Here is a 107,052-nt window from a genome sequence, read left to right on the forward strand (position 1 = left end):
GTGCTATGTGTTCTTTGGAGTCCAGATATTGCTGGATTGGTTTTCGGGTGCCATGTCGCATTTGCAGAGACCCAGAGGTATCAAAGCTATGGAAACCCACCAGAAGTGACCCCATTTCGGAAACTACACCCCTCAAAGAATTGATTTATGGGAGTTGTGACCATTTAGACCCCACAGTTTTTTTCACAGAATTTAATTGAATTGGGCTGTGAATTTAAAAAAAAATTTTTTTCCCAATAAGATGTGGTTTTGCCTCAAAATTTCTTATTTTCACAAGGAATAAAATACCACATTTTGTTGCCCAATTTGTCCTGAGTGCGGCAATACCCCATTTGTGGTGATAAACTGCCGTTTGGGCCTATGGGAGGGCTCAGAAGAATAGGATAACCATTTGGCCTACTGTGGATTTTGATGTGCTAAGTCATGTATGCAGAAGCCCCTGAGGTACCAGTACAGTTGAAACCCCCAAGAAGTGACCCCCGTTTTAAAAACTGCACCCTTTAATGCATTTATCTAGAGGTGTAGTGAGCATTTTGACCCCATAGGTATTGTGTAAAAGATAATGCGCAGCAGATGGTGCAGAGTGAGATTTGCAATTTTCTATACATATATGCCATTTCAGTGTCCGATATATTGTGCCCAGCATGCGCAACCGGAGACATACACCCCATAAATTGTAATGTGGGTTCTCCCAGGTACGGCAATACCGATACGGCAATACCCTACATGTAGCTGTTAACAGCTGCCTGGGCCCAGAGGGGAAAGATGAGGGGGATAAGCTGTGCGGAGTGCATTAGGGTAAGTAAAACTGGGGTAGATGGAAAATCAAGGGTGGTATGATAAATTTGAAAACACTTTCATACAGAGCCCTGGTTTTTCGGGACACGTGTCACATTGGTATATTGTGTCCTTCCTTATCCCCCTCTTATAGCAGACTTTGCACCTCTTTTGACTTTTTCCCTTCTTGCCAGTTTGGGGAACTTCTCCTGGAAAGTGTTGCCCTGGTACGATGCGTGTGGCCTCGCTTCCAGAAGTACTGGGTGCCCCACCCCCTTCTTGGTCCCTAAAGATTAGGTTCTTGATAACCACAGGAAAGTTCCTGTCTGGCCTGTACATCGACGTAGCACGTACACACTGTACAATGCCATCTGTATGATGTGCACGGCCAGCTTCTTATACCACACTGCATGGCGCTGTAGGGCTTCAGGACTTGATCTGACAAGTCCACCCCTCCCATGTACCGATTGTAGTCCAGGACGCAGTCTGGTTTGGGGGATCTCTGTACTGGTACCTCGTACAGGTACATGGGTACTGGTGTGGCCATGTACTGTTGTCAATACAAGGACATCTCTCTTGTCTTGTACTTGACACACAATATGTTGCTGCTAGAATGTGCCCTGCTCTCACCCCTTCTGAGTGTTTGCCCAAGCAGTGTCTTAGGGAGGCCTATCAGATTTCTTCTAGCAGTGCCGCATGTCGCAGTACTTCTGGAGGCAAGGCACTTGAAGGGTGGGACGCTGGTATGAAAATTATACAGGTAGGGGTGGTAACCCTGGTCCAGCAGTGGGTGCACCAAATCCCACACAATTTTTGCATTACCTCCTAGTAAGGGGGTATTATGGGGGCTGAATACTGGTGTCCTTCCCTTCATATATCCTAAATTTGTAGGTATACCCTGATGCACTCTCGCACAGCTTATACATCTTCACGTCATACCTTGCCCTCTTACTCGGCAGGTACTGGCTAAATTGAAGACTCCCTTTAAAATGTACCAAGGACTCATCAATAGAAATTCAATTCTCGGCAGTGCATGCTTTGGAAATCCGGACACTGAAATGGTCTAATAGGGGTCTCCGTTTATACAAATGGTCAAACCTGGGGTCATCTCGGGGTGGGCACTGCTCATTATAATGTAAGAAGTGAAGTATTGCCTCATAACGCATCCTGGACACGGTCATGTGGTACATCGGGGTGTGGTATTTTTTTTTTTTAGGTTTCAGTTTTGAAGTGGCTTTGAGGGGCTTATATATTAGAAACGCCTATCAAACACCCCATTTTAGAAACTAGGCCCCTCAAAGTATTCAAAACAGCATTTAGAAAGTTTATTAACCCTTTAGGTGTTTCACGGGAATTTAAAGCAAAGTAGTGGTGACATTTACATATTTCATTTTAAAACAGAAGGTTTTACCAGAGAAACGCAACTTAATACGTATTGCCCAGATTCTCCAGTTTTGAGAAATATCCCACATGTGGCCCTAGTGTGGTAATGAACTGAAGCACCGGCCTCCGAAGCAAAGGACCACCTAGAGGATTATGAAGCCTCCTTTTTATTAGGTACCATGTCCGGTTTGAAGAGGTCTTGTGGTGCCAAAACAGTGGAAACCCCACAAAAGTGACCCTATTTTGGAAACTAGACTCCCTGAGGAATTCATTGTAGTTTTCATGGGGTGCATGCAGCTTTTTGATCAGTTTTTATTCTATTTTTAAGAGGCGTGGTGACTAAAAAACAGCAATTCTACTATTGTTTTGTATTCTATTTTTTTACAGCGTTCATCGCGCTCTATAAATGACACATTCACTTTATTCTGCGGGGCGATACGATTACGGCGATACCATATGTTTATAGGTTTTTTTTATGTCTTATGGCGTTTGCACAATAAAATACTTTTTATTAAAAATCATGTACTTTTTGTGTTGCCATATTCTAGGAGCCATAAAGTTGTTGTTTTTTTGTCATCAAGAAAGCCATGCGAGGACTTGTTTTTTGCGTAACGAACTGTAGTTTCGATCAGCACCATTTTTAGGTACATGCGACTTTTTGATCTCATTTTATTCCATTTTTTGGTAAGTAAAGTGACCAACAAATTGTGATTCTGGTATGGTTTATTATTATTTTCTTTTACGGCATGCAAAGTAAATAACGAAATACTTTTGTAGTTCAGGCCGTTACGGACACGGCGATACCAGTTATGTATAGTTTATTTGTTTATTTATTTATTTTTATTAATAATAAAGGACTGATAAGGGAAAAAGGGGGATTTTTACTTTTGTTACTTTTAAAACTTTTATTTTCTTATTTTTTCAAATTTTTTAAACTTTTTTTTAACTTCATTACTTTGTCCCACTAGGGGACTTGAGGGCAGGAGGCCCTGATCGCTATTCTAATACACTGCAATGCCTATAAACTTGTAGGGTCAATTAACACATAGTCGTTTGAAAGAACATGTATAAATTTTATTAAATATAACGATATAACAAAGTTAAAAGATGAATCATGCTGAGCATGAGATAAAACGTCTGTCAATTGCAGAGGACATGGGGTAATACAAGAGTAGCCATGAAATAGGTACATGTGTGAACTACAAGACAAAAAATCAATCAGATTGACCAGAAAGATAGATGACAGCGTGCAACAAGACAAGGGTAAGTTACTTTGCCAAAGATAACTGCACAAAACTGTTGTAACATCAGATAACTGCCATATACTGGACCTGATATATGCAAGTGCCGTTGGTAATGCTATAAAAGTTTATAGATGAGGTAGAACACAAAAACATAAGACATGTAACATACCCATGATAGCTCTCTGCAAGGAGAGAACGTCAGTCACTCTTGGGCGTCGGGACTGACGTTCTCTCCTTGCAGAGAGCTATCATGGGTATGTTACATGTCTTATGTTTTTGTGTTCTACCTCATCTATAAACTTTTATAGCATTACCAACGGCACTTGCATATATCAGGTCCAGTATATGGCAGTTATCTGATGTTACAACAGTTTTGTGCAGTTATCTTTGGCAAAGTAACTTACCCTTGTCTTGTTGAACGCTGTCATCTATCTTTCTGGTCAATCTGATTGATTTTTTGTCTTGTAGTTCACACATGTACCTATTTCATGGCTACTCTTGTATTACCCCATGTCCTCTGCAATTGACAGACGTTTTATCTCATGCTCAGCATGATTCATCTTTTAACTTTGTTATATCGTTATATTTAATAAAATTTATACATGTTCTTTCAAACGACTATGTGTTAATTGACCCTACAAGTTTATAGGCATTTCTATCAATTATTTAGGGCAATACACCAAGGTTACTTGGTTTCATTATAGGTCTAGTATAAGGTATAGTCACTTACACAGTATACAATTATACATATATACATTTTTTCCAGACCTTCCCTGCATGTACCAGTAGGTTTATGTTGTTCTAATACACTGCAGTACAGGACTAGTCAGGACCCACTAGGCTTCCGTAGATGGCATAGCCGGACGCCATTGTTAGATGTTCGGTAGCCATAGCCACCATCGCCGGCCGCTATCGTGTAGCGGGCCGACGATGGTAGCTTAACCCCTAAGACGCCGCAATCGCTATTGAACGCGGCTGCCAAGGGGTTAATCAGCGGGGACCCAGCGATTGGTCCCCGCTGAAGGAGCTGCGGCAACTGCTGTACGAGACAGCAGCTGTCACAGCTCCTGTATGTGACGGGAAGATGGCCGAAATGGCCGTTACTTGAAGTGGTAATAATTTTGAAGTGCTTTTATTTTTTCAAGCGATTCTGATATGGTTTTCTTGTGACACATTGGACTTTAAGTTAGTGGTAAAATTTGGTCGACACATTCAGTGTTTATTTATGAAAAACACCACAATTTTGAGAAAATTGCAAAAATTTGTGGTTTTTTTCATTTAAATGTATCTGCTTGTAAGACAGATAGTAATACCACACAAAATAGCTACTATTTCATATCTCCCATATGTCTACTTTATGTTTGCATTGTTTTTTGAACGTCCTTTTATTTTTCTAGGACGTTACAAGGTTTATATACTGTAAACCCTTATAAATCACACCATTTTAAAAACGGAACCCCTCAAAGTATTCAAAAGAGCATTTAGAAAGTTTCTTAACCCTTTAGGCGTTTCACAAGAATTAAAGCAAATTTAAGGTGAAATTTACAAATGTCATTTTTTTTTGTGCAGAAAATCAGTTTGAATCAGTTTTTTTTGTAACACAGAAGGTTTTACCAGAGAAATGCAACTCAATATTTATTGCCCAGATTCTACAGTTTTTAGAAATATCCCACATGTAGCCCTAGCATGCTACTGGACTGAAGACCTAAGAAGCAATGGAGCACCTAGTGAATATTGGGGCCTTATTTTTATTAGAATATATTTTAGGCACCATGTCGGGTTTGAAGAGGTCTTGTGGGGCCAAAACAAAGAAAACACCCCAAATAATACAACATTTGGCAGACTACACCCCTCAAGGAATTTATTAAGGGGTATACTGAGCATTTTGACCCCACAGGTATTTTGCTGAATTCAGTGTAATTAGGCTGTAAAAATGAAAATCAACGTTTTTTCTAATAAAATGTCGTTTTAGCTCAGATTTTTCCATTTTCACAATAGATAAAGGAGAAAAAGAACAGTAACATTTGTAAAGCAAACTCTTCTGAGTACGGAAATACCCAATATGTGGTAATAAACTGCTGTTTGGACCCACGGCAGGGCTCAGAAGGGAAGGAGTGCCATTTGGCTTTTGGAGCTCAAGTTTTGCTTGATAGTTTTTCAGGTGCCATGTTTCATTTGCAAAGCCAATGAGATACCAAAACAGTGGAAACCCCCCAAAAGTGACCCCATTTGGAAAACGACACCCCTCAAGGAATCTATCTAGGGGTATAGTAAGCATTTAGATCCCACAGGTCTTTTGCAGAATTTATTGGAATTAGGCCATGAAAATGAAAATCTACAATTTGTTCCACTAAATTGTAGAATGTCTTCATTTTTACAAGCAATAAAGGAGAAAAAGCAATCCAATATTTGTAAAGCAATTTCTCCCAATTACAGCAATACCCCACATGTGGTTATAAACTGCTGTTTGGACACACGGCAGGGCTCAGAAAGGCAGGAGCTCTATTGTGACCATTTGGAAGACAGACTTGGGATAAACTAACAATGTTCAGGAATGGATCAGAATGGCTGGGGCCTTCTTATAGACCAGGAAATCATGTGGCTTGATGATGATGATGATTTTCATGTGTGCGCGCTGGCCCTTTAAGAGCGGGCACGAGAGTGCACGCGCACACTACGGGACACAGCGGACCGGAGCGGAAGTGAGCACTGGCATCTCCTAAGAAGGAGATGGGAACCAGCGCTCACAGATCCATGGGGCTGCGGGCGTTGGGAGGTGAGTGAACCCGACAGCCCGCGGCCATGAATGGTACAGCCTGGACATGACAGGGCTCAGAAGTGAAGAGCACCATGTGCATTTGAGGTCTATTTTGGTGATTTTCACAGAATTGGCCCACAATTGCAGGGCCCTGAAGTCAAATAGCAAAACAAACCCCCATGTAGTGACCCCCATATTGGAAACGACACCCCTTAGGGCATTTTAAGGGGTTTAGTGAGCATTTTGACGCCACAGGTGATTCTACATTAGAGATTAGTGCCCAGCGGATGGTGCAAAGGGAGAATTACAATTTTTCACTGATATGCCATTTTAGTGCACTATACGTTATGCCCAGTTTGTGCCACTGAAGACAAATATCTCATAAACTGTTAAGCTAGTTCTCCCGGGTATGGCAATGCCATATAAGGGGACGTAAACTGGTGTTTGGGCAGAAGGGATGGAGCGACATTCGGCTTTTGGAGCGCAGATTTAGCTTGGCAGTTGTTCTGTTTTGGGTTTTACTGGTATTTCAGTTTATAATGTGGGCGCATATGTAATCTGTGCGGGGTACATCAGGGCATAATAAGAGGGTATAATAATGCGGTAAATAAATAATAACCCGCATATGTGTGGCCGGTGTCGCACTGATAAATGGTGCCCAATCTTATCCGCTTCTGGGCAAGGCCTAATAGGCTTCCATACGTGGCAGACCAGGAAGCCATTGTTGGCTTCCGGTTTCCATAGTAACGATCAGTTTTCGTGCGACCACATCGCAGCGATGCCGGTCTCCTGGAAACAACTAAGATGCCGCGATCGCTTTTGATCGCGGCATCTGAGGTGTTAATGGCAGGGAGCGGAGCTAGCTCCATTCCCTGCCGTTACAGCAGGATGTCAGCTGCAACGTACAGCTGACATCCTTCGGCTGATGGCGCAGGCTCAGCTTCAGAGCCCACCGCCATCTTTCATCTGCTTCCGGAAGCCACGCCTCTGGGCGGGGCCTTACAGGCCGCCGTACTTGGCAGACAGGGGGCCATTGTTAGGCCTCGTGTTGCCAATAGCCGATCGACTAGCATGGCTCTTTTAGCCGAGTAACCATGCTGCAATACTGTGATTGGTCAGTCACTACTGACTGACCAATCACAGCGATCGCTGGCGGCGTGGGCCGCGATTGTTCCCCCGACGAGCCACAGTAACTATCGGCTGTCTATGACAGCCGATGTCACTGTTCTGTCACCATGTGTTTTGACATGGGGACAGAAAAGCACCATGACGTAACTGTACTTCATGGTGCCTTAATGCATTTCAAGAGGCGTAACTTTTTTTTTTTTCGTCGATGTAGCCATATGTGGACTTGGTTTTTGCGGGACAAGGTGTAGTTTTCATTGGTAGTATTTTGGAGTACATGGGACTTATTGATTAACTTTTATTTTATATTTTATGGTGGGAATGGAAGAAAATAAGGAATTTTGCCATTGTTTTTTGGACGCCGTTCACCTGGCGGTTTAATGAATGCATTAACTTTATTGTTTAAGTCGTTACGATCGCGGTGATACCATATATGTATTACTTTATTTTTACACTTTTACTTATTGGTCAGTGTCATACACTTCTCTTTGCAACGCCCACTTGGTCAAGAGTAAAAAAACGCCCACTTGGGCATTAAGAACAAATTTGCATAACACTTAAAATGCTCATAAGGCCGGAATCACACAAGCGTGTGTGTTTTGCGCATGCAAAAAACGCGGTGTATTGCGTGCGCAAAAGGCACTTAACAGCTCCGTGTGTCAGCCCCGTATGATGCGCAGCTGCGTGATTTTCACGCAGCCGCCATCATTATGACACTCCGTTTGGATGTTTGTAAACATGTAAACGTGGTGCTTTTCTGTTTTCATTCATATTTTTACAGCTGTTGCGCGAATCACGCTCGTCCCACGGAAGTGCTTCCGTTTGGTGCGCGTGATTTTCACGTACCCATTGACTTCAATGGATGCGTGATGCTTGAAATACGCCCAAAGAACGGACATGTCGTGACTTTTTCGCAGCGGACTCACGCTGCGTAAAAATGACGCAACTGTCTGCACTGCCCCATAGACTAATATAGGTCCGTGCGACGAGCGTAAAAATAACGCGCGTTGCACGGACGTATATCCTGTTCGTCTGAATAAGCCCTAACTTTGTCAAAAATAAACGTTTGTTTTTGGGGTTTTTTAAAATAAAAAAAAAACATTACTTATCTACATTAAAGCACCTATTAGATTAGGTAGAAGATAGGGCAGTTATAAACTGGTGACAAAGCCTCTTTAACTGTTTTACTTTTTGTCCCACCAGGGGACTTGACCAAGTGATCTGCTGATCGCTTATATAATGCTTTGGTATTATTACCTGTCAGTGTAAAACTGACAGGCAATCTTTTAGGCTATGTCTCTGGCATGAGCTAATAGGCAAATGCTGAAGGCAGACCTGGGGGCCTTTGTTAGGCCCCTGGCTGCCATGGAAATCCAACGGCGCCCCACGATTTCTTTGCGGAGGCGCCGATGCGGTGACAGAGGGAGCTCCCTCCCTCTGTCAAACACATTAGATGCCGCTGACGCTTTTGAGCGCTCTTCTATTCCTGCCGCTGATCGCGTGTGTACACTGGCAGTACCCACCCGATCAGAGCAACGAATATATCCGTCACTATCCGGGAACTAACACCTGCTTGCGACGGATATGTCCGTCGCTCGTCGTTAAACAGAGAAATGTTTACTTAATAAAGCTGTGGCCACTTCCACTTTACCACACAAGGTGTCTTTGGTTTTATTTAAGGTAAAATAATTGGTCCATGGCAGGTTAGTTAAGTTGGTGAATGTCCTTGCAGTCATGTGAATTCACCCTAAAATAGTATAAACAAGCCTACAATATTTTGAAAAATTGGCGCTTGTAACATGTGCCATATAAATGAATTAATTACACTTTTTGGAGAGAACAAATCAGATAAATTTTCTACTTTTCATGACAAAAAAAAGGTGTAAAAGTTGCATGTATTGCAATGTATTTATCAAAATGAAACACCATTTATTCACGTAAGCAAAATTTCCTGTTATCATCTTAGCGTACCCTTTATCAGGGCCATATTTCTAGCTCATGCTGCCCTAGGCACTAAAACCACTTTAAACCAATAGAGCTAATTTATCAGTGCAGTGCACTAGCTTTTGTAACTACATTAAAAAAATTACGTTTGCCACTTTGGCAGGCAAAAACAAAAATTTTCTGGAATCTATCTGGAAAAAGAGGGAACCACCTTTGTGTTGCATATAGATGTACTAAACATTCTCCCCAACTTTTCATCCAAGTAGAGTGGCGGTGTGGTCAGGTGAGTGTTGGTGCTCAGTAGAGTGGGCTATTTTCCTCCAAAGTTGTGTTCTGCATTACCCCGCAAACCACATAATAGACAATAATCTACATATAATAGCATAACACTAAGTAATAATACATACAGTGACTGAATTATACTACTATACGAGAAACAAATAATACCATTATACAAGCACAACAGATTAACATCACATAGTGACTGATTCACAATACCACCTTATAGTGACTGAATAATAACAACATACACTTACAAATAACACCATATCATGAATAATGCTACCAAACAGTGACTAAATAATACCGACATACAGTCACTGATCATCACCACCATTTTTATGACCAAATATTACCACCATTTAGTGACTGAATAATAATATTATAACATTCACTGTCTGACAGGTGACGTCTTCTATGATTGCTTTCCTTTTCTTTTTCATCCAGCCCAGACCACCATAATGAGTTTTTTGTGATGCCTGCAGAGTTTGCTGCCAAAAAATATTTGGTACCTCATTTCTGCAGCCCATAATTTTTAAAACAAATACTTAACAGAGCCACACTGCTGCTACCACCAATACCGTGCTTGCAGGTGGCAAAATGGATGACTGCTTACTGGATGTCTCTGCTTCTGCCCGTATCCCCCACTGCTCATACAACTCTTGCACTTAAGCATGTGGAAGCTCCTGTCCCTCACCCTCTGATGTCATCACCCGTTATAGGGTAACAAATGCAGTCAAAATAGTGTACATCCTGGCACCAACAGTTTTAGATGCCCAGCAAGCCAACCATCATGCCACCTTTATATTTATATAAAAAAAATAGAACATTACAGTGCACAACAGCAGCACATCATAAATACAGTATGTATACAGTAGTCAGACTGAACAATCTTCCTCTTATAGCGCCACCTAGAGAAAATAAAAGAACACAAAACCGGAAACAGTACATGTTATCAGACAGTTCATAAAAGATACTGTACCATACTCAAGACATAAATATAACATTACCATTACTGGCCAAAAATACAAATAAGCCCCCTTTAAGAGTTGGGGTTTCTCCCTCACATATTACAACCCCACTGGTACTTTTTCTGCTGCATAAGCAAGATGCAATACTTCCATAGATGTCCTATTATTTGGCTTTCCCTATCTTCTAAACCATAGAATAGCGGACTGACACAAAATGTGGTGTTCCTTTAGGTAATTACTGTTTGTGGCTCATTTTGGAAGAACAATGTGGTCTTCAAATAAAAAAAGGTTGTCCGTTTCTAATCCGTACACTATACCTGTATGGACTCTATTTAAGAATACTATTACTACATATTTTTTTTTCATATATTGAGGATTCTCTTAACACCAGAGTCCAGAATACTGTGCGGCCCACCAGCATCCCCCTGAAGAGGTTACATGATGTCAAGCATGTCTGACACATATAGCCGCAGCAGGACTAAGAATTATATGGCAGCAGTAGAAATGGTAAAATAGATTTGACATATTCACCGACTAATTTGCATCTTACAGAGAAAAGAATTTGTAAAGATTTGCTCAAGTCTAGCCAGCAGGTGGCAAGGTACAATGTGCACTTCATCTCTCTTGGGAAGGATGTGTCTATTTAGGTATATGTGCATTGCAGACTGGGCGCAGCTTCAGCCTGGCATCTCGTCTCACCCCGGCATAGCACATGTCTGATGCTGCCTGACAAGCATGATCTAATAGAGGTATGCCGGTGTGTGGTGCCTGTATATACGTGAGTGCTATTAGTGAGACTGGCTATTCATGAATGCACTAGTGTTTCCTATGTGTATTCCCTGCAGGGGGCAGTTGCTAGGGTGACCGTCATTTCCCCAGCTACAGGCTGGTTACTATTGCTTCTATTGTATGCAGACTGGAGGTGACAAGCATAGAAGGCATCCAATACACTCTAAATTCTAACCACACATTACACACCCAACTCCGCTTCACATTGAGCTATATCAGCATTAACAACTGCTTCATCATTTCCATTGGGAACCATCACACTTTTGGTCATATACGTTCCATAGAGTGGTCTATTTCTCCTGACAGCTACACCGGATTAGTCGTATAGAATGCTGCAGTTCTGCAGTTGTAGTCGGTGCCAGAAATGGATTCTTCCTTTGTCTTGTGACTGTCAATGAAGAAGACTGATGCTTATTAACCAAAATTAGGTAGGTGGCATGAATGCGTAGAAAATAAAAGCCTTTTCAATTGCAATTTCATGCTTTATTACGACTCTATAGATAAAAGGATGTTTGTATCCGTCTGCCGTCATCTTTTCAGTTCTACTATTCCATCTCTGTGTAGAGGTTGGCATACAGATATCATTTGCTACCTAATCTTTATTGTGTGTTATTAATGCAGTCGGAATAGGAAGAATTGAGTTTTCATTTAAAAGTTGATAAATATCTAACCCAAGTCTTAGTGACATCACAACACATTGTATTGAAGAAATTGCTGCCTGATAGGAAACATTCCTTTGTCACTATAGGCAAGCTCCATGAACACATTCACTATAAACAACAGCAATTCTTCTTCTTGAAACAACATATTGTAAACTGAAACAATTTTTTATTTGTAATTTGGGTCTATTAAAGTGGTATTATTGCTCATGTCTAGTAAATTATGTCAGGGTTGTAAAGTAAATAGTTGACATATGGCTTGTGTTGTTTTTGAACATTGGGCGACATTTACTAAGAATTCTAGAACTATTGCACCAGAAAGGTAGAGTACATGGCATGTGCTAAATGTATTATGTGCTTCAGACACTTTTTGCACCTACCATGACAGTTTTCAAGTGTCTAGAGAAAAGGGTGTGCTTAAGAGGAGTTGTAAAATATATTACTGACCTTTACTATTTTTTGTTGCAAAATATAGTGTAAATCATGGCCTCATGAGGTGGCCTAAGGAAAAGTGACTGACATTTCTAGCAATTAGCATCAATCATGATAATCATTTATCATATTGCGTGCACCATTCTGCTAAATTTGGTGCAATTTGCAAATCTCCTAAAATGATTCATCTTACGACTATATTGATAAATCTCCTCCATAGGGAAGAAGGGAAACATTTTCAGACATTACGTTTGGGACTGTTTCCCTTCTTTCTTATGCTAAGCTCCATTCCCATTCTTGGGTGTTATCATGGAAAGAATACTGGATCTCCTGGAGTGTAAAAGTCTTATTTGGATATTGAATGGATTCTCAAGATAGACCATCAATGTTTAATGGGTGAGGATCCAACCTCCGGTACCCCCGCCGTATAAAGGGGCTGTGGTGCTCGCATCACCTCATTGTGCCATTGTGCTGATCGGGGCTCTTGATGGTCAGACTTCCACCGATCAAACATTGATGGCTTATCCTGAGAAGTTCATCAATGTTTAAATATCGGAGAACCCCTTTAATAAAACAATGTTTCTTTCGGTTGTAAATAATTTTTATTGAGTTTAACAAGGCATTGTAAAACTTAATCAGTGGCTGTTAAACACCCAGTAATAGAAGACAAAAAAAAAGGCCATTTGTAGCGTGAAATGAAAAGCGGGGTCTACCAAATCACTATCATGGGCTAAATGTGGGCCCAAAATATGATCATACAAGACTATGGTGAAATCAAATATGGTGACCATTTATAGTTAATTTATATATTTAAATATATGTAATTTATATTTCATTTAAAAGTTTTACACATGCGTTACTATTTGGATACAGATTTGTGACTATCATAAGCGGCCTTGCCAATTTGAATTCTTAACCTCTATCAAGGTAGCAAGTCTAAACTGTGGGCCTGGAATCATTGATGGCAGAAATCCCCTTCACCTCCCTAGTGTGGATTCCCCGCAAACACTAGGACCCCCACTCACATCTTTATCTCTCCTATTTTCCTCCTTATTGAAATTTTGGGATAAAACACTCTAGATTTCATAAACTATCCCTTTAATGCCTATGTTTTCTAATCCCCTGTTCCTAGTTTGCACATCCAGAACCACCTGGACACAATAACTAACTCCCAGCTTTGTCACGTAGTAAGTTATCACGACTCAAAACCTCTACAATAATTCTACGGCTCTTCCATGATAACTGGAGATGCTCTGTACACCTACGGACAGATTTAGTCTCCTATTAACAATCCCTGTGCTTCCTATTCCTCTACTTTTCCTCATTTTGTTTGAGGTTCTGTTTGCTCAGAGTAAAGAACCACAGCATTTAATATCCCTTCTGTACGGGTTGTTGCAGGGGTTCAGATTCCCCCTTCTATGTTGTTGACAAGAAAAGGGAACTGGAAAAGAAATGCCGAACATCTGACTGGGATAAAAACTTTCAAACATTAAGTCGCTGGTACAAAACGTTAGTGAAATTACATTGATACTTAGGTGTCTGACCTTTGTTGGAGGTATGAAATAGGTTCAATACTACATGTTTGGTGGAGCTATCCAGACCTGATGCTCAAATGAGACAAAATTATTTGTCTCTATAAACGTTTTTGCTTTACCTCTATATAAAATTGAGTTTGACCATGAAACGGTTCACACACGCTTCACACGGCTCTCTCTCCTTCTCCTCCTCACATTGTGAAGTGCATGTGAGGAGGATGAGGGTATTTTTTTGCTCCCTGTAGAAGCGGAATCCCCAATCCCCGGCCAAAGCTTCGGCAACGCTGTGGCCGGGGATTGGGGATTCCGCTTCAGGAGAAGTCTCTGACTTCACTGTAAATATATGGACACAGTGACGTCAGGTACTTCTGAAGCGGAATCCCCGACCCTGTGGCCGGTGTTTCCGCTCCAGAAGTCCCTTACTTCACTGTCCATATATGGACACAGTGACGACAGGCACTTCTGAAGCGGAATCCCCGACCCTGTGGCTGGTGTTTCCGCTCCAGGGAAGTCCCTGACTTCACTGTCCATATATGGACATTGAAGTCAGTGACATCTCCTGGAACGGAGGTGGGGGGGTTATGTAAAAGGTCCCAGTGTAGAACTACCTACAGGGGGCTGTGTGGCTTAACCTACAAAGGGCTGTGTGGCATTACCTACAGGGGGCTGTGTGGCATTACCTACAGGGGGCTGTATGGCATTACCCACAGGGGCTGTGTGGCACTACCTACAGGGGCTGTGTGGCATTACTTGCCGGGGGCTGTGTGGCATTACCTACAGGGGGCTGTGTGGCACTACTTACAGGGGGGCTGTGTGACACTACCTACAAGGGGGGGCTGTGTGGCACTACCTACAGGGGGCTGTGGCAGTATCTACAGAGGGCAGTGTGTGGCATTATCTACAGAGGGATGTGTGTGGCAAAAAAATGTACAAATGAAATTCAACCGATTTTAAAACAGACAGGGGAAAAAATGGATGCAAAACGGGTCAAAATTGTACGTTAAAAATGGCAATACGGCCCGGAACAGAATCGGAATGGATGCAAAACGGCCGGGAAAAATCGTCCAAAATGGCAGGGAAAAACGGTCGACACTCGGCCCCTGGCGTGTGAATAGAGCCTAAGCCCTTATTCACACGACAGGGTTTCCCGGCCGTGTGATGGTCGTTCATAAAATGGCCATCACATGGCTGCAGTAGGAACAATAGACCCCTAATGGGGCTATTCACACATGGACACAGTGACGTCACTCACTTCTGAAGTGGAATCCCCGACCCTGTGGCCGGGGATTCCGCTCCAGGAGAAGTCAGTGACTACACTGTCCATATATGGACATTGAAGTCAGTGACTTCTCCTGGAAGAGGGTGCAACCTACAGGGGGCTGTGTGGTATTACCTACAGGGGACTGGGTTGCATTACATACAGGGGGCTGGGTGGCATTACCTGCAGGGGGCTGGGTGGCATTACCTGCAGGGGGCTTGGTGGCATTACATACAGGGCAGTGGCGTAACTACCGCTATAGCAGCCGTAGCGGCACGGGCCCCCCCCCCCATGGCCGGAGGCTCTGCTTGCAGCTGCTATGGCTGCTACAGTGCGACCCCACTGAAGTCCGAGGTTTGTCATGGAGAACTTCGGGGGACTTTCGGTCCCCCATTCTCCTTATCGCTGGGCGTCCCAGCGATCACACATGTATCCCCTATCCTGTGGGGATAGGGGATGCATCTCTTTTGTAGGACAAACTATGGGCCGTTTTTTTTTTGTGGGGGGCTATATGGCGTTATCTACAGGGGGGACTGTATGGCGTTATCTACAGGGGAGGGGGTTCTGTATGTTGTTATCTACAGGTGGGTCTGTATGGCGTTATCTACAGGGGGGGTTCTGTATGGTGTTATCTACAGGGGGGACTCTGTATGGCGGTATCTACAGGGGGTCTGTATGCCATTATCTTCAGGGGGGTGTCTGTATGGTGTTATCTGCAGGGGGGTCTGTATGGTGTTATCTACAGGGGGGTCTGTATGGCGTTATCTACAGGGGGGGTCTGTATGGCGTTATCTACAGGGGGTCTGTATGGCGTTATCTACAGGGGGACTCTGTATGGCGTTATCTACAGGGGGCTGTATGGTGTTATCTACAGGGGGTCTGTATGCCATTATCTTCAGGGGGGTGTCTGTATGGTGTTATCTGCAGGGGGGTCTGTATGGTGTTATCTACAGGGGGCTGTATGGCGTTATCTACAGGGGAGGCTGTATGGCGTTATCTACAGGGGGCTGTATGGCGTTATCTACAGGGGGCTTTATGGCGTTATCTACAGGGGGGATTTGGGGCTGTAAGACATTATCTACAGGGGGGCTGGAAGGCGTTATCTACAGGGGGTTGTGTATGGCGCTATCTACAGGGGGCTGTATGGTGCTATCTATAGGGGGGCGCTGTGTGGTGGAAGCTATAGAGAGGCACTATCTACAAGGGGAGGGTTGTGTGATACCCAGCGGAGGGGGGTCCCAGTCAAAAGTTTGCTATGGGGCCCAGTCTTTCCTAGTTACGCCCCTGATACAGGAGGCTGGGTGGCATTACCTGCAGAGGGCTGGGTGGCATTACCTGCAGGGGCGGGGTGGCATTACCTGCAGGGGGCTGGGTGGCATTACCTGCAGGGGGCTGGGTGGCATTACCTACAGGGGGCTGGGTGGCATTACCTACCAGGGGAGCTGTGGCATTATCTACAGAGGGCTATGTGTGACATTATCTACAGAGGGAAGTGTGTGGCAACAAATTTAAATTCAATTCATCCGATTTTAAAACCGACGGGGGAAAAAACGGATGCAAAACGGGTCAAAATCGGGCATTAAAAACGGCAACACGGCCCGGAACAGAATCGGAACGGATGCAAAACGGCCGGAAAAAACGACCCAAAACTGACGTTTTTATCGGCCGACACTCAGACCCTGTCGTGTGAATAAGGCTTTAGTCTCTATACAGTAAGCCCTTATTCACACGACAGGGTTTTCCCGGCCGGGTGACGGCCGTTCATAAATCGGCCGTCACCCGGCTGCAGTAGGAACAATAGACCCCTAATGGGGCTATTCACATGACCGATTTTTTGACGGCCCGGGAAACCTGGCAGTCAAAAAATGGGACATGCCCTATTTTCGGCCGTTTACCCGGCCGCCCATCTCCCATAGAAGTCTATGGGGCCGGGTAATACACGGCCATCACCGGAATGTGTCCCGAGCGATGGCCGTGTATTTAGTCGCTCGCGCACTCTCTCCTCCTCCTCCTCACAGTGCAGAGTGCATGTGAGGAGGAGGAGGGTCTTTTTTTTCTCCCTGTAGGAGTCGGAATCCCCAATCCCCGGCTGGGGATTGGGGATTCCGCTACAGGAGAAGTGAGTGACTACACTGTCCATATATGGACACAGCGACGCCACTCGCTTCTGAAGCGCAATCCCCGACTCTATGGCCGGGGATTCCGCTACAGGAGAAGTGAGTGACTACACTGTCCATATATGGAAACAGCGACGTCACTCACTTCTGAAACGGAATCCCCGACTCTATGGCCGGGGATTCCGCTACAGGAGAAGTGTGTGACTACACTGTCCATATATAAACACAGCGATGTCACTCACTTCTGAAGCGGAATCCCCGACTCTATGGCCGGGGATTCCGCTACAGGAGAAGTCAGTGACTAAACTGTCCATATATGGACATTGAAGTCAGTGACTTCTCCTGGAAGGGGATGGGTGCAACCTACAGGGGGCTGTGTGGCATTACCTACAGGGGACTTGGTGGCATCACCTACAGGGGACTTGGTGGCATTACCTACAGGGGGGCAGGGTGGCATTACCTACAGGGGGCAGGTGGCATTACCTACAGGGGACTTGGTGGCATTACCTACAGGGAGCTGGGTGACATTACCTACAGGGGGCAGGGTGGCATTACCTACAGGGGGCAGGGTGGCATTACCTACAGGGGGCTGGGTGGCATTACCTACAGGGGGCTGGGTGGCATTACCTACAGGGGGCTGGGTGGCATTACCTGCAGGGGGCTCGGTGGCATTACCGGTAGGGGGCTGGGTGGCATTACCTGCAGAAGGCTGGGTGGCATTACCTGCAGGGGGCTTGGTGGCATTACCTGCAGGGGGCTGGTGGCATTACCTGCAGGGGGCTGGGTGGCATTACCTACATGGGGCTGGGTGGCATTACCTACAGGGGGCTGGGTGGCATTACCTGCAGGGGGCTGGGTGGCATTACCTGTAGGGGGCTGGATGGCATTACCTGCAGGGGGCTGGGTGGCATTACCTACAGGGGGCTTGGTGGCATTACCTGCAGGGGGCTGGGTGGCATTACCTGCAGGGGCTGGGTGGCATTACCTGCAGGGGGCTGGGTGGTATTACCAACAGGGGGCTGGGTGGCATTACCTACAGGGGGCTGTGTGGCATTATCTACAGAGAGCTGTGTGTGGCAACAAATTTAAATGAAATTCATCCGATTTTAAAACGGACAGGGAAAAAAACGGATGCAAAACGGGTCAAAATCGGCCGTTAAAAACTGCAACACGGCCCAGAACGGAATCGGAACGGATGCAAAACGGATGCAAACCGGCCGGGAAAAACGGCTGATTTTATCGGCCGACACTCGGACCCTGTCGTGTGAATGAGGCGTAAGATTGTTTTGTTGTGTCTACTTATATCCCAGTCCAGTATAGGGTGATGGGGAGGGTAAGGCGGGATTCACACGACCGGGTCGTTCCCGAGCCCGAGTGTCGGCCGGTAAAATCGGCCATTTTGCCCGGCCGGTTTGCATTAAGTTTTGCATCCGTGCCGGGCCGGGCAGATCCGGACAGTGACATCAGCGGCAACTCCTGAAGGGGAATCCCCATGTGTTCGTGTGAATAGCCCCATTAGGGGTCTATTATTCCTAATGCAGCCGGGTGCCGGCCGATTTATGAACGGGAAACCCTGCCGTGTGAATGAGGCCTAAAGGATAAAAAAAACTAAAAAAAACTGGGGGAAAAATTTGTATTATGTATAATGTAATTGTTTTGGAATAATTAATAATAATAATAATAATAATAATAATAATAAAAAAAAAAAGGTTTACTAGATGTAGAGTATTGACAATTTCAATTATTTCACTACCTTTTCTTAAAAAAAAATACAAAATCCACCTTTTTATTCAGAAATATTTTATTTATATACTTAGATAATTCTCATGTTACCCCATGTTTTCATTCTAGTACCTATATTAAACCTTGCAAAAGATATGCCTGTGATAGTGAAAAATTTTGTTGCGCTGCCTCTAAATATGATTCATTATAATATTGTCCATGCACATAATACATTCCATAGTAGAGGCCTGCTGGTTCTCATTATATTTTACTGATGTCAATAGGGATAGAGTTTTGATAATGCAATGTGATAAAACAAATCAATAAAAAAAAGTGCATCACGTTTGCTCAATGGACTAAAAACACAGTAATCAGAGAATCGTAGATATTATAGGTTTTCATATTACATTATAAACTACAAGTTGATGATAGAGTATATTACATCAGGGTAATAAACATTATAGACTGTAAGTATGTCACATAAATTGTAAGAGTCTTCATTAGAACTGAGGCTACCCGCAGCAGTGATAGATTTATATACACGCATTGTAAGCCGTTCACACAATAGATCTTGTTTTGTTGACATATAATACGATCACATAGAATCATGTAGTGACAATTGTATCTTGCAGCCACTTCTATAAATTCCGCACTGTCCCGATGGAGAAGTATGAAAATCTTGGTCTGGTGGGAGAAGGCAGCTATGGCATGGTGATGAAGTGTCGACACAAGGAAAGTGGTAGAATAGTGGCCATCAAAAAGTTCCTGGAAAGTGAAGATGACAAAATGGTTAAGAAAATAGCAATGAGAGAAATCAAATTACTTAAGGTAAGATTCTTCCTCCGTATTTCCATATTTTTCATTCATTGTTTGAGCTGGTGGTTACAATACAGTATCAGAGCTTTAATTTGTCACAGTGTTCTGTAAAATCATGGTAGCTTTTAGGAGAATTGTATGTTAATCAAACTAGTGTGTATTCAAATGAGCTGAGAAAGCTCCCACTGTGTTTACGCCAAACATATCTATAGGGTCCTGTAAAAGGGTTTAGTTGTTTAATGGAGTTCACTGGCTAGTGTCACCCACTATTACTACCTCCTTTTATTAGGGTAACTAGGGTTATGCCTAGCTTTTCCTTTGAATTATGCTTATCTATTTGCCTTGCTACTAAGTGCGTGTGTGCGGTGATTCACGACACGTGTATAGTAAATGAAGTTTTATTACCTACACAACTCACCAAATACACAAATATATATTCACGGAATAGCATCAGTATACCTCAATACACATAATAACTATTAATATGCATTATGTGCACTGACACTACACGTGGCACAGTACTAGTACAATATATTACAATACTATCCTAATACCCACCCAGGGACCTAAACATACATATAGAATACAGTACACTCCCGCTTGCTTCTATGTCCCACCCACACCTGACTCTAACTGTCCCTATTACTAATGGGTTAACTTTTGTACAGTTGGGGTAAATAGAGAGGTTTGTCCAGAGGAAATGGAGGGTTAAATACCAGGAGAAAAGTGTAGGCTAGGAGAGGTGAAAGGTTAAACCAATGTGCAGGCTAGGGGAGGTAAAGGGTTAAACAATAGGGATATGCAGGTAACTACCAGGGGACCAAGAGGCTAGGTAAAGGGTTAAATCAGTGGAATATGCAGGTAAAAACCAGGGGACCAGGAGAGGAGGTAAAGGGTTACCAGGGGAATGTGCTTGTTGTATAGGGGGAGAGAAGTAGGTTAATGCTCATTGCATAGGAGAATGAGAGAGAGTTAAAGGGTTATTCCCATCTACAAAAATCTAGCTATTAAGCTCATCCATCTAAAGATATACATTTTTGTAATTACCTTGCTTTATCCCAGCGTTTTCTGGATATTTTTTCTTCAAGTCGCTGTGTTTGGAGCTCGTTGTCTAGGGATCCGGCCACCACTATTTACCTTTAGCAGTGGCAGCGCTTGCGCAATGATATTCTCTCCGTCCTTAGGAGAGGTTGTCATTTCTATCATGAACGCGCATATCGCCGCATATCGCCGCATATCGGCGCATGCGCATTAGATGCCGGGCTGGCCACCAGTCATGAGGAGAAATCAGCCGTCCGCTGCATGTAACGTGTGTGTGTGTATGTGTGTGTGTGTGTGTGTGTGTGTGTGTGTGTGTGTGTGTGTGTATATATGTGTGTATATGTGTGAAGGGTTCCGTGGTGTTGCAATTCACAGTGTGTTCGTCTCAACCAGGCTTACCCTGCCTGGTTGAGACGAACATTCTCCTGATGCTGCTAGAACTACATTTGCTAGCAACGTCTGGAGCGCGCACACTGCAGAGCGGCTTGATTGATATCGAGCCGCTCACGCCCCTTTTTATAAAAGATAACCAGCACTAGCTGAGTTATCAAGTTTAAAAAAAAGGGAGTTAGGGAATGATTTTTTGAAAAATGTTAACAGCAAATGATTTTGAATTGAATTTAAGCTTACAATGTCCCCCAAAATTTTTTTTACTCAACTTCGGAATAACCCTTTAAATGGAGCTGCTGCACGCGGATACTTAGTGTCCGTTGGTGAAGTGGTGACTTGGTGGAGGGAGCAGGCAAAGAGAGCGCAAACGCATCGGCGCTGGGCTATTAAAGCCCAGGTGGTGTTCTCGCTCCTGAGCCAGGTGCAGGCACAATAGTGCTGCTCGCACCTGGCTCACATGGGTCGGCGCGGTGATATGACGTCACCGGCCAACTCATGAGCGCGTGGGGAGGGGAGGTAGGGGACGTCCTGTGATGCAGGAATGCATCACAGGACGTGTCCTTAATCATGGCTCCAGCCACCCGCAGAGTAGGGAGATTCTCCTGTCTTCCTTTAGTAAACAAGGTAAGACAATGTCTAATTGTCTTGTCTTGTTTTGCCTGGAGCAATTTCCCATGGCCAGGGCTTTGATTCTACAGCCATGGCTCATGAGACATTGGAAGACAGAGAGAGAGAGACAGAGAGAGACAGAGGGAGAGAGAGACAGAGAGAGAGAGATAGAGAGAGAGAGAGAGAGAGAGATATGCAGATGCCACGGACTTGCTGCGGACTTCACCCATTGTAATGCAAATGGTGAAATCTGCCGCAAGATTGTGGCAAATCCGCATGAAAATATGCTTGTAACACATGCTGATTTTGCCACGTAATTGCCGCGGCCAAATCCGCTGCGGAGAAGTATGACACGTTTTATCACGGTGTATACAGTACTATGCAGCACAAAGGCTATTAAATGGATTATATCACTCAGCGATATTAACCCCTGGAAGTATGCTGCTGATAAACTGAGCTTTTTCACTAATCATTTATCCCATGAAAGAAATTCACTTATATTAAGAAATGGCATGCCACATAACAGGAGTGCACTAATGTTACTTGTTATGCAGACTTTTATCTGTAAGTAAAACATTTTTCTTTTGTAATAGGCAGCCCATTTTCACATGCCCTATTGTAAAATGTATAGCTAATATAGGGACTCTTGATACTGGAAAACAGCAGGGTACCCACTTAAATCAGTGGGAACTTTTTATGCATTTGCATTGCAGCAGATGGCAGAAGCCCCCTGCAGTGAGACACTCAATAATTATATGAGATGGGGTTGATAAGTGGTAAGGGTATAATTACATGGAGTGCTTTTTGTGCGTCTTTTTGCCATAATTTTCATAGTAATTATTTGTTAAACAAAATACAGGAAAAACTACATAAAGTGTCTAATGTAAATATACCCTAAAGCCTTGAGGACACGGCCTCAGTATGGCACCCATAGAGATCCATGAGGCCTTACTAGCATATTCCATCTGATGGTATATATATTAAGCTATTCTCCAGTACACGCATTGTTTCTAGGGGAGAATAGCCTTGTACATATGGAAGTCTGTTTGCCGCCGTACAGCCTGCTATACAGACTCTTACGGTTTAAGGCCTCATTTACACGAGCGTATTATACGCGCGTGCGACGCGCGTGCTTTTCACGCGTGTCGTACGCACCTATAATAGTCTATGGGGCTGTTTAGACGATGCGTGAATTTTGCGCTGCGTGAGTGCGTTGCGTAAAACTCACGACATGTTCTATATTCTTGCGTTTTTCACGCAACACGCACCCATTGACTTCAATGGGTGCGTGAAAACAACGCATGCCACACTGACGGTCCTGCGTTGCATGCGCGAAAATCACGCAAGAGCTGTCAAACTCCTGAATGTAAACAGAAAAGCACCACGTGCTTTTCTGGTTACAAACATCCAAACGGAGTGTCAAATTCGAGATGAGCGCACCGAACTTCACCGGGTTCGGCCAAACTCGTTTTGACCGAAACCGGTAAAAAATGTTCGGGTACGCGACGTCAGGAGACAGTCACTGTCCACGGTGCTGAAAGCGTTAAACTGGTTCAGCACCATGGACAGTGACTTCCGCTCCGAAAATCCATGAACCTGTAAAAAAAAAAAAAAGTTCTGACTTACCGATAACTCCGGTCCGACCTCCCGGGATGACAGTTAAGTCCAAGTGACAGCTGCAGCCAATCACAGGCCAAGCACAGGCTGCAGCCAATCACAGGCTGCAGCGGTCTCATGGACTGCGGCGTCATCCTGGGAGGTGGGGCCGGATGACAAGAGTGGGACGCGTCACCAAGGCAACGGCCGGGAGCCCGGACTGGGGGAAGCAGGAAGTTCTTGGTAAGTATGAAAGTCTTTTTTTATTCACAGGTTGGTGTATATTGTGTTCGGCATTCACTGTCGAGGGTGCTGAAAGAGTTACTGCCGATCAGTTAGCTCTTTCAGCACCTTGGACAGTGACGGGCGTCGACTAGCCTCATCTCTATGATGGCGGCTGCGCGAAAATCACGCAGCCGCGCATCATACACGGATGACACACGGAGCTGCCAAGTGCCTTTTGCGCGCGCAAAACGCAGCGTTTTTTGCGCGCGCAAAACGCACACGCTCGTGTAAATGAGGCCTAAATGTGTGTATACGTTTCTCTACATCTCTTTAACCCCTTCCCTCTTTAGCCACTTTTGACCTTCCTGACAGAGCCTCAATTTTCAAATCTGACATATTTCACTTTATGTGGTAATAACGTCGGAATGCTCTTACCTATCCAAGCGATTCTGAGACTGTTTTCTCGTGACACATTGGACTTTATATGGTTGTGTTCAGATGGCACTGGTTTCTTTGGGTGCTCGAGGTAGGGTCCCAACCCGGGTATAGGTTAAGAATTTGTACTCGGCACACCTTGCTTGTGTTACAAAAATATATTTTTATTTTTATTATGGATGCCAGAGGCAGTGAAAATCAAAACAATCCTTTTTCTTCAATAAGATATAGCTTTAGCGCAAAATTTTTCGTTAGCTCAACAAATTAAGGAAAAAAAAGAACGCAACATTTGTAAAGCAATTTCTCTAGAGTACGGCATACCCCATATGTGGTCATAAATTGCTGTTTGGGCACACGGCAGGGCTCAGAAGGGAAGGAGCGCCAATTGGAGTGCACATTTTGCTGGATTGGTTTCTGGGCGCCTGTGGGAACAAAACAGTGGAAGCCCCCTAGAAGTGACCCCATTTTGGAAACTACACTCCTCAATGCATTAACCTAGTGGTGTAGTGAGAATGTTAACCCTGCAGGTGTTTTGTAGAAATTAGTGTGCGCTTGATGTTGCAGAGTGAAAATGGGATATTTTTCCATAGATAAGCCAATATGTGGTGCCCAGCTTGTGCCACCATAATAAGACAGCTCCCTACTTATTATGCAGTGTTTCCCGGTTTTAGAAACACCCTACATGTGGCCCTAATCTTTTGCCTGGACATTCGACCAGGCTCAGGAGTGAAAGCGGACCATGCAAAATTGAGGCCTAATTTGGCGATTTACAAAGTATTGGGTCACAATTGCAGAGGCTCAGATGTGAAATAATAAAAAGAAACCCCTGAGAAGTGACCCCATTTGGAAACTGCACCCCTCAAGGCATTTATTAAGGGGTGTAGTGAGCATTTTCACTCCACAGGTTTTTCCCATAAATGAATGCGCTGCGGATGGTGCAAATTAAAAATTGATATTTTTCCCTAGATATGCCATTTCAGTGGCAAATATGTCATGCCCAGCTTATGCCACTGGAGACACACACCCCAAAAATTGTTAAAAGGGTTCAACCAGGTATGACGATGCCATGTGGAAGGAAACTGCTGTTTGGGCACACTGTAGGGCTCAGATGGGAGAGAGCGCCTTTTGGCCTTTGGAGAGCGGATTTTGCTTGGTAGTAGATTTGTTTGAGTATTACTGGAGTTTCCATTTACAATGTTGGGGTACATGTAAGCCGGGCAGAGTAAATCAGGGGCATAGTCAGGTGGTATAATAACGGGGTAAAAAAACAATAAAATAATCCATAGATGTGTGTTACGCTGTGACACAATCCTTTCTGCACAGGCCGGTGTCGCACTGATATATGGCATCCTTTCTTATACCCCTTTTGGTTCACACTCCGCACCTTTGCAGTTTGGGGAATTTTGCTGGGAAAGTGTTGTCCTGGTATAATACGGGCACCGTCGCTTCCAGCAGATATGTTTGGGCCCTCCCCTTCCTGGTTCCCTAATTTTAGTTCCTTGATAAATCGCCTCTTGAAACAGAAGAAATGTTCCCCTCGGGCCGGCACAGCTGCATATTTTTTATTTCCTGACTTATTGGAGCCTTAACTAATTTTATTTTTTCATAGACGTAGTGGTATGAGGCCTGTTTTTTTGCGGGACGAGCTGTAGCGATTATTGGTACCATTTTTGGGAATATGCGACTTTTTGATCACCTTCTATCTTATTTTTTGGGAGGCCAGGTAAACGCAATTCTGGCATAGTTTTATTTAGGTTTTTTTATACAGCGTTCACCGTGCGTTATAAATTACATGTTAACTTTATTCTGCGGGTCAGTAAGATTCCGGCGATGCCTAATTTATAGAACTTTTTTATGTTTTACAACTTTTTGCACACTAAAATTACTTTTGTAAAAAGAATGTATTTTTTCTGTCGCCAAGTTGTGAGAACCATAACTTTTTAATTTTTTCTGTCGATTGAGCTATATGAGGGCTTGTTTTTTGTGAGACGAGCTATAGTTTTTATAGGTACCATTTTTGGATACATGCGACTTTTTGATCACTTTTTATTCCAATATTTGAAGGGCAAAGTGACCAAAAAAACAGAAACTCTGGTATAGTTTTTTACTGTTTTTTTTTACACTGTTCACTGCGTGCAATAAATAATATAATATTTTGATACCTAAGGTCGTTACAGTCGCGGCGATACCAAATACGTATGGTTTATTATTTTTTTTCAATAATAAAGGACTTGATAAGGGAAAAAGGGCGATTGTGTTTTATTTTATTACTTGAAGCTGTATTCAAACTTTTAATTTTTTCACTTTTTTTTACACTTTTTTATACTTTTTTTTTACACTTTTTTATACTTTTTTTTTACACTTTTTTATACTTTTTTTTTACACTTTTTTTCAAGTCCCACTAGGGGACTTGAAGTTCCAACTGTCTGATGTTTTATTTTTAATACATTGCACTACTTACGTAGTGCAATGTATTAGATCTGTCAGTTATTCACTGACAGCAAGCCGATTAGGCTTCGCCTCCCTGCGGGGCCTAATCGGCTTCCGTAATGGCAGAGCAGGAGGCCATTGTGTCTCCTGTTGCCATAGCAGCAGTCGCCAGTCCTGATTGCCTGTCAGGGCTGGCAATCTGCTAGCAACCGCTAAGATGCAGCAATCACTTTCGATTGCTGCATCGAAGGGGTTAATGGCAGGGATCGGAGCTAGCTCCGGTTCCTGCCATTACAGGTGGATGTCAGCTGTAACATACAGCTGACTTCCACCGCTGATGACGCCGGATCAGCTCCTGAGCCGGCGCCATCTTGCCGGCGGATACGGAAGCCGATCAGGCTCCGACGCCGGGCGGATATTGACCGGCTTCCATGCTAGGCAGACCGGGAGGCCAGTATTAGTCCTCCGGTTGCCATTGCAGCCACCGGAACCCCGGCAATTTCATTGCTGGGGTTCCGATGAGCTGCAAACACCTTAAGTGCAGCACTCGCGTTTGAGCGCTGCACTTAAGGGGTTAATGGCGGGGATCGAAGCTAATTTCGGTCCCCGCCATTACAGCCGGATGTCAGCTGTAAGATACAGCTGAGATCCGGCGATGATTGCACCGGCTCAGCTTCTGAGCCGGTGCCAAACATTTGGCATATGGATACGGCAATTTGCGGGAAGTCATAGCTTTCCATGGCATACCCATACGGCAAATGTCGGGAAGGGGTTACATTTCACTTGAGAAATCATTATGCTCATAAAAAAAGCCCACCACAATACAATAAATTGTTGAAGATTGTTAGTATGTGCTAATAGTATAATAATATTTTCTAAATAAGAATTCTCCACTTTTTCTATCATTTCCAAATGATCATATTAGCAATTGGGGAAGTAACGTAACAAACACTTGTTTTTAGTTGTATCTCCTAAATTACCTGGACATCTATTTGCCAGTTTATCCAAACTTATGCACTCATTGTCTACCATACATAGAACCACGGCTGGCTTTTGGGGAGTACAACATGTGCGGTCGACAGGGCACTTCATCCACCCCTACAGAGGAGGCGCCTCCTGGTATCTCGGGAGCATTTGTAACCACCACAAAACGTATTATTAATTATAAGGCACTGTTATTAAATTGCAAATTGATCTGTTATTTGGTAACTGTATGTTGGGTTTATGTGAGATCTGTTTGGCGGTATTAACTTTGGCACTGCTGCTTAGGCAGTGTACAGTATATTATTGTAGAGTATGGTTATGGTGGCTGCACTGTATAGTATTGTTATTAACCCCTTAATGACCAGCCTATTTTAAACCTTAATGACCAAGCCATTTTTTAAGTTTTTCCATCGTCGCATTCCAAGAGCTATAACCTTTTTATTTTTGCGTCGACATAGCTGTATAATGTCTTGTTTTTTGCGGGACAAGTTGTATTTTTTAATAGCACCATTTTGGGGGACATATTATTTATTGATTAACTTTTATTAACTTTTATTTGGGGGGAAATAGAAAAAAACCTGAAATTTCGCCACTCTTTTTCGCGTCTTAAATCTACGCCGTTTACCGTGTGATATAAATAACACAATAACTTTATTCAGCGGGTTGTTACGATTGCAACGATGCCAAATTTGTATAGTTTTTGTATGTTTTACTACTTTTACACAGTAAAAACGCTTTTTTTTCAAAATTATTTGTTTTAGTGTCTCCATATTTGAAGAGCCGTAACGTTTTTATTTTTTCGCCGATGCGGTTGTATGAGGGCTTTTTTTTTTTGCGGGAAGACTTGTAGTTTTTATTGGTACCATTTTGGAGTAGATGCGACTTTTTGATCACTTTTTATCACATTTTTTAAAGTCAGTTTTCACAGAAAACAGCAATTTTTCCATAATTTTTTATAACATTTTTTATGGCGTTCACCGTGCGGGTTAAATAATGTAATAGATTTATAGTCGGGGTCGTTACGGACGCGCCGATACCCAATATGTGTAACTTTTTAACTTTATTTTGTTTTTTTTAATAGTAAAGCATTTTGTAAGGTGAAAAGCTGGGTTTTTCATTTTTTTTCACATTTTTTTTTAAATTAACTTTATTAAACTTTTTTTTCACTTTTTTACTAGTCCCACTAGGGGACTATAATATGCGATTCTGCGATCGCATTTATAATACACTACAATAATTTTGTATTGCAGTGTATTACTAGTAGCCTGTCCATTTAACACGGACAGGCATTTGCTAGGTCATGCCGGAGGCATGATCTAGCAGGCATTCACTCCAGGCAGACCTGGGGGCCTTTATTAGACCCCCGGCTGCCATTGGAGACACAGACACTCGGCGATCGTATCGCCGGGTGTCGGTGGGAGAGAGAGGGAGCTCCCTCCCTCTCTCCAAAACCACTCAGATGCTGTGCACACTATTGTGCACCGCATCTGAGGGGTTAAACGGGTGAGATCGATACTAATATCAATCTCACCCAGCAGAGCAGGGACGTTTACTTATTCCGATGCCGCAACGTAAAAAGTCTATGGCATCGGAATAAGGCCCGTTAGTGACCGACGTAGAAACACGATGGGCCGGTCACTAACGGGTTAAATCAACTGTATATAGCGTTATTTGGCCAACATATGGCACTGTAGAATTAGGCAATGTTTGACATGGTTATTTGTATACTGTACAAAAAAGTACCATATGGGGAAGATATGGTGCCAACAGAAGGTATCGCACAGGCAACATCCAACATAATGTAGGCTCTGCGCAGAGCAGTTGAGAATTTCTCTGTACTTTGAGCCTAATGCTGTTGTCACGATGCGGGTGTGGACCCACTGGACCGTACCGCGTAGCGGAGCGGCAGCTGACCAAACAGGTAAGTACAGAGTCTATAGTCCAGAGAGGGTACCTGTGGCAATTTGGACAGCAGTAAGGCAGTCTCGGCTGGGACAAGGCGGCAGGTAGACGTCAGGCGTGGCGTAGCAGAAAAGGCGTGGTATGCAGCACAACACGACAACAGCTCAGCACGGTACAGGATCTGGATAGCACGGGAAACAGGATATAGGATACAGGAACAGGGAACACTTGGAAAGTGGAAGACACTAGGGGACTATTAGTAAGACAAACTTTGGGAAACTAACAATGCTCAGGCAAAGAACAAGAGGGCAGGGCCGTTTTTATAGCCCAGTAGCCTTCTGGGCTAGATTGCAGACTTCCTGCAATAAGTGCGCACTCGCCCTTTAAGACCGTGCACGTGCGTCCTCCGGGAAACCAGGAAGTGAGTGTCAGCGCCTCACAGGCGGACGACGTTGCAAGGAACTCAGATGTTCATCGCCACGGCTGTCGAGGGGTAAGTCAGAACTACGGGCCGTGGCCATAGACGTTACAGCTGTTTTTACATCTGCGTTCTGGTCTCCATTGTTCTGCTCCGTCATAGGAGCAGAACAATTAGAATACCGTAAGCACCAAATCCGTATCAATGGATTCTGTCGGGTTTCCATAATTTTGTCGCACAAAATAGCGCTAAATGTTGCAACAAAAAATGTGTGTATGTGTGTGTGTGTGTGTGTGTGTGTGTGTGTGTGTGTGTCTGTGAGTGTAAAGAGTGTGAAATTGGTATAATACCACACCATGGTTTTAGCCGTTGTTTTATTTTGTAACCACTTAAAGTGGAGATGGCATTTACTAACTGGCTGAAGGGCTTCAATTGCTTTGTTTTTGGCAATAAGAAACAGGTTTTTCCAGCAGAGTAGAACAATTGTAACAATATTATAGCAATGACGAATGTATTATACAAACAAAAGAATGTGATTTATTCAATTATTGATGCACACTTGTGACTCCTTTGCTACTTTTGGGCTATTATGGTTGTAATTGTATTTACATGGGGTATTTGTAAGTCATATTCCCAAACCCTGTATATTTGTTTTTAGCATATACCTGCCACAGTTCATACCTCAGGGTATGTGCACACGAGAAGTGGCTTTTACGTCTGAAAAGACAGACTGTTTTCAGGAGAAAACAGCTACGTCGTTTCAGACGTAAAAGCTCCTCCTCGCATTATGCGAGGCGTCTTTGACGGCCGAACATTTGAGCTGTTCTTCATTGAATTCAATGAAAAACGGCTCCAGTTACGTTTCAAAGAAGTGTCCTGCACTTCTTTGACGAGGCAGTCATTTTACGCGTCGTCGTTTGGCAGCTGTCAAACGACGACGCGTAAATTACTGGTCGTCGGCACAGTACGTCGGCAAACCCATTCAAATGAATGGGCAGATGTTTGCCGACGTATTGTAGCCGTATTTTCAGGCGTAAATCGAGGCATAATACGCCTCGTTTACGCCTGAAAATAGGTTGTGTGAACCCAGCCTAAAACTGCCATAAACTGCTTAGTATATGTGTTCCAATATGTCAGAACAGTTTTATACAATGTACCATATGGTGCAGGCTAAATGAGACAGCCTCTCGGACATTTTAATTAATTCTTTTAGATTTCCTTGTATAATTATACAACTTGCTTTCCTGGCGTGCCTGATGTGCAGCTGCCAGATTAAGGCACATTCATGTAGTACAGCTGCTTTATCCAAAATAACCCAGGATAATGATATAGAGGCATGAGCTATATACAATATATAGAGAAAATGCCGGCCAAAAATAAAAAAGTCTTATGTTTGTGATCCGTCCTTGGCTATATGTGATGTGGGGCCACATTAAAGCCACAGACAATATGTTGGATTGACCTCCACTGTGTTTTTGGGCTTTGATACTAACAAAATAAGTTTGTGTGGAGTGTTTAATGGAGATAATGAATATATAATGAAAATCAACACAATTTTTATATATTTTGGTTTAATTCCTCATTTTCAAGATTTCTGTTTATGGTCAGTGATTCAAAGCATTGTTTGTTACCAGGGGCATAACTAGGAAAGACTGAGCCCCATAGCAAACTTTTAACAGTGCCCCCCTCCCCTTGTAGATAGTGCCTCCCTGTAGATTCTGCCACACAGCGCCCCATGTAGAAAGCGCCATACAGCCCCATGTAGATAGCGCCATACAGCCCCTTGTAGATAGTGCCACACACAGCCCCCTGTAGATAGTGCCATACAGCCTCCCCCTGTAGATAGCGCCATACAGACCCCTATAGATAGCAGCATAGAGCCCCCCTGTAGATAGCGCCATACAGCCCCCTGTAGATAGCGCCATACAGCCCCCTCCCTGTACATAGCGCCATACAGCCCCCCTGTAGATAGCGCCATACAGCCCCCTGTAGATAGCGTCATACAGCCCCCTGTAGATAGCGCCATACAGCCCCCCTGTAGATAGCGCCATACAGCCCCCTGTAGATAGCGCCATACAGCCCCTTGTAGATAGTGCCACACACAGCCCCCTGTAGATAGTGCCATACAGCCTCCCCCTGTAGATAGCGCCATACAGACCCCTATAGATAGCAGCATAGAGACCCCTGTACATAGCGCCATACAGCCCCCTGTAGATAGCGCCATACAGCCCCCTGTAGATAGCGCCATACAGCCCCCTGTAGATAGCGCCATACAGCCCCCTGTAGATAGCGCCATACAGCCCCCTCCCTGTACATAGCGCCATACAGCCCCCCCTGTAGATAGCGCCATACAGCCCCCTGTAGATAGCGCCATACAGCCCCCTGTAGATAGCGCCATACAGCCCCCTCCCTGTAGATAGCGCCATACAGCCCCCTCCCTGTAGATAGCGCCATACAGCCCTCTCCCTGTAGATAGTGCCATATGGCCCCCTTATAGATAGCACCATACAAACCCCCCTGTAGATAGCGCCATACAGCCCCCTGTAGATAGCGCCATACAGCCCCCTCCCTGTAGATCGCGCCATACAGCCCCCTCCCTGTAGATAGCGCCATACAGCCCCCTCCCTGTAGATAGTGCCATACGGCCCCCCCTGTAGATAGCACCATACAAACCCCCCTGTAGATAGCGCCATGCAGCCCCCCTGTAGATAGCGCCATACAGCCCCTTCCCTGTAGATAGCACCATACAGCCTCTTCCCTGTAGATAGCGCCATACAGACCCCCCTGTAGCTACCGCCATATAAACCCCCTTGTAGATAGCGCCATACAGCCCCCTGTAGATAGTGCCATAAAGCCCCACTGTAGATAGCACTATACAGACCCCTCCCTGTAGATAGCGCCATACAGCCCCCTCCCTGTAGATAACGCCATACAGCCCCCTCCTGTACATAACGCCATACAGCCTCCCCCTGTAGATAGGGCCATACAGCCCTCCTGTAGATAACGCCATACAGCCCCTCCTGTAGATAACACTATACAGCCTTTCCCTGTATATAGGGCCATACAGCCCCCCTGTAGATAATGCCATACAGGCCCCACCTGTAGATAACGCCATGCAGCCTTTCCCTGTAGATAGTGCCATACAGCCCCCCTGTAGATAACGACATACAGCCCCCTCCCTGTAGATAGCTCAATACAGCCCCCCTGTAGATAACGACATACAGCCACCCTTTAGATAGTGCCATACCGCCCTCCCCTGTAGATAATGTCATACAGCCCCCCTGTAGATAATGCCATACAGCCCCCTGTAGATGACGCTATACAGCCCCCCTGTAGATGACACCTTACAGCCCCCTCCCTGAAACAGCTCCATACAGCTCCCCTGTAGATAACGCCATACAGCCCCCCTGTAGATAGCGTCATACAGACCCCTATAGATAGCAGCATAGAGCCCCCCTGTAGATAGTGCCATACAGCCCCCTCTAGATAGCGCCATACAGCCCCCTCCCTGTACATAGCGCCATACAGCCCCCTCCCTGTAGATAGCACCATACAACCCCCCTGTAGATAGCGCCATACAGCCCCCTGTAGATAGCGCCATACAGCCCCCTGTAGATAGCGCCATACAGCCCCCTGTAGATAGCGCCATACAGCCCCCTCCCTGTAGATAGCGCCATACAGCCCCCTCCCTGTAGATAGCGCCATACAGCCCCCTCCCTGTAGATAGCGCCATACAGCCCCCTCCTTGTAGATAGTGCCATACCGGCCCCCCCTGTAGATAGCACCATACAAACCCCCCTGTAGATCACGCCATGCAGCCCCCCTGTAGATAGCGCCATACAGCCCCTCTGTAGATAGCGCCATACAGCCCCTTCCCTGTTGATAGCGCCATACAGACCCCCCTGTAGCTACCGCCATATAAACCCCCTTGTAGATAGCGCCATACAGCCCCCCTGTAGATAGTGCCATAAAGCCCCACTGTAGATAGCACTATACAGACCCCTCCCTGTAGATAGCGCCACACAGCCCCCTCCCTGTAGATAGCGCCATACAGCCCCCTATAGATAACGCCATACAGCCCCCTCCTGTACATAACGCCATACAGCCTCCCCCTGTAGATAGGGCCATACAGCCCCCTGTAGATAACGCCATACAGCCCCTCCTGTAGATAATACCATACAGCCTTTCCCTGTACATAGGGCCATACAGCCCCCCTGTAGATAACGCCATACAGGCCCCACCTGTAGATAACGTCATACAGCCTTTCCCTGTAGATAGTGCCATACAGCCCCCCTGTAGATAACGACATACAGCCCCCCCGTAGAAAACGCCATACAGCCACCCTTTAGATAGTGCCATACCGCCCTCCCCTGTAGATAATGTCATTTCAGCCCCCCTGTAGATAATGCCATACAGCCCCCTGTACATAACGCCATACAGCCCCCCTGTAGATGACACCATACAGCCCCCTCCCTGAAACAGCTCCACACAGCTCCCCTGTAGATAACGCCATACAGCCCCCCTGTAGATAATGCCTCACAGCCCCTCCCCTGCAGATTACGACATACAGCCCCCCCTGTAGATAATGCGATACAGCCCCAACCCCCCCCCCCCCCATAAAAAAACAAAAAGAAACGGCCTGAAGCCTATGGGTTGTCCCACAAAAACATGTGTCCCCTATCCACAGGATGGGGTATACATGTGTGATAGCTGGGGGTCCGACCACTGGGACCCCCAGCGATAAGGTGAATGGGGGACCGAAAGTCCCCCGAAGTGCTCCATGAGAAAACTTGGACTGGGTCTGTGTTCGGCAACTCAAAAAAAATTAAAGGAGTGCCGGCCGCACATGCGCACAAGTGCGACCAGCGCACCATTCATTTCTACGGAGCTGCCGAACACAGACCCCGGAAGTCCAAGCTTTCTCATGGAGCACTTCCGGTGACTTTCTGTCCCCTGTTCTCCTTAGCGGTGGGGGTCCCAGTGGTCGGACCCCAGCACATGTATCCCCTATCCCGTGGATAGGGGATACATGTGTTTTGTGGGACAACCCCTTTAATGGCAGAGTGAGGAGATACCTCCCTGCTCTGCCGTAGTGTACAGTGGCGTCGTTACTGCTGTAGCAGCCATAGTGGCTGCTAGCGGAGCCTCCGGGCCATGGGGAGGCCGTGCTGGTGGGCGGCACGGGCCCCCTCATCCTGCGGGCCCCATAGCAGCCGTGATGGCTGCTAAGCGGTAGTTACGCCACTGTTTGATTGAGGCCAGAAACAGATCCTGGTCTAATTTGTTTTAGGCCGGAATCACACACACACACAGTTTTGATGCAGTATTAGGCTCAGTTTTTTTAGTCAAAGTGGGAAGTGGATACAAAAAGAAGGAAAGATATAAAGAAAAGACTGATGAATCTCCTTTCTGTACAATTCTGTGTTTGGCTCAAAAACCTGAGCCAACAACTGCTTAAAAAACTGCATTAAAACGGAGTGTGAACTAGGCCTAAATGTATAAATTTAGTTAAGACCCTATTCATATAAAAGCTCCCTACGCATACATTAAAGATAGGCTGTGATGAATGCCTAAGGACGGCGATGCTGCGGAAATGCTTTCCGGAATTTCCATGAAGAAATTCCGCAGCGTACTACAATAGCAGCAAAAGGAATGAAATTTGAACACATCTCATTCACATGCTGTAGAAAAAAATATGCAGAAAACGTGCGGAAATCGACCTGCGGTGCAGATTCTCAATCTGCAGCATGTGAATTTATCTGGCGTAAATGATGCAGACTTTCCACACCAAAGTTCTTGATGCAAATTCCGCAGCATTTTCGTCCCATGTGCAGGGGGCCTTACAGTGGCATCCATCATTTATAGACTATTATGGAATACGTTACATGTAAACATCATAAACTCTCATGACCTTTTTATGACTAAAAAAGTTTAACATACAGTGGCATACGTAACTCATAGACTCCCATGTTAAAAAAAAAGTATACCATGCGGGTAAGGGATTCCATATTATGGAATAGTGTAGTCTAAAAAAACTTAAAACGACATACGCCATCCTAAAAGGCCAAAAGGACACTCTTTGGGCACCTATCAACTAATGGAGCCCTATGAACAGGTTTAGGGGTACGTTCAGAGCTGTTCTGGCGTACACGGTAAACAAACATTACAAAAGCTTAAAGAGGCTCTGTCACCAGATTTTGCAACCCCTATCTGCTATTGCAGCAGATAGGCGCTGCAATGTAGATTACAGTAACGTTTTTATTTTTAAAAAACGAGCATTTTTGGCCAAGTTATGACCATTTTTGTAATTATGCAAATGAGGCTTGCAAAAGTCCAAGTGGGTGTGTTTAAAAGTAAAAGTCCAAGTGGGCGTGTATTAGGTGCGTACATCGGGGCGTTTTTAATACTTTTACTAGCTGGGCGCTGTGAAGAGAAGTAACATCCTCTTCTCTTCAGAACGCCCAGCTTCTGACAGTGCAGATCTGTGACGTCACTCACAGGTCCTGCATCGTGACGGCCACATCGGCAGCAGAGGCTACAGTTGATTCTGCAGCAGCATCAGCGTTTGCAGGTAAGATCGACTTACCTGCAAACGCTGATGCTGCTGCAGAATCAACTGTAGCCTCTGGTGCCGATGTGGCCGACACGATGCAGGACCTGTGAGTGACGTCACAGATCTGCACTGCCAGAAGCTGGGCGTTCTGAAGAGAAGAGGATGTTACTTCTCATCAGAGCGCCCAGCTAGTGAAAGTATTAAAAACGCCCCGATGTACGCACATAATACACGCCCACTTGGACTTTTACTTTTAAACACACCCACTTGGACTTTTGCAAGCCTCATTTGCATAACTACAAAAATGGTCATAACTTGGCCAAAAATGCTCGTTTTTTTAAAATAAAAACGTTACTGTAATCTACATTGCAGCGCCTATCTGCTGCAATAGCAGATAGGGGTTGCAAAATCTGGTGACAGAGCCTCTTTAAGATCTTCTAAAGTACAACACAACTTGTACTTTTTTCTGTCCTGTGCTTCCTCATCTTTTAATGCTACGTTAATTTTTTCTGTTTCACTCCACTTTAATAAAACCTAGGCAACAAGCTTAAAATACACCACATCAAGCGTGACAGCAGTGGCTGTGCTTGGATGCACTTGGCACGACTGCTTTCTCAAATATGTTGTTTACTTTATGTTCTTCCCTGACTGAAAAGAGGATTTAATAAGGTGATGTTGAGATTAATGTAGTAAGTTGAATACAATTGGAGCTTGTTGAAGAGAGCACCACGCTACAAAGGTGAGAAAGCTACCTGATCATATTGGACTCATGCCTGTTCACATAATGTATGCATCGTTCACATACCTTTCTGAAGTCCAAATTAAATCTATTATTCCCAACAAACCAATCAACCAAAGCAAGGTTAATTATACATTGACATGCCTCAGCATCAATGGCGGATCATAATTAGGGCGTTATGGGTGGCCGCCCGGGGCCCAAGGCCGCCCAAAGTACAATGCAGTATTGTCGCGGTTTTGCTGCGATTTTGCCACGAATTGCGGCAAAAAGCGTGACAAAACTGCACATTGTGTTTGTCGTGCAAAAAAAACCTGCAGACATAAGGTCACATGACCTTATGTCTGCAGTTCGTGTTACTGTTGAGAGACCTGCTGGTCACATGACTGAAGGTCCTAGAAAAACAGCAAGACTCCACAGAGAAGACTGTGAGGTGAGCTACTAGGTAAGTACAAGGGGGTGGATTTGTTTAAGAGGTCTGTATTTAGGGGTCTGGTCTGGGGTCTGCATTTAGGGGGTCTGGTCTGGTGTCTGAATTAGTTTAAGGGGGTCTGTATTTAGAGGGTCTGTATTAGTTTAAGGGGTCTGTATTAGTTTATGGGATCTCTATTTAGGGGGCCTAGTCTGGGGTCTGTATTAGTTTAGGGGTCTTTATTTAGGGGTCTGTATTTAGGGGCTCTGGGGTCTGTATTAGTTTAGGGGTCTGGTCTGGGGTCTGTATTAGTTTGGGGGGTCAAGTCAGGTCTGGGGTCTGGTCCAAGGTCTGTATTAAGGGTGCTTGTTCTGGGGGTCTGTATTTATTTAGGGTGCTTGTTCTGGGTCTGTATTTATTTAGGGGGGTCTGGTCTGTGGACTGCAATAGTTTAAAAGGTCTGGGGTCTGTATGTCTTCTAGGATCTGGTCTGGGTTCCGAATTTATTAGTTTGAGTAAAAGTGGATATCCGGGCACATGGATAGGTCATTAGTATGAAAAACCAGTCCGTGACAGACAACCCCTTTCATGTATGGGCCTGGGCCTTGGTGTTTGAATTCTTGTGTTTCTATAGAGGCTGGAAATGGCTGAAGAAGCGAGGAACAAAGATGTCTCATCAGGAGAAGTCGCCATAGCGGTCTGTGTCAGTTGTAGAAAAAAAGAGAGACTCCCATCAGAGAACACATCACTTGTGAGTCACTGGATCTATAGAGGATCTGTCCCCTCTCCTGACATGTCTGTTGTAGGAAATCCTTGTATTCCACATAAAGTCTTTGTGTACCCAGGACTAATAGACAAATGTGTGTTACCATTCCAATTGTCAAGAGGATGTGTCCCTACACAGTGTGATACTGTCAGCGATGGTTGGAGACTGTCAGTATGTAGAGACACCGCCCTTTGACAAGAGGAATCGTAACACCCATTTGTCAATGCTCGCACAGAAAAGTGGTGTTCACTATAGACACGGCAGAGTGGCGGTGGGTAAGTGGGGCCAAAGTTTGTGGAACAGCCCAGGGCCTATGTTCTACTTAACTCGTTAGTGACCGACCCATAGTGTTTCTACGTCGGTCACTAACGGGCTTTATTCCGATGCCATTGACTTTCTACGTCACTGCATCGGAATAAAGTAGCGCCGCCAAGGGGAGGTTTAGCTCCCTGCTCTCAGCTGCCGGAGGTAGCTGAGGGCTTGGAGCAGTGACTGGGGACCGCTGCTTGCGACGAATACCGGCGACCGCCGTTACAATGTATGTGCCGATGTAAATTAGTTTTTTATCTCCTCTCACCATGTATGTTTGGTGAGAGGAGATAAAAAAACTACTTGTTAGGCCCCCGCTGCCACGATCGTGTCCCCCCGTCCCTACCCCCGTGCCCCCCCCTAACTGCCGGGAGAAAAAGAAAAATGGCGCACGCATGCGCTGTCAGTGTAAGGCAGCTATTCTGCCTGTAAATAGAAACTGATCAGGGACCCTTATAATTGGTCCCTGATCAGATGGTCACTGTGATATACCTATCACAGTGACCATAGTCCCATATTTTCAAAATACAGCACAGGATTTGTGCTCTTTCCCTCCCTCCTCTCACTGTAGTTCAGAGGCGTAGCTAGGTTCTCCTGCACCCGGGGCAAAGATTCAGATTGGCGCCCCCCTGCCCAACTTATTTCCCGACATCTCCTTCCCCCTCGCCATGTTTGCTTTCTCTACCAATCAATGATGTGTAATTTTTTTTCACAATTTTTTAAATGTAACTTGAGTATAAAAGCATTTCTACATTTTACAAGCTTTGTAAATAGCGCCACACTCCCCCCCCCTTGTAAATAGTGCCACATTCCCCCCCTTTTAAATAGCGCAACACTCCCCCCCTTGTACTTAGCGCCACACTGTGAACAGACCGGTGAGCGGTAGCCTACCGCTACCACTCTCCGCTCTGCCTGGTGTGACTTACCGGAGGAGCCGAGGTCATGCGGCGCAGGCAGCGGTGGAGTTCCTTCTGACTAAGGTTGGTGACCGCCAGGGCTGGCCTTAGCTTGGATGGCGCCCTGTGCGGGACTCTCTATTGCCGCCCCCTACACAAACCAAAAATTAACCACATATATGGACACGCTGGAACATATATACTGTACATACATAAAGATAGATATTTAGACATACAGGGAAATATACATACACACATCTGGAATATATACATACAGGTAAATATATAGACGTACAGACACATATATACGCACACACACCAGAAGATCAATACACAGACAGGGACATACACAAATACATAAAAGGCACATATATACAAGCACAAAGACACATTCACAAAACAAACCTATATATACGCACACAGGCACATATGTACACAGCACAGATAATGTAGTTATGTCACTTGCAGTCCTATGTAACACCACAGATAACACAGTGATAACTCTCTGAGTACAGATAATGTAGTAGCTGGTGCCTGCAGTCCTATGTAACATCACAGATAACACAGTGATAACTCTCTGATTACAGATAATGTAGTAGCTGTTGCCTGCAGTCCTATGTAACATCGCAGATAACACAGTGATAACTCTCTGATTACAGATAATGTAGTAGCTGTTGCCTGCAGTCCTATGTAACATCACAGATAACACAGTGATAACTCTCTGATTACAGATAATGTAGTAGCTGTTGCCTGCAGTCCTATGTAACATCACAGATAACACAGTGATATCTCTCTGAGTACAGATAATGTAGTAGATGTAAGAGACAAACACATGCAAAGACACAGAGACACAGACAGACAGAGACACACACACACACTGTAACATATACACATACAAAGACAGAGACACGCACTGTATACACACTACACACACATACACACACAGGCACTCACCATGTCTCCTTGCTGACAGCATCACAGATCAGGACGGGCTGTGGGCAGAGCTTCCTCTCTGCTTCTCGGCTGGCTGTGTGTAACAGCAGAGCACAGAATAGAGGCAGAGCTGGAAGGGAGCAGCACGTGAGTGGACCTGTCCCCTGACCTCATGTCACTGACGTGAGGTCAGGTGACTGGACTGGTCCACAACTGTCCCGTACTGAAAACATGATTACAGTACATGACAGTTGTCCTGCAGCGAGGCAGGGACTCCTAGCATCGTACATAAGTATGATGCTAGGAGCCCGGCTCCCTGCACTGTGTTCGGTCCGGTACTTGCGGCCGAAATACGTCCGTCCATTACGGACGTAAATAGTGTGTGTGCACATACCCTAAGGATGTCAGGGACAAGATCATAGACCTGCACAAGGCTGGAATGGGCTACAAAACCATAAGTAAGACGCTGGGTGAGAAGGAGACAACTGTTGGTGCAATAGTAAGAAAATGGAAGACATACAAAATGACTGTCAATCGACATCGATCAGGGGCTCCATGCAAAATCTCACCTCGTGAGGTATCCTTGATCCTGAGGAAGGTGAGAGCTAAGCTGAAAACTACACGGGGGGAACTTGTTAATGATCTCAAGGCAGCTGGGACCACAGTCACCAAGAAAACCATTGCGCCGTAATGGATTAAAATCCTGCAGTGCCCGCAAGGTCCCCCTGCTCAAGAAGGCACATGTACAGGCCCATCTGAAGTTTGCAAATGAACATCTGGATGATTCTGAGAGTGATTGGGAGAAGATGCTGTGGTCAGATGAGACTAAAATTGAGCTCTTTGGCATTAACTCAACTCGCCGTGTTTGGAGGAAGAGAAATGCTGCCTATGACCCAAAGAACACCGTCCCCACTGTCAAGCATGGAGGTGGAAACATTATGTTTTGGGGGTGTTTCTCTGCTAAGGGCACAGGACTACTTCACCGCATCAATGGGAGAATGGATGGAGCCATGTACCATCAACTCCTGAGTGACAACCTCCTTCCCTCCACCAGGACATTAAAAATGGCTCGTGGCTGGGTCTTCCAGCATGACAATGACCCGAAACATACAGCCAAGGCAACAAAGGAGTGGCTCAAAAAGAAGCACATTAAGGTCATGGAGTGGCCTAGCCAGTCTCCAGACCTTAATCCCATCGAAAACTTATGGAGGCAGCTGAAGATCCGAGTTGCCAAGCGACAGCCTCGAAATCTTAATTATTTACAGATGATCTGCAAAGAGGAGTGGGCCAAAATTCCATCTAACATGTGGGCAAACCTCATCATCAACTACAAAAAAACATCTGACTGCTGTGCTTGCCAACAAGGGTTTTGCCACCAAGTATTAAGTCTTGTTTGCCAAAGGGATCAAATACTTATTTCTCTGTGCACAATGCAAATAAATATATATAATTTTGACAATGTGATTTCCAGTTTTTTTTTTATATAATCTATCTCTCACTGGTAAAATTAACCTAGCCTAAAAATTCTAGACTGTTCATGTCTTTGACAGTGGGCAAACTTACAAAATCAGCAAGGGATCAAATACTTATTTCCTTCACTGTATAAAAAAAAATACAAAAAAAATGTAAAATTCAAAAATAAAAAAAATGAACTTGTTAGTTTAGTGTTACAAAAAAATGAACCGCAGAAGCCGCAGAATGTTCTCTGCAGAGCAGGCATACGCCATTCTATGCTCTAGCAGTATCGGCAGCGGTACGGACACTGAGTCAGAAACAGAACTTGGCTCAGAAAGCGACACATTTCTGCTTCTGCCAGCGGACCCCCCAGTCCTATGGTGGTGGACGCAGCTGTCACCGGTGAAGGGTCAGGAGCAGGGCCTAGTAATGCAGTCCCGCCCGCAATGTGGGATCCTGCACTTTCTTTCTCCCCCCAAATTCCGCCATTTACAGCGACTCCAGGCATCAACACTGATGTCGCAAATTTTACCCCTTATAATTTTTTTAATTTGTTTATAGGCGATCAGGTCCTGGAACTAATTGTCCAGCAGACAAATTTATACGCCAAGCAATTTGTCACCCAAAATCCCAGGTCTTACTATGCCTGAGGATGGATCCCCACAACTGTCTGTGAGATTAAAATTTTTTGGGGAATTACACTAAACAGGGGGATAGTAAAAAAAAACTTCTATCCGCTCCTACTGGGCTACCAGCGCTATCCATAGCACCCCTGTATTTGCTGCTGTCATGGCCCGAACACGCTATGAGACTCTAATGCGTTTCATGCACTTCTCAGACAACTCCCAAATCCCCCAAGAAGTGACCCAGGCCATGATCGCCTCAACAAGTTGAGACCCCTCATCTCCCTCCTATCTGAGTCATTTCTAAATTTGTACACCCCAGGCCAAAAAATAGCGGTAGACGAGTCCCTTATGTCCTTCAAGGGCCGTCTATCGTTTCGCCAATACATCCCCTCCAAAAGAGCCCGATACGGTGTGAAACTTTATAAGGTGTGCGAGAGCACAACGGGCTACACCTTTGCCTTTTTTATATATGAGGGCAGGGACCGCCACCTTAATCCACCAGGATGCCCAGAGGATGTTGGCATTAGTGGGAAAATTGTCTCGGAACTCATGGTGCCATTCCTACAGAAAGGGTACCATGTGTACTCCGACAATTATTACACCAGTGTCCCCCTGTATAAGTCCCTCCATGCTGCTAATACATGGGCCTGTGGGACGGTACGCAAAAATAGTCGGCTTCCCTCAACAACTGGTGTCCAGGCGAATAGAAAGGGGTGCGACACTCTCATTTGCAAGCAACCAGTTGCTCGCTGTCAAATGGAGTGACAAAAAGGAGGTTTACATGCTTTCCACCGTGCATGAGGACACCACAGTGGCAGTAAGAGAGAGGGGAGCTACCTCTGATAAGAGGAAACCGGTCTGCGTGGTGGACTATAATAAGTTCATAGGGGGAGTCGATCTATCTGACCAGGTCCTACAACCGTACCTGGTCAAGCACAAAACTAGGGCCTGGTATAAAAAGGTAGCGATCTATCTCATCCACACGGCTACTTATAAAAGCTATGTGCTGTACAAGACCCAGGGAACGCTCAGTTTCCCCCAATATCAGGAGAAAATTAGAGAGCACCTCCTGTTTGACTCCCCAGCGCCTGGAGAATCCTTTGAGTCAGAGGATGTCAAAAGGCTCACTGAGCGCCACTTCCTTCACCCTGTCCCTGCCACTGAGAATAAGGAATACCCCCAAAGGAGATGCCGGGTGTGCAGTAAACATGGAAGGAGGAGGGATACCCGGTTTTACTGCCCCATGTGCCCTTCAAATCCAGGCCTGTGCAACCACCCCTGTTTTGAGACCTATCACACCGTTTCTAATTATTGATTTTATATATAATTTAGGGAACACCAAAAAGGGTGGGGTGGGGGATTCATTTTAGGGAGTCAATTTTATTTATTCAAATTTTTTGTTTCGTTTTTGGGCTCTCCAAGTGAGGGAGGGATTTTCACGGGGAGGTAGTAAAGTATTTATTTCAGACTGTAAAACTAATTTTCCCCTTTTTGATTTTTTTATACATTTCTTGGACAATTAAATCCTGGACATGATCACTCACAAATTAATACTGTTTATTGTGCAGGAGCCCACATCTGTCTATTCAGAACATGGACCCCACATGTGGGCATTGCATTTATTAGTAGATAAATCCAAAACCTGCGGCCTAAGCCACCCCTGAATTAGTGGAAGTCGTGCATTTTAGCAATGGCTACAAGAATAAATTGGGGATGTATTTCCTTTTTCTTATGACTGTGTCCTGCCAAATACAGTTGTTACATTCCTAATTCTGTACCGTGATATGGGCATGATATTTTTTTTTTGGAGGATCTCTAATAATCGAGCTGTTCCTTATCAATACACCATGGGCTTTGTTACAGTTCTTCTGGAAATACTGACATCATTTTGGGGATTAGTGATCCTTTACTGTTCCTATAGATGGTTTTGGACACTAACCCTTTATATATTCTATAGGTGATTGGTTGTTTTGTAGACATAGCGGTTCTTACCTTGCCAAGCAGGGGCCTGTTATGGTGTACCACGTCACTTGGCACGTTCGTCCCTCATAAGGATTGATGGAGCCAAAGAGACGTTGTACAACCAGTCACTGAAAAAAAAAAAAAACCTTGTCATGGCAGCCCTGCAGGTGTTCTTGTATCTACTGAACAGACTCGAGTTTGCAACATAGTTGGATACATTTTCCTCCATTTGTTTGAAGATATCGCCGTCACTCCAGTACAGTTTATTTTTTCCTCTCTGACTGATTTTATATTAGGACAGAATTCTGTCCACAATGACATCATAATGGCAAAAAGTACAGGCAAAAAGTACAGGCAAATACGTCTATAGCAACACGCATCCGTTATGAATACATGGCTTCACTTCTCTTCTGTATGCCGCACAAATTTATTAATGTGGCATATTTCTAACAAAATAACCTTCTACCACGTCTCCCCTGTTTTATCTGGAAACGTAATAAGAATTTGAAGAAAACATTATATATCCATAGTGTGAAATAATACCCATTATTTCCTCCTTTAAAAATGTTTTGGTCCGCATGCTCACTACACCACTAGATGAATAACTTTAGGGGTTTCGTTTTTAAAATGGGGTCATTTCTGCGTGTTTTTTTTTTTTTTTCGTTCAGGCAGCTCAATTCCTCTAAATGCATGATATGGGGCCTAGAATTTATTCAATTGTGCCCTGAAAGCCAAAGGGTGCTCCCCCTCTTTTTGGCCCAGCCACACGTCTAATAAGCAGATTGGGGCAACAATGGGAGTATTTTTGAAAACAGGAGAAACAGGGTGATAGATTTTGTGGTGTGTTTCTTCATTTTCATGTTCGCTTTACAAAGAAATCGGTCTTCAAACTGATAATTTTATGAAAAAAGTGAAATTTAAATTTTTTTCACCTGCTATGTATTAAATTTAGCAAAAAACTGTGGGGTCAAAATACTTACTATACCCCTAGATAAATATCTTAAGGGGTCTAGTTTTCTAAATGGGGTCATTTGTGGGGGTTTCCATCATTCTAAGACATATGAGCCTCTGAAAACCTGGCTTGGTGCAGGAAAACAAAATGTACTTCAAAATTTATAAAATTATTATTCAATTTGTAAGTCCTCTAAATTGCTGAAAATGTATTTAATTTTTTCAAAAGTGCTACCAAAATAGAGTAAAGAAAAGCACAGTTTTTTTTCAATGAAGATAACATTAAATTAATCAGAAATACACTCTATACATTGTTAATGTGCTAAATGACTATTCTAGCTGCAAACGTCTGGTTTTTAATGCAATATCTACATAGGTGTATAGAGGCCCATTTCCAGCAACCATCACTCCAGTGTTCTAATGGTACATTGTGTTTGCTAACTGTGTTAGAAGGCTAATGGATGATTAGAAAACACTTGATAACCCTTGTGCAATTATGTTAGCACCGCTGTAAACAGTTTTGCTGTTTAGAGGAGCTATAAAACTGACCTTCCTTTGAGCTAGTTGGGAATCTGGAGCATTACATTTGTGGGTTTGATTAAACTCTCAAAATGGCTAGAAAAAGAGAGCTTTCATGTGAAACTCGACAGTCTATTCTTGTTCTTAGAAATGAAGGCTATTCCATGCGAGAAATTGCCAAGAAACTGAAGATTTCCTACAACGGTGTGTACTACTCCCTTCAGAGGACAGCACACACAGGCTCTAACCAGAGCAGAAAGAGAAGTGGGAGGCCCCGCTGCACAACTGAGCAACAAGACAAGTATATTAGAGTCTCTAGTTTGAGAAATAGACGCCTCACAGGTCCTCAACTGGCAGCTTCATTAAATAGTACCCGCAAAACGCCAGTGTCAACGTCTACAGTGAAGAGGCGACTCCGGGATGCTGGCCTTCAGGGCAGAGTGTCAAAGAAAAAGCCATATCTGAGACTGGCTAATAAAAGGAAAAAATTAATATGGGCAAAAGCACACAGACATTGGACAGAGGAAGATTGGAAAAAAGTGTTATGGAAAGACGAATCTAAGTTTGAGGTGTTTGGATCACACAGAAGAACATTTGTGAGACGCAGAACAACTGAAAAGATGCTGGAAGAGTGCCTTACGCCATCTGTCAAGCATGGTGGAGGTAATGTGATGGTCTGGGGTTGCTTTGGTGCTGGTAAAGTGGGAGATTTGTACAAGGTAAAAGGGATTTTGAATAAGGAAGGCTATCACTCCATTTTGCAACGCCATGCCATACCCTGTGGACAGCGCTTGATTGGAGCCAATTTCATCCTATAACAGGACAATGACCCAAAGCACACCTCCAAATTATGCAAGAACTATTTAGTGAAGAAGCAGGCAGCTGGTATTCTATCTGTAATGGAGTGGCCAGCGCAGTCACCAGATCTCAACCCCATAGAGCTGTTGTGGGAGAAGCTTGACCGTATGGTACGCAAGAAGTGCCCATCAAGCCAATCCAACTTGTGGGAGGGCCTTCTGGAAGCATGGGGTGAAATTTCTCCCGATTACCTCAGCAAATTAACAGCTAGAATGCCAAAAGGTCTGCAATGCTGTAATTGCTACAAATGGAGCATTCTTTGACGAAAGCAAAGTTTGAAGGAGAAAATGATTATTTCAAATAAAAATCATTTCTAACCTTGTCAATGTCTTGACTATATTTTCTAGTCATTTTGTAACTCATTTGATTAATATAAGTGTGAGTTTTCATGGAAAACACAAAATTGTCTGGGTGACCCCAAACTTTTGAATGGTAGTGTAAGTGACATATATTGCAGTTAAAAAAAGGGAAAAATTTTAATTTTTACAAAATAAAGTACAACATGTTACGAAAAAACAATGTCAGAATTACTTGGATATTCAAAACTTTCGCAGATTTATTCTCTAATAAAGTCAGACATACCAGATTTGACAAATCTGGCTTGGTCATTAAGGTTCAAACTAGCTTGGTCATTAAGGGGTTAATCCGCCACTGCTCAGCATCTTTCTGAGATGACCAGTTTACAGCTCTGCATAGTTATTGTAAGTGATGCAGTTATTTCAAAGAAAAACGTGGTGTAAAAGTCTCATTCCAACCCAATTGCTATTAAAAGGTTGTTGGCATTATAGAGTTTTTGTATATATCTCCAAAGTGGTAATACAAGCACATTTTAGCATCCGGACCTCCCATGGTTCTACCAAAGCGGACTTAGATCACCATAGGATCCATATAACCTGCCTGAAACCAGTCTAGGTTAGAAAGTGTGAGCACATGAAAAGCTCACACTTTGTAATGTAATTTGATGTAAAAGTTCACATTAGGGTTGTCTCCCATTTAGGCCTCTTCTATCAGAGGAAGAGATGACCGAAAATCCAAACAGTAAATGCCACTTCTGTTTGAATTACTATTGATTTAAATGGTAATTATTTTCTTTCAGTTGGATTCTGTTGGTTTTCTAGGTTTCCGTTTTTTCACGGCAGCAAAAGTAATGCATACTGCACTTAGGATTCCGTGAAAAATCGGAAACCTAGTGGAATGGAGGCAAACGGAATCCAACTGAAACAAAAGAATTACCATTGAAATCAAGGGTAATTCAAACAGAAACGATGCTTTCCGTTTGGATTTTCGGTCATCTCTTCCACTGAAGGAATAGACCTAAACGGGAGACAACGCTAATATGAACTTAGCCTTAAAATTGTTTTCCCATCTTAGACATTTTTGGCATATCTACAGAATATGCAATAAATGTCTGAAAGATGCGTATCCTCTGGGACCCTAATCTATCTCCCAAATAGGAGTCCCCTGACCCCATTCTGCCTGCCATTCTTGTATCTGCATATCACCTCGTCCAGGTGGAGAATCAGTGGAGAGGTGACTGGTAATTAAAGAAACAGCCGAGCTCGCTGTGTTACGCTGTCTCCGTAACTCTCATAGAAGTGAATTGTAGTTGCAGAAACACCGAAGCACAGTGAGCCTGGCTGTTTCCGTAATTCCCAGGCACCCCTCCACTGTTTGCCCACAAGGACAGGGCGGCCAGCGGCCGCATCACCCTATTGAAACTGGGTTGGTGTACCCCCGTTCGGAAGATAGGTCCCACATATGTGAGACATTTATGGCATATACTGTGAATATGCTATAAATGTTTAAGATGGTTATATCCTTTTAAAATTAAGCCACTAAGATCGGGACGGGAGCAGTAACACGGTACAGGTTCGTCCAAGCAAGCCGCTACAAGGATGTGTCTGGTTGCCTAAGACTCTAATGTAAGCAGACTGTTCTTGCAGCCACTAGCATGGATGAGCCTGTACCGTGTCCTTGCTCTTTTGTTAAAGCTATATTCTTTAGACGTCCCAGGCACTATTCTTCCACCAAATACATAGAGTTCCTGCCTTAGCATTGAGGCAGGATTCATTCTTCTTGCGTTTGCCATATTCCTTCATCAAAATTCTAGATGATGAAGTGTAATTCATGACAACAGCGGTGTACATAGAAGAGAAGGGTTAAAAACACAAAAAAATGGCCATACTCACAAATTGGGCAGGTATAATCCCAACAGGACGCAGCTAGGTCAAAAATGCTGCTGAAGGAAAGTGCTCAGGTGTGTTAAATAATAATAGCCACTCCCACTAGCCTTGAGGGGACTGGCGTGTGGTGCATGGGATATATAGTAAAAAATAAATGAATTGTGTATAATGTGCAGGTAGTAATAATGTGTGTGAAATATAGGGGGCAGTACTGAGTATAGTGAGTGGTGAATAACATGTGTAAAATATGGGGGGGCAGTACTGAGTATAGTGCATAAGGGTCAGGAATGTGAGTGATGCATGAAGTGTGGATGCAGTGTGTAAAACATGGAGGGATAATGCGTAAATCATGAGGCACAGCCTATATAACCTGGTAGCAGCCTATTTGTAACGCCATGATGATACATAGAGTGGGCTGCCCTGCTTGCTAGATTGTGTTTTTAATCTTATTATATGTCCCACTTTTTTTTCTGTGGTTAGATAGAAGAGAAGGGGCCCATAGTAAAGATCAAAATGCGCCCTCTATTATGGGGCTGGGTTTTGCCGTCCAGGACAGAAGGGCTTGGTGTTTGTTTCCCCCTTAATGCACCTGCCTAACCTCCTGTTTGCTAACAATGCAATTTCTATAAAAAGGGGAGTCCCATTTCAAAAAAGGGAGCCCCACTAAAGTTCTTGCCAGCGAGTACTGAAAGGGATGCAACCCTTCCTGGTCTGCCTCTATGGTGAGTATGCTCTTCCATTACACCAAAAACATATTTGCAGTGATTCAGAGTCCAATGGCATTGCATATGGTGACCTGAGGCTCATAGGCGGTCATGGAAACCCAATGCATGAAGCTCATGAAAAACAGATCTTAAAGAGGCTCTGTCACCAGATTTTGCAACCCCTATCTGCTATTGCAGCAGATCGGCGCTGCAATGTAGATTACAGTAACGTTTTTATTTTTAAAAAACGAGCATTTTTGGCCAAGTTATGACCATTTTTGTATTTATGCAAATGAGGCTTGCAAAAGTACAACTGGGCGTGTTGAAAAGTAAAAGTACAACTGGGCGTGTATTATGTGCGTACATCGGGGCGTGTTTACTACTATTACTAGCTGGGCGCTCTGATGAGAAGTATCATCCACTTCTCTTCAGAACGCCCAGCTTCTGGCAGTGCAGACACAGCGTGTTCTCGAGAAATCACGCTGTGTCGTCACTCACAGGTCCTGCATCGTGTCCGACGAGCGAGGACACATCGGCACCAGAGGCTACAGATGATTCTGCAGCAGCATCGGCGTTTGCAGGTAAATCGATGTAGCTACTTACCTGCAAACGCTGATGCTGCTGCAGAATCAACTGTAGCCTCTGGTGCCGATGTGGCCGACACGATGCAGGACCTGTGAGTGACGTCACAGATCTGCACTGCCAGAAGCTGGGCGTTCTGAAGAGAAGTGGATGATACTTCTCATCAGAACGCCCAGCTAGTAAAAGTAGTAAACACGCCCCGATGTACGCACATAATACACGCCCAGTTGTACTTTTACTTTTCAACAAGCCTCATTTGCATAAATACAAAAATGGCCATAACTTGGCCAAAAATGCTCGTTTTTTAAAAATAAAAACGTTACTGTAATCTACATGGCAGCGCCTATCTGCTGCAATAGCAGATAGTGGTTGCAAAATCTGGTGACAGAGCCTCTTTAATGCTGCTTCCAGAGGCAGTGTGGAACTTATCATTATCTATGCAATACAGTATCATGGTCCTGGTGTGAGATTACGATTGGCTCAGCTGTTGTTGCTCCTAGATGTTTTAACATCACCTTTACAGCACTTACAGTTGACCTGGGAATCTATACTAACCAGAAGTTTGAAAAGATCCCATCCTATGACAGTGCTACTCTACATTATCAAATCTCGCAGTATATTCAAAGGCATTAGACACAAGTATATTTCCATTAACCCAGTGGCGTAACTACCGCTATAGCAGCCGTAGCGGCTGCTACGGGGCCCGCAGCATGAGGGGGCCTGTGCCACCCGCCGGCACGGCCCCCCCCCCCCAATGGCCGGAGGCTCCGCTAGCAGCTGCTATGGCTGCTACAGCGCGACGCCACTGAAGGGGTTGTTCCTACAAAAGACATGCATCCCCTATCCACAGGATAGGGGATACATGTGTGATCGCTGGGACGCCCAGTGATAAGGAGAGCGGGGGACCGAAAGTCCTCCGAAGTTCTCCATGACAAACCTCGGAGTTCCGGGGTCTGTCGGCAGCTCCATATAAATTACTTGCGCACCAGTCGCGCTTGTGCGCATGAGTGACCAGCTCTCCTTTCATTTTTATTGAACTGCGCAGACGCCGGAAGTCCGAGGTTTGTCATGGAGAACTTGGAGAACGCTGCCAGCGATCACACATGTATCCCCTATCCTGTGGATAGGGGATACATCTCTTTTGCAGGACAAACTATAGGCCGTTTTTTTGGGGGGGCTATATGGCGTTATCTACAGGGAGGGTTCTGTATGCTGTTATCTACAGGGGGGTCTGTATGGTGTTATCTACAGGGGGGTCTGTATGGCGTTATCTACAGGAGGTCTGTATGACGTTATCTACAGGGGGGTCTGTATGGCATTATCTACTGTGGGGACTCTGTATGGCGTTATCTACAGGGGGGTCTGTATGGCGTTATCTACAGGGGGTCTGTATGGCGTTATCTACAAGGGAGGGCTGTATGGCGTTATCTACAGGGGGGACTCTGTATGGCGTTATCTACAGGTGGGGTCTATATGGCATTATCTACAGGGAGGGTCTGTATGGCGTTATCTACAGGGGGCTGTATGGCGTTATCTACAGGGGGCTGTATGGCGTTATCTACAGGGGGTCTGTATGGCGTTATCTACAAAGGGGGTCTGTATGGCGTTATCTACAGGGGGATTTGGGGCTGTAAGACGTTTTCTACAGGGGGGCTATATGGTGTTATCTACAGGGGGCTGTATGACGTTATCTACAGGGGGCTGTATGGCGTTATCTACAGGGGGATTTGGGGCTGTAAGACGTTATCTACAGGGGGCTGTAAGGTGTTATCTACAGGGGGCTGTGTATGGCGCTATCTACAGGGGGCTGTGTATGGTGCTATCTATAGGGGGGCGCTGTGTGGTGGAATCTATAGGGAGGCACTATCTACAAGGGGGGTTGTGTGATACCCAGCGGAGGGGGGGCCCCATCAAAAGTTTGCTATGGGGCCCAGTCTTTTCTAGTTACGCCCCTGCATTAACCCAATGGTGGTTTTGAATGTTCTGTGTTAAGACCCATATTCTCTATTGCAAATAAGCAAGAGACTAATTTCAGATGATTGAGGGCACATTCAGACATTGTGGACACTCTCCGCAGTAAATCTGCATCACTACCCCAAGACCCCCCGTAATCCACGATAGCTTATCATGAATGTGATGGCAATAACCTTTTTATTACACATTAGATGTATTGCATATCGCATTTTGGGGGTCACATACAATCCCACTTCATCAGAAGTGCTTTTCAGTGTGGAGTAGAGGTAAATATAGGTTTATAATTAGGGTCTCCCTCCCCTCCAAAAGGTTTGTCCCTTTACTGAAAGTCCCTTGTCAGCATTTTTTCTTCATTGCATTAAATAATTGAAGTGCTTTCCCCTTTTTTTTTTATATAAACAGGATGTGCTCAATCTGATAAATATATATATTTGATCTCTTTCTTCAGTTGCCCCTTTTTTATCTTTTCGTTCTTGGTGTAAGCCTATGTTAATCTAACTGACTATCCCTTCAAAATGCATACACAAACAATGTATTGTTCCAGAAAGAATAACTACAATAGCCAACAGGCAATCTTGAGAATGGGCATAATAACAGCAGAGTCATTATTTATGTATAGTTGATGCAGAAAACCAACAGTTTATTGTTCTAAAAGAAGTACTGTTTCAGCATTGGGCATTATGATGGCTGAAGTGAGAGAAATGCCAGTTATCTGAGACGAGGCAGCGTGACAAAATTAGCAATGTGCCAACAAACATTCAACTTAGTGAAATGGTGACCTATAACTGAACTAGTTGATTGTTTTACTTGTTCACATTTGTTGTATACAGGTTTCCAAGTCACAAAATCTACATCAGCTGTGCAAAAATACATGTAACCATTTTCAAGATATAGTGGTGTTACCTTTAACATCACATCAGACGTTAACATGATAAAAATGACAGCTAGGATTAAATTGGTTGTTGTTTGCCCACAAAAGTCTCTGTGGATAGATTCTGAGATCCTGGAAACATTATGCCTCTTGGGATGCAGTCATTTGGGCTAAGCACTTTAACACATTTCTGTAACAATATTGCTATAACATTTTTGCCAACCAGCTGTACCTGACATCTGAATTACAGCCCAACTGGTGTAATTTGTGTCACTGTTTACACTAGGGGGTTGGATCACATGGGACATATTAACTTAACAAAAATTGCTATAAATTGTAATGCTTTTGTCATTCGCACATGTAAGAGGAATATGTTGCAAATATGTTCTCTTTAAAGTAGTTTTTTTTACTTTTTACATAGCGTTTCTCCACCATCATTAAACTGGGACGAGTCACATGCCCATGACGGTATGTCAACACCTGCCAGTTCAATGCTAAATTTTAGGTCGTAGAAACAAGTAAGGCTCAGTTCACACCTCTATGTCATCATAGTCAAGGGATTCCATTGTTTTCAATAGGAACAGTTTTGAACCAAAGTTGATATAAATATGGGGACAGATGTAAATAAACGGGGTCCTTTTTTCACATTTTTTCTTAATGATAAAGGAAAGAGTCTACTCGTTTTTGATTAGAAATAACTGTTCTAACAATCATCTATCAAAATCAAACATATATTGTATGGTTTCCCGACTACAGTTTTAATATGTGGTAGTGTGATCAAGTTTTCCATAAGTACAAGACTAAGACGTTTTTCTAGAATTGCTACTCCAAAAAAAAAAAAAGCAGCCTCAGACCACCACAAAACTGCATTTAGGCTAAATTCACACCTCGTGCAGTGGAGCTATGCAAATCTGAATCTAAATGGTTGCATATGTCTGCCGTTGACTGGCAATAAAAAAATATGTATAATGTTCAGTATGATATTTTCTGTTATATAGTTGTATTGAAAGATGCAGTTGACTTTTCAATACACAAGTTATATACTTTATGACTCTTGTATTTTATAAATTTCTATTTTATACAATATATATATATATATATATATATATATATATATATATATATATAAATTAAACTTTATGACTTTTGTATTATAAAATGTTATATAAAAAACATTAAACATTTTACTATAAGCAATTTAATAATTTACATAATGTTTTCTATTTTATTATCACCACAGCAATTACGCCATGAAAATTTGGTAAATTTATTAGAGGTCTGCAAGAAAAAGAAGCGCTGGTATCTAGTCTTTGAATTTGTTGACCGCACCGTACTTGACGATCTTGAACAGTTTCCAAATGGGTTGGATTTCAACAGAGTTCGAAAGTATTTATTTCAGATTATAAGAGGGATTGGATTCTGCCACAATCATAATGTAAGTAGTATAATACTTTCTATTAGGCCTCATGCACATGACCGTAGCCATATGCACGGCCGTGATTTTCGGGTCGGCCAGGGTGTCACCCGCAAGCCACCCGCAAATCGCGGGCCGTGCACATGGCCGCGGCCATTATTTGCTATGAGCCTGGACCGCAGAACATGGCCGTAATAAGACTTGCCCGTTCTTCTCTGGGCTCCTGGGACCATGGCCCCATAGGAATAAATGGGGCCGCAATTCTTCAGTGGATTTTCAGGGCAATTGCGGCCGCAAAAGCACGTTCATGTGCATGGGGCCTTAATGTCTAGCAATGTCTGATCATTATTATAACATTTTTCCAGCTATATAAAGGCCATAGGGCTTCAGTTTTTAGTGTTAATTGAACTAATACTAAAAGTAACGTAATATAATTTAATCATTTATAATAAAAATCAGCCTGAGCTATTGTGGACTCTTCTATATGAATGGCACATATTTGTTTATACACCGTATGTTAGGACATATAGCTAATTCTATAGCTGAGCTGCTAGGACAGATTATGGCTTGTGGCTCATCCATAGAGTCAGCTATATGGACAAGTGTGAGTAAACAAACACATCCTGTCCATTGAGTGACGGGTTAAATGGTCACTAACTTTTCATCAAAATTTGCATAAATCAATAGTACAAGCAAATATATGAAACTTTGTAATATATCTTACTAGAGACTCCTCAAGACAAGACGGGCTCTCAGCTCACTGAGGGATCAAGTTGCATGCAGCCCATAGAAGTCTATGGAGGGGGAGGGGGAGGAGGGAGCAGGAACAGAGTGACAGAGAGGCAGAGAGAAAAAGACAGCGACGCTGCTGCAGGTTTCTAGTAAGTATTATATCTCACCCAAGTGATGGAATCAAAGCGACACTGCTCATTACTGCTATATAATCTCCTCCATGTTGCTGCTTCTGAGCGTGTGCTAGAAAGAGATTGGGGAGCAGGATGTTCTCTTCACTATGTGTGCTGTGTATGGCATACATGATAGTAGTTAGGCTCCACCAACTAGCTCAGGGAAAACTGAGAAATAGAGATAGATCCTACAGAGGGGAAAACTGTTAGAAAATGCAGAATACAAGTCATATCATGGCCAGAAATAGTGTTATTCCTTAAGTATACACATATGACAGTTTATTCTGAAAAGTCATCTGAAAGGTTAGGTACTCATTAAAAGAGTCCCATAACATTTAAAACTTTAAGATTCAGGTATGAATGTACAATCACAAAGAGGATGAGATATAAGGAGCTGTTTGTTGGGGTCCTCACACTGTAGAGCTGCTTTAGATGTCCCTGTGTCTACCTAAATTATGGAGAGAAAAGTGTGGCCACAGATGATTTTTTTTTACCTAACCCACAAATTACTGGATCTGGTCTCTATTTTTATTCAGGAAAAGAGAATCACCTGTGACCATGCTGTTCCCTCTATCTCACAAAAGGACAGCTAAAGTACCGCAGTGTATGGATCCCAACAAATAAAACAAAAACCTTAAAGGGGTTTTTCCATTAGGGACATTTATGACATATCCACAGGATATGTCATAAATGTCAGATAGATATGGGTCCCACCTCTGGGGCCCCCTAAACCCAGTTCTACCTCTCAGTGTTGCGACCGAAGTGTGTGATTTCCGATCATAAAGAAGAAAACAGCGTAGCTCGCTAAGCTATGCTGTTTCCGTAACTCCCATAGTAGTGAATGGCAGTTACGGAAGCAGTGTAGCATACGAGCTACGCTGTTTCCGTAAACTACCATTCAGTTCTATGTGACTTACGGAAACAGCGTACCTCAGCAAGCTATGTTGTTTTTTTCTTCATGGTCGGAAATCACACGCTTCAATCTTCAACACAGAGAGGTGGAATGGGATTTAGGGGCTAGAGCTAGAGACAGGTGCGGGTCCCAGAGGTGAGACCCGCATCGATCTGACATTTACGACAAAATCAGTTTCCCCATGTGAATTCTTACCTCAAATCTTGATGTCTCAAGCCAATGCTATTTCTCCTGGCTTTCTACATAATAAGATATCTGCTGGAATTTGCTTGAGGTGTTGAATAGCAACAGTCCATACATGCATCTGGTGACAACAGCAGGTCTCCATAATATTGTGTTAGCTCATGGAGAGACCTTTTAGGCCACTTCCTATAGCCTGTAACTTGAATTATCTATAGTAAAGGTTCAGATATTTTGATATTGTTTATATGTCCTTTATTTTAATGTCGCTTTTAGATTATCCATCGAGATATAAAGCCTGAGAACATACTGGTTTCACATTCAGGGGTGGTAAAGCTTTGTGATTTTGGATTTGCACGTACACTGGCAGCTCCAGGAGAAGTATACACCGATTATGTGGCCACCAGATGGTACAGAGCACCTGAGCTTCTGGTTGGGGATATCAAGTATGGCAAGTAAGAACTTTTGATTATGGAATGCAGTGAAGCATTTTGCAATGTGTCTTGTCTTCCAGGGCTGATAAAGGTTGTCATTATGTTCTTTAGGGCTGTTGATGTGTGGGCTATTGGCTGTTTAGTAACAGAAATGCTTACTGGAGAACCACTTTTTCCTGGAGACTCTGATATTGATCAGTTGTACCACATAGTTAAATGCCAAGGTAAGACTACTTTAATCGGGGTCTGTAAAGTCCCAATAACATGTGATACTGTGACAATGATGCTGTTATTTTCAGTTGTAAATGCATGGGAGACACATTCTGATATCCCAACATACTGACTTTCTCATGAAAACCTGAAAGTTTTTTTTTCAGAAATAATCAAGGCTACATGCCCTCATCAGTTAAAATGAAGATCCACTTTTGAAGACATATTTTATGGTATTTACCCAAAAATATAACTCATTGGGGGGGAGTCTGACCACTGAGAGCCCCTCCGATCCTGACCAGCATTATTTTTTCACAACGAAAAAAAATCCAGATTGGCCACTGTACTTTACTATGGCTGCACCCACTTTCTTTTAGGGATTGGTGGGGGTCTCAACAGTCAGATGCTCACCAATCAGTGCCATCGCATAGACAGATACATTAAGATAGACAGACAGATGTAAAGTACCTCTTGGTTGGTTGACTGGGAAGAGTTACATGGCCAGATTCATTGCGTCTTAGCAAGCATGGTGCAAGTTTGCTGAGGTGCCGTGGATCTGGTCATGGACTGTTCAGAGGCTGCATCTACTAGATGCCTTAAAGAAGCACTACAGCATTATTATTTTGCCTATATAGTGCAGCATAGTCTATTATTGAATAATATTGTAGAGGTTCTTGTATATGCCTCGTGTATACCTGCTTTAGTTGATGTGCCATTCATGGGTTGTCTACCATCTTGGTTTCTTCTTCCCCTCTGATATGGTTCTCATAATGCAGCCTACATTTCCCATGATGCTTCTGGCTTTTCAGAGGCAAAGGGGGAGAAGTCTTTTGACACTGCACTTGCTTTGCTCTGTGTCCTATGTAAGTGATAGATCAGTGACATAGAATTTCAGTCCTCACACTGCAGAGTCTTAGTGTATCCTACTTTATGTAATGCAGCTGAGCCAGTTTGCTGCTTGTGTCAGTTTTTACACATGACACAGTGAGGAGCAGCATCTCATAGAAATACACTGGACTCTCTGCAGACAGTATTTACAGATAGTATAGACAGGCAGTGTAAGGCACCTGCACACGGTCGTGCCCGTAATTACGGTCCTTGATTACGGGCATGGCCGACTGCGGGACAGTCACTCTCACTTACGGGCCGTGCCCCCCATTATAAAGTATGGGAGCACGGTCCATAAAATCCAAAAATAGGACATGTCCTATTTTTTACAATTCATTTCTACGGCCCAGACATCTTCCCGTAAATATACTGGAAGTTGTCTATGGGCAAAATAAATGAATGGGTCCGTACTTTGATCCGCAATTACGGTCCGTAATTGCGCATCAAAATTACGGCCATGTGCATGGAGTCAGGGGAGTTTTTAACTCTGCAGCTAATCATTTTATGGACTCACCTATTATATCACTGCACTCCTGCTCCCTTAGATAGGGCAGAAATCATCTCTTCAGCAGCGCTCAATGCATGGGTGGACATACTGTGGCATAAGGAGGGTAGAGCTGGGTAGGGAGGGGAGGGGCCTCAGAGCTGCTGGGAGGGATTTGATTGGTGATGAAGTAATCCTGTAGTTCATAGGAAGTCAGCCACACAGGATAAAACTGACCTCCTGTCTACACATTAGAGCATGGTCTATTTTGGTGGTCAGACTGAGATCACATGACAGAGCTGCCCATAATGAAATGTATGGATGCCCACTGAACTAGGAAGAAATGAATGACACTGCTAGAATATTGCTGGTAATATGTGCAAAAAAATGCATGATACGTATGTGCAAAAAAAAAATTGCTGGAGGGCTTCTTTAATAGTGAGTGTATGTTCACATGGAGTGTTTTCAGCCGTTTTTCGGGTCGTGAACGTCCCGAAAAACGGCTGAAAATCGGAAGCAGAACGCCTTCAAACATCTGGCCATTGATTTCAATGGGAAAAACGGCCTTCAGTTCGGACGGGCTGTTTTTTTACGCGGCCGTTTTGAAAAACGGCCATGTAAAAAAACGCCCACGAAAGAGACGTGCAGGTCACTTCTTAGGATGTTTTTGGAGCCGTTTTCCACTGACTCTATTGAAAACAGCTCCAAAAACGGCCATAAAAAAAACGCAGCGAAAAACACAGAGAAAAACGCGAGTGGCTTAAAAAACGTCTGAAAATCAGGAGCTGTTTTCCCTTAAAAACAGCACCGTATTTTCAGACGTTTTGGAGTTTGCGTGTGAACAAACGCTAACAAGACAGTGGTAAATTCTCATTTTAAAGGGAATGTGACGCTAGAAAAAAATGTATTTTTTTTTTAGTTAAACAATTAGTGTATAGGTGATTAAACATTGTTCTAATTTTTTTAATTTTTTTCACGAGTCAGGAAATATTATAAATTAGATTCTAATTTATAATATTTCCCAGTGCTGGTCACTAGATGGAGCAATTCCCAAAATTGCAGCATTGCATGTGGTAAAGCAACCACATTGCTTTATGCTGCAATATTTGAGATAACTCACTCGCTCTAGTGAGCTCTCAGAATCCCCCCCTCCTTTATCCTGGCTAGTGCCGGGAGAAACGAGGGGATTGAACGGTCAAACCTCCTACACTGTGTGTCGCCATTTTTTGAGCTAACACACAGTGTAGTAGGTTTACATACACTAGTAAACACACAGTAAAACACTTACATACACAGAAATAACTTGCCTGCTCCAGCCGCCGCCGCTCCCTCCGGTCCGTCCGCTCCGTCTGCTACCTCCCGCTCCAAGTGCACAAGTCCGGAAGCCGCGACCGGAAGTAGTAATCTTACTGTCCGGCCGCGACTTCCGGTCCACAGGAAAATGGCGCCGGACGTCGCACAGTTCAACTTGGACTGTGTGGGAGCGGCGCATGCGCCGTTCCCACACAGACGGCGTACAGCATAGTGGATGGAACGGGCCCCGTTCGCATTCACTATGGGACTGTATGTGCCGTATTCCATGTCTGTATGTGTCGTTAATCGACACATACAGAAATGGAAAAAAAAATGGCAGCCCCCATAGGGAAGAAAAAGTTCAAAAATAAAAAAAAGTAAAACACAAACACACAAATAAATATAAAAGTTTTTAATAGAACACTAAAATCAAACTGATGTAAAAAAAAAAATTTTCGTGACACTGTTCCTTTAAGAGTTTTGGCATCATGATAGAGCAGCTATCAGACTGTTAATACACTCCTGACACTGCGATGTCCATGAGAATATCACCGCGGGACCCTGCGTCGGATATCGGATTCCCTGCAGGTTTATTATTATTGTCAGAGGAGCTATTCTGATAATAATAATAATAATAACAATAATAATAATAATATTATATGAGTGGCATCTGCAGTATGAGATTTTTAAGTGTATTTCCTATTCAAGAAGTCAGCAGTTTTAATAATATTAAGCCTTACTAATGGTTTAGTGCTCAGTTTCTTCACTGTTAAATCAGATCTTTATAAGTACACCGCATTCCAAATTATTATGCAAATGTTATTTTTCGCTGATTTTCCTAAATAGTCGATGCAAATGACAGTCAGTATAATCTTCAAGCCATCAACCGTTGGAGTATAATGTGAATTTTATTATACAAATCTCTTAATGATAACAGTTTTTTTTTTACAAGTAAAAAACAAAAAATGCACTGTTTCAATTTATTATGCACAACAGAGATCAAAACATTTTAAAGGTTGTAAAGAGAACTAAAATGGTAATTTGTTGAATTTGCAGCATCAGGAGGTCATATTTACAGAAATCAAAAGCTCTTTCAATCAAAAAAAAACTTAACAGGCCAAGTTACATGTTAACATAGGACCCCTACTTTGATATCACCTTCACAGTTCTTGCATCCATTGAATTTGTGAGTATTTGGACAGTTTCTGCTTGAATATCTTTGCAGGATGTCAGAATAATCTCCCAGAGCTTCTGTTTTGATGTGAACTGCCTCCCACCCTCATAGATATTTTGCTTGAGGATGCTCCAAAGGTTCTCAATAGGGTTGAGGTCAGGGGAACATGGGGGCCACACCATGAGTTTCTCTCCTTTTATGCCCATAGCAGCCAATGACACAGAGGTATTCTTTGCAGCATGACATGGTGCATTGTCATGCATGAAGATAATTTTGCTACGGAAGGCACGGTTCTTCTTTTTGTACCACGGAAGAAAGTGGTCAGTCATAAACTCTACGTACTTTGCAGAGGTCATTTTCACACCGTCAGGGACCCTAAAGGGGCCTACCAGCTCTCTCCCTATGATTCCAGCCCAAAACATGACTCCACCACCTCCTTGCTGACGTCGTAGCCTTGATGGGACATGGTGGCCATTCACCAACCATCCACTACTCCATCCATCTGGACCATCCAGGGTTGCACGGCACTCATCAGTAAACAACACGGTTTGAAAATTAGTCTTCATGTTTTCTTAGCCCACTGCAACCGTTTTTGCTTGTGAGCATTGTTTAGGGGTGGCCGAATAATAGCTTTATGCACACTTGCAAACCTCTGGAGGATCCTACACCTTGAGGTTCGTGGGACTCCAGAGGCACCAGCGGCTTCAAATACCTGTTTGCTGCTTTGCAATGGCATTTTAGCAGCTGCTCTCCTAATCCTATTTGGAACACGGTGTATTAATGGTCATGACAACCGCTTTTTTAAAAAAAATTCTCCCCGACGATAAGATGTTTGCGGGGTGACTGCTTTCAGGGTCCCATTGCAATTAGTTGATATTGCAATGGGAAAGGACCATAGAGACCTTATGTCTCTGCAGGGAAATAAATAATGACACTGCACTTATTGCCCTCTATCGGCTGGGTTGCTGGGTCCTCCAGAGTAATAACCCAATGGGATATTTCACCTATATTTTTTTTCGACCAGGTATATGAAAGTAGAAAAGAGAAATGGCACTTCATTAGGCAACAAAATTAAATGCCCATTATATAAGCTCCTAAAGCCATTTTCTTAGAGGCTAGGTGATGTTTAAACCAACATCCCCCATAATTACCATACGGGCAACTCCATAACTATATGAACCATACTGAAAAAAATGGAGCATGTAGCCATATATATAAGAATATAACAAATTTATAAGACAAATAAGACAAACATTGTATTAAAAACATAAAAAGACAAGACACTAGTACAAAATTGTGGTATAATGGAGTGAGACATGAAAAATGCTGGATGGTATATATATATGGAAAGGCTGTTATTAATTGACAGAAAATCAATTTTGGACCCAAATGGATATCAAATCTCATGAATTCTAATCCCATATTAAACATTTCTAACTAGTAAAAGGGGAGAAGAAAAAATATCAGTGCATAGTAAGTATACTTCAAAAGACAACCTTACCCATGACAGCAAAGAAGAAAAGAGAGGCTCGCTCTCCCACAATGAACGCAATGCGCGTTTCGCTACGAGTGCTTCCTCAGGGGGTGTTTCTCGCTCCATTATACCACAATTTTGTACTAGAGTATTGTCTTTTTATGTTTTTAATACAGTGTTTGTCTTATTTGTCTAATACATTTGTTATATTCTTATATATATGGCTACATGCTCCATTTTTTATATATGGCTACATGCTCCATTTTTTTCGGTATGGTTCATAAAGTAAAATGTCCGCCTAATTCTAGGGCAGGATCAAAGTTCCTTGGGAGGTCCGAGTTGGCATCATTTTACATTTAAAGTCATAAAAGTTGGCATGACCGTGCTTCTCTCAGCAATACAAATCGATGATAAATAAATAGTATACAATTAATAAAAGAACTATTGCAATACTAGCCAATGTCTTATTAAAAAGTTCTAGTAATGGTGTAAAATACATGATTAAAAAAAACACAGAATAAAAAGGGCTATATTTACTGATACAAGGGCAGGCTCAGTCACCAGCTCCCAGCAGGATGCAGACAAGCACAATGCTACACAGCTGCAAAATACTGATAAACAACCACTCTCACACCTATTATTCATGTGTGTGGGGGGTGTGCTTAGTATTAGTATTATTAGTACTATAGTACTATTGCACGCAGATAAAGCTAATACAAAAGGTGCCAGTCATGCCAGCTTGCAGCCTATTAATCACGCCCATACTATTAGATTAGGCGGGCTGTCCAGAACTGTCTGTGCACCCCACTAAGTAATGACACCCCACTATCCCCCAGCATAAAAAAAAACCTGTCTGCATCCTGAAAAAAATATCCATGATAATCATGAGGCCTTAGTTGATAATTTGGCCAAAATACGCAAGCCTGCATCTCGCATCAAGGGTCCTCATCGTCTTGTGAGTCCCTATACTTAAACAAATTACAAACCACAGAAAAAGGGCCATATTTACTTTAAAAAATCACAGAAAAAAAGTCTAGATTTACTGATAGAAGGGCAGGCTCGATCACCAGCTCTCAGCAGCATTCCTCCATGTAGCATTATGCTTGTCTGCATCCTTCTGGGGGCTGGTGATCGAGCCTTTACTTGTATCAGTAAATATGGCCCTTTTTTTCTCCTGTGATTTTTCAGAAGGAATGTTTACGCCAACCAGATCCATTTTGAAAAAAAAAAACCTCAAATACTTGTATAAACTTTATCACCAACTTCAATTAAGCACATGGGGAAATGATAAACATCCTAAAAAAAACACTGGCACATCCGGTAGAATGACCCCTTTCTAAAAATACAGAATGCCCAAAGAGTAACTTATAAGCAGGCCCCCACTCTTAGAAACCTCCTGGCCCCCAGTCGTTTGAAACAACAAACACAGTGAAAGGAGGAAAATCACTTTTGAAAAGGAGAAAAAGCAGTTTTAGATGTGAGCACAATCGATGTCTGTGCTGTAAAATCATTAGACATAATATCACCCGTCGTACGTCAAATGTTATAAACAAAGAATAATATCACATACAACCTGAAGTGTCAATCGAATTATGTCATCTATGTGTTTGAATGTAAATGTCATCTGCAGTATGTAGGGAGTATGATCCAGCCCCTACAGTGCAGGTTGAATAAACATAGATTGAATAAAAGTGTAATTTTCTAAAACATGGTTTATCATGTCATTGCGCAATATATCACAATAATGATCACAAGCTGATTTCATTCATCCCCAATTGACATGACCTCCCAGAGGCTCTGTCACCAGATTTTGCAACCCCTATCTGCTATTGCAGCAGATCGGCGCTGCAATGTAGATTACAGTAACGTTTTTATTTTTAAAAAACGAGCATTTTTGGCCAAGTTATGACCATTTTTGTAGTTATGCAAATGAGGCTTGCAAAAGTCCAAGTGGGTGTGTTTAAAAGTAAAAGTCCAAGTGGGCGTGTATTATGTGCGTACATCGGGGCGTTTTTAATACTTTTACTAGCTGGGCGCTCTGAAGAGCAGTATCATCCACTTCTCTTCAGAACGCCCAGCTTCTGGCAGTGCAGATCTGTGACGTCACTCACAGGTCCTGCATCGTGTCGGACACATCGGCACCAGAGGCTTCAGTTGATTCTGCAGCAGCATCGGCATTAGCAGGTAAGTCGATGTAGCTACTTACCTGCAAACGCCGATGCTGCTGCAGAATCATCTGTAGCCTCTGGTGCCGATGTGTCCCCGCTCGTCTGACACGATGCAGGACCTGTGAGTGACGACACAGCGTGATCTCTCGAGAACACGCTGTGTCTGCACTGCCAGAAGCTGGGCGTTCTGAAGAGAAGTGGATGATACTTCTCGTCAGAGTGCCCAGCTAGTAAAAGTATTAAAAACGCCCCGATGTACGCACATAATACACGCCCACTTGGACTTTTACTTTTAAACACACCCACTTGGACTTTTGCAAGCCTCATTTGGATAACTACAAAAATGGTCATAACTTGGCCAAAAATGCTCGTTTTTTAAAAATAAAAACGTTACTGTAATCTACATTGCAGCGCCTATCTGCTGCAATAGCAGATAGGGGTTGCAAAATCTGGTGACAGAGCCTCTTTAAATTTGAAATTGTTTTAAAGCTCTGAGAAAACGTGAAATTTACTGGATCTCTAAACTCTACACATTAGTACCACAAAAACTAAATGAAGTATCGAAAGCAATATTTGGATATTCCAATCAACAAGCACGGATCGTCCCTATCCATCAACTACAGGAACACTATATCATTCCCAAACTCAAAAGAGAGAGTCTCAAAGGATGCCAGAAAATAACTGATTCCACTATGAACATTGGAATAACAGGATACTCAAATCTCAACTCCAATCTTGATCCCTATTGGTCCCTCTCAGCCCTCGTAGTTTCCCCCGAACTACCCAGGTCCTCAGCTTTTTTAACTGCATCAGCGCTCATACTTTACGAGCTGTTACCCAACTTTAAGTAACGTTTTTTTTTGCTGATACCATACATCACGTAGCAATTTTTAGTGTTTGCACTTTCACACAAAAAATTAATTATCTCCCGTCTACTAACATGAACTAGGCATAGAAAAAAGTGTGTCTTCACATGCGAGTTTGCCATCACAACCTTTGGTCACCATGGTTACTATCAACAACTTGAATAACTCCATGCTAAGACCAAAATATACCTTGTTAGAACCACTGACCTTTATTAACCATTAGCTCCCAGGGTTACCAAGACAAACAAGGTTATTTAGATACTGGGAGAGCCCAAACATGTATCATGTACACAAAAAAAATCAGGGTAGTATGTACTCTATTGTATCTTCCATATTTTATATTATGCTTACCTTACTGTATATACTATTATACTGTTCCTGCAATTTTTTAATCCTAAAAGGACATATATTTGACACTATTAGGCCTCATGCACACGAACATGCAGTATTTACTGTCAGTAAATACTTCAAGGAAGGGGCTGTGCAGTGTCTCCCGCACTGTGCTCACAATAATAAGTATAGGAGCACGGTCCGTAAATGCGAAAAATAGGAGATGTCCTATTTTTTGTGGGTAATTTCTACGTCTCAGACACACACCCGTAAATATACAGGAAGGAGTCCGTGACCAATAGAAATGAATGGGTCAGTATTTTATCTGCAATTCCGGATCCATAATTGCAGATGAAAATTATAATCGTGTACATGAGGCCTTACTAGGACTTTTGAATAAGACATTGGCTCTTATTGCAATAGTTTTCCTTTATTAATTGTATACTATTTATTTATCTAACTTTTTAAAATATAATCGACATGTATTGCTGAGAGAAGCAAGGTTATGAGTTTAAATGTAAAATGATGCCAAATGGGTCCTCCCATTAAAACTTGACCCTGTCCTAGAACTAGGCGGGCATTTTAAATTGCAAATATACCTATGATGTCTGTATCTTCCGCACAGTGTATGTCAGCACTGGAATACAGAAACATTATAATAAAACCAAGACCATTCGACCTACATTGACATAGAATGCCCTAAAAGGGCTATTCTTCATGTATTAGCTTTATTAGGCAATACCCTTTAATGAAATCTCTGCAGACTGCTTCTTCCACTACTATTCCTACTCAGGTGAAAAGGAGCCTATATACACTATATAGCCAAAAGTATGTAGAAACCCCTTCTAATTTTTGAGTTCAGGTGTTTCAGCCACACCCATTGCAAACAGGTGCATAAAATCAAGCACACAGCCGTGTAATCTCCATAGACAAACATTGGTAGTAATATGGCTCATACTGGAGCTCACGGAGCTCAGTGACTTTAAACGTGGCACTGTCATAGTATGCCACCTGTGCCACAAGTCAGTTTGTGACATTTCTGATCTGCTAGATCAGCCTCAGTCAACTGTATTATGTGAAGTGGAACCATCTAGGAATAACAATAGCCCAGCACTGAGCACGTGGTGTATAAAAATCGCATATCCTCTGTTGCATCACTCACTACAGGGAGTTAGCAGTGAGCAGTTTCAATCACACCTTGATCAATTTTTCAGGAAAGCACTAAGAAATATGCAGGAGATTTATTTGTGCCATTTCTGAGTGATGTACAAAGTGTATAACCCGTTAGTGACTGCCCCATAGTGTTTTTACGGCGGCCACTAACGGGCTTTATTCCGATGCAATAGCCTTTTTACGGCGCTGCATCAGAATAAATAAACAGAGCAGGGAACCGTTAAATCTCCCTGCTCTCAGGAGGCATCCCTGCTCGAATGGGTGAGATCGATATTAGTATCGATCTCACCCGTTTAACCCCTCAGATGTGGCGCTCAATAGCGAGCGCCGCATCTGAGTGGTTTTGGAGAGAGGGAGGGAGCTCCCTCTCATCCCACCGGCACCCAGCGATAAGATCGCAGAGTGTCTGTGTCACCGATGGCAGCCGGGGGCCTAATAAAGGCCCCTGTCTATGCCTGCTAGGTTATGCCTATGGAATGACCTAGCAGATGCCTGTCCGTTTTACACGGACAGGCATAATACACTGCAATACAGAAGTATTGCAGTGTATTATAAATGCAATCGGATAATCACATAGTGTAGTCCCCTAGTGGGACTAGTAAAAAGAAGTAAAAGAAAAGTGAAAAAAAAAGTGAAAAAAAAAAAATGAAAAACCTACTTTTTCCCCTTATGAACTGCTTTATTATTAAAAAACTAAATAAAGTAAAGTTACACATATTTGATATTGCCGCGTCTGTAATGACCCCAACTATAAACCTATTACTTCATTAAACCCGCACGGCGGACGTCATAACAAATAAAATAAAAAAAACATGCAAAAATTGCTGTTTTCTTTGAATCCAGCCTTAAAAAAAAAATGTGATAAAAAGTGATCAAAAAGTCGCATCTACTTCAAAATTATACCGATAAGTTGTCCCGCAAAAAAAAAAAAGCCCTCATACAACTCCATCGGCGAAAAAATAAAAACGTTATGGCTCTTCAAATATGGAGGCACAAAAACAAATAATTTTGAAAAAAAAGCGTTTTTACTGTGTAAAAGTAGTAAAACATACAAAATCTATATAAATTTGGTATCGTTGCAATCGTAACAACCCGCTGAATAAAGTTATTGTGTTATTTATACCACACGGTAAGCGGCGTAAATTTAGGACGCAGAAAAGTGTGGCGAAATAGAATTTTTTTTTCTATTCCCCCCAAAAAAAGTTAATAGAAGTTAATCAATAAATTCTATTTACCCCAAAATGGTGCTATTAAAAATTACATCTTGTCCTGTAGAAAACAAGACCTTATACAGCTATGTCGACGCAAAAATAAAAAAGTTATAGCTCTTTGAATGAGACGATGGAAAAACGTAAAAAATGGCTTCGTCATTAAGGTCTAAAATAGGCTGGTCATTAAGGGGTTAAAATGTCCATGCTTCCTGGTTTGTTATTATTTTGTTTGTTAATTTCATTTTTTCTTAAAAGTTATATTTATTTTTCTTGATTTATAATAATTTACTTATCTTCTAATATGTGTTCAAACAAATTAATAATCATCTAATTATTCCTATGTGTATATCGAGGGAGGCTGGAGAGTAACGTCGGCAGGCCGCACCTGATGGAACGTTAGTCATCAGTCAGTCATCTCTTACTAGCAAGAATACCTCCCATATAAAATATCATGCTGAATTTAACTATTTATACCCTGACAAGATATGTATTTCTACTGCAACCTGAAAATCTACTTTATTTATTGTTCTGTATTGTTACTTTAGTAATGGCATTTGATACTATTATTGGCGCTATCATTGATGACTGTAATAAGTCATATGATCCCGGTTTTCATTTTTCTGCTCTCTACATGAAGTATTCTTATAATCTATTCAGTAGATACTAAATTGCCAAGTGTCTTATTCCAAATACTCTTTTGTTTTTGATGACTTTGCACTGAAATGTAACCTATCTGTTACAGTTTTACTTTTTTTTTTAAAAACGAGTTTAAAAAAACCACATGGCATTTGACAGGTAATTGATAATGCTGTTAATAAAACATACGTCCGATACAATGTACTGTCTTTATAAGTTATAATTGTCTATTGTAGGAAATCTGACTCCACGCCTGCAGGAGCTATTTTATAAGAATCCACTGTTTGCTGGTGTGACTTTGCCAGAGATTAAAGAAGTTGACCCTCTTGAAAAGCGATATCCTAAACTCTCTCCTGTTATATTAGATTTAGCCAAGGTAACTTTTATCATCCATAAGTTCAGCATACCATTATATTTGGCTGCTAGAAGGGCTGGATAGCACATTTCAGGTATTAACACTGCTACTTTACTAGATTCACTGTATGTCTCAATCATTGGTGGGCAACTGGTGGTCCTCGGGTGCCCTCCTTCTGGCCCTGGCTCCTCTCTTTCATCTGTGTACTGTACAGAATGCAGAGTATACAGTGCAGAAAGCTAGAAGCACACAGAACTATGTATTGTCTATGTACTATAATATATCATCTTCAGATCCCTGAATCCTTTAACCCACAAGGTAAAATTTTTATCAATGAAAATCATAACAATTTTTTGGTGTGAAAATCATCACTACTACTAAAAGAGTTTCCCCACATTTATTACTTATGATTAGCCATAGATGTTTGATTGATGAGAGTTTGTCTACTGGGATCCCCACCAATACTGATAGCAGGGGTCCTGTGTCCTCAATTCCATAGAGTATAATGAAGAGGGGGGAGAAACTGGGTAGAAGTACCTTGAGATAAAAGCAGAATTTATTCAGCGTTGGTGCAGAAAAGCCAGGGCATTAACACCACATAATTCATGTTGGTGTTAAATGTATAAGATAATATATATATCACATGAGCAAACCACCACAATTGTTAAAAAATAAAAAAAATGTAGGCTCTGTTCACATTTGAGTTTGAGGGTTCTGTCGGGGGTTTCCACTTTTTATGCCGAAAAATAATAGTGCAGTCTGCTGTGCTATTCTTGGTTTTTAAAACTAAAGATACGATAGAACCCATTAAATTAGTGGACTCCATTGAAAAATAGATCTGTTCAAGGGGTCATGGCTCTATTATAAATGGTAGCCATGACACTAGTGTGGACTAACCATATTTATTAGGATGCACACTAGATATAAATTACAGTTCCCTGCTAAAGAATGAGCCCTGGATGGCCAGCGATGTGAGCCTACTAAGGGCCCAACAATTTCTACCTTGATGGTTTCCTATTCTTACAATGAAAATGTAGAAGTGCAAATGTTAATTTAACCTAATGTAACACTGCCTACAAAAAAAACAAGGGCGTATGTGACATAGTTCAGGCTGCGCTATGTGTGAATCTGAACCTCTTGAAATAGTCTGCTTTTCACAAGTGCTCTTTATACTTTCTATGAATTAGCATTAGTATTATTATACTTATAAAATCATGTGTAAACATTCTGGTTAGGCCCCATGCACACGACAGTGCCCGCAATCACGGCCCGCGATTGCGGGCACGGCCGGCCTCCAACTGACAGCCGCATTTTCGGGCCGTGCTCCCATACAAAGTATGGGAGCACGGGCCGCAAAATGCAAAAGAACGGACATGTTCCATAATTCCCGGAACATTTCCAGGCACGGACACCCTTCCGTAGTGCTACGGAAAGGTGTCCGCGTTCAATGAAAGTGAATGGGTCCGTTTTTGTGGACCGCAATTGCGGTCCGCAAAAACTGAGGTTTTTTACGGTCGTGTGCATGGGGCCTTAGACAATTCGCACAGAGGTTTTAGTTTTCTGCAACATTTACCATTTACATGTTTTCCAGAACTGTTTACAAATTGATCCAGACAAAAGGCCATCATGTATGATGTTGCTACAGCATGACCTATTCAAGAAGGATGGCTTCTCCGAGAGGTGGGTGAATTGTGAATTCCGATACGACAATGATATAAACATATACTGGGGCCTATGCTGCAATAAATTATTAATTTTAACCAGCGTGACCAAACCATAAACATACATAATAAAGTATGAAAAACGAATAAAGTCAAAACACTAGTCTCTCTCATTTGCATACACTATAAGGCATCATTTACACGAGCGTAATATACACGCGTGCGACGCGCGTGCTTTTCACGCGTGTCGTGCGCACCTATATTAGTTTATGGGGTAGTGCAGACAGTGCGTGAATTTTGCGCAGCGCGAGTGCATTGCGTAAAACTAACGACATGTCCTATCTTTGTGCGCTTTTCGCGCATCACGCACCCATTGAAGTCAATGGGTGCGTGAAAACCACGCATGCCGCACGGAAGCACTTCCGTGTGAACTGCGTGATTCGCGCAACAGCTGTCAAACTCTGAATGTAAACAGAAAAGCACCACGTGCTTTTCTGTTTACAAACATCCAAACGGAGTGTCATAATGATGGCGGCTGCGAGAAAATCTCGCAGCCGCGCATCATACACTGATGACACACGGAGCTGTTAAGTGCCTTTTGCGCACGCAAAACGCCGCGTTTTTTTGCGTGCGCAAAACGCACACGCTCGTGTAAATCAGGCCTAAAAGAGACAAAAAAAAATCACCACATACATTTTTATGTTTTAGTGCACTACTAAGTCTTGTTGGATATTCTGTCCAGCTATGAGCTTTACCTTTCTAAGGCCGGATTCACATGAGCGTGTGCGTTTTGCGTGTGCAAAATGCACTTGACAGCTCCGTGTGTCAGCCCCGTATGATGCGCGGCTGCCTGCTTTTCGCGCAGCCGCCATCATTATGACACTCCGTTTGGACGTTTGTAAACAGAAAAGCACGTGGTGCTTTTCTGTTTTCATTCATCCTTTTCACAGCTGTTGCGCAAATCATGCGCGTCCCACGGAAGTGCTTCCGTCTGGCACGCGTGATTTTCACGCACCCATTGACTTCAATGGGTGCGTGATGCGTGAAAATACGCTCAAAGAACGGACATGTCGTGACTTTTTCGCAGCGGACTCATGCTGCGTAAAAATCACGCAACTGTCTGCACGGCCCCATAGACTAATATAGGTCCGTGCGACGCACGTGAAAATCACGCGTGTTGCACGGACGTATATCCCGTTCGTCTGAATAAGCCCTAAAGGTGTTCGTACGAGAAAAACAACTTTTAAATTCTATGCTATAACTAAAGGGGTTGTCTACTTTCCAAGTGCCCTACTAATGCATATGCGATTAATATAGGCAGGTTATTTGTTTAGCAACACAGACTTGACAAAAATTTGGGTGAAGATTCCACGACCCAAATACGCATTAAATGTGCATAAAATCCATCTCCAATAACTCCATTCACACACCTCCAATTTCTGCTGCGAATCCTGTAGTAAAAATACATGTCAGATTTCCCATAGACCTATTGCTTTCAGTGGGTGCTGTGTAATGCTTCATATACCTATTGCTTTCAGTGGGTGCTGTGTAATGCTTCTTTTAAATGAATTATCAGCGGCTACGTCCCATGATTATAATACCTAATCACCAGGAGTACCTTCCCCTAGCTCAATAGCAATTGAACCAATGTTGTATAATATTCAACATGCAATACGCGGTCAATGATGTCTTATTGAATTAGAACAATATATTTTATGGACAATCTCCATTTATATTATAAAGAATATTATAGTTCATTATAAAAATAAAAAAAACAGCAGGGACTATAAAGATGATCCACAGCAGGATCTTTATGATATACACTGAAACAATATTTATTAAATTGATGGCCTAGCATCAGGACAGTCCATCAATATCTCATCAGTTGGTGGTCCGACTCCAGGCACCCCCGCCGATCAGCTGTTTTGAAGGGGACGCGGCGCAGATGAGGATTAAAGGGGAAGCCTCGCTCATACGAGCAACGCAGGCCCTTTAAAACAGTTGAGTCAGAGCCAGACCCCCACCAATCAGATATTGATGGCCTATCCTAAGGAGCCATCCATTTCTTGTGACTGGACAACACTAGCAAATTAAAATGCAGGTTGCATCGTATGTATCTATAAAATATAATCATTATTTCTGTAACATTCTTAAAAGGTTCTCACAGGAAATCAGTGCCAGAGTTCAGAAACTTTCTAAAGACAATCCACCCCCACCCAGGAAAATAAAAAACTGCAAAAAAGATGAATACCCAGGAGAAAAGAAAGCATTGGCCATACAGGTAAAGCATGTGAATTCTTGTTTCTTTTATCACTACACAATACTAACAAATGTATAAAAATAGTTAATCATTATTAGGGTTAGGGCCTGTTCATATCAGCGTTGGCTTTCCTTTGAGGAGTTCCATCGGGAGAACCCCTCAACGGAAAGGCAAACAGAAACCTTAGCTTCCGTTTGCATCACCATTGATATCAATGGTGACGGAAACATTGCTAATGGTTTCCGTTTGTCACCATTCCGTCAGGTTTCCGTTTGTTTGACGGAATCAATAGCGCAGTCGACTGAAACCTCAGACGGAACCCCTCAACGGAAAGCAAACACTGATGTGAACAGGCCCTTATTCCCATCTTAGACATTTATAGCATGTCCCCAACACCGTCCGCCACATCCTGACAGGGAATCAGTGCAGCGGTAGCCGGAAATCCGAGAAACAACCGAGCTCGCTGAGCGAGGTTGTTTCCGTAACTCGCATAGAAGTGAATGGGCGATATGAAAACAGCATAGCATAGCAAGCCTTCTTATGCACCCTGTTTTTTCGGGATCTGTGTTACACTCACCCAAAATACAATGTACCGTATATATCGGCGTACAAGACGACGTTTTAAACCCTTAAAAAAATGTCAAAAGTGGGGGGTCATCTTATATGCCGGATATTGTCTTATACACAGGTTGTGTGTTACCTTGTGAGCCTGCAGTCCGGTACACAGGCTCCCGGGATGCACGGAATCCGCCATGGATCTGAGGGAAGCCGGTATTAGCCGCCAGGGAACATCTCTGTAAGATCCTGTAAGCCTCCGTAGATCTCTCTGGCCCGCCCTTTCCTCTCATTCCCTGCCTCTCAGATCTCGCGCGATGAAGCAGCCTATCTGCGCATGCGCGAGTTCAAAGAGACATAGAGTCCTGGGTCCTGCCGCCGGTGGATGAGTATGGTACTACAGTATACAATGGCCATAGTGAAGCGCTCCTGCACGAAAGGGGGACGACGACATTTGGGTTTGGGGGTTTGAAGACAGCTAATAATGGAGTCGGGAAGGTTTTAGTATTGATACAGGGTATATGGAGGGGCAATGATGTGCTACTGCTATGAAGCGCTCACACATGCTTGGGGGGTGGGGTTTGCAGTGTTAAGAGGGGTATAAGGGCAGGCCAGATGGATGCACTAATGCTCCAAAGTGCTATTACAGTACCGTAGTTACAGTATAAGAAAGAGGGCTGGGCAAGCAGGGAGAGCTGACCAATCTAAACAGGATTTGTACAACAAGCACTCCAATCACTGGTATGGCACTGTACATACCGTACCATAGCTTGCAGTGATTGGCTGGTTGTTGTACAAATCCTGTTTAGATTGGTCAGCTCTCCCTGCTTGCCCAGCCCTCTTTCTTATACTGTAACTACCGTACTGTAATAGCACTGGGTACACCACATACAGTAATATTACAGTACCAGTATTTCTGTGCCTGTTCACACAGTAGCAACAGTACGGTACATACAGTACAGTATAAAAATGTCCAACAGTCAAACCCCCATCATGGCTCAACAAGCAAGAAGAAAGAAATATGAAGCCAGTTTCAAACTTAAAGTTATAAATTTTGCCAGGGAGCATAATAACTGTGCTGCTGCAAGACAGTATGGAGTAACAGAAAAGATGGTTCGGGACTGGAAAGTAAATGAAAAAGCATTAAACAATATGCCAAGGGGTAAGTGTGCATTAAGAAAAGGCACCCCACACTGGCCAGAACTCGAAAAACATGTAGCAGATATCGTGAATAAGCATCGCCAAAACGGTTATGTAGTGACACGAAATCAAATACGCCTGTTTGCACTTCAGTGGGCCAAATCTAACCCAGATCAGAGCAACAGATTTAAGGCCACTGCATCCTGGTGTACTAGATTCATGGCAAGGCATAATCTGGTACTGAGGCAAAAGACGAAAATTGCCCAAAAATTACCTGCAGACCTTGATAACAAAATAAATAGTTTCCATCGATACATAATAAAACAGCGCACTAAACACAACTATCCGTTAAGTAGTATTGGAAACATGGATGAAACTCCAATGAATTTTGATATGGTTGGAAATAAAACTGTCCATCAAAAAGGTGAAAAAACAATTTTAATTAAAACAACAGGGCATGAGAAGTCCAGTTTTACAGTGGTATTAGCATGCACAGCTGATGGCGCCAAACTGAGACCAATGATCATTTTTAAAAGAAAAACAATGCCAAAACTCAAGTTCCCTCCTGGTTGTTTTGTGCATGTGAATGAAAAAGGCTGGATGGATGAAGAAGGGGTAAAGCTATGGCTTGAGAATGTGTGGAGCAGGCGACCAGGTGGACTTCTTAAAAAATCTAGTCTACTAGTGTGGGATATGTTCAGGGCTCATTTAACTCCTAGCACAAAGCAGAGGCTTGCAAGATTAAACACCCATGCTGCAGTTATTCCTGCAGGATTAACATCGCTGGTACAGCCGCTGGATGTGTGCTTAAACAAGCCATTTAAGGATCGCATTCGAGAACTTTGGAATGAATGGATGGTTAGCGGCGAAAAGTCATTCACAAAAGGAGGAAACATGCGTGCTCCACAGCTGGATGTTTTGTGCCAGTTTGTCATTAAAGCCTGGAATGATATTGATGAAGAAACAGTCATCAAGTCTTTCAAGAAGTGCGGCATATCGAATTCATTAGATGGTATGGAGGACGACTACTTGTGGCAAGATGAAGAGGAAGTAGAGGAAGCTGAAGCTGAGAGCGCACCATCTGACACGGAATTCGATCCATACGATGACTGCCTTACGAATGTATCACAAGATGTCATTGATGTAATTATGATATCAGATGACGAACAGGAGGATTTTGAAGGCTTTTAAAGGGAAACTGTCACGCCAGCAAGACCTGTTAAAATACCGCAGCTTACAGTTATGATCACCAGGGACTTGTCCGGCACTTACTTTCTTATTTGTTTTGCAAAGTTTTAGCTTTACCGTACATGTTTGAAACAGCCTTATGTTTATAAGTGACCGTTTTGCTGCTAAATACAGTACATGTATGTCATACGCATTTGAATTAAAATTATCATGTTGAAATTAAATCTGACTTTTTCATTTGGGAGAGGGGTAGTCTTATATGGCGAGTATATCTTAAATTCTATATTTTAAGGGTAAAAGTTGGGGGTCGTCTTATACGCCCAGTCGTCTTATACGCCGCCATATACGGTACATAGAAATGTATGGGTCTATACTGTAAAAGATTGAACTCAAATGCAGGATAGAATTCTGAACGTGACGGCAGCATAGCTTACAGGTACATTGTTTATTTAAGGTGTACTACATACTGTATTTTGACCTAACATAACCAGATTAACTTGTTTCAGTTTTATTGTTTTATCTGTTTTTAATTATTTTTATAGGACTTTAACATAGAATCTAAAGGAAAAGATGCAAAACCCTTAAAAGTCAAGATAATTAAAATGGATACAGATAAGAGTGAGAAGAATGATGTGACATCTAATGTTAGTAGTTTATTTAGTGGATCAAATCAGAACAGAACAGCGCCTTATGTCACACTGAAAGAATCAAGCGCCAGCTTCGATCATCAAAAAAGCCCATGTAGCATAATTCCTCCAATCAGTTACAACCTTACTGCCATCTCTCCTCATTTGACTTCCTCAACCAATGCATCATCTTTCTCCAACCATGTTAGTTTCAGGTAACTGGAGTATACACATTTTTAACTTGTTGTTTTTTTTCCCCATACTTCTGTACGTGAGCATTTGGCCAACATCAACAATAATAATGATTATAACAATACATAGTATTATGTAAAGCTGGCCATACACATGTAATAACTATTACACCCTACTCCACTATGAACATCCACGCTAGAATTGGCCATGCATATTTACTTTATTTGGGAGAAGGTAATATATTGGTGTCAGATCCCTCTAAGGGTATGTTCACACGGCTTATTTACGGACGTAATTCGGGCGTTTTACGCCTCGATTTACGTCCGAAAATGCGCCTCGATAGCGTTGGCAAACATCTGCCCATTCATTAGAATGGGTCTTACGATGTTCTGTGCACACGGGCATTTTTTTTAGGGCCCGCTGTCAAAAGGCGGGGTGTAAAAAAGAGCCCGCGTCAAAGAAGTGCCCGTCACTTTCAGACCTACATGGAGCCGTTTTCCATAGACTCCATGGAAAACCAGCTCCATTTAACGTCCGTAATGGACGCAGCAAACATCGCTTCAACATGCCATTACGGCTGAAATTACGGAGCTGTTTTCTCCTAAAAACAGCCCCGTAATTTCAGCCGTTACGGACGCTGCCGTGTGAACATACCCTTACAGTTTCTTATCTCCTGCGGGAACAAAGGATCGGGCATTTTGAAATCCAGCATACCCGATCCTTCTTTTTCCCGATGTCTGAAGTTGGAGGATGGTCTAGATTTAGGTTTGAACAACTTTTATCTAATGTGTATGGCCAGTTTTAGAATTGTAGACTGCATTGTGTACAACGTAATACCAGCCGTGCACTTACGAGGCGATATAGAACAGATTATATATGAGGTAAGGGGATATAGAAGAGATTTCAGCTGACGTGGATATTTGGCTTTTAATAGGCACAGCCCCATAATGTCTGTGCAATATATCTGTTATTACAGTGCAGCTACAGTTTGGCCTCATTCACTTGAATAGGACTCAATTGCAAAACCAGACAACACACGGAAGAGAGTGGCGCTGTTTATTATAAAAGTCAAAGCGGCCACGGCGCTCCACCGTGCGTAGAGGACACTGTTTTCTTGTGATTGGTGGGGGTCCCAGCAATAAGACAGCACACTATCATACTGTTAGCATATCCTAGCGATACGCCATCAATAACTAGTAATACTTAACAATGGTATATTAGCTTTCTCTGACACTATGTTTAGGACCAGAAATACAAGGATTCAAATAATAAATTACTTTTCTATTTACTTGAAGAGAAGAAAGAGGGAAGATGTTTGTCAGTTCTTTAAAAAAAAATGGAGGAAAGCCTTCCCCTGGTTACAATCCAAATGTTACAACACTGGTAAGTTTATGCACTGTATATTATCTACAACATAACACAAATAAAAAAATAATTTTACACCTAAAGCGTTTTTTTGAGACATTTTTGTAATTTTTTTTTCCAGAAAATATAAAATAAAAAGGTTAATTGCCAATATATTCCCCATTGGTATTCTGGCCCTGTATCCTGTTGTAAAATGTCCAGCAGCCACCGAAAAGGTGCTATTGGAACAAAATCATGTTTCTGCGTAGTCTATCATCTCTGGCCTGTATGTGCATCATTATGTATACGCAAGTACAGGTCTGGGCCAATATACACAGGTTGCAGCTTTTGCACATAGAGGAGCATTGAATAAATAGTGATGGAGGATATATTAGTAAGTAATTTCTTTTTTCTTTATAAAGTCCTAGAAATCCCCTTTTCGGGTATGTTCAAACATGTTGTATATGCTGCACAATTCCCGACCGGATTTTCTGTATAGAAATTTAGCAGTATAGTAGATTCGATTTTATTAAATCTTATCCACACACTGCAGAAAAATTCTGCTCAGGTTGGATACACACGAGCGTGGCGTTTTTGCGGACGCAAAAACACGGCGTGTTGCGCGCGTAAAAACCACTTGACAGCTCCGTGTGTCATCAGTGTATGATGCGCGGCTGCGTGATTTTCGCGCAGCCGCCATCATAGAGATGAGGCTAGTCGACATCAGTAAATAGTCACTGTCCAGGGTGCTGAAAGAGTTAACTGATCGGCAGTAACTCTTTCAGCACCCTCGAAAGTGAATTCCGATCACAATATCGAGCAACCTGTTAAAAAAAAAAAAGACGTTCGTACTTACCTTGCCTTGGTGACGCGTCCCTCTCTTGACATCCGGCCCCACCTCCCTGGATGATGCGGCAGTCCATGTGACCGCTGCGCCTGTGATTGGCCTGTGATTGGCTGGAGCTGTCACTTGGACTGAATTGTCATCCCGGGAGGTCAGACTGGAGGAAGAAGCAGGGAGTTATCGGTAAGTCAGAACTTCTTTTTTTTTTACACGTTCATGTATATTGTGATCGGAAGTCACTGTCCAGGGTGCTGAAACAGTTTAACTCTTTCAGCACCCTGGACAGTGACCATCTCCTGACGTCGCGTACCAGAATTTTTTTTGCCGGGTTCGGTCAAAACGACTTCGGCCGAACCCGGTGAAGTTCGGTTCGGTTGTCCGGGTTCGCTCATCTCAAAGACACTCCGTTTGGATGCTTGTAAACAGAAAAGCACGTGGGGCTTTTCTGTTTACATTCAGTGTTTGACAGCTCTTGCGCGAATCACGCAGTTCGCATGGAAGTGCTTCCGTGCGGCATGCGTGGTTTTCACGCACCCATTGACTTCAATGGGTGCGTGATGCGCGAAAAACGCCGAAAGAACGGACATGTCGTGACTTTTTTTCAGCAGACTCACGCTGAGTAAAAATCACGCACATGTCCGCACGGCCCCATAGACTAATATAGGTCCGTGCAACGCGCGTGCAAATCACGCGCGTTGCACGGACGTGATTCCCGTTCGTCTGAATAAAGCCTCAGAATGAGTGCATAAATTGACCTGAGTTACCGATTACAAATCCGTCGTATGTCAATTTATGTTGTGAGAAAGTTGCGAATTTGTTGCAGACTTCCCCCATTTAATTCAATGTCGAATTAAAATTTCTCAACAAATGCTTGCGGAATTTGCTGCGGTTATGCTGGTTATTAAAAGCAAATTCCGCAAGTTGAAAAGAAAGACTTTACTCACAATTACTGACGCCCCATAGCAACGTGCATGCACTTCCATCTGCTTTGTGTACAGGAGGCCGGCTGTACAGAAAGCAGAAGGGAAAGCAGGGATGCGTTTTTGTGGCAGCACCAAGAGGCGAGTATAGACTTATTTTTTTTCCCGGTAAGACGTATTCCACAGCTGTCAATCCGGTCGAATATTCGCACAAAATTAAAGCACCGTCTGGTGCAACTTCTTGGCTGGATTTTTTCCTTGGGGTTCTGGGTTGGATATGCTGCTGAATCTTCCACAGCGTATCTGACCTGTGTGAGCAAACCCTTTAGGTGTCCAAACTATAACGCCAAGGGCACGTCCAGACATGGCAGAGTTTTTCCGCTGCAAATGTTGGTGCAGATTTGGGCCAATTACGTAACGAATCTGCACCAACATTTGCATATTTGACAGGTAATTCAGACGTTGCAGAAAAGACAGCGGACTTGCCACAGATGTCAGTTTTTGCATTGCAAAGGCTGAAATCCGCAGTGAAATTCTGCTTCTTCTCCGCAACAGACAGTGCGTGCTGCAGAGGGAAAATCACTGCGGACTGTCCGCAGCGGAATTCCACAGCAATTCCGCCATGTCTGGACGTGCCCTAATTGTTAATGTTACCGCATCAGATTGAGGCCTTTGGCATAGACATGTATTAATTGAATTACTACAGCTCAGTGTAAGATACATGTTACAATTTTAGGAATTAATATCACATTTAAATATAGATTGGCAATGACAAGACGCCTCTTCAATTAAACAAGAAAAAATGGGAGTTCTCAAGGGCTGACATGAGACTGCCAGAGCTTAGCTATGGTCACTTGCCGGAATTGAGGAGCACGGAAGTTGGCAGTCTTTATAGTGGTGAGTATTTTATAATCATGTTTCTTTACGGCTAAAATGTTAATTGAATATTGCACAAAATTCTAGGGAATTGGAACACCCCCCTCCCCCCCCACACACACACACACACACACACACACACACACACACCCAATGCAGACTCTTTAGCATTGTATAACCTTGATCAATTACAGTGTCTATGTGAATTAAAGGGCTTTATGGGGTTTTCAAATATATATATATATACTCAACGGTCAAATTGCCCGCTGATCGTTTCATGGTCCACTGATGGTTGTTTTTTACCACACTGCAGCAATGAAGTGTCGTCCACATGCAGTGCACTGGTCACTAATGGCAGCAGTGATGTCAGTAATGTCGACACTACAGCCTATGATTGGCCGTGGTCACGTGTCAGGACAACACGTTATTGCTGCAGCGCGCTAAAACAAGGACTGGTGGGGGACCATGAAACACTGCATGGGAGCGACTGTGGATTTCAAATATCATTATTTGTTTTTTCAACCCATGTCCAGCTTAAAGAGAACCTGTCAGCTCATCTGTCATGTCAGCTTTTGCAAATATTTGTATTCCCCATGAAATAATAATGTTGGGACATATTTTCCTAAAAACTCTGCACTGTGCTATTCCTCTGTTATTTCTCTTGGAAATGTATAAATATATTGACAACTGGCTGTTACTATTCCTCTTGTCAAAGGGGCGTGTCTCTACATGGTCTCACTCTGTGAGCACTGATTGGACAATGTCATTCTATGTAGTGACACACCCCCAACTGGTAACACCCAGCTGTCAATTCATTCATAACAGAGGAATGGCACAACACATTGAGGCTCCCAAATTGTTATATTGTGGGAAATACAAGTATTTAGTAAAGCAGAAGTGTCAGGAAAGGAGACAGGTCCTCTTTAATAAAAGTTGTAAAAACCTGTAAAACCCCTGTAACTTACGCCTTAAGAGGCATTTCAGACTTTTCTCGTTTTCTGATGTCGTTCCTATTTTGACAGCAAGAAATTGGTTTAGAAAAATTATTTTTCCTCAACAGGCATTGTCTATTTTTTGCTGCTATTGTTTTACGTAATAAGAAAGATATTAACGATGTTGAAACATTGTTAGTCTCATCAGTGTTGAGGCTTTCATTTTTACAGGAGCCATGAAGAATATGTTATCAGTTTAGCCCTATTATGACCAAGGGGTGTTTTGGGCCTTGGGGCCCAGAGCAGAATTTCACGCTTTGGAATGCTGCATTCTAAAAATGACTTTCACTTCTTAGTGTACCCAAATATTTTTTCCTTTTTTTGAAGAACACATAGGGCTTTCTAATTTATCCAAATTGGAGGTGATATCTTTTTATTTTGAGGGTCTTATGTAGGGAAAAATGGTAAAAAATTAAAATGTTCTCATTATTTCCATATGCTTTCTAAGATAGTTGGTTCAAGCAATATTATTTATTCCAAAAAATGAATCCCCCTAATCCTCCTGTGCAGATGATGTGAAATATATGTCCAACGTATGAAGCCACTATAAGGGCACATTCAGACGTGGTGGAATTGCTGTTGAATTCCGGTGCGGACAGTCCGCAGTGGAATTCTGCAGCAGCCGTTTTTTACATTTGTTTCTGTACATTTGTAGAAAACTTAGTTCAGACTTTGCGGAAAATAACTGTGCGGAATTTAGGCTGCGGTGCAGAATTTCCCCTCCGCAGCATGCACATTATGTTGCGGAGAAGCAGCGGAATTTCACTGCGGATTTCAGCTTTTGCATTGCAAAGGCTGAAATCTGCAGCAAGTCTGCTGTGATATCTGCAACGTCTGAATTACCTGTCAAATATGAAAATGTTGCTGCAAATTCTCAAGGAATCTGCAGCAAAATTTTCAGCGGAATAATTCCTCCACGTCTGAACATGGCCGAACTCTACAAGAACAAAGCACCCATTTTATTATTAGATAAGCACTTTCTACAAGAGATTTACAAGGAAATTATATTTTAGTTCAAGGTCACATTACAGGGTTGGGCTGTCAAAATGACACTAAACAGGTGATAATATTATGCGCAGGAGAAAGCAGTGTCAACAAATATGCATGAAAAATGGTAGGGAATGCGCCATAAACCCTTTAATCTATGCGGAGCTGGCAGGAAGGAGTTAACTTTCAGCCAAATCTATGTCTGTTCTGTGTAAGACTTTCTCCCTCCCCTCTGATCTTGTTCTGACATGAGTAGGTAGGAGAGAATTTTATACAGCACAGACCCCAGGAAAATGTGTTGCATCAACAAAATTTCCCTGTGAGTGCCATGATTGGCTGTCAGGGTGATCACGTGATTCGGACATAAAAGAATCAGGTCGCAATGATGTCACCAGGACCAAAGGTTGTAAGTAACAACCCGATTCAGGTGTTGGGGCTGCTGCAAGGGACACAATCGCCAGCACAAAAATGGATGTAAATTTACAGTGCGTGGTCCTGAAACGGTTAAACACATCCCATTGACTTACAATGGGTTTGTCAGGTCAGAACAATAAGCTGTCAGATGTTCTATATTTTAGGAAATGGATATCTTAACCACGGCCTGTCCCTGCTGTTTGTGTATTGTGGGTCTCTTAGGGGCTATATGTGTTATGTGCGGAATAACTTATACTTGTACCTATTCATTAGCAAGTGCTCACTCCTGGTGTATGTAATGTAAGACTTTATTCCACATGCAGATACAATGAGGTAATAACTTTCTATAGGGAAAAGTTGTAATAACTTTGTATTTACTTCTAGAAAATAAATAAGCTTCATTCCTAAACATCCGCATTTGTGTACTTGCAGCATAGAAATGTTATGACTGAAGTTTGTGTGATGCCGGTGTTCCTTTTTGTTTTCCTAGTCCGAAGTTCAAAACTGGTGAAGAAAGAAAACAAGACGGTCGCAGAGTCTCGTATCCCTTCTCTTGCTATGATTGATCTGCATAACACCAACACAGCATTGCCACAGGTCAGATAACCCTTTTTTTTTTTGCTTTTTAATCTAGGAATTTTCAGAGGAAACAATAAAAAATGTCAATTAAAGAGGTAGTTCAGCTGTTTAAAAATAATGGCTGCTGAATATGCGTTAAAATAACGAAACAAATAATACTCACATGTTAAATTCTCCGCCGCTCTTGCCCGTCCCTGTTTACATCATAGCAGTGATGACGTGCCATAACAAAACATGACCGCATCAGCGAATCACTGGCCATAGCGGTCACATGCTGTACTTACTACCATCAACGCTACGGCCAGTGATTACAGCAGTCATGTCATCTCTGCTAAACAGAGACTGACGGCGGACCATGTGAGCATCGGCGCCGGAATTGAACGGCAATTATTGATGTTATTTTGACATATATTCGGCATCCAAATTTTTTTTTTTCACAGCTGGACAACTCCCACTAATGCAAAATAAAAAACAACAACAACATATACATATTACTGGACTGGAGTTTGTGTAATATGTTAATTTCTCTTTAGAAATGCACTTTATTTTTGTTGAGTGCTGCTTCCTCGCTATTTGATTTTTTTATCTTTTATGAGGAGAGGTCGCTCCTTTGAAGCTTGCACCTGCCATGTGTTTTTTTTTGCTACAGTGCTGCTCCGCATTTTTTTTTATTATCTATCTCTGGAATGGTATGACTGTACTATTCTAAAGTCAGATGAGCTATTAGGGTGTAGTCACATGGTGCGGTATTGCCGTATGTGTGAAAACTGCACTGCAAAAAACGCATGTGTTTTTACCACAATTCCCTGCAGTTAGGACGGAAATTGCGGCAAATCGCTGTAAAAATGCATACAGTTTTACAGTGTGGTGTTCGGCCGCGCGGTACAGTGTAATTACACCCTAATAATCGGGCTTTCAGTCCAACTAATTAACAAAAAAACTGTGTTATTATATATATCACCATAATTTGTATTAACAAGCATTTTTTATATATGCATGGTTAAAAAGATGTTTTATAGCGCCAACTGTATCAAAATAGCAGTGAAGAAATTGTAGCGCCAACTATAGTAACAACATATAGTCGATTGTGGCCTCTGTTTGTAAAAAAGCTAATGAATTGCTACAAAAACTACTGCACTGTGTGAATGGGAATTAAAACTTCCCATTCATTCACATTTGACAGCTGGCTGGTGGTCTAGAGAAATGAATCTTCTAAACTCTCATGCATCTGGCCGTATTACGAGTCTGTACAAATCCTAGTTGGACGGAGCTGTAGTACAGTGCCCATAGCAGTATATGGGGCCTTTTATTCATATTGAGTCAAATTACATCATGGAATGTGCCATCAGATACGGTATAATGGAGTCATTCTCTCCTAGAAGCATAATTCCGTAACACAGCGTTGCATGGAGCACCATTCGGTACAGAGTGCCTACAGCTTCAGTAAACAAAGTTGAAGGGACCTTGTGTGCCACCATACAGCCTCCTGCACACAGACTGAACATGGCCTTTATTTTACTAAGACATGGGTGCATAACTAATAATGATATAGTAGACCTCATGTATAAAATCGAACACCCATATAAGTTCCAGCTAGAATATGTTCAGATGTGCATCGGAGGCTCCATTCAGAGCCTCCATCACCGATCCCGTCAGATTTGTCAAACAGACGAGTGGATACCATGACAAAACCAACGGACCCTATTATAAGTCAATGGGGTCTGTCTGGTGCCTGTGGTATTTGTCATATATACTTTAGATCCAGCAGTGCTTTGTGGTTTCTGTTATAAACGGTAACCACGATGTAAGTGTAAACACAGACATACAAGGAAAAACAGCCACTTGTTCACCAGGAAGAGCTGATCTGGGCAATTTTATAGGAATCCAATAAACCTATTGGTTTGTTTTTGGAATGAGGTAGGAAGTCAATGCACTGGGAAATCATACGAACTATAAGGAAAGGTCTTTCCTTCCAAAGTTTTACTGCACTAAACAGATCTCACTATTCACGTTGCTTGCCTATTATGATTTAATACAAATTTGCACCTGGTCCTATCATTCTTATACCAGATTCACACGAACGAGTGCAAACTCGGACGTGAAAAACAGCAGTTTTTCACGTCCAAGCTGCACCCGTGTGGGACCCATTTTCGATCTGTGAAAATGGACGAAAATAGGACACGTTCTATTTTTAACGGACCCATCACACGGTCCGTTAAAACAACGGGCGTGTGAACGGCCCCATTGAAATACATGCGTCCATGTGATGGCCGTTTAACGGTCGTCACACTGACGTATACTATTGTCGTCTGAATTCGGCCTAACATTGTATCAAGCCAAAAAGGCCCAAACAAGGGTTCATAAAGTTGTTTCGTTACTAGAACCTAACATTTTATAAAATGTAAACCACTCCGTTTATAAAATGCACTATTAAATCTCTAATTCAAGCATATTTTATTACATATTTTATGTTACCTACAGTTTGTGGGAAATTCAATACAAGAACCTACAGATGTTTCAGAAGCAAATTTTCCTCCAGTGGAGCATTAACAGAACATTCTCAAACAAGGACATTTGTTTGGAAAAGCGAGAAGACTAACTGAAGACACCGGGATCGGCTTGGAGCCTATTTTTGTTGACAAAGTGCTGCAAATTGCACTAAGCACTACATAAAGCTGAATTATTACTGGCAGGATAACAACGTGCCGTGTTCATTATACTGTAGCTTTACTGCTATATCAGACAGCATTAAACAGGACTTATCTATATATCTATTATCTGTATAAATATGCTGTCATGGAGCTATGCCTTTGTCAGATGGCAACTGACTCAATGACTTTAAAAAAATTTATAGTTTTATTTCCGTATACTTTATCATTGGAAAATGCATGTTCAGTCTATGGCAAGTGACATGACTATATCTAGGAAATAATGTATTATATCTACTTTTTTGTTAATAGTGGTTTCCCCACCCAAATATGGAGATAAATCTGATAATCCGTTTTGCATTTATCCGGTGGAAAGTATTTCACGAGGGCGAATTACAGGTTAAAATGAGAAAGATGTATTATTTTGTTCCAAACTGGTTCATATCTTGCATAATAACAATGAACCGCAGTGGATTACAGTACCAGTAATGTGTATGGGATGTGGACAAATCTCACCTGAAAGCTATGTAACATTCCCCGCATGGAAATCAGAGCATGCTGCGGATTCTCAAATCTGCAGCATGCTCATTCAAACTGGATGTTCACATTAGGTTTCACCCTGTTCAACGTAGAAGGGGTTAAATCTGCAGTAATTCCGCAACAAATCCGCAACGTCTTTCTGGTGGGTGTTAAGGAGGGACCTTCATTTTATGGTCTTTTATATGAATGTTTTCTGTTATAGCTCAGTGTATACATGGAATGTCATAGCTGGGTGCACCTGGCAATGGGTAGTTATAACAACCTTTACGGCTGCCATCATCAGCTATAATTCATTCACTTTGTTGCTCTTAAACCAAGTTATTCATTAATGAAGATGTTGTTTTATAAGGCATCCCAAATCTTGAGATCTGTGTATTAAGCAGCCTACTGTATTGAAATATTGGCCTTGCACTTGCTAAAAATGCAAAAAAAAAAAAAACGTAAAATTGCAATACAGCGGTATAGGAGTAGACTATTCTTAGGTTTCATTCATATGTGGACAAATCTCACAAGTATCGCACTAATAAATAGGGCTCGGGCTCCATAGTGACGGTAACATTTTGGGTTTCCGCCACCATTGCGCAACTTCAATGTTTCCCTACGGAAGATAGTCACATAACATTTTCCAGGGAAACATTGATATTTAGTGATGGTCACAGTAACCTACTATTTTACCATGACTGTTGCGTGATCGAAAGTCACCTTGCAGCCCTAATCTTGCCCGAGGTTGACATGCAATTTTTTGCTACAACTGGTAAACTCGTTTTTAAATCCTGTTTTATATTGTGATTCTTTTTTATTGCCAGCACAGAGGGACAATAAAGCGAGAAAAACACTGTACCTTACAGCATGTGCTAACACTACTGGAAAGGTGCAGGAGAAAAAAATGCAATATGTGTGCAAATTGGGACAATAACACCCGAGAATGCAAATATAATGTGTGAACTTGGCCTTAGGGGACCCGTTGTCTGTATTTGGGGTCCATTTGTCTGCAAAAAAACCTTCTGTAGTGCATCCGTGTGTCATCAGTATTCACGGATCCCCCAAAAAAAGGAAGGCTGGAATTGATGTCACCAGTTTGTCTCAACCCCAAGTAGGTCACGTAAACCGCAAATACGGACCGTTAAATAACATGTCCTGAGTTTTTGCGGCCTGGACTCGCGGCCCCCACGCAAATTCGTGTGCATGGGGCCATATTAATGAATGGGTTCGTGTGCTATGCGCAAAATTGCATATAGCACATGGACAGAAAAACACGGCAGTTCGCACAATGCAAAGGATATCGACCACAAATGCGCAGCCACTTGTCCCCCAAGAAGGGACCGAACATTTTGGTTCTCACTATAGGCAGGAGTTCCATAGGTTGGAGCCCCACTTATCTGACTTTTATAGCGTATCCAGTGAATATGCCATAAAAATCAATAGTCAGGAAACAGTTATGCAGCAAGCAGCTTCTATATAGCAAAAAAACGACTACATTCCATAACGACATGTGTATTCCGTGTTTTACATACTTCACTCATGTTTTATTTCTATTTTTGCTACAAATACATTTTGCTTAAAATTAATTTCTGAATACCCAAAACAATAAAGAATGAATGCCAATAGCATCTACCTATAAAATATTAAACAGACTATATGTATCTAAGGTTCTAGACGACAATCTAAAATGTATTCGGGTAGTCCTACAGATTCCTTGTTCTCCCTGGTAGAAGTGTCTGACTATTGAAATAAACAAACACACTCCACACTTGTTTTTTCCATGAAATCTTTTGTGTATGGCTAACTTTAGGTATATAAATACTACCCACATAAAACCCAATGGGGCACATGAATAAAAAGTGTCTTTTTTTTTTTGTCATTGAATAGGCGTACATTTTACCAAATGCGCGCCATATTTTTAAAGCTGTTAGACAGAAGTAAATTTGGCGGAATTTCTAGATCTTGAAGAATAAATTGATGCATAAATGTCGCGACATAAATTAAATGTTCCATATGCGACTATATGCAAATGTAAATCTAGTTTGCCATTTGTAGGCTTTTTTTGCTGCTGAAAATGTTTTATGTGCTTAATAAATTGGGGCACTCTCGGGACCACAAAAATTGTCTGATATGTGAAAACCCTAAAAAGGCTACAAGTCATTTATAAGTCTCCATAAATAACACAAACATATATTCGCCATTAACAAATCCAGATTTACAGTGGCATGTGCATCAATATATAGTACAATGTTCTACGTAATCTAATAATTTAAAGGTGATGTCCAAACAGGAGAAACCTAGGGTATATACCAGAGTGAGGCTATGTTCACACGCAGTGTTTTCAAGTGTATTTTGGGGCGTTTACGCCTTGAAAAACGCCTGAAAAAACGGAAGCTGAACGCTTAGGCTGGGTGCACACGACCTATTTTCAGACGTAAACGAGGCGTATTATGCCTCGTTTTACGTCTGAAAATAGGGCTACAATACGTCGGCAAACATCTGCCCATTCATTTGAATGGGTTTGCCGACGTACTGTGCAGACGACCTGTCATTTACGCGTCGTCGTTTGACAGCTGTCAAACGACGACGCGTAAATTGACTGCCTCGGCAAAGAAGTGCAGGACACTTCTTTGCAGCGTAATTTGAGCCGTTCTTCACTGAAGTCAATGAACAGCAGCTCAAGATTACAAACGTCAAAGACGCCTCGCATAATGCGAGGAGGAGCTTTTACGTCTGAAACGAGGCAGCTGTTTTCTCCTGAAAACAGTCTGTCTTTTCAGACGTAAAAGCCTCTCATCGTGTGCACATACCCTTAGACTTGGGTTCAATGGAGCCACCAGAGGAAATGATACTGAGGACCCCTCCTCTATTCATACAGAACAAGTCTATGGTAATCTTTGTTGTTAGCATTTCCAACACAGGACATGTCATCAATAAGGTCAGATATGTTATTTGTGAATCAGCTCATAAAAGATACCCTAGTGACAAGTGATTGGCTTCAAAGTTATCTCCAAATTAGGTTATATTCTGCTAGACATTTGGGGCTCTGCTGTATGAGGGCCCATTATCGTGTCAGAGCCTGGGCCCACCAGAGGATCCTATAATACCCAGGTGGGCCAGTCTGACCCTGGTATGTCCACCTTTGCTGGCATTTTTTATTTTATTTTTATTGCTTCAATGTCTCTTAAATAAAAAAATTAAATAACTTTGTGAATTGTCTTGATTTAATCTCCTACCATAGTTTTTTTGTAACACACTGTACTTTATTTTAGTGGTAAATTTTGGTCAATGTGTCTTCTCCTATAAAAAAATCTGAAATGTAAAGAAAGTTTGGTAAAATTAGCATTTTCCTACATTTGAAATCCTCTGCTTCTAAAATGGGTAATTACACCAAATATTAAATAAATAAGGTTTACCATATGTGTTCTTTATGTAGGCATTGTTTTTTTAGAACATTATAAGGCCTCATGCACACGACCGTGTATTTGTGGCCGTATACTATTGGCAATTGCAGAGCAGTAATTGTGGATAGTATAAAACACATGCTAACCTATGGGCCAATGCACACGACCGTGGTTTCCACGGTCCGTGCATTGCCCTGAGCCTGGACTGCAAAAAGAAAAGGGAATTGTCATTATACGGCTCGTTGTAATCAATGCACATTTTGAGTGTGCACGGTCCGTGATTGCAGACGGCCCGCGGATGACACTCCGCGGCCCGTCCGTGCCGTAATAACAGACCATGCACACAGCTACGCCTTAGGGTATGTTCACACGCAGTAGCAAAATACGTCTGAAAAATACGGAGCTGTTTTCAGGCGAAAACAGCTCCTGATTTTCAGACATTTTTTAAGCCACTCGCGATTTTCGCTGCGTTTTTTACGGTCGTTTTTGGAGCTGTGTTCAATAGAGTCAATGAAAAACGCCTCCAAAAAACGTCCCAAGAAGTGTCCTGCACTTCTTTTGAGGAGCCATCATTTTACGCGACGCATAAAATAAAGGCTCGTGGGAACAGAACATCGTAATTCCCATTGAAAGCAATAGGCAGATGTTTGTAGGCGTATTAGGCTGGGTTCACACGACCTATTTTCAGACGTAAACGAGGCGTATTATGCCTCGTTTTACGTCTGAAAATAGGGCTACAATACGTCGGCAAACATCTGCCCATTCATTTGAATGGGTTTGCCGACGTACTGTGCGGACGACCTGTCATTTACGCGTCGTCGTTTGACAGCTGTCAAACGACGACGCGTAAATTGACTGCCTCGGCAAAGAAGTGCAGGGCACTTCTTTGCAACGTAATTTGAGCCGTTCTTCATTGAAGTCAATGAAGAGAAGCTCAAGATTACAGGCGTCAAAGACGCCTCACATAATACGAGGAGCAGCATTTACGTCTGAAACGAGGCAGCTGTTTTCTCCTGAAAACAGTCTGTCTTTTCAGACGTAAAAGCCTCTCATCGCGTGCACATACCCTTAGGGGCATTTTTTCAGGCGTAATTCGAGGCGTAAAATGCCCGAATTACATCTGAAACCACTGCGTGTGAACATACTCTAAGGGTATGTGCACACGAGCACTGGCTTTTCCGTCTGAAAAGACAGACTGTTTTCAGGAGAAAACAGCTGCGTAGTTTCAGATGTAAAAGCTCCTCCTCGCATTATGCGAGGCGTCTTTGACGGCCGAACATTTGAGCTGTTCTTCATTGAATTCAATGAAGAACGGCTTAAATTACGTTTCAAAGAAGTGTCCTGCACTTCTTTGACGAGGCAGTTATTTTACGCGTCGTCGTTTGACAGGTGTCAAACGACGACGCGTGAATGACAGGTCGTCGGCACAGTACGTCGGCAAACCCATTCAAATGAATAGGCAGATGTTTGCCGACGTATTGTAGCCGTATTTTCAGGCGTAAATCGAGGCATAATACGCCTCGTTTACGCCTGAAAATAGGTCGTGTGAACCCAGCCTTAGGGTATGTTCACACGACAGCGTCCGTAACAGCTGAAATTACGGGGATGTTTTCAGGAGAAAACATCCCCGTAATTTCAGCCATAACGGCATGTGCAGGCGCTTGAACGCCACGTCCATTACGGACGTAATTGGCGCTGCTTTTCATTGGAGTCAATGAATAACGGCTCCAATTACGCCCCAAGAAGTGACAGGTCACTTCTTTGACGCGGGCGTCTATTTACGCACCGTCATTTGACAGCGGCGCGTAAATATACGCCTCGTGTGAACAGACAAACGTCAGCCCATTGCTTTCAATGGGCAGATGTTTGTCAATGCATTCAAGCCGCATTTTTCGGACGTAATTCGGGGCAAAAACGCCTGAATTACGTCCGTAATTAGTGTGTGTGAACATACCCTTAGGGTATGTTCACACGACAGCGTCCGTAACGGCTGAAATTACGGGAATGCATTCAAGCCGTAATTTCGGACGTAATTCGGGGGTTAATATGTATGGTTTTCTCCTGAAAACAGCTCCGTAAATTTCAGACGTAATGGTCGCTATCGTGTGCACATACCCTAAGGATTATTTTATTGTTTACCCCATTATTATACCACCTGACCATGCCCCTGATGTAGTCTGCCCAGCTTACATATGCCCCCACATCATAAACTGAAATACCAGTAATACTCCAAACAAAACTACTACCAAGCAATATCTATGCTTCAAAAGCCAAATGGCGCTCCCACACATCTGAGTCCTACAGTGTGCCCAAACAGCAGTTTACTTCCACATATATGGCACCGCCATACCCGGGAGAACCCTTTTAACAATTTTTGGAGTGTATGTCTCCAGTGGCATAAGCTGGGCACGACATATTTGCCACTGAATTGGCATATCTGGGGAAAAATTTAGATTTTTACTTTGCACCATCCGCAGCACATTCATTTATGAAAAAGACCTATGGGGTGTAGTTTCTAAAATGGGGTCACTTCTCAGGGGTTTCTTTTATTACTTCACATCAGAGCCTCTGCAATTGTGAACCAATACTTTATATGTTTCGCCAAATTAGGCCTCAATTTCGCATGGTACTCTTTCACTCCTGAATGTCCAGGCAAAAAGATTAGTGCCACATGTAGGGTGATTCTAAAACCAGGTAACACAGCATAATAATTAGAGAGCTGTCTTGTTATGGTGGCACAAGCTGGGCACCACATATTGGCATATCTATGGAAAAAAATCACATTTCCACTCTGCAATATCGAGTGCACACTAATTTCTGCAAAACACCTGCAGGGTTAACATGCTCATTTTAACCCAAGGTGAATACCTTGAGGGGTGTAGTTTCCAAAATTGGGTCACTTCTGGGGGGTTTCCACTGTTTTGGTCCCACAGGGGTTTTGCAAATGCTACATAGCGTCCAGAAACCAATCCATGCAAAATCTGTACTCTGAAAGCCCTGCCGTGTGCCCAAAAATTCGTTTATGACCACATATGGGGTATTGCCGTACGCGGGAGAAATTGCATTACAAATGTTGGGGATCTTTTTCTCCTTTATTTTTTGAGAAAATGAAACATTTTGCACTAAAGCTACGTCTTATTGGAAAAAAAAATTACTTTTATTTTCACTACCCAATTCAAATAAAATCTATGAAACACCTGTGGGGTCAAAATGCTCACTACACCCCTAAATTAATTCCTCAAGGGGTGTAGTATCCCAAATGGAATCCCTTTTGGGTAGTTTCCAGTGTACTGGTACCTTAGGGGCTTTACAAAAGCGACATGGTGTCAAGAAACCAATCCAGCAAAATCTGTGCTCCAAAAGCCAAATGGCACTCAATCTCTTGTCATCCTTGCCATGTGCCCAAACAGCAGTTCCTGACCACATATGGGGTATTTCCGTACTCCAGAGAAGTTGCTTTACAAATGCTGAGGTTCTTTTTTTCCTTTTTTTCCTTTATTTGTTGAGAAAATTTAAAATTTGGAGCTAAAGCTACGTCTTATTGAAGAAAAAGGATTGTTTTTATTTTCACTGCCCAATTCTAATAAACTCTATGAAACACCTGTGGGGTCAAAATGCTCACTACACCCCTAGATGAATTCCCCAAGGGGTGTAGTTTCTTAAATTGAGTCACTTTTTGGGCGTTTTCACTGTTTTGGTCCCTCAGGGGCTTTGCAAATGCGACATGGCCTCCGCAAACCATTCCTGCTAAATTTGAGCTCCAAAAGCCAAATGGCGCTCTTTCCCTTCTAAGCCCTGCCGTGTATCCAAACAGCCGTTTATTACCACATATGGGGTACAATTTTACTCGGGAGAAATTGCTTTACAAATGTTGCAGTGCTTTTTCTTCTTTAGTCGTGTGGAAATTAGAAAAAATTAGCTAAACCTACATTTTCTTTGAAAGAATGTAGATTTCCATTTTCACGGCCTACTTCCAATAATTTCTGCAATAAACCCGTAGGGTCAAAATGCTCAGTATACCCCTAACAAATTTCCTTAAGGGGTGTAGTTTCCCATATGGGGTCAGTTTTGGGGGATTTCCACTGTATTGGCACCGCAAGAGCTCTTCAAACCCAACATGGTGCCTAAAATATATTCTAATAAAAAGGAGGCCCAAAATCCTATAGGTGCTCCTTTGCTTCTGAGGCCGGTTCTTTAGTCCAGTAGCACGCTAGGGCCACATGTGAGATTTTTCTGAAAACTGCAGAACCTGGGCAATAAATATTGAGTTGCGTTTCTCTGGTAAAACTTTGTGTTACAAAAAAAACTGGATTAAAAATCAATTTCTATAACAACAAAAAATGAAATTTGTAAATTTCACCTCTCCTTTGGATTAATTCCTGTGAAACGTCTAAAGGGTTAAGAAACTTTCTAAATGCTGTTTTGAATGCTTTTAGGGGTGAAGTTTTTAAAATGTGGTGACTTTTTGGGGGTTTCTAATATTTAAGGCCCTCAAATCCATTTCACAGCTGTACTGGCCCCTGCAAAAATAGCCTTTTGAAATTTTCTTGGAAATGTGAGATATTGCTGCTAAAGTTCTAAGCCTTGTAACGTCCTAGAAAAATAAAAAGAAGTTCAAAAAACAATGTCAATCTAATCTAGACATATGGGGGATGTTAATTAGCGACTATTTTGTGTGGTATAACTGCCTGTCTTACAGGCAGATACATTTAATTTTGGTGGTTTTCACAATTAAATGCTGAATGTATCGAGCAAATTTTGCCAGTAACATAAAGTCTAATGTGTGACGAGAAAATAATCTCAGAATCGCTTGGATAGGTTAAAAAATTCCAAAGTTATTACCACATAAAGTGAAACATGTCAAATTTGAAAAATGAGGCTCTGTCAGGAAGGTCAAAAGTGGCCAAAGAGGGAAGGGGTTAATTTAAAATCCGGTACTAAATGGTGCCGTTCAAACACGGGGAATTGTTCCCGGAAGTCCTGTAGCTTTTCTAATATTGATGACGCACCGACACGGCCCCACGTGACTGAGGGCTTGCTTCCTGTGCTGTTCGTGTCGGCATGTTATCACTGGAATGACCGCAAGGGGCTGTCACATTGCCTATTGCTGGAGTCCCCGAGCAGAGCATCAGCTAGCGCTTTGCTCGGGACTCCAGCACTGCTCCCAACATTTGGTCAGTGACTTCAGTGGTTTCCTATCGCTGGAGTTCCCAAGCAGAGCATCAGCTGATGCTTTGCCCAGGGACTCCAGCACTCTTTGCCCAGGGACTCCAGCACTGCTGCCAACGCCACTGTCACTGTCCATATATGCTTGACAAAGCCTGCATTGAGCAGCAGAAACGTTGCACTGGTTTTTGCACTGATGGTAGTATAAATCTACCATTCTTCTGACATCTGCTTGGAGTGCCGCCTCTCTTTTTTACTTTTCGTTTGGACATTGTGGGATCTACAAGTCATTTCCCTGGAGTCTGGCACCCATTTGGGCCCGGGAGGCTTATCCTCTTCTGCTGTGCTGCCCATACTCTTTACCTTTACATATATGGACAGTGACGTCAGCAGCAGTACTGGAGTCCCCGAGCAGAGCATCAGCTGATGCTCTGCTCGGAAACTCCAGCGATAGGAAACCCCTGAAGTCACTGACCATATATGGACAGACACGTCGGCAGCAGTACGGGAGTCCCCGAGCAGAGCATCAGCTGATGCTCTGCCTGGAGACTCCAGTAATGCTGCCGACGTCACTGTCCATATATGGACAGTGACGTTGGCAGCAGTGCTGGAGTCCCCAGGCAGAGCATTAGCTGATGCTCTGCTCGGGGACTTCAGCGATAGGATACCCCTATCGCTTACAGGTGTTTTCCAGAAATATATGCTGACCATATATAGACAGTGACGTCGGCAGCAGTACTGGAGTCCCCGAGCAGAGCATCAGCTGATGCACTGCCTGGGGACTCCAGTACTGCTGTCGACGTCACCATCCATATATGGACAGTGACAGTGACGTTGGCTGTAGTGCTGGAGTCCCCAGACAGAGCATCAGCTCATACTCTGCTCGGGGACTCCAGCGATAGGAAACCCCTATCGCTTAAAGGTGTTTTCCAGAAATTAGTGCTCATTGGATGTTGCAGATTGAAATTTCCCATTTTTCCACAGATATTCCATTTCAGTGTCAAATATACTGTTCCCCACTTGTGGCACCGAAGACACACACCCCATGAAGTTTAGCGGGTGTTCGCGAGTATGGTAATACCCTGTAAGTGGTCATAAACTGCTGTTTGAGGACACAGCCAGACTCGGAAGGAACACCATTTGGCTTTTGAAGCGCAGATTTTGCTTGGTAGTAGCTTTGTTTGGGGTTTTACCGGTATTTCAGCTTAAAATGTGGGGGCACAGTGTGCAGTGTATCAGGGCATACTTGTAACGTCCGCGGTCGCAAACCACAAACTCTTCTCATCCTGCCGACGCCCTTCTCTCCAGAGATGCCAGCACATGCAGCCATCCTGTTCCACAGTGACCAATAGGGTGCGCGCGCGAGCTCAGTCCAGCCTTAACCCCTTCAGGACCCAGCCTGTTTTGGCCTTCAGGACAAAGCCAATTTTCTCAAATCGGACATGTATTACTTTATGTGGTAATAACATCGGAATGCTTTGACCTATCCAAGCGATTCTGAGAATGTTTTCTTGTGACATGTTGTACTTTATGTTAGTGAGAAAATTTGGTCGATAATTTCGGTATTTATTTCTGAAAAACACCAAAATGTAGACAAAATTTTCAAAAATTAGCATTTTTCTCAATTTAAACGTATCTGCTTGTAAAACAGATAGTAATACTATGCAAAATAGTTACTAGTTAACATTTCCCATATGTCTACTTTTTGTTTGCATCATTTTTTGAACGTCCTTTTATTTTTCTAGGACGTCACAAGGCTTAGAACTTTAGCAGAAATATCTCATATTTTAAAGAAAATTTAAAAAGGCCATTTTTTCAGGGACCAGCTCAGTTCTGAAGTGGCTTTGAGGGCCTTATATTTTAGAAAATCCCCAAAACGCACCCCTCAAGGTATTCGAATCAGCATTCACAAAGTGTTTTAACCCTTTAGGCATTTCACAGGAATTAAAGCAAAGTAGAGGTGACATTTACAAATTTTATTTTTTTTGCCGAAATTCATTTCTAATAAAAAAAAAATTGTAACAGAAGGTTTGACCCAAGAAATGCAACTCAATATTTTATTGCCCAGATTCTGCAGTTTTTAGAAATATCCCACATGTGGACCTAGGGAGTTAATGGACTGAAACACAGGCCTCAGAAGCAAAGGAGCACCCAGTGGATTTTGGGCCTCCTTTTTTTTTTAAATATATTTTAGGCACCTTGTCAGGTTTGAAGAGGTCTTGTGATGCCAAAACAGTGGAAACACCCCAAAAGTTACCCCATTTTGGAAACTACACCCCTCAAGGAATTTATCTAGGGGTATAGTTAGCATTTTGACCACACAGGTTTTTTGCTAAATATATTTGAATTAGTCTGAAAAAATGAAAATCTACCTTTTTTCTGAAAAAACATTTACATTTTTAATATTTACAAGGAATAATGAAGAAAATGCACCCCAACATTTGTAAAGCAATTTCTCCCGATTACGGCAATATCCCATATGTGGTAATAAACTGCTGATTGGACCCACAGCAGGGCTCAGAAGGGAAGGAGCGCCATTTGTATTTTGGAGCACAGATTTTGCTGGAATGGTTTTTGGTGCCATGTCGCATTTGCAACGCCCTGGAGGGACCAAAATAGTGCAAACACCCCAAAAGTTACCCCATTTTGGAAACTACACCTCTCAAGGAATTTATCTAGGGGTTTAGTTAGCATTTTGACCACACAGGTTTTTTGCAGAATTTAGTGGAATTAGGGCGTGAAAATGAAAATCTACTTTTTTTCTGAAAAAGCATAGAAATTTGTAATTTTTACAAGGAATAAAGAAAAAAAAGAACCACAACATTTTTGAAGCATTTTCTCCCGATTACGGCAATACCCCATATGTGGTAATAAACTGCTGATTGGACCCATGGCAGCGCTCAGAAGGGAAGGAGCGCCATTTGGATTTTAGAGCACGGATATTACTGGATTGGTTTTTGGTGCCATGTCGCGTTTGCAACGCCCTGGAGGGACCAAAACAGTGGAAACCCCCAAAGTTACCCCATTTTGGAAACACCCCTCAAGGAATTTTTCTAGGGGTATAGTGAGCATTTAGACCCCACGGGTCTTTTGCAGAATTTATTAGAATTAGGCAGCGAAAATGAATATCACAATTTTTTTCCAGTAAAATGTTGACATTTCTCATTTTCACAAGGGATAAAGGAGAAAAAAACAACCAATTTTTGTAAAGAAATTTCTCGCACGGCTTTATTGATGGAAAAATAAAAAAAGTTATGGCTCTTAGAATAAGGTAACATAAAAAGTGAATGATTTTTTACAAAAAGTATTTTATTGTGCAAACGCCATAAGACATAAAAAAAACTATAAACATCTGGTATCGCCATAATCGTATCGCCCAGCAGAATAAAGTGAATATGTCATTTATAGCGCACGGTGAACGCTGTAAAAAAAAATAGAATAAAAAAACAATAGTAGAATTGCTGTTTTTTAGTCACAACACCATTTAAAAATAGAATAAAAACTGATCAAAAAGGCGCATGCACCCCATGAAAACTACAATGAATTTCTCAAGGGGTCTAGTTACCAAAATGGGGTCACTTTTGGGGGGTTTCCACTGTTTTGGCAACACAAGACCTTTTCAAACCGGACATGGTGCCTAATAAAAAGGAGGCCTTATAATCCACTATGTGCTCCTTTGCTTCGGAGGCCGGTGCTTCAGTCCATTTCCGCACTAGGGCCACATGTGGGATATTTCTCAAAACTGCAGAATCTGGGCAATAAATATTGAGTTGCGTTTCTCTGGTAAAACCTTTTGTGTTATAAAAAAAATGGTAAAAATTCTTTCCTGACAAAAAAAATAAATATGTACATTTCACCTCTACTTTGCTCTAAATTCCCGTGAAACATCTAAAGGGTTCATAAACTTTCTAAATGCTGTTGTGAATACTTTGAGGGGTCTAGTTTCTAAAATGGGGTGTTTGATAGGGGTTTCTAATATATAGGCCCCTCAAAGCAACTTCAGAACTGAACTGGAACATTAAAAAAAATTACAATTAGGCAATACTTCGCTTCTTATAGACAAATGTCTCACAGGGACAGGTAACTGGTTAGGTACGACCAACATTGGTATCAGGCACCCCCAAAATGTCACAAAATAGCAGACTCACTAATAGCATCGCATATATTGAGAAAAGAAGAGTCCTAAAGCTATATGTAAAGTAGAAAAGATAAATTTTTATTACATATAATTTACACATCAAGCAAATTAATTAAAAAACATGGCGAGGTATCTAAAAAGAAGAAGTTGCGTGTGGGTCACTCAAGAGTAATACATAACCATGGGGACATAGGCATGATTGAATATAAATAGTAGAGAAGCATACAGAAGTACAGTATAGTAGTAAATAGTTACAGAAAAAAAACTGCTGTCTCTCAGATTTGAATCTCACTCTAAAATGTCTATGTCATTCCAGAAAAAAGGGGATCCAGAGGAATAGCCCCTTTCTCAATGCATATCCTGCAAATCCGGACAGCATCAAAAATGCTCGAAAGGAAAAGTATCAAATCTTAGTATCAAATAGAAGTACCGTACAAAAATCCCCGAGAAAAAGAGTACCGTCCAGTCCAGTTATAGCTTCAATAAGTATGCAAGGTATGCAGGGTATGCAAGGCTGCTCATCTGGGATGCCCCGCACCAGAAAAGTTTTGGGGTCACATCCATAGTGTAATTTGAAATGCTTTGGTATCGTCTTCAGTAATGACAGATCACTAACTCTTTCCGCAGCCAGGATGTCCCTCACATTTATGTAACATTTATTGGCGTGCAAACCCCCCCCCCCCTCTTTCCTTTCCCCTATCCAACCCCCCTCCCCCCCTCCCTTTTTTCCTTTTATTCAAAACTTACACCTCTATGTCCGAGCGTATTGATCTCGGTCTTAATTAATTTATTACCCTTTCACTATTCTATCTTCATTCTTTATTGTTTTCATGTCACCATATATTTATTATTATCATTAACCCCCCCCCCTTTTTCTACTAAATCTATGCTTACTGTCTCTGTGACTAAAATTCTAACATCTGAGGCAGCTACTATTGTTCCTATAGAAACTCCCCCTAGAACGTACCGCTCAAATTATTCCGGGCTCATCCAGTAAAAGATTAATCCATCTGATATAATACAGACCGCATCTTGGGGTTGCGCATGAGCAGAGATGTCGGACACTTGTCTCGGTCCCCTCTCTTCTGTACGCCGGTTGTGCGCTTGCGTGGTCTCCATGGAGACGCGTCTTTGGAGACGCGCGTGCGCAGCTAAGGCGTGACGACAGGTGACCGAGGTCTCGTGATCTTTGACCTAAATCTCGCGCATGCGCCGTGGACCACTGATGAGGGCTGATACCCGGAACTTCATTTCCTTCCCTTTTTTGCGATTCGTGACGGGGGACACTATAAAAAGGTGGACAGGATACAGCCTAGACTATACCCCCTGAGGAAGCTGATACAGCGAAACGCGCGTTGGGGTGGCTATTTTTCGTGCACGTGGATCACGATTCTTACCTCTATAACCATGGGTGAGTGTACTCTTCCTAGCTCTCTCTGGTGATCCCAGATGAGCAGCCTTGCATACCCTGCATACCTTGCATACTTATTGAAGCTATAACTGGACTGGACGGTACTCTTTTTCTCGGGGATTTTTGTACGGTACTTCTATTTGATACTAAGATTTGATACTTTTCCTTTCGAGCATTTTTGATGCTGTCCGGATTTGCAGGATATGCATTGAGAAAGGGGCTATTCCTCTGGATCCCCTTTTTTCTGGAATGACAGACATTTTAGAGTGAGATTCAAATCTGAGAGACAGCAGTTTTTTCTGTAACTATTTACTACTATACTGTACTTCTGTATGCTTCTCTACTATTTATATTCAATCATGCCTATGTCCCCATGGTTATGTATTACTCTTGAGTGACCCACACGCAACTTCTTCTTTTTAGATACCTCGCCATGTTTTTTAATTAATTTGCTTGATGTGTAAATTATATGTAATAAAAATTTATCTTTTCTACTTTACATATAGCTTTAGGACTCTTCTTTTCTCTTCTTTTATATGCAATACTTCGCTTCTTACATTATACTGATAATGAGCCGTGCCCACCCTGAGATGACCCCAGTTTTGACCATTTGTATAAACAGAGACCCCTATTAGACCGTTTCAGTGCCCGGTTTTCCCAAGCATTCACCCCCGAGAATTGTATTACCATAGATGTGTCCTTGGTACATTTTAAAGGGAGGCTTCAATTCCACCAGTACCTGCCGGGTAAGAGGGCAAGGTATGGCGTGAAGATGTATAAGCTGTGTGAGAGTGCATCAGGGTATACCTACAAATTTAGGATATACACTACCGTTCAAAAGTTTAGGGTCACTTAGAAATTTCCTTATTTTTGAAAGAAAAGCACAGTTTTTTTCAATGAAGATAACATTAAATTAATAAGAAATACACTGTATACATTGTTAATGTGGTAAATGACTATTCTAGCTGTAAACGTCTGGTTTTTAATGCAATATCTACATAGGTGTAGAGGCCCATTTCCAGCAACCATCACTTCAGTGTTCTAATGGTACATTGTGTTTGCTAACTGTGTTAGAAGGCTAATGGATGATTAGAAAACACTTGAAAACCTTTATGCAACTATGTTAGCACCGCTGTAAACAGTTTTGCTGTTTAGAGTAGCTATAAAACTGACCTTCCTTTGAGCTAGTTGAGAATCTGGAGCATTACATTTGTGGGTTCGATTAAACTCTCAAAATGGCTAGAAAAAGAGAGCTTTCATGTGAAACTCGACAGTCTATTCTTATTCTTAGAAATGAAGGCTATTCCATGCGAGAAATTGCCAAGAAACTGAAGATTTCCTACAATGGTGTGTACTACTCCCTCCAGAGGACAGCACAAACAGGATCTAACCAAAATAGAAAGAGAAGTGGGAGGCCCCGCTGTACAACTGAGCAACAAGACAAGTACATTAGAGTCTCTAGTTTGAGAAATAGACGCCTCACAGGTCCTCAACTGGCAGCTTCATTAAATAGTACCCGCAAAACGCCAGTGTCAACGTCTACAGTGAAGAGGCAACTCCGGGATGCTGGCCTTCAGGGCAGAGTGGCAAAGAAAAAGCCATATCTGAGACTGGCTAATAAAAGGAAAAGATTAATATGGGCAAAAGCACAGACATTGGACAGAGGAAGATTGGAAAAAAAGTGTTATGGACAGACGAATCTAAGTTTGAGGTGTTTGGATCACACAGAAGAACATTTGGGAGACGCAGATCAACTGAAAAGATGCTGGAAGAGTGCCTGACGCCATCTGTCAAGCATGGTGGAGGTAATGTGATGGTCTGGGTTTGCTTTGGTGCGGGTAAAGTGGGAGATTTGTACAAGGTAAAAGGGATTTTGAAGAAGGAAGGCTATCACTCCAGTTTGCAACGCCATGCCATACCCTGTGGACAGCGCTTGATTGGAGCCAATTTCATCCTACAACAGGACAATGACCCAAAGCACACCTCCAAATTATGCAAGAACTATTTAGGGAAGAAGCGGGCAGCTGGTATTCTATCTGTAATGGAGTGGCCAGCGCAGTCACCAGATCTTAACCCCATAGAGCTGCTGTGGGAGCAGCTTGACCGTATGGTACGCAAGAAGTGCCCATCAAGCCAATCCAACTTGTGGGAGGGGCTTCTGGAAGCATGGGGTGAAATTTCTCCTGTCTACCTCAGCAAATTAACAGCTAGAATGCCAAAGGTCTGCAATGCTGTAATTGCTGCAAATGGAGCATTCTTTGACGAAAGCAAATTTTGAAGGAGAAAAGTATTATTTCAAATAAAAATCATTATTTCTAACCTTGTCAATGCCTTGACTATATTTTCTAGTCATTTTGCAACTCATTTGATAAATATAAGTGTGAGTTTTCATGGAAAACACAAAATTGTCTGGGTGACCCCAAACTTTTGAACGGTAGTGTATGAAGGAAAGGACACCAGTATTCAGTACCCCAGAATGCCCCCCCTTACTGGGAGTTAATGCAAAAATTGTGTGGGATTTGGTGCACCCACTGCTGGACCAGAGTTACCACCTCTACCGGGATAATTTTTATACCAGCTTCCCACTCTTCAAGTGCCTCGCTTTCAGAAGTACTGCGGCATGCGGCACTGCTAGAAGAAATCTGAGAGGCCTCCCTAAGACAACCGGTTTGGGCAAACACCCAGAAGGGGTGAGAGCAGGGCACAATCTAGCAGCAACATATTGTGTGTCAAGTACAAGACAAGAGAGATATCCTTGTATTGACAACAATACATGCCCACACCAATACCCATGTACCTGTACGAGGTACCAGTACAGAGACCCCCAAACCAGACTGCATCCTGGACTAAAATAGGTACATGGGAGGGGTGGACTTGTCAGATCAAGCCCTGAAGCCCTACAGCGCCATGCTGTGTGGTATAAGAAGCTGGCCGTGCACATCATTCAGATGCTAGTATACAATGCGTACGTGCTACGTCGATGTACAAGCCAGAGGGAAACTTTCCTGGAATTTCAAGAGGTGATTATCAAGAAACTAATTTTTAGGGACCAAGAAGGGGGGGCACCCAGTACTTCTGGAAGCGGGGCCACACGCATCGTACCAGGGCAACACTAGGAGAAGTTCCCCAAACTGGCAAGAAGGGAAAAAGTAAAAAAAAAGCAAAGTCTGTTATAAGGGAGGAAACAATATATTAATGTGACACATTTTCTGAAAAACTAAGGCTCTGTATGAAAGAGTGTTTTAAAATGTATCATACATCCCTTGATTTTTAATCTACCCCAGTTTTACTTACCCTGATGCACTCCGCACAGCTTATCCCCCTCATCTTTCCCTTCTGAGCCCTGCTGTGTGCCCAGGCAGCTGATAGCAGCCACATGTAGGGTATTGCCGTACCCGGGAGAACCCACATTACAGTTTATGGGGTGTATGTCTCCGGTCAAATTGCTCACTACACCTCTATATGAATGCCTAAAGGGGTGTAGTATTAAAACGGGGTCACTTCTCGGGGGTTTCAACTGTACTGGTACCTCAGGGGCTTCTGCATACTTTGAGATTTCCAGCAAGTGAAATGAAATCTCGTTTACCTCCGTAATCTCGCGAGATTACGCGTGGCTTGCGGGAATCTCACAGAAAAGATTCAGAAGTGTCAGGATTCTTAATACACATGACGTCCAGGCTGGATTTCATGTGTATTCATTATCAGGACACTGTTTATGTGGCTGCACATCTCTGCTGTGTAAATGAATGGAGATAAGTGTATGATGCTGACTGGTCACTGATTGGTCAGCGTCATACACGTAAACACGCCCTGTTAAAAACACAATACACGCCCAGTAAAGTTTAAAAAAAAAAAACTTTACTGTTATCTACATTGCAGCGCCGATCACATGCAATAGGAGATAGGGATTTCAGAATCTGGTGACAGAGCCTCTTTAATTAATTTCTATTAAGAAAATAAATTATTACCACATGTGGGGTATTGTCATACTCGGGAGAGATTGCGTTTCAAATTTAGGGCGACTTTTTCTCCTTTATCCCTTGTGAAAATGAAAAAATGCAACATTTTAGTGGACAAAAATGTTTATATTCATTTTCACTGCCTAATTCTACTAAATTCTGCAAAAAAACTGTGTGGTATAAATGCTAACTATACTCCTAGAAAAATTCCATGAGGGGTGTAGTTTCCCAAATGGGGTCACTTTTGGGGTGTTTCCACTATTTTGTTCCCTCCAGGGCGTTGCAATCGCGACATGGCACTAAAAACCAATCCAGCAAAATCCGCTCTCCAAAATCCAAATGATGCTCCCTCCCTTCTGAGCGCTGCCACGGGTCCAAACAGCAGTTTATTACCACATATGGGGTATTTCCGTAATCGGGAGAAGATGCTTTACAGATGTTGGGGTGCATTTTCTTCTTTATTCCTTGTAAATATTAAAAATGTCTATGTTATTTCAGAAAAAAAGTAGATTTTCATTTTCACAGACTAACTCCAATAAATATAGCAAAATACCTGTAGGGTCGAAGTGCTAACTATACCCCTAGATAAATTCCTTGAGAGGTCTAGTTTCCAAAATGGGGTCACTTTTCGGGAGTTTCCACTGTTTTGGCACCACAAGACCTCTTCAAACCTGACAAGGTGCCTAAAATATAATCTAAAAATAAGCAGGCCCCAAAATCCACTAGGTCCTCCTTTGCTTCTGAGGCCGGTGTTTCGGTCCATTAGGGCCACATGTGGGATATTCCTAAAAACTGCAGGACCTGGGCAATAAATATTGAGTTGTATTTCTATGGTAAAACCTTCTGTGTTACACTATTTTTTTTATTACAAAAAAAGAAATTTGTAAATTTCCCCTCTACTTTGCTTTATTTCCTGTGAAACGCCTAAAGGGTTAAGAAACTTTCTGAATGCTGTTTTGAATACTTTGAGGGGTGCCGTTTTTAAAATTGGGTGATTTATTGGGGGATTCTAATATATAAGGCACTCAAAACCACTTCACAACTAAACTGGTCCCTGAAAAAATAGCCTTTTCAATTTTTCTTGAAAATGTGAGAAATTGCTGCTAAAGTTCTAAGCCTTGTAACGTCCTAGAAAAAGAAAAGGATGTTCAAAAAACGATGCAAATATAAAGTACACATATGGGAAATGGTAACTAGTGACTATTTTGTGTGGTATTACTATCTGTTTTACAAGCAGATACATTTAAATTTAGAAAAATGCAGATTTTTGCAAATTTTCTCTAAATTTTGGTGTTTTTTACGAATAAATATTGAATTTATCGACCAAATTTTTCCACTATCATAAAGTACAATATGTCACTAGAAAACAATCTCAGAATCGCTTGGATAGGTAAAAGCATTCCGGAGTTATTACCACATAAAGTGCCACAAGGCCAAAACAGGCTCAGTCCTGAAGGGGTTAGAGGAAAACTGGCCAAAACGAAACTTTCCCATGTACCATTATGGTATTCCATCTCAGTCTCTCACCTGTTATTTTTCTTGCTGCTTCTATCTCTATATAACAGACTGGGTTAGTTGCTTAGCAGCAGTGTGAATCAGGCTCGGTGACCCGCTTTCTCTACGTGAGTCTATAAGACATCTTTGTGTCCCTCATCACAAGCTTCAGTAGTTCCTGTACCACACTAGTTTTGCACAGGGGGGGGGGGGGGGACAGAAACTTTTATCATCAGCTACCACTGATACTTAGACAGGTTCCTGTCACACCGGTATAATGTAGAAGAGTATAGTGCAGCCTCCGTGTCTGTATACTTATGGTATGTAGAACACGACCTCTTTTCAGACGTAATGGAGGCGTTTTATGGCTCGAATTACGCCTGAAAAGATGGCTCAAATACGTCGGCAAACATCTGCCCATTGCTCGCAATGGGTCTTACGATGTTCTGTGCAGACGAGCTGTCATATTACGCATCGCTGTCAAAATACGGCGCG

At 42.6% G+C, this 107,052-nt stretch overlaps 1 protein-coding gene across 2 annotated transcripts; it reads left to right on the forward strand.

The window, feature by feature from the left end:
* Positions 1-11,126: 11,126 nt before the first annotated feature.
* Positions 11,127-86,823, forward strand: CDKL2 (cyclin dependent kinase like 2). Of its 2 annotated transcripts, none has more exons than XM_075860699.1 (13): positions 11,127-11,230; positions 19,626-19,821; positions 54,370-54,564; positions 56,818-56,996; positions 57,087-57,199; positions 69,119-69,258; positions 70,829-70,917; positions 73,056-73,179; positions 76,584-76,882; positions 78,155-78,242; positions 80,729-80,864; positions 83,727-83,833; positions 86,297-86,823. In XM_075860699.1, the coding sequence occupies exons 2-13, from the start codon at positions 19,654-19,656 to the stop codon at positions 86,363-86,365; spliced, it is 1,707 nt and encodes a 568-aa protein (XP_075716814.1). In that variant the 5' UTR covers positions 11,127-11,230; positions 19,626-19,653; the 3' UTR covers positions 86,366-86,823. The 2 variants fall into 2 exon arrangements, with proteins under 2 accessions (XP_075716814.1, XP_075716813.1); XM_075860698.1 differs by lacking the exon at positions 11,127-11,230 and adding an exon at positions 11,337-11,698.
* Positions 86,824-107,052: the final 20,229 nt, after the last annotated feature.

Source organism: Rhinoderma darwinii, chromosome 1, assembly GCF_050947455.1.
Source record: "Rhinoderma darwinii isolate aRhiDar2 chromosome 1, aRhiDar2.hap1, whole genome shotgun sequence".
Taxonomy (NCBI): domain Eukaryota; kingdom Metazoa; phylum Chordata; class Amphibia; order Anura; family Rhinodermatidae; genus Rhinoderma; species Rhinoderma darwinii.

Bases quoted from the DNA above. Each gene is read 5' to 3' on its own strand.
- CDKL2 (XM_075860699.1), top strand. From the start codon at position 19,654: ATGGAGAAGTATGAAAATCTTGGTCTGGTGGGAGAAGGCAGCTATGGC. The intron at 54,565-56,817 runs GTAAGTAGTATA...TGTCGCTTTTAG, and splicing joins GATTCTGCCACAATCATAAT to ATTATCCATCGAGATATAAA. The intron at 80,865-83,726 runs GTGAGTATTTTA...TTGTTTTCCTAG, and splicing joins AGTTGGCAGTCTTTATAGTG to TCCGAAGTTCAAAACTGGTG.